Here is a 123,927-nt window from a genome sequence, read left to right as displayed (position 1 = left end):
CAAGAAGCCGCCATGGCACATTTTGACTACCGGAAATAGGTGGCGCTTACAGCCTTAGAATTAGAGTTGCATTAAAGAATGTTGAAACAGTTTTTCGTTTAAAATATTCTACGTGATGCTTATTTTCATTGCCAGTTTTCGTTTTCGTCCCTTGTCCAGAGAATCGCCAACAAAAAGAACAATTTACAAACTGTTTATTATCACGAATAGCAGCGAGAACCGAAATCGAAACCAGGGCGACGCGCTCGTTGCGGGTACAATTTTAATAACCTTGATCAATGCCTCGATGATAGTGCGCCGAAACCAGCACATGCGTACAAAGGCGATGGATGCTACATTCATGAGAACAATATCTCGACATCGGTCAATGCTGCATAACATAAGCTTGCAGCTGTAGTTTTCACACATTTTTTACACATGGTACGCTTCGGTTCTTTTACTCTGCGACACATTTCAAACTGTGCCACTACGCACATGCCAACATTTCGTCACAATTTCTTCAAAGCGGCATTTAGTTCATCGAGTACACCGACAAAACATGCGTGGAAACGCTTTCGAGCACCTGTCTCAGCAATCCCCGCCGCCCTCCGCCCCCCCCCCCCCTTTTTTTTTCTATACCGCCGCTAATTAATGCACGTATGAGTTAACCTCCACATACAAATCACTCGTGGCGTGTCCCTTATTCACTCCGAATTAAAAGTCGGTGCTGTAAACTTACGTACGCACAGTGCTATACATCGCGGCTAGTCGCGTCGCAATCCCGTGTTTCTCTAGGTTTAACGCCCGTTCAATACCTATGTAGAATCCAACAATCGGTTCGCTCTGGCGCAGTTAGAAGACGATCGTCGTCGTGCTCTTTGCACACCACAAACGCGCCACGCACACACACACAACTAGATTGCGCAAAACGCGCTGTTCCACCTTGCATCGCTTCGTTCGTGGTCGTGCTGCTTGGGCACGCCAAAACGCGATGTTCCACCTTCGTTCGTGGTCGTGCTATTTGCGCATACACATTCGTCACACGCGCAACTAAATTGCTCTTTGCACACAGCAAGCGCGTCACACAAACACAACTTCAATTGCCGTAAAACGCGCTGTTCCACCTTGTATCGCTTCGTTCGTGGTCGTGCTGCTTGCGTGCACGCGCAATTGAACCTCCCACCCTGTTGATTGTCTGCTCCGGCGAGTTGGCACAAACCCTGCGCTGGCGCATATTTCTATGGGCCCTGCGCGCGCGCGCATGGGGACTAGGGCGTTTCAGGAGCTAGGTGCGTTTTTTACACGACACCTAGGGACCTACGCTCCCCTAGGGCGAAAAGTTACCTAGATATATAGTTCCCGTTGGTGCCGCGGGGGCGGCGCTGCAGTCGACCGGCTGCACAGGCGAGCGAATGTAAATGCGCGTCCAGGAAAGCTGGATATGCATGTGGCAAGGGCTTTCTTGGCGTTGACTTGTCGAGCAAACGGATTGCCAAAAAGGTCGCGTAGCTTGTCTTTGAAGAGATCCCAGCTCGAGATGTCCTTTTCGTGAGTCTGGAACCACGCCAATGGAGCTCCGTCGAGGTAGAAAAGTACGTTGGCAAGCATAACAGTCGGATCCCACCTGTGACTGGTGCTGACACGTTCGTATAAGAGGAGCCAGTCGTCAACATCAGGACTGCCGACTCCGTTGAAAACACCAGGATCCCGAGGTGGGGAAACGGCGACGTAGGTCGGGGCTGCAGGCGGAGACGCTTGCGCAGATGAAGTGCCGCCAGCAGGAGCCGAAGTTGCATTGTCGCCGTTGCGACCGCTGCGAAGCTCCATGACGGGTACGGGGAACGTCCACTTCCACCAAATTAATGTTACGTGAAGCTGAAGCCGAATACTATTTACAATTTATTTACAGGTAAGCTCACGGAGGCCAAAATGGCGACGCTATATCAAACCGGCACACACGTCGTCTTCGTCCTCCTCAGTGCAGCCACACTGTGGCGGCTGTTCCGTAGCAATATATATATATATATATATATATATATATATATATATATATATATATATATATATATATATATATTAAAAGACCGCTAAATAAATGTACTTCGAAACTGTAAATTTCAAAAACACGTCTTAAGGTGTAATATATAATTTCTGAAACACAACCATTATTGAAAAAAACAGCATATGTTTACGAAGTTGTGCTAAAAAAAGATTAGTTAAATCGAGTTTGGCACGAAAGCAACTTAGGCTATGCTGCACCAGCCACAAGGTGCAATATTAGAAGTAGCAAAAGCTTCATTGCTTGAAAGCTTATTCAAAAAGCCAGTTTCATCTAAAGTTCCGGACATCTGTTGGGTCTTACTAGTACAGTGCACAGGAAGACGAGACAAACAATATTGCACACACACAGCACTGACTTAGCCTGCTTTGAAAATAGACTACATGCTTTGCTCTCTGACAATTATCCATAGTGGGCAATCAATGTTATATGTTATTTAGAAACTAACAGCGCAAGAGACCGGACACAAAAAAGGAAACAGACAATTAAAGCACTATCAGCCAATTTTTACTGCGCACAGTGATAGTATACATTTGTATGAAATAGAAATGGAAGGGAGGAGCAGTGAACAAATTAAACAATTATGGCAAGAAACAAAGCACGATATCTAAAATAAAAATCACAGAATGGGCACCATCATCCACATGAAACCAGCATGCTAGATATATGAGGCTTTCTGCATCCATGGAAAAGGTGACATGTGAGTGCACTGTCGGTAGTTACTCTCCAAGGAAACTGCATTTCTTTCCGTGGGTGACGGCATCCATTCTACGATTATTGTGATGTTCATTTTAGATACCATGCCTTGTACTTTGTTGTCTGCTCCTCTTATTTTATCTATTGCACATATATCTATAGTGTGCGCAATAAGACGTAATCGGCACTTCGTCCATTTTTTTACTTCTGTTCGTCTGTCCCTTGCACTATTGCCATTTACAAGTTCATCATGTCACGAAAAAACTAGCGTAGCTGGCATTCTTTTGCTTTGTGTACTCACCAATATGAACATGTACAGGTTGAGGTTGCTTTTCAAGGGATCTACCGAGTTGTGCAATGTTCAGATTTGTGCAAATAGCTCTTTGCTTCAGGTTTCACCTTTGTTAGGCAGTCTTATGGTATATTGAAAGGATGCCACGAGTCTTTTGCTTTTGCAGAAAATGCAATTAGTGACAACGGTAATATGAGAAGCCAACAAACACTGACACTGAGGACAAAATAGAGGAAATTACGTGTGCTTAATAAATGAAATAAACGATAAAGGGGATAATAAGAATTAGGCACCTCGGTTAACCCCCTTCCTTCTCGTTTAGTGCCAAAGGTAAGTATTGCATGCTTAGTGAGAATTTATATTGTAATTTCAGCAAATTTTGATACTTTGGACCTTGACATTTTGCTGCTGGAACCCCTTTGAGTTCATCACTCGATTGTAGGAAGTCCTCTTCAGATATGCCCCTATTTGTGGTTCAGCAATGTGCTGAAATTGTGACATCATAATACTCGTAAGGTTAGACAGCTGCTTGACTTGGTCTTTTATCTTCCGGAGTTCAGTGAGGAGGTGCTCAACATCACCAAGGCTTTGCATCCTTGTCCTATAGCATTAGTGAGGCATTTCACTACCAAAAGAGCTTTCTCAGTGGCGTACTATCATCACTGTGCACGACATATCTTTGAAATGGTTTTATGTTGCTTTGAAAGTAGAACTGGGAGGTAGCATTGGTGCAACGTCTTTTTCAAAGGCCAATAAAGGGGGACATGAGAACCCATAGCATGATTGTTTCGCAGCAGCGTGAACACTGGGACAGAGCAAGTCTTGCAAAAAAAAAAGACCAGCCTATGTCAGTCGCACGCTGCCACTATAACTGAATATAGTATACCCAACGTTGGTGACCCATAGGTTAGCCCTAGCCACCAGGAAAATTGGAATAGAGCATAATAGGAGGAAGTGTAAAGTGAAAGTTGGAGTAAGATGGGGACAAGGCAACTACACATTCCCTTTTTTGTTAAGCTCCCAGACTTCAATACTTCTGACGGAATTCCTAGCTGTTCTAACATTGTGCAGGCTACACCCTTCCCAGCAACTGTGCTAATAATTGCAGACTATCGTCGTGCACTTCACTTTTACTGCTCCTAGAGTAGTAGCCTATATTAATACCTTAAGACTCACTGACCCCAAGTCATTTGCAGTTTACAATCAGTATGGCCACCTGGACACAGAGGTATATCATTGAATAAAGTGGGAGACAGTTTGGCCAAGGCTACTCTTGCTGGCCTAGTGTTTACTCTCCTTTCAACAACAGGTTTCCATCACTTGTCAGGTTTCGAAGATACACCCTTTTGACGTCACAATTAAATCTAACGACCCCCACGGAACTCCAGTGCTTACAATTTTCTTGCAACAGGACATTTTGAAAAACAAGACAGAAGTCAGTCACAAGAGTGCAATGTTGAGTCCCAACTCTCAATTTATACATGCACTGATATGGTCTGGCAATTCGCCCTTTGTGCAATGTCTGCAACACATTAGAAACATTACTGGAATGCCAGCGTTTCTCCCCGAGGTCAAAGCAAATTAGAATGCAACAGCTCGGTCTACCACTGAACTCGCCAGTGCTGCTGTCTTTCAGAGCTTCTGTTCTTGGACACTCACCTACAGGGATCTATCTATGCATCATCACAGATTAAGTTCTGTTGAATCTAACCAATTTCATTTTTAATTGTATTATTCTTCATTGACTCGTTTATAAATATATATGGATATTTTCTTTCCTTTTCTGTTTTACTACATTGACTGTTTACTGAATCGGCTTGTATTTTACTAGCTTTAATTTATTTATCAAAATTATTTTCATTTTTATTTAACAAATACCTAAAATCTGCCCGACTCTTGGCCAATCCGCCTGAGTGGGTATGTGTCAATTACTTCAAGGACATCATTTCCCAGATCGGGTTACTCCAGGGGGCACCATATAGGTGAAGCAGGGGCCAAAGTGAGGTGTCACAAACTCAGTCATATTGAATATTAATTTTTTGTTAGATGAAAATCTTAAGACCTTTAAACTCTAGAAAAAGTAATAATTAGCCTCAGAACATCCTACATTATTTCTTATAATTATTTTTCTACAGCCAATTTTCATTTTGTTTAGAAAGAAGTTACTGTGTCGCGACATCAGGACATGAAAGGGGGTCAATGTGGTAGCAGGTTATTGCAGTCTTTTGACACTTTATATCCGGCTTGCTCGGTCGTCTCCATGCTACTACTCGGGAGGTCCGATGTAGCAGCACAGCAGACAACCAAATGGGAGTGTCAAATTATCGCAATGTTCAGCTCCCACATAATTGCTTGTGCGTCATGCATAGTGCCACGACAGTAGAAACACCACCTCTGGCTCTAGAAATGCAGTTTGAAATTATTTAGGCTGCTCCAATACTCGATCATTTTTTTACACAGTTTAGAGGTCGCAAACCTTCATTTTTTTGCAAGAAATGAAGATCCAAACATATTATGTTAGTATGCCTTTAGAGCACTATGCGAAAGCTCAACCGCCAAAATCCCTTTTTCCGGGCACAGGAGGGTCCAATTAACACCCATGCGGTCGGGTCCCTGGTGCAACACGCCAAACACTTGATGTAGACGCCCCTGCAAGGTATAGGAAAGAAAAAAAAACCTTCAGTAATATGCAAATTGTTTTCAATTACCTACAGCCCACGAAAGTTTCAATTTTTTGCACAGCTACTGCAATAGTGTTTCAAAATATACGGCCTTTTTGTTTTCTGAATGCACAAAAGGTTTCAATGCATGTTACTGTACTGCGCAAATTTTAAAATTGTGCTTGTGATTGTCTGTGGTTACTTGCATTACCACTACTCTTAAATGTCTTAATTGAACCACCATAAGCTACTAATCAATCAATCATGCTATTCCGTGTATGAGAAATATGAGAAACCCTTTTATGGTCTGTTGTAGAGCATTCATTAAGGCTAATTTACATACTTTTGTATGCTGTGGTATTTCAATTAAGTTTTATACCAGTGTGGACAAGTCAAACAACTAGACAAACTGAAAGCTTTGTCATGAAGTTCAAGGTGACCACTGCAAATGAATTGTGTTGCTACAAGTGACACATGCGATGTGCGCTGTGCTCGCATCACTGGCAGCCCATTTCCATTTTTATTCATACCTTATTTTCTTTAACAAAACTATTTTTTCTACACGCTAATGCTGAAGATTTCCATGAAGAAAGGAGTCACATGTAGGACACTACATGAAGACGCGAAGTAGGAGACACGATACAATTTGGCATCTGATACGACGCGTGGCGCTGCATGTTCCAGCATGCTTACCCACGATTTGGGGCACATGGGCGTACATCCGAACGAGCGAGCGGTATTATACTCCGCACAGATCCAGCGCCCCAGCGTGTAGGCTCGAGAAATGCACTATGAACAGCTTTGCACAACGCTGCTTTGCTTTACGTGAGCACTACCAATAAAATTATGCATCTGCGAGTGACAAAACCCTTCACAACAGCGTGTTGTCCACCGACTCCATTGACAGCCAGCAATAGAGCTGGTAGGCCTAGCTCGGCAGACACCGCAGCCGACGGCGCTTGGAATTCAGCCCAAGCTTGTCAAAGAACTCTTTATTTTGCCAACACGATTAACACTATATACTTAGGTCACTCGTAATTAAATACAATTGGCTTACTCGACGTCGTCGATGCAAAAGGCAAATGTGCAGGCCATGCCAGCAGCCTCGCTCAGTCGACTGTGTGCTGTCTGCCTGCAATATGCCCTCGTATCGGAGCTCCTTATCTCGCAGTAGCTTAGTACTAGTGTACTAGGCGCAGCTTTGCAGAAGAGGCACATGTTCGAGATAATTTTACTGAACTGCTATTTAGTGCGGGAAACAAATTGTGCCCGGCAAAATAAAAAAGAGGGGAGGGCGAGAAACCGTCATGGAGGGAATGCCGGAGAATGTCACACGCCAGCCACGCTGTCATTGGCTGCGGCAAAAAAAAAAAACTCGGTGCCTTTCCACTTTGTGAAGGATGACCAGCGAAGCTGTGTATGTGGGCCCTTTAACGGTGAACAGCACCTCCGCCGCGGGTCGGGTCGGCATTGCACTACCTTCGGTATCGGCCCACAAGTGGGGAGTGCTTAACGCTTGCTTTACCGTCACCACGGGTTGGCCCGGCATTGCACTATCTCTGGGATCGGCCCACGTATGGGGAGTGCTTAACGCCTGCTTCACCTCTGCCGCGGGTCGGCCCGGCATTGCACTCTCTCCGGGATCGGCCCACGTATAGGGAGTTTTTTGCTTACCATGCTACAACACGAAAATTTCCTTGGACAGTAGAGGTATATAGCTTCGCTGTAAAATGACAATGCGGTTAGAAGCGTCCCGACGACTAAAACCGGCCCGGTTTGTTGCACGCCGGGTGTCACTTCGGCACAGCAAAACACCTCAATTCCGGCTGCCAGACACCCCACATTCCAATAGAGATGTCGGGTGGACTTCCAAGGGATATATTAATTAGCAAGAGGCAAAAAACGTGCCATCATGGTCATAAAAGAGACGTTTTCTGGTATGTTCAAATTATAACCCAAAGCCATTACAGCTCGAGCTAAAGCATACACTAGTTTCCATATTTTCCCATGGCAATGACTGAAAACTTTAGTTGGTTGAACATCCCACCTGTGCCAAGAAGAAGGTCGTAAAAAAGGGAACGGCCCATTGCATTTCCATGCGATAATCCGCACACGGCAGACGTTGCATGCCGTGCATGTAGTGATATAGACATTCAAAGTTGGGAGTAACAGATCTCCCATTCCCACTGCCAGACCCTCTCTCCGCCTTTGCGCCCGCTGGTATGTGCTTCATTGGCTGTTATCCTAGTGTTGCGACCTGTGTGATTGGCTACTGCCAGGAGGGAGTGTTTGAACAGAGGTGCTATACTGACGGTACAGGGAGAAAGAAAGCTGCTCTGGGCTCATCCAAACGCTCGCTGCTAAACACTTTGTTTTTCCTATTCAAGGATGTAAATATGTTTCGTTCAAACAGGCATTGATAGCTGCAACTACCTGTCGGAGCCAACTTCCACCTCGACTCAACCACTCAAAGGTGCGAGAATACAGCTATAATATGCACCGTTTTGTCAAATCCTTGTTTCCACAAACTGTGACAGACTGTAATTTGTTACCAGAGGAATGTGTTTCAATATCTGATAATCACCATTTTTATTTTCGTCTGTTAGTCTGTCTTGCTTAAATTTACTATGGCACTTGAAAATGTTCACTTATTGTGTGCTCCCACCTTGATGTTACCTTTATTTATACATTCTTTACTTACAGTGAACAATTTAATACATCTTTCTCTAACTGTCCCCCCTCCCCCTGTGATAATGCCTTCGAGGTGACGCAGGTATTCTTGTAAAAAAATAAAGTGCCAGTAAACCTGTGTGATTGTATGTGATTTCCCAACTTCCCAAGCTTCTGATTTCTTTAACCCGAAGCCTCCGCCATGCTACCATATGGAGCCGGGTTCGAGCTAACCTAGCACTGCAACAGTGCACCTCAATCTAAGTACATAAGCATTTTTGCATTTCGCCCACATTGAAATGTGTCTGCTGTGGCCAGGATCCGACCTGCAACCTCAAGTTCTTCCATAACCGAATACTGAGTCGTAAAAGCTGTAAAAAAGCAAATTAAGGAAAACGTCGAGTGCATTCTACTCCAGTGATCATCAAAGTCCTCAAATCTAAATGACACCTTTTCGCCACCAATGTGACAACCAACAAGGCTGCATGCTTATTCAATAAAGTGTGCATGCATGGGCACAGCTTATTCCCACCAAAGAAAAAAAAATTCAGTTTCGCTAGAAAGGCGAAGCACAAATTGCGATAGCAAATTAGCGGATAGTAGTTTTAGCGGCTGTATAAATTTGTAAAGATTCGCTTACTAACTAAATTAACAATGATAGAATGTGTACGCATGAATGAACGAGGACGTAGGAAGAAACACACACAGACAGCACTGCTTTCTACGCCCTTGTTCAGTCCCGCTTACACATTCTATCATGGATTCAAACGAACTAAACCGCCAACGTGTTTTAACTTAATTGACCAGCACAGTGTCATGCGCGCACAGGTAAGCATGAACATGTCGCTCGATGAGTGCGGAAAATCTGTCAAAATTATGGAGTGAGGAATCGCGGCAGCAGCAAGTGAATTGACCTTGACGCATCTCTCACTTCAATAGAGAGTTTTAGAATAGGGGCCCCAAACGTTTTGGGGCCCCAAAGAAATAGCGTCGAAGCCACTGCGCATGCGCGAGACGCAAACTGCCTTTGGGTTTTGCGTTGGGAACGCTATTTCACCGATTTAGCGGGAGCTCAAATAGCGTTCCCAAAAGCTTTGCGTCAACAAACATGGCGGCACCCATCGAAGCGACGGCGCTAACCTAGCACCAAACTGGGTTCGATTCGCGGTAACAAGCTAGAAGGGACTGCAGTTATCGCTTTCTCTTAACTAGCGTGTGTTATCAAGATTGATTCATTAGACGCCACTGATTCCGAATTCGAGTGTGGATTTTATGGCTCGTAGGCCTAACACGGCTAAGCTTGGCTGGTGAAGGCACGTAAAGGTGGTTTTGTTGCTCCAAACTGAGCACGACTAATTGTTTGCTGCTTGAAGAATAACCTCTAAATTGTAATTAAACGCGAATACACGCAAGTCAAAATTACTATTCATGTCATAAGATGGTATACTGTATTTAATTATTTTTAATCGTTTTTCTTAGACGCCGTAGTGGCGCTGTCAGCGCAAGACGCTATCTGCAAACGCAAAGCCCTATTCTAAACCTCTTCACTCCTGCGTGCCCCAACGCTAACACGCAAAGCTCTTTGGGGCCCCAAAATATTGGGGCCCCTATTCTAGAGCTCTCTAATGCGAACGAAACGTCGAAAACAGTGCATACGAAGCTACCGGCACTACACGCACTCTGCAAACATCGCAGATCGCTTTCGAGGAACAGAGCTCCGGGAACGTGTCCCTATGGCGTCGGCGATCCGCATGGCCAACACCATGATAGGTGCCGTGGTTGTCTCCACTCTACAGAGCGGCGGGCGCAGAAGACATCAGGAACCCGCAGCCGCCGAAAAACGCCCCTTCTCTCTCGCCTGCCCCTCCCTCCCTCTTTCGAGCGTGACAGGAGAGGCACGCATCCGGGCCGCGTTCCTCGTTCGCGCACGCGAGGTAGAACGGCGTTCGCCGGCTCACCCTCACACGCTTTCACTCGCACATACAGCATACGATGCGTGGCGACCATTTTATCACCCTTGGACTTTATACAGAGTGAGGCGACACCGACGGTAGAAATGCGCCTGGAGTGTCCATATAGTTGCTATCAATTGCAATAATAGAAAACATCTTGCTCCCAAATAGGCACACAGAAGTACAGAAGTATCAGTGATGCAATCTGTGGCCCTTTTACTGATACGAAAGGCAACCAAAAGTTTGCATGCAGTATTTTCTTAGCTTCTGCCGAAGTTCTTACCCCCATATTCTTAAGATCGACTCGAAGCTCGATCTTCCTCCACTCTGAGTTGGCACAGCACAACTCGACTGATGAACACTACACTTCTGAACTGCTATGAAATATTATGAAGTGCAGTGATTCAGTCAAGGGGTTGCGTTGCTATCTACATTCTTGATTCAAGGCTGAGAGAAAAGTGGAGAAATGTTCTAGACACGGGGGTTAACCTCGCGAAATTAAATGTTCACACTTGCAAGCCATGCAATGTGCAGGCAATGCGCATTGCCTTTATTTCCAATTAAATGTTTGTGCTCATGTTAAGTAATAGCAAGCAGACATGAATGCAGTGGTAAAAGCCAACAAAGATTAGCGCTGCGGCTAGGGTTTGTTTGCCTTGCGAAATTAATTGAATTGTTCGGTTTTACGTGCCAAAAGCACGATTTCATTATGAGGCACGTCGAGTGGGAAACTCCGCATTATATTGACCACCAGGGGATCTTTAACGGGCCCCAATGCATGGGACACAGGTGTTTTTGCATTTCACCCCCATCGAAATGCAGCTGCCGCAGCCAGGATTCGTTCCCGCTACCTCGTACTTGGAAGTGCAACAGCATAGGTCCTAAGCCACCAGAGCGGGTTCTTTGCCTTGAGGCTACCATCGCCAGCAACACAGCAAAACCTGTGAGATATTGTTCGATCTTGCATTTCAGCATTAGCCCTCATTGCTTAAGTCAAACACGATTTTGAAGTAATTTAGGATGATAAGCTTGAGAGAACAGCGAGTCTTAAAACACATTTAACATGGGAAGCGGAATTTTCCAGTTATGACCACAGCTCAACGTACTGCCATACTTTTATGGTTTCCTTACGTGTGGTTTTACATTGCAACAAATGCGGCTGCAAAGCAAAATTTGGCAGGTGCTCGATTTTGTATAAAAGCCAGGACCAAAACCCAATACCAAAAGAGGCGTTTTTCATTAGGAAATGCAAAGATGCATGCGCCAGCCAGGAATCACTAACATGGTATGACAGAACTCTTCAATGATGTCATTTTAGACTGCCCGCACCGATACCGAGACGTCACATCTGTTTTTGTATCTTCTTAGGATGCTGCAGTGATTTGATTCTGGTTTATTCTGCGGTCTTTGCTTTGTTTTCTTTGTTCCTTTTGTATGTGTACTTATTCTGGGTAGATTCCAATAAAATCAGTTGAGACAGCGCTCGTGTTTTGCACTTCCTTTCTTTGTCCCCTGTGTTTGCATTGAAGTATCGTAGCAAATTAGTAGACAGCTATACAAAGTAAGAATAGTTTTATTGAACTTGTAAACATTCGCTAACTAAATTAAGCATGGTGTCACGCGCACAAGCAAATGTCAACACCTCTCACTCAATGACCGCAGAAACTTTTGTGCAACAATGCATAAAATGACGTTTTGTTAAGAACATAACTAGAATGTCAATGGATTTTTCTGCAAAGTTCAGGAATTAATACTTCGAAACACGTGTCATCCGGAGAATTTGTTCCAAGTGAATCCACCTTGCAAACTCCACGGTTACAATTTGTAAATTGCAATATGAGCCATGAGGTGATTAGTTGAAACTTAATTAGTTATTTTTGTCAATTACTTGATTATGCATTTAAATTTTTTGTGCAAGCAATGTCCGCCTCTTCGAGCAGACTAGCTCATGAACTAGAATTGTGCCATCTGCTACAGGCAACCTTCAAAAATTTTTGAAAGTGTTTGCTGACGCACCCTAATTACAGGCTGTTAATTTATTACCGAACCTTATCTTTCTATAACTTCAAACAAACAGTGTGCGTGTGGCATAAAGCATTATAGAGAAAACTGCTCGCATAAGCACTCATTTACAGGCCGTGTTATTCTCTTGCGGAAATGCAAGTGGCATCGCTGACACTCTTGGTATAACTGGGCGAGACGATTGTTTACGCTGCTGTACCAAACGCACGGTCTTGTTTCCCATTTGATGCAGAGATAAACAGTGTATCACTGGAATTAAGAAATGTGTCAGCGTAACAACACATACAGACCCACCCATCTATGTAGCGAATGCCCACAGGTACAGTGACGTACAGATGTTGGCACAGTGCTTTGTCGCCGCTTGCCGCTTATTGTGTACACACCCTGCGTAGTGAAAAGTCGATTTCAAATCGCTAAAGCCATAACTGAGCTATAAAAGCGGTTTCCTTTGTCCTAAGTGTTTACATTTCAGCTCAGGTCCACTAGTAGCTGGTGCACGAACTCGACAGCGCCAGGCCTAACCTTCGCTGAACAGGATCGACATTGGCTCAAACTTACACGTGCACTGCTTGAGAGTGTGGAAGCTAGTGCATTCCAATTTTGTAGGCATGTTTGACTCATTTTGAGTGCAATTAATTACATATACAAGCGAAGGCGCTGTTATATCCTTGCTTTCAGTTTCGAAGTGCTCTGATCACCAGCGCCATGCTGCGCCCAACATTGTTACTCGCCATGTTTTCTTTCTCTCTGTTGCAATGCAATCTTTGTTTGGCCCTTCATAACGGAAGACTCCTCGTTACTTCTGCGCCACTCCACACCCCTGCCATTATGCCTGCTCTGCAAGCCTGCCCCTCGGTCAGCGTCATCCTGACGACACTACACCCCATCACTACATTGGCGACAAGGCAAAACCTTTCAGCTACTACATACACCATGGACGATACTCCGCCTGCCACTTCTTTTGTCTCCTTCACCAACAATGACTGCTTCGACGCTGGCCTTTCTGTCTGCTGCTCCTGCTAAGGCGTTCACACCACCGTCTTTCCTTGCTTCACCCGGTACACCTGCAATACCTTGGCAAATGCGGAAGCACTCATTTGAGATGTTTTTGCAAGGGGACCAGCTACTACAACTTGTCTAGAGGTCTCAAGCATCTTTGACAAGCATTATGAAGACAATATCAAGCGCTTGGTACACCGAATCATCTTCCGGGACCGCAAACAGCAGCCAGGCGATATTTTCCAAGAGTGTCACGATGCTACATCGGTTGGCATCTGCTTGAGTGTTTTGTGCTTGGCATGACCAGTCCCTGCAAGACCAGACCTTGCAAGGTGTCGCGCAACGTCTAAAAAAATACGCGAAAGGCTTCTGTACGAAGGACCTTCATTGACACTACAGAAGGCCAACTTCAGCTGATCCGGCTGTTAGCTGATCCGCTCTCCAGCATATCATGTCATCTGTTTAAAAAACTGTCCAGGTAGCTTGCGCTACCTAGATGCTGTTTTGATTTGGGGCTGCACACAAGCAGAGCATGATAAAAATCTGCAAACTATGTTTTCCAAAATCTCGGCTGCTGGCATGAAGCTAATTGCAAACTGCATTCAGTGTCCCAAAGCTCACTTTTCTTGGACACAGGATCAGTGCAAACAGCCTTTCTCTCCGTAAAATAAAGTCAATTGCTGATGCACCGCAGCCAACTGACCCCCAAAAGTTGTTGCATTCGTTTCTCGGTCTTGCTGGATACTACACTAAAGTTGTCCCCTATTACCCTGAGTTGGTAGAGCCTCTTAGAAAACTAAGACAAGTGCAAGAGTTTGCCTGAGACCGAGACACTGAATTTAGATTCCAATCACTTAAGGGAGTACTTGCTTTGCGTCCTGTAGTGCACATTTCAACTACACCTGCCCATAATTGTAATGGCCGATGCTTCAGATGATGGCTTGAGAGCTGCCCTTCCAACAAAAATGCGGACATCAACTATATTAACAGTGGCTTTTGCATTACGCACATAACTCCCGCAGAACGACGGTGCTCCATAGGAGAACGGGAAACACTGGCATGTCTTTTTTCTTGAGTACATTGGCATGTTTACTTGTGGGGTAGATAGTTCACACTTCAAATTGATCACTAAGCTTTTGTTGCATTGTTGTCTTCCAAAGGTTCTGGTCATTGTCCTCAAGATTTCTTGATGGAGTGCTCCACTCCTTTACTACAATTTCAGCTGATGACACAGGGTGCAAGACAATTTATTGCGATTCCTTTCTGTTACTTGAACCAGCATCAGCGCGACCTTCGTTCCCTTTCAATAAAATTTCAGCTAATTTTCTCTGATAGAAGCACAAATTCTCCAAGTTTTCCCAGAGTATTTCCACACTACTCGAAATCCCCGAGAATTCCCAGTTTTCCCAGTTGGTAGATACCCTGCAACTGCTGATTTCCTCCAGGTGGGTCAGTCTGGAGGTGCTGTCTACGTGAAGCAGATGCCAAAGAGGTGTGTTGCCTCCGCAGGGGGCCCTTAATGGTCTAAACACCCAGAATCGGCTCAACCCCCAGGATCCCCCTTTCGCCGGACACGGCTACACGCGTGAGGGTCAAACCCTCGTGTGCTCGGGTACATGGTGTCGCAACACACCAAACTTCTGCGGATGCAGATGCACCTGCAGGAACATTGCCAACATAGATCACACAATGGACGAAACTAGAGCCTATTCAAATTGCATAGATCACAGCATTTTTTAGGCCACTCGGCATTCGATTGTAGTGTGAGGGTTATTTTCAAGCAACAGAAATCTGGAGAAAATCACTTGAGTTACAAACGAGTAAATGTGGTAACTGTGTTTAGTGGCGCATAAGCAACTAAGGCTATCATGCGCCTAACACAAGGTATAGCTTTAATGGGGTTGGGACCCCTCAGCGAGTCCTTGTCTGGGTAAGGGCACTGAGGATCCCAACAAATTAAAGACCTCGGCCTTCTTCTCGGACATGAGAAGGTAGATGAGGTATACCACAATTTGTAAAGCATACGGTCAGCATTCACTTTTTCAACTCCGGATTCCTTCAAAAAGCTAAAAACATCTGCGACACCAACAAGTGCATTTTCCCCTAAAATCAATGCTGGATGAAAAGGAATGTGTCTTGTAAAATGGGGTAAAATGTTTTTCCCTCAGTGTTTTGAGTTCTGTGCATAAGAATAAGATGCGATTTACTGTCAGTTAATCTCTGCATTTACCACAACCAGGCTTGTTTTCTTTTGTCAGAATGAAGTTTTGTATGAGGTACACGTGTCCAATGTACAAACTACATAAATAACTTCAAAAAATTGTCCCTGATGTGTGCACGACTTCCATTCTCCTAAGCTGGGTTTTATAATTTGTAGTTGTTAATTAGTTGATTACTCCTTGTATATTGCCATTTGTCTTCGAACGAACTTAATGCAATCTTTATGGGACATGCTTATTTTCTCTATCGCTTTGTGGGCTTGTGCAGTGCATACGTCTGCTCCCTCATTGCCATCAATCTGCCTTTTTCATGTTCCTGTGCTGCCCTCTGCCGCACGCTGCTGGAAATGTTTTGCAAGGGGGCTTTTGCCGGTTGATTTGTGTATCTGTGCCAATGTTGAGTGCATCGGTTGAGCGTTTCGTGGACCTCAAATAATTATTAATGGCTTCCCTGGGGCAGCATGTCGTTCCTGGAAGTCTACTTGTAGCACACACAGACTATGGGGTGAGCAGGCCTGAGTGCACTGCGATGCTAACAGTGCTGCCCATAAGGCATGCCAAGTTGCACCTGCCGATGCGGCTGCCTTGTAATTTGCTGTCGCTGACGTCTGCTCTTGCACCTCGCTTTTTGTATTCTTTTTGCACAATCTTTATACATTTTGCATATTTAAGAAGTCTTAGAGTGCAGGCTACCTTGTCGGATCTGCCGAAGCGGTGCATTTGTCAACATCTATAGCCACAGATCGTTGTTAGCTTCAAATACTGAGTAAACAGAGCATCATGATATGTAAAAACGTAGCAAAACATATATATCTGCGTATATGAGTTGCATTCCACCACGAGACGAGTCAATACGAGCGGCCAAGCAACTTAACGGCAACTGTGATCCAGACACATATTGCAGGCTGTTATTACCGATTCTTGTGTTTAACTTCATCATACTTACAGTTTGCGCGTGCCATAAAGTATTATTAGAGAAAACTGTGCTCGGCACAAGCGCTCATTTATAGGCAGTGTAGTTTTTCTCACGAAAACGCCAGTGCCATCCATCGATGACACCGTTGGTAGCGAAGCGAGGCCGTTGTTTATGCTGCTGTACCAAACGCAGTCTCCTTGGTTTCCTGTTTCACGCAGAGGTAAAGAGTGCCTTTCTGGAATTAAGAAATGTGTCAGCATAACAACACATACAGACCCACCATAGTGGATGCGACCTGCAGCCTTTGGGAATGGTGCCGGACAGATGTTAGCACTGCACTGTCGCTGCTTGCCGCTTATTGTGTATGCACCGTGTATGCAAGTCGCTATTGGGCTTCAAGTGAACTATAACAGCAGTCTCCCTCAACGTAGCAGCTCATCTTTAAGTTCAATTTCTACCGGTAGTGGGTGCACGAACTCGACAGGCCAGGCCTGACCCAGCTTTCACAAAACAGGATCAACACTGGCTCAAACTTCATGTGAACAGATTGGGAGGGCTGAAGCTCCTGCATTTCAACGTTGAAGCCATGTTTCAATATTTTGAGTGCGAATAATTATACATACAAGCGAAGGGGCAGTGGCTATCGCATTATTGGTTCGACTGCTGATTGCATGGGGTTCGGTTGAACGATTGTGGTCGGTACACTGATTTTGTAGATGCCGTCAACAAGCAAGCCCATTGCGCTATGACAACTTACGCCCGTGGGTTGTGTCGTTGTAGGTCTGTTATGATAAAATGGTCTCAGCGACATGCTGTGCTGTAAAGTTTGCCAATCGATGATGTCAGCGTCTTCTCGGTCTCGTATCGAACCAGTGTTACGTGCCGTAAACGAGCCTTAAACGAGTACGTGAAGTCAGGCATGCGCTGCCACCACCAGCAAGAGAGGGCCTACACAGCAAGACTTCATCAGCAACGTGATGTTTTTGAAGTGTCACCCAAGCATAACACAGTGATTTTTCTATAAATGTGCTGGCCATCAATGCAAGATGGCAACTGCGTGGTTCACAGTGCATCCGGACGAAGCCCTGGCCACTTTGTTTTAAAGTGGAGTTAGTCTAACGCTAAGCATGATTTCAGCACTGCACTGATGTAGAGCTACCAGTGGAGTTCCAACGCGGTGCATGCATGAGTGTTTGCTGCTGTGCGTGTCCGGGAGCTTTTTTTTTTTTTTTTTTGCTAATTTTAGGCCGTGCGGTCGGGTATCACTTCCAAAAAAACGTTTTGCGACTAACCTGCTAGGGTCGGGCGCACGCAGCTTCGCACCATGAAAAAGTCCGATTCTTATGCAATTTGAAACACAACAGTTTTATGTAATGCTCTTGTGATCCTTGTTATAATATGTATTACTTCCTCATGTAACAGCATGACTGCATTTCTGGAGTAAATATGGCAACTAGTTTGGCAATTGAAATAAACCCTGTAAAGGATTGTGAAATAAGCAAATGTGCTACATCATTAAGCGGAGAGTGTAGACGAGCACAGGCGACAACTGATAATTTAGACTCCATAGGGAACATAAATAAGTCCAAACTATCAAATGTCCGAAAAAACGAATGTGCTAAAAAAAAAAAAAAACTTTACGTTTTAAGGCCCCCGTGCAAGGAACAAGTGGTCGATGCGTTGCTACATGCACTTCCACTTAAGTCCAACCAAGTCTGCCTGTGTTTCTGCCAGTTTTAAATTTCACTGTAGGCCGATGCAAGAACTGCAAAGGCTTGAGTCTGCATTTGGAAGGCTCCGGAGCACATGGCACATCATCATCCGATTCAGAGTCGCAGTTGGATGATGGGAGAACTTGCTCAATTATTTCATAATCATTCAATTCGGCACACAATGAAACCGCGCTGTCGACATCTGCAAAGTCTTCGAACTTAATGGTGGCAGGAATCAGCTCACCGCAGCCTAGCAAGTCATCAATGATGTCCGCATTTGAGTTCTTTGTGGTAGGTGGCAATTCAGCTTCTTCAGTTGCGGAGTCGGGCTCATTCGGACAGTGAGGCACCGTTGGTGCCATTTGACGTGGCATATCTATGAGTTCACAAGAGACTTCTTGGAGCCATACCAGAGCAATGTCTGGAAAGCAAACTAAAAAAACAAGCACATCCATAACAGACCGGCGATAGCGGGCCATGCGCAGGGGTGCCAGAAAAGGATGCGATCGCGATGTTGATGCAACCTCACAATCCAGGCAAGGCTTCCACGATTGGCATTTGCAGTTAAATCTCGGAGGCATAGAGCAGCGACCAAGGCAAGACCTCAGAGATTACCATTTAGCGTGTAATCTCCTAAGTCACACTCGATGTCTTGTCGAGGTTTCCAAAGAAAATAATGGCAACCGAGTTGACGTACGCTACAGCCATGGACGGAGTCCAGATAATCGAATGTAGAGCTAGCAGCTGTCCAAACTATTGGTCGTCTTTACACACGAAGTCTATAGAGCCGTTGGTGGTGCTGCGAAGCTGTCTAAATTAGCAAGCATGTCCGGATTATCGGTGTCCAATTTATCGGTCGGCGACTGTATTAGCGAACTGGCTTCCAAGATTTACTAAACTGCTATGTTGGTTGCCTCAAGCTCGCCCCCGAGCTCCAGCGTACCTGAAGTGCAGACACACTACATACCTTTGTTTGAGGTAAAGCCCCTGCACAAAAATCTGCGGCAGTCACAATCCCTCATGTATGCTGTTCCCGACTCGAGCATCTGACTGAATGGAAAACTACAAATTTCCCCATGTCACTGATAACACAAACTGCAATTGCACAGTGGCAGCAAGTGAAGACCTATCTTTAGCATTGCTTATGTAAGAATTCATTCAATTATATGGCTGGGGTTACTATGTCATGCGAACGAATACATTGCAGTGGAGCTGCTTAGAGCAGTCATTCACTTGAGGTCGCCAAGTGTGAGTCTCATTTTTTTGTTAGTCTTTTGATGTTTGTTGCGATTGCAATTAACACTTGTACAGTTATGTTGCCAACAACCTTGTGCCATCGCTCATCTATGTAAATAAAAAAATTATGGGGTTTTACGTGCCAAAACCATGATTTGATTATGAGGCGCCAATGTAAATATCCATCACATGTGCAATAAAATTACTCTTTCTCATCTATGCTGTGGCTCTGGTTATACTTGTTTTGCATCCTGCCTTTCTGGTGTGACGACAACATATGGCAATGAGGGCTAGGGACAAAATGAGTTACTTGTGAGCAGTGTATACCTTTGGGGCCATTGCTTCGTGTTGAGGACCAACCACCAAGCTTTGGTTACACTGCTCTCGTCGTTGGGGATGGGTTGGCGTCCTTCGTGCATTTCTAGACGGTGCACACGACTGCTCTATTACAACTTTGATGAGTACTACAAAGGCGGGAACAATGTGGTTGCCGACACCTTATCTGGCTGCCTACTACGGCAGAGTAGTTGCAGGAACGAGAAGAAATTGAGTCTGTTGTTTCTGCCTGTATCACAAAACAGCAGCTTCAGGAAGCCACAAGTAGGGACACTGGGCTTCAAGAGATAATGCACCAAGTTTCAGAGGGCTGGCAACCGAAGAAGTCTTTACCGAATGAACTAGTTCCCTACTTCCACGTTCAACAAGGACTCTCATCTCACATGAGGAGAGAAGGGTGCACCCCCTGAAGTATTGAGGGAGATGCTCTTAAATTTTGTGCATGAAGCTCACCCAGGCATAGTAGGAACGAAGCACAGACTGTTGGGGTTGTACTGGTGGCACAGAATGGATTATAAAGCCAAACAAGCAATTGCAAGCTTCCATAAATGTCAGACTGCTGATAAATCAGCTGGCTTTTGTCCCACTACAACTACTGCCATGGCTAGTGACCATGGGAAAAGCTGGCAATTTCTATTGAGCCTCCAGCTGGTGTGCTTATGGAATACAGATTTGTTGTACCATCAGTTGATTATCCCTCTCGCTGGCCCAAGGTGGGTTTTGCACCTGCAATACCAATGGAAACAGTAATCGATTTCATACAAGCAAAGCATAGTTCAGTGGGGAAGACAACCCCAATTCCATCGTGACTGACAATAGCCCCCAATTCAAGTCATGGGCAATTCGAAGAATTTCTGCAGGAAAGAAACATCGAGCACCTGACGTCATTGATATGCTACCCCAAACTAACGGGTTAGCAAAAAGATTCAATAGGGTGCTCAAGGACTATATCCAGTTGGCAAGACTGGAAGACGACAACCTCAAGAACAGTGTTGCCGACTGCGTGGGAGTTTACCAATGCACTCCTCATGCCATAACCAGTGTGTCACCCAATGTACTTCTGCTTGGCCGAGAGCCAAGAATGCGGCTTAATATTGCCGGTTTGCCAACAGACACTTTATTTGAGTATTCCACATTAGCAAGTAGGTTATGTAGTCAGAAAACGAAAGCCAGGGAATGGACATGTTAAGTACATTGGCGCTTTCACTATAGCCAATAAAGTAGGACCAAGCACATTACAGTAGATGACAAGCACACATGGAATGCGTCAAAACTACTCCAGGGTAGGAGGTGGTGCACTGGCGACACTTGTAATTGAGGTCTACGATGTGTACACCCTTGATGATGATGATTAATTCATTGTTTCATGGTGCAAGGGCCAAGTATGACCAAGGAGCCCAAGCTAGTGTTAAATTAAGTACGAGGTAGACTTAAGTGCGTAAATGTAGATGTAACAAAAGTATGGCAATGACTAATGAAGTGTGCTATGAACGCCAAAGTGATATTACTGATGGATGATATGACGAACTAGAATATGCCAGTGGTAAAATTTTGTAAGAAGCACTACTGCCTTAACAAAACCCTTGAAACTCAAGAGCCTGGAGGCATGTGCTTTACAAAAACCATCACAGCAGCATCCTCTAGCAAGAGGGTGTGCTACGAATTTCCTGGGTTAATAAATGTAACTAATCATTCAAGAAACTTAGAAATGCTTTTGTAGCAAAAAACGGTTCTGTGCCATATCATGAGAAGCCAACAAACAAAAACACTGAGGACAACATAGGGGAAGACAGTTATACTGATTAATTGAATTAAAGAAAATGATATATGAATGGAAATGAAAGTGGATGAAAAAACAACTTGCCGCAGCTGGGGAACGATCCCATGTGTTTGCAATACGCGTGCGATGCGCCAAGAAACATAACGAGATGGAGAGGGATATAATAGTGGTATGCCAGATGAAAATGTTTCTCTCAGCTTCGGCTTTCTGGCACTCCAGGAGGACGTGGAGGACGGTCAGCCTCTCACCACATCTACCACAGGTCGGAGGTTCATTTCCAGTCGGCAGAAAATTGTGGGTAACATGGGTGTGTCCTATCCCAAGTCAGCAGAATAGGACAACAGTTCGTTGCATTTTCGATGTGGAATGCCAGGAACTTAACTGTGGCTTAATCACATGAACCTTATTATTTGTACATTACCCACTTTTCAGATGAACAAACTCTTCAGAAATCCCCTGATGACTTCTTATGTTCTCAATGTAAAAATATTTCAACATTACAAACATCAGAATACCAAACTTTTCAGAATAATGAACATTATTCAGTTTCTGTGTCATGTTAATAGTGCCTCAGTACTATAAACTAATATTACGAAATCTGGGGATTTTTAGGCTTCCGCGTATCCTTTACGGCAGCCAAAACAATAGGCTAGCAGACAAGGTGCAGAAAGTGGATGCCACACGGCACAGATTCTGGAAACCCGTGATGGTGCTCAATGAAAAACACGTGGGAGAGAAGTTTTTTTATCTATTGCAGAGGCGACAACACATCGGGTTTTGCCAGCACGTGCTCTGCCGAGGCAAGTGTCGCCTAGCAACAGAGGTGAATCTCTTCCTTATTTCGCCCCTCTTTCTGTAAACGCTTTATTATGCATCTGCACTAGCTACACACACAAAGAAATGTAGCCTCCAAATTCTTGGGGATGCCACATGGTCGCACTCTGCACTTTGGAATAGTTCAGGTATCCGCCTTGAGTGAGGCTGCTGTGGTGTTCACGGCAAGGAATGTGAAGAACAAGAAACATTGCACTTTGGAGGCGACACGGAGCTTCCCATTTGTCATTTCCTCAGTGTCAGCATCCGCTTTGCGCGTGTCGCTCTTATACGGTGGTGCATGGCGGCAGAATCTACACAAAATAGCAACAGCATGAGCCAAGAGCTAACAGTGACGTTTTTGTGGATAGCTCAAACAGCGACAATTTATGAACTGATGGATTAACGGGTGGAATGGTTAATTTTGTGGCTTTCACTATCACGACCTCTCAGAATAATGAAAGATTTTTGGCGGTCCCACGTGATTTGTTATATAAAGATTTCACTGTAGTAGGGTCCCACCTGCTGTTTTAGTGACATTATGGCTTTTGCGACACTTAGGGAGTCCGTAAATTTCATTGTTCAAGTTTTCATTTCGTTATTGCTTCACAGCCGACACAAGTGCATAGGTCTCAGCCGTAAAGATACTTCTTTCTCGTTGCAGTAGATTAGATTCTGAGAAGGATGGACCAACTACTGCATAAGATACCCCACCCCGGCATGCGACTTTGAAGCGTCAGTGTAACACTCTGTGCACGAGTACTTGGCCTGAAGTTCTAGGAAATGCATTTTAATATATGTGTCTGGAGCGTGTTTTGTTATCTCTACAAATGATGTATCACATTTTTTTTAGTTGCCACTGCAGCAATGGCGTCACTGGGGTCGGTCATCAGACTATGTTCAAGGAGTGAGGCATTCGTTTCCTCGGTAAGTTTACTTACGTGCAGTGAAAAAAGCTGTCTCGCTATGGGACAATTGTGAAGCAGTGTGGCACAGGTCGCATTGCTTACAGTTGAGTCACAAGATGTACAGGGTTCGAGTGTACTTTCAGAAAACATGTAAAACAACAGTATGACCTCTGCAAATGAAGTGACCACTCATTTGATTCGACGTACAGACTTTGTACAGGGCTTGTTTGGAAGGCTCCCGTGGCTAGCGGGATGTTTCAGTGATGAACAGGGTCCAGGATCTTTAATGCGCTTGGTGCAGCGCTGTGACACACCACGGCACCGTAATCCAAATGTGACCAAGCGAGGGTCTTGTACACATTCATTAGGCACTTACTGTCACTGCCCATGTCGTGCGGGACAGTATTTTCATTAGGTTCAGTGTTGTTAAGCATTTGGCCTTGAGATACTTTATATGTGGCATAATGATTAGTTTTGAATCAAGCACGACACCCAAAAAAACTTGTGTGTTCTCAGCAGTAAGTACTGCCCATGCAATTCAATAGTGAGATTTGGAACAAGCCCTCTCTTTGTGGTAAAAAGAACAGAGGAGCTTTTCTGGGGTTTAAGCTTAAAGCCATTTTCATCTGCCCATTTACATTTTATTTAGGCCAAGTAGAGTCTGTCGCTCACGAACTGCAAGGTTACAGGATTTGAAACCTATAAGTACATCAGCTGCATAGACAGACTAGAAAACTGATTATGATAGAGATGCACAAAGCTAGTTAATTTTTACGATTAATATTGCACAGCTAAGCACGCTTCCTTGAGGAATGCCAGTTTCCAGCATAAACGAATGCGATAGTGTGTGGCCAATTTTGCTGCAAAAATTACAACTAGACATGTAGCTTTCGATAATTTTTTTACGTGTTGCCCCAGATACCCAGTCCCAACAGCTCTCGCAAGATCCCGTAACGCCACATGGTATCATATGCCCCTTTCATTTCAAGTAAAGAAGACAAAAACTACTGTTTATGTGTAAATGCATCACATACACGGTCCATTAAGAAAGTAATGAGCACGATTTTATTATAACGTGACTATCCATGGCAGCACGGTAAAACCGATTGGGAAATGTGGCGAGGGTTCTGCTCTGCCAATGCAGCTGGTCGGTACATTTGCGGTACATGGGATAGTGAGTGAGGATCTGCAAATGCGCAAGGTCTGCACGAAGCTTGCGCCAAAAGTGTTGACGGAACATCAGAAAGAACTTCGAGCTTTGCACTGTCAAGGATTGTTGGATTTGATTCAAAATGAGCCGGACTTTCTTAACTCTGTCGTGACTGGAGACGAATCCTGGATGTTCAAGTACAGCCCAGAATCGAAAAGGCAGAGCAGCGAGTGGCACACAAAATCATCCCCCTGCCCCAAGAAAGCGCGAATGATAAAGTCTCGCATCAAAACGATGCTCATTGTCTTCTTTGACGCCTGAGGAATCGTCCATTTTGAGTTTGTACCACAGTGAGGAACTGTCAACTCAGCCTTTTACCTGGAGGTGCTCAAGAGATTGAAACAGCAGATCGCACGCGTGAGGGCTGACATTAAAGACACAGTCAAGCCCCCCAGCCACACGTCCTTTATCGTTACCAACTTCCTGACCCAGAGGAACACCCCTGTGGAACAATACCCCCTTACAGTCCCGACTTGGCTACGTGCAAATTTTTTTGTTTCCCCGACTGAAGAGACCACTGAAAGGAAAGCATTGGGAGACAGTGGAAAACATCCAAAAGCATGTTACAGCATTCCTCAGAGACATTCCCATCGAGGACTTTCAGGGTGCCTTCCAGGCATGGCAGACACGTCTCCGCAAGTGTATCAATGCAGGGGGAGAGTATTTTGAAGAATTTTAACCATTTGTACAGGTCCGGTCAACAAAAATATTTTTTCCAGAAAATGCACATTACTTTCATAATGGACCCTGTATATTAGCCTCAATGCGCACGAGATGGTCGGTGGTTGAGCAGCCTTTTCTAAAACCACATTGGAAAGGACCCAGCAACTTGTTTGATTCAAGAAAATTAACAGACAATTTATCATTTTCTCAAACAACTTGCATAGACAGCTTGTCAGCGCTATCACGCAGTAATGAGTCACTGACGTTGGGTCCCGACCCTGCTTTAAAACTGGGATAACAATTTCCTGTTTCCACACAGTCACAAGGTACCCGGCAGCAGATATTGTATTGAAGAGTGCGAGCAATGTCATATCTGTGTTTGCGCGGAGATTCTTGATCATGTACAGTCGTGGCCACTGCTAGTGGGAACACGGAGCCCATAGAACACTCCGCAGAGAGCCCCATCACCGGCGTCTAATGAAGTCTTGCGTCGCAGGCCCAATCAAAGCGATTGGCGAAAAGCCCAGGGAGTCGTCTGCCAAGACTTCACGAGGCGCTGGTGGTAGCGCTCTGTGGAGCGGTGCTCCAGGCTCTCGTGTGCCCGCTTTCAGTGGCCGCGCCTGTACATTATTCAGCCAGCCCCCCATGCAGAGCTTTCACACACTTCCTAGAGGCCCTCAGCAATATTGAAAGGTTGGTTACATGTCGTGTTCTGTGTACATTTAGTCAAGTGCATTACTTTCTACTATTCATTTGTCTTAGGAATGACTTGGAATAATGGATGGCATTGGACACACATTCGAAGTGCTCCCCGAGAGCATCGGCTTGGACTTTCATGCTATGTCCTCTGTCATTCACCAAGGGTAATGGTTGAATTTGCTGTCCTTTTAGCCTTCTTATGCCATCCCATACTTCTTTCTCTTGTGTGTAAGAAGTGATACCTGTTGGAATCATTGCCCAGCTTTCTCTTTTTGCCTGTCGTTGTGAACGCCTCCCCTACAATTTGATATGTTGAATTCAATTATATTCTCCGCATTTGGCGATTGACGAAGTATGCCCCATGCCCTATTTTGCCTCTTTCACACATCTTTGCAATTTTTGTTCCACCAGGGGATATGACTTTTTGCATGAAAGACCATTTCTTTGTGGGATGCACTATTGCATAGCATCAATAATAAAATGAATAAAATATGATACGGCATCATCTATATAAAAATAGATTAAAAAGTCGTGATAAATTAGTGCATTCTTTAAAATGTTTTCAATCGGCTCAGGTTAGATTCCAGCGAGAGACATGGGGTAGAGTCATACTGTGTTGCTAAATTTAGTGACTGGGAAGCGGTCCGAAAAGGATTCTTGATGACCTTCCATTTCAGGTGAGGCAGAAGAGAAGCAGTGCCAATTTTTAAGTCTATCGATGAATATAAGATGTGCTATACATTGCAACAGGTCAGCTCCTTACTAAATAGGCACGCAGCAGCTGTCAGAATAAGATGTTCTATCAGCCGACCTCTCGTATTAGAACAAGAATCTCCCCACAGGTTGTTGTGAGCATTAAAATCACCGACGAGTTTGTAGGGTTCTGAAAGCTGATCTACGAGGTTATAGAAGTCTATTTTTATGAAATGATAGTTTGGGGGTATTTATCTGGAACAAACAATAAGCAACTTATTAAAAAGAACTCCCTGAACTGACACTGCCTCAAAGGGTATCTGTAAGGCTACATGATGACCAGATACAGACTTGTCTGCAATGACTGCTACATCACCACACGACGCACGGAGCCTCGCCACCGTCTTTTCGGAAGATGGTGCAATGATAAAGAAAGGTTTTTTTTTGTGTATGTTTCAGATGTGTCTCTTGAACGTCTTCCAGGTACTGGGCACTAGGGGTCCTGATCACTTCGGCAACGCACCGTGTCAGCGAAAATTGCCAATCGCTGGTATCTCGAGAACCCACAACTACAGTCGCCGACCGATTTTCCGGACTCCAAAAATTCGGACATGCCCAATTATTCGGTCAGCTTCGCGGCACCGCCATTCTCCCCATAGACCATAATGTATAACAACTGCCGAAAGTTCGGACACCTTGCAACCTCTCATCTGATTTTTCGGACACTCCTTGAGCCAACTCGATCGAGGGCATCATGCACAGACTCTGACCGGCGCATAGTTCGACTTGCTGAACGCCATTTTTGTTTTGAACGGAGCCTCCTTGCTGCCCTGCGAAGTGGCGCGACTGGAAATCCCCACTCATCATCGTTTCTGCCTGGTTCGATAGAGTGGCCCGTACAGCAGTTCCGGTTTCAGCTTAGTAAGCCATGTCATGACAATCCATCAGCTGATTTGTTTCTTTCGCGCACAACTCTGCGAGCAGTTTTTCGTTTGTGCGACTGGTGTCGGCATGGTGGTGTTTGCTTTGTGTGCTGTGTCAAGGTTTCGGTGATCCAACGCGGCGTACGGAAACAGCGCGTCAAGTGTCTAATGGCGCCAACAGTGCCCACGCAGACTGCGCTGGGGAATGCCGTCAAGCGGGTGCCGGGAGGCCTATTTGTTGCCTTTCGATGTGCTCCCTACTGACGCGGAAAATGTTCTGCCGAGACCTGCGCAGTGGTTGCATTGCGATTCCGGACACCGTCTCATTTGACAGTTTCACAGGTGCTGACACTGCTGTACTGACATGCGCAGAACTCGACGACGCCGAAATCATTCATCAGGTTTCTGCTGCACCGCCCGACGATGACTCCGAGTCGGAAGATGACACACCATGTGCTACGCTGCCGTCGCATGTGGAGCATGTACAAGCAGTGACTGCTTTCAGCCGCCTATAGTGACCGTACGACCCTCTCCGAGATTCAGGCTTACCTGACTGCGCGTAAACGAAACAGCGTGCAACGGCACATTCACGATTTCTTCAAGCCTACTGCCGAGCCCGAATAAGTGCGTGGAAATAAAGGATTTCATTTTTTTTTCTTAATCAGCTTTTTCAGACACCTGTTTATTCGGACATTTCCGCAGTCCCCGTGAGGTCCGAATAAACGGTCGGCGACTGTACAACAATGCCTTCATACATAGGAACGCTCTCTACTGGCCCCTCTCGAGGTTTGGGGGAGCCCCAGCCCGAAAACCCGGCCCCATTGCACCACTGCCGTGCTAGGCCTCGTGATTTAGCCTCCCCTACAGTGTCCAGCATGGAGGTTCCGGTACAAGGTACGGACATGGACCAGAGCCAGCATGACCCTCGAGACTGAACCTAAGTCCTGAGAACATAGGAGAACCACCGAGAAACCAGAAAAGTGACCCAAGGTACTAACGCCGATTCTGCTGTGTGGGAGACTGCCACAACTGCTGCACTACACAGCTCCTCGACGCAGCTACCTGCACTCCATACAGCTGCACAAAAAATTAAGCCCCCCCTCCCCCCCACCCCAACTGCAAATGATGGTGTCGCGACCACGGGAGAGCCCGAAAACGAAGACTACATTGCCGATATCGTACCGAGCACAAGTGAAAGTGGGCACAATGAAGGAAGCAACGACGGTCCTTGGCCCACATCGTCCGAAGTGATTCGTACGCTCGCACTAGTCCGGTGCTTCTGTGCGAATGTGGAAGGTTGCGGTCTCAGCTGCTCCGACTCCTTAGAAAATGTGAAAAAGTGCATGCGTCGCAGGCAGCAAAATCGCCCAAGCAGAAGAAAATGCAGGACTATTTCGAGCAAAACTAAACTAGTTTCATCAATAAAGTGATATTATAAATGGTGTGTGCTTTATAAGATCCAATTATTTAGCAGGCTTATATCGAATTATGCTCTATATCGAACTGTTAGACGTTTTGTTGAGAGTTCGATATAGTCGGGTTCGGCTGTATGATACTGCAGTGATTGCTGTCTGCTTGTAGCAGTGCATTGCAGCCAAACAAGCAGAGCTTTCCGCCATTTATTCTTGCGAAGCTTTTCTGCCATTGCATGCGCAACAGTGCACATGCACTCAAAAGCCTCAGAATTTAGCAGAAAAAAAGAAAAAGCACAGACAGCGTGAAATAGGCAAACAACACTGCACAATTTAAGCTACGTAGACTGATGACCTTTAGAAAAAAGTAATTTTAGCAAATTATTTGTTGATGTAGTTCCTGCTTGTGTAGAGCCTGTGATCTTGTTCCAAAAGCCAGTGTGAGGTCTTGGCATTGGACGCCTCTGTCATGGGGAGGTAGAGAAACTGTCCTTCGCAAAAGAAATGAAAACGGCTGCCAACGAAACTTGGAAAACATCTGACGGCTGTGTGCAAGGTTATGCGCGAGTGCTTAGGATGGTCATTGTGATCATAACACATGTGCGATGAGCTCTAGCAGTGGCGAGTGCATGCACATTTCCTAAAGCGAACGCTCTGTGCTACTGCTTCTTTTACTATTTCACTGCACCGCAACTCTGAAAGTCGAATGACGTGATATCCAATACCATGTGCGCGGGCTTAGCGGGCTCTCTAGTGGGTGTGCCAACGCACCCGCGACAGCACTGCATGTGTGCTGGAAGTATGCATGATCTCGATCTCAAAAAATAGCCTAACCACGTGTACTAGCCTGCCTCTTTCGTAGGGGTACACAAATAGTAACTTTTGATACCGAACTGAAAATCGAATCGACAACCGAATCGAATACGACATTATTATAACAGTGAGCTCTTGTTAAGATTAACTCTGTTAAGCTGAATTATTGCACATAACGAACAACATGGTAACATTTGTTTGGTTTTCCATAGACTCAATGCAAAAAAAATCTGCTTGAGATGAGCTGCCTCATACGTGCTCTTCGGTTAAGATGAACATTCAGAGCGACCACCACCGCTACCGATCCTGCAGGCTAGGGTGCCTCAATGCGCCATACACAGCAGTCGCCAGAGTAGGATCGCTTTCATTTGCACGCTAATGAAATTGACAAGCATGGCTTCAGTGCGCACAGGCAAACATGAGCACATCACGCTCGATGACCGCAAACACTAGCTGTCAAAACACTGGCGTGAGGAATCGCGGCAGCAGCAGCGAGCCAAGTGACCTTCGCACTGTCTATTGCTTCAACGCAAACTGAGCAATGAGAACACAGCGCATGCGCAGCTACGAGAAAGCGGCCCACCTAGACTGTGCCCCCAAAGTAGATCACTTTCAAAATAAAGCCCACACGACCGCGCGCCGCCAAAGTACAAACCCCCCTTCCCTCTCCTCCCCAGTGCCATGTGTGTGACAGAAGACAGCGCACGCTTCCCCGCCCCCATTTCCTCCATTGCGCACGTGAGATCGAGCCACCATCGCCGGCTCACCATAGCACGCTTTCACTCGCGCACACAGTATATGGTACACGAGGACAACGCTATCATGAGATAACCCCAGCACGTCCGCATTGCAAACAAAACCTGTAGCAACTGCCAGAGGAGGTCAACCCAGCGCGCGCCTCCACCTACCTCCTTCCTCTGCAACGTTTCACCTCGTTTCTCTTTCCCCCCTTCGCTCAATGCCACCTAGACTTTCCTCTAGGTTGCAATGCTTTGCTGTGTGCTCAGCGCACTCCTTCGTACTTATGCTAGCTTGGAGCCCGCACCGATGACCTGTTAGGTGGCAGATGCCTGCTTGAACTCCCTAGTGAACTTTCCCTAGCAGCATGACGGCACAGAAGGATTTTTAACGACATTAGGTGAGATCACACCGCTTGTGGCTGCTCGCCAATTTGCACAGAATTGCCAAACATCCATCACGGACTGGATGAAAGCAAGCAAGTGTACTACTTGAAGACAGTTTTCTGTTAAGTTCAGCTAAATAAATGCTTTTGATGTTATTTTCCCCACGTTGTGAGTCTACTTCATTTACCGTTTTAAAGATATTTGGATGCACCTAGTCATGGTGCAATTATTCTCCCAATAAGAGAAACCTTTCAAAAGACAAATTTTTATGGTTCCTTTGAAATTGTGTTAAAGGTAGTCTAGTGTACGTTATTCAAATTTCACACACCCCCTTAGTATTTCATTTCCGGAAAGCTTATCTCCATAGTACACCTGAAACTTATGAATTTATAGCTGTCTGTCCCATGATAAAATTCTACGACTGCGGCGTATTTGAGTAAACAACCAAATAAGTCGACATCAGCAATTGACAAATGGCAAGCGATGACACAAACCCATACGCAGTGCAGTCCACTTATAACGATATCAAAAAGGATGAAAAATCCGATCGTTATAACCGATTATTGCTATAGCTAAACTGCTGTTAAAAAAAAACTGCAGAATACAGCTTCGTAGCTCCGAAACTACATTTGCCACTTACAATAAAAAATTGACGTAAAAAGTAGGCTGTGAAAAATTTAATGTTTATTTATACCTCTAAACAGCATGTCAAGCGTTAGGCACACTGTAATAGTCAGAAATCTGCACTTGCTTTCTCAGAAGTTTTGCAACTTGTTCCCAGAGTTCTGTAATGTCAGCAGCTCCCACCATGGTGGTTTTCTGCATACACATAGGGGTTTTCGCCCTGGCGCACAAGCCCGCCGTTTCTGTTGATCAGCATGGTCACGGTTCTAGCCTTCATGATCGTGGCACTCGCGGCTTTCAGTATCATCGACTGTGCGAGCTTGAACTTTTGAGTCTTGCAAAATTTGCAGCTTTGTCTCAAGCGACACAGATTTGTGCTTTGTCGGCGCACCTACAGCTGCTTCCGCAGCACATTTCCATACTCGTTGAGGAAGAGAGGAAGATCGTAGAAAGGAAGCACCAGCACAGTTCATTTTTTTCCCTCCTCTCTGGATGCTCACCTGCGACGAGAATGTGAAGCAACTGGCGGCATCTTGCAACACGCTACACCAACTTGCGATACTCTCCGTGGCTTTCGCAATTGGCACACTGCTGGGACGTGCTGCACGGTAATAGTGGCAGATACAAACTTGTGTAGGCAAACTTTTTGCCCCGTCTCGGCGAAGGGGAACTTTGCAACACAAATTTCAAAATTATTCTGAGTGGAAATCGCTGCCCAAAAGGCAGAATTTCAATCGTTCTATCCAATATGCAGTGAATAACATATGGCTATATATGGGCTTTCTTTCTCATAGCCGTAATGCATAGGTTGATACTCTGAAGTTGACTCATTGTTATAACCGATATATTGTTATATGTGGTATTGTATAAGTGGACTGAACTGTAATAAACAACCTTTATATATGCACATACGCATATTCACTATGTCACTGAGTGACACTTATCAGTTCAAACATAATGCCTTCTTTTACTCTCATTTTATCTGCAGAGATTACAGTGACAAGCAACCGGTATTTGGGTTGCATTCCTTTCTTCACGAGTTCGCTTGTAGAATTCATGAATCTGACAAGTACCGTATTTATTCGAATCTAGGCCAATAGTTTTTTTCAAGTAATCATATACCAAATTCTAGGGTCAGCCTAGATTTGAGGATTTTAAAAAGCTTGCCAGTTTGTAATTGAAAATAATAAATATGGTGCATAGTTAGCGTCATCTAGAAAAGCCGGTATCGCAGCCACTACTAGCCGCGCCAGTAGCCAAACGAAATACACGAACATCGCCATTTTTACCTGTGTCGTATCGGTGTAGTGGCGAAGTATCGACGTGCATCGTGGCGTTATTATAATGGCACCAAACAGGCGATCCCACAAACGAAAAGTTGTGCTAGCAGCAGAGGTATTGTGAAACATTCAAGCCGGGTAGGACTTCAGCATCGATGAGAAAAATGTCCGTCGTTGGAGGGAGCAACGGGAGAAAACTTTTGCATATGTCGCAACGAGGAGATGATAGTGATAAGGAAGCACGCAATAACAGAGAGTAGCTGTTCACCGAGATCGCGCCACGTTTCGACTCGTACGAGTCGTACCACACTGTCTGTGCATGCGTGGGTGCGCGGACGCAAGCTTGTGCACATCTGCGAGCGTACGAGGCTAGCAGCGATGATTATGTAGAGTGAGCTCTGCATGTTCATATTAAATAAATACTGTTTTCATTTTGTGAACCCTGTCCTCACTTTTTTGTTCGGCTTACATTCGAGGCAAGTTTTTTAAAAAAGCTTTTCTGGCTTCGGACATTGATTATATAGAGTGAGCTCTGCATGTTCATGTTAAATAAATACTGTTTTCATTTTGTGAACCGTCCTCACTTTTTTGTTCGGCTCACATTCGAGGCAAGTTTTTTAAAAAAGCTTTTCTGGCTTCGGACATTCAGGGGTCGGCTTAGGATTGGGGCCGGCCTAGATTTGAATAAGTACGGCAAGTTGCTTAGGCAGTGGGTGCACACGAAATGGCGATGATTTCTGTGTAATTGTGGGACGCATATTTGTGCTAAGTGGTACACAAGCAGGTGCATCATATGGGCATCGATATGAAGACTCGAAAGAATGCAACTACGAGTTGAGTCTTTTATCTTTACTAGATGCAGGGTGTCTACCAAGTTGACATTACCGAATTCCCTGAGATTTCCAGGTTTTCCCCGAGTACCTTTGCAAAATTGCCTGAGTGACACAGAACTATGTGTTATGTCAAGACGGGCTGAAACCATGTCGCCCGATGCTGTCACTCTCTTGTAAGCATATGAAAAAGTAAACAAAAAACGACATAATTCAGTTTTAATACGAAGGAGTTGTGTTTATGTTATTCAAAAAGAGAATAGAAGAGAGGGTTTAGTAAAATGCACAGCAAATAAAATGTTTCAAAAAAAATTGCAAATCGAGTCGGACATTCTCAAATACGAATAAAAAGGAGATGCATACAGAAGTAAATATTTTAAAATATGAGCTATCTCTATCAACTGATGGCAAGCTCAGTGGTATAAGGCCCAAACTTTGTCACAATTGAGATTCTCTCTCAACAGCTCGTAAGTCAACCTCCCCTGTCCTGACACTCTCAGCAAGTGCACGATGCCTCAGTGTCGCGTTTCAGTGCTTTGAAGAGTTTATTTTGGTTTGGATAAGGGACATCTGTATCTCGGCATCAGCCAACACTTTGTTTTTTGAGCTCAAGCTCTTTCAAAACGGCGGCAGCATGCTTCCTTTACCGTTCATTCCTCAATGCGTAGGTCCTTTCTGTTCTTGTCCTCCTTCCGCCACTCGTTCGCCCCGAGGACCATTTGAAGCATCTTGGTCATTTGCACAGTCCGCGTCCGATAGTTCGAACTCCCTAAGGGCCGCGAAAACGTCTGAAATATCGCCCAGTTGAAAAAATAAATGCAAGTCATTTACTGCCCTTAAAGGCTCAAACCACCACAGGCGCATTCGAAAACGCTCTGAAGGCCTGTCGGTACATGTATTAGGCATATCGGTGCTCGTTCTGTGAGAGGAGATACCGGGTGCACGAGTGTATAATTAAGGAATACATACTGGTCCTGTGGCAATAGCCTGTTCCCACACTTGTTATGCTTCACTGCAATGCTTTTTCGTATGCATCATTAAGTAATATTTCTGTAAAGAGGCGAAGCTGACTTTCAGAAACCGGCATTAGCAAGTAGTGCTTTCCAAGCTTCTAAGCCAATCGCGAGGACCACAAAGGCGGAGTTGATTCCATTGCTGACAGCAGCGAATTATTTCACTGAAAAACACGACACCCAACGGCAAGAAGCTTAATAGCAAACGTCGAAGGAGCAAGGTGTAGTGTAGCCGCAATGGTGGCTACGGCTGCCAGCAGATATGCGTGCGAGTGTGCCGGTTTGAGGCGGTGAGGTAATCAAAACGGCAGCGGTGGTGGCTTTGATTAATGCTGTTTCGGACCCACGGTCACGGCAAAAAGTCCAGAAAATCGGATGGCAAAGGGTTCTTGCGTCCAAAATTTCAGACGTTCTAATACATTAAATCTATGGGGTACATGATGGTGCCGCGAAGCCGTCCAAATTATCGGGCATCTGGAAAGTCGGTCGTCGACTGTACACTGGCAACTCCTCCAGCCAACGACAGGGCATCAAAGACGATTTATTACGATTCCTGTCTGTTACTCAAGCCAGCATTACCGCGACTTTCAACCCTTTCAATAATATTACAGCTAATTTTCCCTGATAGAGGTACAAATTCCCTGAGTTTTCCCTGAGTTTTTCCAGACTAGTCAAACTCCCTGAGAATTCCCGGTTTTCCCGGTTGGTAGACACCCTGTGGATGATATAAATAGTAGCGTTCTCAAGTTTCTCTCACAGCCCATCCCACACCGATAGTGAGCTAAATGCCTACATGCACATGGACAAAGAAATTAGAAATAATTCCACACCATTGCTGCATCAGGTAATCAGGCATGGGGCAATCCTAGTTTTATCATGCAACTTCATGTCTGGGAGTACTACTGTGTGCGCTTTGTCCGTGGGCCATAAAGATAAAAAATCTCGGCTATTTATGACATTTGTATTCTGGCGCCCGAGCACTGCCAATACTGATGACAAGCATTGCAAAGGCTCCACATGCTTCGACATGCTGATGAGTGACAAAAGCCAATCCGCCGGCTCGTGCAACAATTGTAAACTTTCGAAAGGGGGACAAGAAATGTCCCGCGCACATGAGAAGGGAAGCAGGGGAAGCGTTCTGTAAGAGTAAACCTAGTGGACTGTCCATTTCGGCCATTCCTGATTGGCTAGGGCCGCTCGTATACTCCTCGCTCGTACAGTTGCATCCAATCAGCAGCGGCCGAAAGGAACAGTCCGCTAGGTGGACTCTTACAGAATACCCCCCCCCCCCCCCCCCCAGGCCATCAACAAAAAGTAGGGGCAATTTCCGGCTGCATGCGCTTACCCCGACCTTTGTGTGGATAGCGTCTGCTCATCTTCCTTCAGCTTTTGATGCATTTTTGGTGAATAAGAATTGTTAGTGTGGGAGAAGGAGGCATCCTTCGCCTCCATTACCATAACTATTGCACAAGGCAATCATGAACTATTCCACGGCAGGCGGAGCTATCATCAGTCGGCGTTCCTGGAAGTTGTCTCCCTCTCTTGTACTAGCTCAGATCAATGCTGCTTAGGTTCGGTGATTGCGGTAGCTGGCGCACTTGTACCAAACCTTGGCAGATGGCCTACGAACATTTGTTCGCCACCATCCCCATTCATGTTCATGCAGTTTGCAAAAAAGCGTGAAAAAAAGAAGCAGCGCTCCTTAGTTAAATATCTGTTTTGGGATGCATGAGGATAATAGTGCTTTAGTTGGCTACATGCAAAGCCTTTTTATCTTGCATGTATACAAAAGACACCCTTTTTTGGTGCACTGTAAGGTACGCAAAAGAGGCTCTGGGTATTGTTAGCACCAAAGTAATGGAAACGAGCTTGCTGGGGGGGGGCCTCTGAAAGTAGGGAAGTAGCCATCAGGTCACGTGGCACATGCGGTCGAAATGCAACTAGTGTCAGCGGTGGACACAACTCTAATTTCTATGGACGTGCATGTGGTCCGGAGTAACTTACGAAAACACTGCGACTTCGAGCAGTAGGGCCTTGCCACCCCACTGTTCCATGTGACCCTAACAGTGCTGGAAACAAACTTTCTCGAGGAAGTCACTCCATAAACTGTCTATTTTTTCCCTTTTTACTTTACACTAGCCTTTACCCCTACTCTTTTACCACCACCCCTCTCCACTGCTGACCGCTGTTCAGGTGTCAGCAGACTGCACTACACAGTTACTGCAGTCAGTAGCACTTTCCTCCCCTTATTTTATTTATCTATCTGTTTATAGGCACAAAGCTATAGTTACCATTTCAAGCCATGAACCTTTGTTTAGCAGGCCTGTACTTTTCGGAATTTGGGTGTTGGCAAACGAGACGAGTTTTGACAGATTTTCATGCTGAGCTTTATCACGGACATTGAGGAGAATGTCACCACTGGCCATTTTCGCGACTTTGTATCCAAGGCACAGAGTATCAGTCAGGCACTTTGTAACAAAAGGGGATACTGTTACAGTCTTTTCTCGGAGGATTCACTGTGAATCAGGTGGAAACATGGGAAAATGTCAGTGGACTTTCTGAAAAAGTTAAAGGGTCCCTCACCAGGCCACATAGCAAATTTTGGTTATACACTGGAAGTTGTTACATGCCCTCTTGGAAGCGTTCTAACGCAAGAATTTTTCAAATTTATTGATTAATAGCCGAGATAGAAATATTTCAGTGCTGCGAAACCATGATTTCAGGAGGCGAACGTGCACCGCCAACAAAGACTCTCCACTTGCCCCGTCAAAGCTCCACAAGCAAAATTCCTTCCCTGCGTTCCTCTATAGCAAAACTGGAGGATCGCATGAAGTATACGTCATGGGCCCCACTTCTTTCTCTCTCGCTTCTTTGCTGCGCAGCACACTTTCGCTAACGGTTGCACACACGAACTGTTGCGTTTGTCTTGTTTCGCTGAGTGCATGATTTTGCACGCTGTGCACAAGAACACCTGACTAGCAGAATAAGTCAGTGCTACACGGAACACACGCAAGCGGCTTGTCTATTGAAAGGTCTATTGAAGCAACAGATTACACAAATAACGGATCTTGCCTCGAATAATTCTCTAAGTGTCACGGGTCACCATGAGTGACGTTGCAGCATATACCTACACGTACGTAGGCGCACTTGCTGATGTATGCCATCCCCTTGTCTTGGAGTGCGGCATCCACGAGGAGAATGGCAAACGGCATTTAGTTTGAAATTTCAGCTCTTTCCAAGGCATGTAGCGATGCAATTCTTAGCAGACACGACCATGAGTAGATTGTATGCACTGCACTTCTCAGTTCAGAATGCCCAGACCTGGTGAGGGGCCCTTTAAAAGAATCATTGGTGCACCCTCTTTTTGTGAGAGGGCGATCGGGGAGTTTGGGGAGTGAGCAAGCCATACAAATTGGACTGATCTCAGCAGCAGTGCCAGCCGCCCACTGCGAAAGCCCAACAAGGGGACACGACAGGATTTGTATAAAAACAAGACCTGCCAACGCTAGCTGTACATAGCCACTATAACCAAATATCATATAACCACGGTTGGTTATCTCAACACAAGGTTTGCCCTTACTGCCTGGAGGATCAGAAATTCAGAAGACAGGAAAGATTGAAAGTGAGAAACGTGAAAGTGAAATGATGAAATTGGAGAGATTAGGAAAACGTTACTACCAATTTCCCTCGGATGGCTCAGTCCGGGGGTGCAGTATACACGAAGCAGAGGCCGAAGATGTGTGTTGCTTCTGCTGAGGGGCCATAAAGGTCTAAACACCTAGCACCAGCTGAACCCCCAGGATTCCCTTTTCCTCGGACACAACTAAGCCACACATGGCTACACACGGGAGGGCCTAACCCTCAATTGCATGGGTAAATGGTGTCCCAACACACCCAACACCTGCTCACGCAGGCGCCCCTGCGGGGGGGTTGAGTCAGGGTGAGTAAGGGTGCAGGTTGCAGGTTGAGTAAGGGTGTACACATACACCCTTACTCAACCTGCATGGCAACCCAAACATGAAGCGGAAGCAGCAAACATCTGGATCCCCTACAACCTCGCAAGCCACAAGGAGCAACACTGATCCAACTGCCCCACAAGCAACATCATGGTAGGTGATAAGAACATGCGTAACCAGTAGACAGAGTTGTCCAACCTCGGCTGAACCAGGAAACCATGCAGATGCAGTAGCGTTTCAGGCGGCTATTCCAAGGGACATAACTTCTGGGCCAGGAGTGCAAACTATGAATAGCCGTGAAAATCTAGGTTTTTCTGTCAGTGGTGATGAACAAACACCGCTAGCACAGAGGCCAGTGCACGCAAGATGACAGCTGGTCTGGTCAAGGCACTATGTGTTTTAAGACTTTCTTTTTGCATGTAGTTTTTCATTGTTTACTTTGTATTTTTTCCAGTTGCGAGTTTTTTTTTCAAGGAGGAGATGATGTCGTGATTGCAACTAACCCTTGTATAGCTATATTATAAACAACCATCTGCGATCGCTCATCGATGTAAATACTCATGGCGTGCACAATAAAACAAGTCTTCCCTGTGTACGCTGTGGCTCTGGTTGTACAGTTTTGCCTCCCGCATTTCCAGTTTGATGACAACGCTCATGTCCCATACCTAAAAATATGTATATGCTTCAATAAAAAAGCCCTACAAATTGTCTGTGCTTGTAACACCTTTCGCAATTTGTATGCTTAAGGTGTACATATAATTTTGTTGAAGCATGTTGAAAGGCTCTCACCTATAATATAGTCGTTCTTCTTTCACATCCTCTTCAAACTTCGAAGTTTTGCTTTTGGGGCCTGGAATTCCGCTTGAAGCATCCAAGCTAAAATGCCATACGTATGGTGCATGGAGTGTCCTGAAATTTAAAAAAACAATCTTTTTTCATAAAACAGAAAGAAGAGATATTGACATAGATATTTTTCCAGCAGCGTAAGCAAGGGAAATATTAGCAGGCAAATTTGGAAATGTTACTTGGTCTACGTATGTAGAGACACGATGACTAATTTTCTATTTTAGCCTTCTCACTTCATGTGTGAAATTTAATTAGTACGACCCTTTAATCTGGAGATTTATTAGAGCTTCACTCAGCGATGCTAAATGCTGTAAATTCCTTCAAGTATCACACAGTCCATTTCACATTTCCCCACAGTCTATTTCAAGGAACAGAGTCTTAATGTATACACAAGTGTTTCAACTGCCCGATCAGACTGGCGATGTATAATGATGTAGAAAACAAACCAGGAAATGGTAGATACACGAGGCAATGGTACTATTTTCAGGTTACTTAACAAAATTGACACGAAGAACAGCAACACATTAGAACTAAAATGTTAAACACACACACACATATGTGGACACACTATCATGTCTTCTCCAAGGCCCAGCAAAATTGAAGCATAACTCATTATAGAAGATCCAGATACTGGGCAACCACAATCTTGTGTGCAAGATCCGTACACGTTACAACACCGTCTTACCCCCCAGAGCACACATATTAAGTGAACTGGCTAAGCTCCCTGTCTTTTCCTCTTTCTCCTCCTCAAGCAAGTTTTCAGTATTGCTGCTAATGTCACTATAATGAATAGGAGGGTCGACAACTGCCGAAATTTTTTAGAAGCAGATAAGCTATGTATGAAGAGCTGCAGAGGATGTGCTGAAAGTGCCAGGCCAGCTCATTCTGTTTACTGTATCTATGCAGTGTTAATAAATGTTTGCAAGAAAGTAATAAGCAATCAATTCCTATTATGCAATTCCTCAATTATTTCATGGGTCAGTAACTGGCAACCGTAATCAATTACATTTTTGAATGAATTGTAATCAGTTACTTTTTTTCTGTAACATATAAAAGTCTGGTTCTCTGCGAGGATGGTATCAGTATCGAGGAAGGCCGGCTTGATGCTGTCAGTGGTGACGCTGTCCTTGCGTCAGTTGAGTAGGAGGACAAAGTGCTTTGGGCAGTGCTTTATGGCCTTAAAGGGTCTGTCATAAGACGCTAGCACAGTGTACTAGAATTAGAATGTCTTACAGTGGCTCGAGCGGAGGCGCGTCATATTGGGCTTTGAGTACCTGCTTTGGAAGACAGTAACGGTGGCGCTGTTGTCGTCTGCCCCTGAAGCGAGTGTGCGCCACTTTTGCTTCTCGGGGTGTCTACCAAGTTGACATTTTCAAATTCCCTGAGTTTTCCAAGTTTTCCCTGAATGCCTTTGCGAAATTCCCCAAGTGACACAGAACTTTGTTTTATGTTAAGACACGCTGACACCATGTCGCCAGATGCTGTCACTCTAGTAAGCACGTTAAAAAATTTAAACAAATGACAATACAGTTTGAACAGTACGAAGTAATGTTTATTTTACTCAAAATAGAAAACTGAAGGGAGGGGTTAGTAAAATGCAGTGAATAAAGTATCTTAAAAAAATAATTTAAAGCCCATTGCAAATCGAGTCGAACATTTTCAAATAGGAATAAAAAGAGATGCATACAAAAGCAATTATTTTCGAAAATGAGATATTTCTATCAACTGACAGCAAGCTAATTGATACGAGGCCCGAACTTTTTCACAAGCGATATTCTCTCAGCAGTTGGAAAGTCATGATTAACCTCAACTGTCCTGACATATACTCTCAGCCCATACACAATGCCTCAGTTTTGCGTTTCACTGCTTTAAACAGTTCATTTTTTTTTGGATGAGGGTCACCTGCATCTTGGCGTCAGCCAACACTCGTTTTTGAGCTCAAGTTCCTTCAAAGAAGAGGCGGTACAGTTAATTTTCTGATCATTCCTCAATGCGACGGCCTTTCCTGTTCTCATCCTCGTTCTGCTGTGCATTCGCCCCATGGACCGTTTGAAACATCATCTTGGTTAGTTGCACAGTCAACGTCCAATATTTTGGACTGCCTAGGGGCCACTAAAACTTCCGAAAAATCGGGCAGTCCGAAAAAATGAATGCCTGTCTTTTACTGCCTTTAGGGCTCAAATCGTCACAGGCACGCCCGAAAAAACTCTGAAGGCCTGCCAGTACAGTACACTTATTAGGCATATAGGTGCTTGTACTGTGACAGAAGACAGCGGGTGTACGCGTGTGTAATTATAGAATACGTACTGTGTCCCGTGAAAATTGCCCCTTCCCACGCTTATGCTCCACCGCAATACTTTTGCATATGCTTCACAGCGTAACGTTCCTGTACTGAGGTAAAGCCGCCTTTCGGGAACTGGCATTATGTAACGCATTGTGCTTTCCAAGCTTCGAAGCCAATCGCGAGGACCACAAAGGCAGAGTCGGTGCGGTGCCATTGCTAACAGTGGCGAATTCGTTTAACGAAAAACACGGCACCTAACAGCAAGAACCTTAATACGGAACGTCGAAGCAGCTAGGCCGTGGTGGTGGCTACGGCTACCAGCGGATCTGCGTGCGAGCCCGCCGGTTCGAGGCGGCGAGATAATCAAAACAGGGTGTTCACAGATTATTGCCATTTCAGACCTGCGGTCGTGGCAAAAAGTCCAGAAAATCAGACGGGAAAGGGCTCTTCTGTCCCAAATTTCAGACGTCCTTATACATTGACTATGGGGTACGTGGTGGTGCTGCGAAGTCATCTACATTTTTGGGCATGTCCCAAAAATCTGTCGTTGACTGTGCACTGGCAACTCCTCCAACCGACGACAGGGCTCAAAAGACTATTCGTTACAATTCCTCTCTTTTACTCGAGCCAGCACTAGGGTAACTTTCGTCCCTTTTCAATAAAATGACAGCTAATTGTCCCTGATAGAAGCACAAATTCTCCGAGTTTTCCCTGGGTATTTCCATATTATTGAAAATCCCTGAGAATTACAGGTTTTCCTGGTTGGTAGACACCCTGGCTTCTGCACATGGTTTGCAGTTGTCACTGAACACTGCTTACTTCGTGCCTTTTCAGGCATCAGTGTTTATGATATGCCACCCAAGCACCAGTTAAACCACTGTTACAGGCCAAGCTGTGCAACTGGCTACACAAGAACAGCCCAGGAGCGTAAGTTACCACTTTTTAGGGCTACAAAAGATGAACAACAAAGGCTTGTTTGGCAGTGAAATTTGCACAGGCTTGACAAGCTGCTGGATCCCGACTGTGCTGTTTGTGAACTGCACTTAAAGCTGCATTTTATTTTGAGGCAGTATGTACACATGATAAATGGAACTGAAGTTAGGATTCCGAGAGGGACCCCAACACTTGCTCCTGACACAGTTCTGACAACTCTGTCCAACTTGCCCGCCTACTTGAGCAAGTCCACTCCAATTCCAAGCCCTCAGAGCAAAAGATGGCAGCTAGAGATGCCATGCGATACCAGCAGTAAAGCCCGCCGCACAGTCCAGTGTCATCAAGAGGGTGATCATGCTGTGGAGGCTGCAGTGGGCAGCCAAGAGTGCGCATATGTTGCCGAACCAGACACTGATCTTAGCGTCGTTGACCCGTGAACTCTCACTTCCAACGAAATCGTAGGCGCTGCACAAGTTCCTAGATTTTACTGGCGTATGCTACATGTGATGTGCACTGAATGCGGCCACGAGTGAAATTAGAATTGCGAGAACAATGTTTTTAAACACTGGAATCGAAGGCATTGTGGAGTGCAAAATACATCTTTTGGGGAAGCTACTAGAAGAAACACATATTGTGTTGATTCAACAAGCTGAAAATGTGCTATGAAGAGCAGCTACCATTCCAATATCTTGTGGAGCAGCAGAAGTGGCCTTGGTGTCGTTTGAACTGATGAGAGGTCTTCTCAAACAATCAGAAATAAATGGAGGCACTTTCTTCAGCGTGAACTGCATTTCGAAACCATCAAAAGAAGGCGAGTCAAATCTCCACACAGCTGTTCTGCTAAGTTTAGTTTTAGCATGACTTGAACGGATTTACTGAAAGTTTAAAGCTGCTTTACGATTTATTAGTGCAAGGTACTTGTAATAATTCCTTGTCTTTTCTGGAATAGTTTTAAAGAATCAGCGGGTATTTTATTCCACCTTAGAAAAATTTTGTGTTTGTTACCCAAAATGTAGTGTTTCATTAAACTCTTGAAATGTAGCATTTAAGTCTGGAATAATTTGATTTGCACATAACAAGACATATCATGTCTTGTTCCAGGGCAACCTTGCTGAAGTATCTACGTAAAGCTCTTCAAACAAGAAAACATCACCTGCAAAAGAAACTTCCAAAGCCAAGCTCAAACATCCCACCGACTCAGAGCTGCAAATCGCAAACTTAAGAGGCTGGCATCGAAAGTAGAGACCTTCAGTGAAAGCGTTTCAAGGATAAAAAAATGCCACTGCAGCCACAACCAAGATCTTGCAAGACAGATTAGAACACTTGTCTACGAAGCAGCAACTAGCTGCAACATTTCAAGCTGCAAAACGAGAGCCCACGAGGGATGAACTATAACAACTATAACTATAACAAGGAATAGACGCTCGAATGCACCTTGCTAAAAATAGGTAGTCCCATGCTTTACCAATACATTCAGAGGCAAAGCATCTTAGTACTTCCAGGAAAGGCGACTTTACGGAAGTACATGTCGAATACATGGGTAGCTTTGGCTTCAATGAAAAGATATTCGAAACGTTGAAAGAAAAGGCATCTGTGTTGGACCCCTTTAAGTGTCACGGCATTTATTAATTGATGAAATGAAGCTCTCGCAACACCCCTCTTTTGACACAGCTGGTAAAGTCGCTGGATTCATCGACATGATGCCATAGACACCAAAACAATAAAAAACACGTCCTCTCCAACCATGGTTTTGTGGTGATGTATATACCTCTGACAGAATGCCGGACTCAGATCTAGGTCACATTTGCAACAAACACTAATGGGAAAGGAGATCTGTTGTCAAAAATTATTCTTGAGGCTGTCATGCTAGCAGAAGCAGGACTCATTTAGTAAAAAAAAAATAATTTCACCATGAAGGATAGGACTCGGCTAAAAGGACACACCTCGATCTAAACAACTTTGAAAAGATGAGAGTTCCCTACGCTTTCCAGTTGTTCAGCTCAGAGTCGTTGAGAGGCCTTCAGCTCTTCAAGGCACAAGTTGAATTGCATTGTGGAAAAATTGATGTAACCCAGAAATTTTTCAGGTTTGTACTTTAAGTTTATATCAAACATCTCTTTAATTACAACTTTGAAAGTGTATTTCTGACTTAAATTTAATCGACTTCTTAAACTTTTAACTCGGGCATTATTAGTGCTTTCATTAGAAACTCAGTAAATTCCTATTTTTATTTGGATCACTTTTCTGTTTGTTTTTTTTTTCTTTGAGCAGGAAACTGCAGTCTCTGGTTGAAATTATGACATTGCGCTTTCCTGCTGAAGCTTTGAAGCCAAATTCGCCAAAAGTACAAGAGCTTGAAGATTTCTTGGACTTTATGATGCAGTGGGAAAAGCAAGCCGACGAAACACACATTTCTAAAGTGACTAAACAGCAGAAGGCCTCAGAGTCTCTATCACCAGCACTTTAGAGCTCTTGAACTATGTTACTTCTGAAGTGGGGTACTCGTATGTCATAGCATCACGTCTTAGTCAAGACAAAATTGAAAACTTGTTTGGTATTGTGAGATAATCCTCAGGTTGTAATGCGCATCCCCCCCGACAGCAATGCTTGACCAGTCAACTGCTTGAGCTATTACAATCTGGCCAAGAGCGTTCCTGGTGCAAATGTAGGTAGTGACGTCATAATTTCACTCGTGACTGTAAATTACCAACCGGCAGGTTCACATAAACAGCAGCTGATTGATATGCTGCTGAGCAATGGAGACCTTGTAGCAGCGGAAGCTGCAGCCAATGATATATGCCTGAACAAGGACATATTACGCCGCTGGTTACGTGGCAAGAAAGTGTGTTCTAAAAGTCCGCACAAATGAGCTATTACTTCCTGCCTCGAAAGGGAAGAAGTTGAATGCAGTGGTGTTCACAAAAGCCTGTGACTTGGCTTGCTTGACTTGGCTTGCTCTATCCCTCAGTGGAACTTTTGAAGTTCATTAGTAGCCTCGAGGACATACTGTATTTACTCGCATAATGATTGCACTTTTTGTCAAAAAAATTGACGCAAATTCAGGGGTACGATCATTACACTGGTTAAATTTCCCGCTAAAAGAAAATGTTTTTTTTTCATTCCGCATTTGCTGCGGGATGACAACAGGTCAACAAATAGGCGGCTGCCGCTGTATGTAGTGCGGGACACCAAAAAAAAAAATGGTGGCCAACGGAGCAAGCAGAACGCGCCGAGCACGATTTCTTTTTTCTTCTCGTGAGTACATTACGTGCATTGAAAGTTTCTTCCACATCAGTAATGAATAATATCGTTAATATAAGCAAGTTTGCGGCAATAACATAGCAACGTCCACCTTGGGGGGACAGAAACAGATGGGCGCACTTAGCTGCCAGTGACATAGAAACACATGGTGAGCATGCTGCGAAAATTGCGGCATTTGTCTTCACTACCATCCTAATACAGCACGTTTCCGCTAAGGGTGGGCGAATATCTTAGCTGTGTTACAAGCATCGGCGTATGAACAGGGTACACTTCTAATGTATCAGTGTAGACGTGGCTACTATCGTTGCCGCTCACGATTTGTTGCGTGCCCACAAGTGCAGACGAGAAGAATCGCAAGGCGTCTTTTTTGTTGTTGTTGACCACAACCATTATAAAACCTACACATAATAAAGGCTTAAAAGCAAGTTTGGTTGTAGCTTTTTTTTTTGTCATGGAAGTGCAGAAAGTGATAATAGGAATTAAATAGGGCTTCTGCTTAAGAATGCTTGGTGTGTGCAGACCGCCTGGTGTGTCAAAGAGTCACTTGCATAGCATTGGACAGATGGTAAGCGCGATCATTATTAGCTAGACTTGGCGCACAACATATCGCTGCCGCAAGTTTGGAGTGCGATCATTACATGGGAAATCTTAAAAAACGAATTTTGACGACAAAATTCAGGGGTGTGATCATTATGTGAGTAAATACGGTATTTACAGGTTGTTTCAGCTCCAACAAGCAGCTGCAACAAGCTGCACCAAGACAGCATCATGGATTTGCTGGCTGTCATACATAGCAAAGAAATCGCAGCTATTGGATGCAAGGAACACAGAAAAACTAACAGCTAACATGACTGGATTTTAAATAGTAACCAAGATGCCCATTTATATTAATGGGTTAAAACAAGTGTCATGATGCAGCGCACAGAAAGTCGCACCAACACCAGACTTATTGTACCACTTGGTTTCCGGAGCTTGTCTTCAAGTGTCAGGGATATTTCTCATTTACAGCGCTTATTTCTATGTATCTGGCAACAATATATGTTGCATGTGATGTGATGGCCTGTATGCATCAAATGGCATACAGGCCATCACATCATCAGCGTATCACCCTGCGACAAACAGCCAGGCAGAACGCTATGTGGCAGAACCAAAAAGAGCGCTCCTGATGGATACAAAGTAGTCCTTACAGTGTCAACTTGAGAGGTTTTTGTATTGGCAACACATGACAGTTCACACAGTTACAGGAATGACACCTGCGAAAGCGATGTTTGAACGAGAACTTTTGTGTCCCTCAACCTACTCAGGAGCCAGAGATGAAAACACAGATCCATGAGCGCCAGGAGACACTGAAGCAATAACGTCACTTCTCAGTAGGGGAAAAGTGCTTATCCGTCCGTTTTTAAAAAAGCCATACTAGATTGAAGGTGAAATACTGCATCGCATCGGACCCCGATCTTGGCTTATAAAAAGCATCCTCGGAAAGGTTCGGCATCACCTCAACCACATAAAAAAAAAACGAGTCAGGCTAGGCAAGCAACCCAAACGTCAACGGATTGGAGCATAGCAGACGAATTATCGAATGCAATGCCAAAAGAAACAAGTTTTGCTGTTCCTCTGGTACCAGACTCACTCGATACGAAAAACAAAACTTCCTCTCAACCAATGACCTCGACATCACATTGCAGGAACAACGCAGCAACTGCGGCCACCAGAGGTAGGCGGCCTCCAGACCGCTATGGCAACTTCGTCTAAGGGAGGAAGAACTGATATGTCGCCAGAAGACATCAACGATGAAGTGCGTGTGCGAAGGCACTGGCGGTTTTGGCACAAGCACACGTCACGGACCAAACGTCGCACCAGTGCTGGCTACTATGCTTGAACTACCATGTACCCGTTTCCTTGAGTCAGTAAATCGTCGGCAGCCAACCATGGCTGCAGAACATAAAACACACACACACACACACACACACACACACACACATTATTATGACAAGTCCAAGATGGCTGTGGACGACACAAATGATGCTGACTGAAAGATGCAACAGGTAGGCTTAGCCAGTCACACCAGGACCGTTCAGCATGAGCCCCACTTGTGTAGTGCTGGCGATCCAGCTGCGGAGCTCTGCACAGCGCACTTCTTCATTAAATCTTCCCCCTCGATGAAGAGGGAGCCACACAGGTAGCCTAAGGTGTTGCGAGGACAAAGGGCTCGTGATATGGCTTGAGGCAATCTACATGCACAGTTTCGCGGCCTCGGCGATGCAGGCCCGTAGGGGGCATCAGAGGTTCGATGACGTAGTTTACCGGAGAAGTTTGCTGTATGACCCGGTAGGGTCCATGGTATCAGGAGACAAACTTGGAGGAGACATCTGGTGTTGAAGTAGGGGGCACCCACAACCAAACGAGAGCGTCAGGTGAAAACTGGTGGTGGGGGCGCCTGTTGTCATGATGAAATTTCTGTAGCACTTGTTCTTGCATTGTAAGTGAGCGTACGAGTTGTCAACATTCTTCTGCATACCGGACCGCTTTGTAAACTGATGTAACCTTTGATAAGTCGGGACAGATAAGGAAGAATAGTGTCAATGGGAGATGACGATTCTCGACCACATAGTAGAAAGGAGCGAGAAAAGCCCGTCGCTGCCTGGAGTGCCGTATTGTAGGCATGCGTGACATAGAGAAGGACGAAGTCCCAGTTGGTGTGGTTGGAGAAGACACACATCGAGAGCATGTTGCCAAGAGTTTGGTTAAAGCACTCTGTCAAGCCGTTTGTTTGCAGGCGATGTGCGGTGGTACAGTGATGAATAATGTGGTATTCAGTGAGAAGTTCTTGAATGACATCGGAGCGAAAGACGCGGCCTCGGTTGCTCAGAAGTTCACGGGGAGTGCGCCGTGATGTAGAACGAAGCATTGAAGCAGGAAGGAGGCAACGTCACGAGTCTTCGAGGCTTGCAGAGCAGCCCTTTATGCATACCTTGTGAGGTGGTCTATAGCCACAGTGACCCAGCGATCGCCAGCAGCCATGTATGGTAGAGATGAAGGAAAGACACCTTGTCTATCCCAACCCGGTCAACGGGTCGTGAAGGGCACGGCAAAAGTTGCAATGGTCCAAAAGAGCGGCAAGGATCAGGCTTGCGGTGTTGACATTCTGTGCAAGAGCGAATTTACTTTTGCACAAAGGTGTACTATCATGTGAATAAAACCTATGACGTAGTCTGGTGCAGGTCTTGAAGATACCAGCATGTGTGCACTGAGGATCGGCATGGAAAGTGGCGCATACATCAGCAGAGAGATGCTGGGGTATTACTAGCAGCCATTTGCAGCTGCCGGAACGGTAGTTATAGCAATAGACGATCCGTCATCAATGGCGAAATACAAAGCTTGTCTGCGTAGTGCTCAGGATGGTGAGCGTGCGGGTGTATCAGAGCAGTAATCTATCAAAAATGAAATCCAGGAGTCCTTGCGCTGCTCCAAAGCCATGTCGACAGAAGCTAATGAAGGAAGTGGGTTGTCTAGGATGGAGACGCTAACAATGACAGCGTGGATATGCGAGCGCGGAAGAGAATCGGCAACGGCGTGCTTCTTGCCCGAGCGGTAGACAACCCAGAATGTCGTACTCTTGGAGCCTCGGTGCCCACTGGGCTAGGCAGCCACAGGGATCTTTGAGGGATGACAACCAGCAAAGTGTGTGGAGATCAGTAACGACATCAAGGGATCAGCCGTACAGGTATGGACGAAATTTTATGGCCCAGATGATCGCTGGACATTCTTTTTCCGTGAGTTGATGTTCCGAACACTGCGGGAATTGGGTATTGCGTGGGACACCCCTCGGCCTAAAGAAGTCAAAGCAGCTTGGACGCAGTGGCACACCCAGCTACACCATTTAACGGGATTAAAAGAGCCAAGACGATATGGTAGCTTACCTAACAATAGCTGGAAGGAAGTACACATCTTAACAGATGCCAGCCCCAAAGCTTACGGCGCAGTTGAATATTTGCGCATCTCTGGGGTCAAGGGAGCAAAGGTTACTCTGGTCCTCTCAAAGTCCCGAGTGGCACCAATTAGGAGAATTTCTCTTCCAAGACTGGAATTGATGGACACGGTGATAGGTGCTCGAGTGAGGGAATATTTGGAGTGGTCACTGAGCCTTCCAGTAGCCAAATGATATCTGTGGACAGATTCATCTATTGCGCCGCATTGGGTGCGGGGTCCTGCACAACAATGGAAACCCTTTGTCGCGAACAGAGTGTTGGAAATTCAGCAGCAAACCGATCCAGACATCTGGAATCACTGTTCTGGGATCGAAAATCCCGCCAACCTTTTGACAAGAGGAGTTGCACCTCAGGCACTCAAGTCAAGCTCACTTCAGTGGAATGGACCTGCTTGGCTTTCACAGGCATCTACTTGCTGGCCAAGGCATGAAGGCATCGCTGACATGACCATCACATAGGAGTAAAGAACACTTCAAGTTCACAACGTGACTGTAAAGGAATCTGTCTTGCCTCTGCAAACATATAGCTCCCTCTCTAGATTGGTTCAAGTGACAGCCTGGGTTTTACGATTTTTCCACAATGCCAGGCACCCCGGCCAGAAATATGAGGGACCTATTACGATAGAGGAAGTTCAAAAGGCACATACTTGTTCGATTCTTCAAGTACAATTCAAGGCCTTCCAAGAGGAATTCCAGTGTCTTCACTGCTCATCTAGCGTCATCTAAAACGACAATGGAGTGCTCAGAGTGGGATAAAGGCTCGCTGCAGCCAAGTTGTCCTACAATGTGAAGCATCCTTTATTCTACCGTCGAGACATCCCTTCACAGAGCTAACAATCAGCGCCACCCACCGCTGTCTCCTGCATGCCGGCACACTGGAAACTCTTACCAAACTGAGGGAAGTGTACTGGATCCTGAGGGGAAGGCATATGGTGAAAAAGGTGCTCAAAAAATGTGCAACTTTCATCCGTTTTAACAGCCGAGCTGCTACTGAGCCAGTCACTCCTCCACCTCATGAGAGGGTTATGGGTGTCGACTTTGCTGGACCATGGAACACAAAGGATCAAGGAAATAACCGGAAGTCTTGATGACATCATTATTTTCACATGTGCAGTGACTTGTGCGATATACCTTGAACTGGTGACCGACATGTCCACCTCAAACTTACTGATGACGTTCCGAAGATTTATCTTAAGAGGAGTTCCTCCAGTCATCCTTTGTGACAACGCCAGGACATTCCAGCCTGCTCCTAAGGATCTAAGGCAACTATGGACAACAATAAGAGGAGAAGAAATTCACATCGTCGCAAGCCACCAGATGCGCTGGAAATTTATAGTTGAGAAAGCTACTTGGTGGGAAGGATTCTGGGAAAGAATGGTTTGGTCTGTGAAAACATAATTGAAGAAGGTCTTGGGAAACAGCTATTGCAACTTCGAGGAGCTCACGACAATCTTAAGTGAAATCGAAGTTGTCATCAACTCTAGACCCTTGACCAACGTCTACACGGAGGCGAACGAGCCCGAACCTCTAGCACCATCGCACTTTCTAGTGGTAAAGCGTGACTTACCACTCTTCCTGACAGTGGTTCCGCTACAGAGGTAGCTCAGCCCCCTAGTCAACTCACTTGTCACTAGCGCTACCGACAAAGGATGGTCAACCAATTTTGGCGTCGCTGGCAAAAGGAGTACCTGACGAGTCTCCGATCAGCACATTTCGCTCTGCCAAATTCGTCAAGCACACTGAAGAAAGGAACTCCCATTTTAGTCCATGAACACTATCTACCGAGGCAACTCTCGAACACTGGACAAGTAGCAGAAGTTTTTCTCAGACGAGATGGAAGAATCAAGCGCTTGCATGGTGCACATGCCTAATGGAACCACATTGAGAAGACTGATTGAACTGTTGTACTGCACGAAATACATGGACGAATGACCTGAAGCTCATTCCGGAGGGAGTATGAAGAAACTGCCAACTTTAGTCTCATTATTTTCGTCGATGGGCAACCCTGTGCTCCTCCGAACTCGCTCGGCAATGGGTATCACTATCGAAATAAAGTTTAGTTGTTTTGTTCACCTCGAACGTAACAGTCGGTTCTTTCTTTGACCTGCCATAATTTTCTCGCCCTTCTCCTTATGGGAGCCGCACTCCCAGCCGGAGAGGGGACGCATATGCGCAAGTGTACCTACGTACATGTATACGCTGCAACGTTGCATAGTGACATGTGACTTCGTGAATTATTCAAGGCAACATCCTTTATTTGTATAATCTGTTGCTTCAATAGATGAATTAAAGTTTAGAGAAATAATGAAACACACAAACCTAAGGTCTGCACGTTTTTGTTCTACTTCATACCGGAATGTACTTCCGTTTCGTCTGCTAGTTCCCATGTCGTTCAGTCGCACACACAGACAATGAAGGTATGTCATTTTCTACAGCGTTTCAGCATGCGATCCATGCTCTGCGATCCACTTGTTTCTTGCCTGCCTCAGTGTTCACGTAGCACTGACTGCGTATAACTGAAATTTTCTATGTGGCCTGGTGAGGGGTCCTTTAACACCAAATGTGGGTTCGACTTACACATAAGCTCAACGGTTCAACTCCCACCGAAAGTCATGGGTTTGGGTACCTGAATGAGCTCTATCCTAATTAACTTTGCCTTTTTTTTTTGGCATGAGGAGCGGCATCGGAGCCAGCTGTGGAGGAAGACGACAAATGCGCGAGCAGTCGCACGAGCGCGTGTCTGTGCAAAGCAAGCTCACATGACTTTCTGTACCACACAAAGCGTTTTCCAGACCATCAGGGTATGAGCCACTTAAGGGTTTCGCCTTAAAATTGAACTGGCAGTATTACCATGCGTCACCATGGGTTAACAAGCATAGCGTCACCATGGGTTAACAAGCACAAGCAAACATGAACACATCTCATTAGATGATTGTGGAAACTCACTGTCGAAATGCTGCAGTGAGAAAACACGGCAGCAGCAGCGAGCAAATTGACCTTTGCACTGCCGCTCCCATCTACATGAACTAAAGCGCGAAAACGCACCACGGACTCTGTACCCATTGCAGATGGCTTTTAAACTACAGCGGCCTGGCGGGGCGCGCGGGGCCGCATGGGCTGCCCAGAGTAGAAAACCCCTCCCTCCCTACCCTGAAGCCTTGCCACTTCCTGCTCGCTTTCCTCCGGTGCACGGCTATGATTTTTATCGCTCTAGGACATTATACAGAAGAAATGTGCCTGAAGTGTCCATATAATTGCTATTGCAATGAGTCCACATGAAGGAACAGTGCCGGATGGAGAGGCATATTTTGTCAGTAAGCTAGAGGAAAGTGCTTTTTCTTTCTGCTTCTGATTTGTGGCACTCCATCAGGACAAGTAGGATGGTCAGCGTTTCTCCACATTAAACGCTGATGGGAAGTTCACCACCAGGCAGCATGTGTGGGTTTAGGTGCAGCCTATTCTAAGTCGACACTGAATTACTTCAGTTAACCTAATTTTTGTTGATGGTTACCAATTACCCAATCGAGGCTTAATGAAATGAAACTTATTCGATGTCTCAGTGTCCCACATTCACTGCCAGTATGTTCCAATTTTTCTGCGCAGAAAAGGCTTCAAATCTGCCATAGGACAGATATGGAAGTGTTGCTCGCCTTCGCCGTAATAGATGTAGCCATCTGGTCTGGCAGCATGTTCCCCTCGATGCCACTGTGGCCAGACACCCAGCAGATTACAAGCTGGTTGGATATGTACGCAGTATATAGAAGTGAATAAAGTTCATTGACTATGGAATTTTTGTTTGTGGCATGTTTAACCGCAGACATTACTGCGTATGCCTCCATGGAAAAGATGCCCGTTTCCGGGGGCAAAGCATCAGGTTCTGAGAAAGATGGACCAACTACTGAATAAGACACGCTTGCATGGGACTTTGATGCGCGAGTACAAAATTCCAGGCATGAGTACTTTAACTGAAATTCTAAGAAGTACATTCGGATGTGTTCCCATTGAGCATGCTTTGTAACTTTGACAAATGACATGTTGCATTCTATCAATTGCCACAGCCATGGTGGCAGCAGCCTTGTTGGAGCCATAAGTGGATGCACATGCAGTGGGACATTCATGTCTTCACTCAGCTTCCTCAAATGTAGTGAGAAAGGCATTTTCATTGAAAGGCAGTTTTCAAATAGTTTGGTAGAAGACAAATCGTTAACAGTTTTATAGCACAGGTGTTCAGAATTTGAGTGCATTTTCAGGAAATATGAGAAGCTTACGTGTGCTCTTTGCAGGTGGTGTGACCACTCATTAGATTCTACATATACTCTGTGTAGGACCTCTGATGGTGCCTGTGGCCAGGCACATACCTAAATGGTGAACGGGATCTAAAGCCTTCAATGCACTTGGAGCAGCAGAGTGATACACCGCGGAACCATAATCCAGACGTTACTGTATGAGGCTCTTGTAAAAGTTCACTAAACGCATCCTGTCACTGCCCGATGTTGTGCGAGATAGAATTTTCATTAGGTTCATTGGTTTTAGGCATATTGCTTTCAGATATTTTATGGGTGGAGTGAAAGTGAACTTAGAGTCAAGTATGGTGCCCAAAAACTTCGTGTTCTAGACTTCTCTTTCTTGTAAAAAGTACATGAACATTCATGGGGGTTAACTTTAAACCCGTTTTCATCTGCCCACTTAGACACTTTGTTCAAGCTCTGTTGTACTTGCCTCTCACACACTGTAAGGTTGCAAGATTTGAAACCTATTTGTTTGTATATTTTATAACCTCTGAGAGGTTTGAACGTTGTCATTTCCTCACATGGCACATCGCATTGTGGCAGAAGTATTAAACTTGAATTGGATTATGGGGCTGCACCATGCCAAAACCACACTCGGATTATGAGGCAAGCCGTAGTGGTGGACTCCGGATTAATTTTGACACCGTGATGTTCTTTAACGTGTCCCAAATCTAAGTGCACGTGGGTTTTCTATTTTGCCCCCGTTGAAATGTAGCTGCCACGATTTGGATCAAATCCACAACCTCTAGCAATGCCATAGCTGCAAAGCTAATGCAGCATGCATAGAAGTGTTGATTTGATGGTCGACCGCTTCCATAGTGTCACCTGGACCCTGTGGTGCACTTTAATTAATGCGGCTCTGCGTCTGCACGCCCTGCGCAAGTTGCCCGCTTGACATATTTGCATGGCATTTATTTTTCAGAAATAGCAGCAACATGCTGTACTGTACCTTGAACTTAAGCTTATCCTGTTTCCCCGCAACCGCTGTCATACAGTAATGGGGTTTCCTTGCCTTCTCACATCACCTCCCCCTCCTCTTGTACGGGAACTGCCTCTTCTCCCTTTCCTAACCCCAGTTTGGGTATCTCAGTTTGGGGTACACCACAGTACCCCAGTTTGGGGTACCTCAGGTATGGTTCTGGAAGCTGGTCGATGAGGCTGTAAAATTCCGTTTTACTGAGGTGATAGTTTGGTGGTATGTAAATGGAGCAAATGGTCACAAGCTTGTTAAACAATATTAATTGCACAAATACAGCCTTGAGGGGCATCTGAAGGGCAAACTGTTGGCAAGCAAAAGACTTATTCGCAGCTATAGCTACACCTCCAGACAAGATAGAAGCGTTATCACGGTTTTTACGGAAACTGGCATATTGCTTGAGAAAGTTCGACTGTGCTGGCTTTAAGCAATTTTCTTGGACACAAGAGTACCTTCAGATTAAATTTATGTACAAGTTCTGTGAAGTCATTGAGGTCACGAAGTCCTCTGAAGTTCCACTGTAGTATCTGTGTATTCATGTTGCAGACACAATTTTGTGCTGTGTGTCTCATGTAAGAATATCTTACACAGCCCCTTCGGGGCCCTGTTATGCGGGATTTTTCTTTCTTGTGAGGCACTGGACATGCACTCGCTGCGTTTGACGTGAAGGCCTTGTCTCGGTCGACGAGACCTTTGAGGCCACCAGCCCAGAGGTCGATGGCCCTTTCTACTGGAGTAGCGCTAGCTGCAGCGCCCAGGGGGGTGGATGGCGTCACTGGCGGCTCACTGCATGTGGGCCAGTGGCGCGCCCCATCGGCAAAGCTGTTATTGGGCAGGTACGACACCCGCCTGCGTGCCTCTTTAAATGAAATGTTTTGTTTTACTTTAAGTGTAACTATTTCCTCCTCTTTCTTCAACGATGGGCAGGACCACAAGTAGGCCCCATTGCAGTTGACACAGTGTGGAGTATTTTCACAGGATTCAGATGGATGCTCATGAGCACTGCATTTAGCACAACTTTGGCAGCCTTGGCTGTTGTGTGAACTGCGGCCAAATCACTGGCATTTGAGACATCGCAGAGGGTTTGGGACATTTGGTCTGACCCAGAACTCCGCTTACCCAGCCTCAATATTCTCAGCAAGCACACTTGAACCAAAGGTAAGTACTAGATGCTTTGTTTTCATTTCTTTTCTGTCGGGCCTTCGCAAATTCTCTTAACATTGATTAGATTTTGTTCCATCTGGTCATCATCGGAAACAACACCACGGGTGGTGCTCATTGTGCGGTGCGAGGTTTTCGACAATGGGATGTACCTAAAACTGGACGACTGTAAAATTCCAAACAAGCGGCCCCACCCGTGCAAGAGCCCCCACCCCAGCTTCACTGATAACTGCAAAATTTCTGCGTCATTTCGGTCCTCCCCCTCTCCTTCTCCTCCACGCACCACACGCAGGCAACACTGGCCTGCCACATCCTGTTAACGAAAAGAAATTCACATGGCATTTTTTTTTTCTTGTAGGCCCGTCCCCATTAGCGATGCGGCAACTCACCGCACGCCGTTTGCAGCTCGTGGACCACCGGCTCACAGCGGTCTTGCTGGCAAATGCCAACATTTGCATGTCGAACTGTACAGATGACCTCCCTGCGGCACAGCGACGTGGCCCCTCAGACAGGAGTGGTCGCGGCCACGGTGCAAGAACAGGTGCTCCGACGACGCGGGGGCCACTGGAGCGCAACGCGTCTCACTATTGGTGGTGTTTCACATCTACACCACTGCACGGCAGCACACGTTAGGAGGCTGAAAAAGCAGAACATTTGAACATGTAAGCACTTGTAACTGTACCCAAAGTGCGTTGAAAGAAATTAAAACAATTTTTTTTCAGTGTTCCTGCCTTTTACTATAATAATTAAAATCCCGCAGGTGCCGTAACAGATGACAATGACTCCGACAGTTCAAACGCACCGCGTGCTCTAGCAGACGGCGTTTGTCGATCCTTAGAAGCGGTTGCCGACAAGCGCCGTGGGCAGATGATAAACTATTAGTTTAGCAAGGTTCACTTCACAATTGAGGAATCTATCATCTTAGTTCTTGGTAAGCACTTAAAAATTCAGATGAACAGTCTGAATCGCAAGAATAAAAGGGAGGTCTGCATCTCGAGCTGTGACGGATTGTAGGCGAGAAGTACTTCGCGCCAAACTGCAACAGCAGGTTTTGCATGTGCAAAGACAGAGTTTCCATGCTCAGTGAAAAGAGTCGATTGCATGGTTCATAGGATGCTCTCGAACAAGGGCACCAAGAGTGCAGGGTGTGAGAAGCACATCAACCCGGCGTATGTCACAATTTCGCGCACAGCAGTACAGAATAAAATTTAAAAGGGTCTGTGATCTGAACTTGAGCTTGTTGGTAAGGCTTCAAAACAGCACGAAAAAAATAAGGCAAAAATAGAGGGCAGGACAGGTGCTTTCCTGTTTGTCGTTCTGGACTCACTTCTCTCTTGTTGTGCTGTTTACCCCGTAATGAATCAGTGCACAATAAGTTTGTAACCATCAGCACGTCCAGAAGAGCAAATTTGAGAAATATGGCTAAGCTAAGATGCACGTCAAAAAAGTCCAGGCTGGCATAAATAATAACGGAGTCACCCGCTACGGCGTACATCTTCACCCGCGTGTGGTGTTGGCAAGCGAAAACCCTGAATCTTTTTAGCGTTTAGAATAATTCATTCAAGAGCATGCACGTGGATACCACGGATATACCACGGATAGCGCGTAAGGCAGCATGGTTTTTAAGGAATTATACCTGCCTCTCAATTCGTGGCTTCTAGAATTCGGACCTTTTGCATAGAATCTGTATGTGAAGCACACCATGCATCATGTTTCTTTGAGTATAAACAGTGAAATTTATGAATGTGAACATACTTTATTAGGTGAAGGTGCTTCTGTTTACTCGAGACTAATCCTATGCTTCCCTCCTCAGAACCTTGCTTCGTATGAAAGGAGACCGGGAACTGTATTGTGACAAATAGTAGCAACGGTTTGTTGAAGCAGAAGTGACGAAAGTAAATTAGGTTAGTAGTGGATTCAGCAAAAGACGAACGGTGACTGCCACATTGAGAGAAATACTGTACACTTTTGTTTAGAAAAGATAGAAAAGCGCCGCAGCAATTATAATTCACACTTTAAGATTTCGTAACATAAACAGTGGCTTACGGTTTGTCGCTCTAAAAAATTCACTCTAAAAGACAGAGGCTGCCAAGCACTATCCCAGCGCGGTGGCCAGGGAATGTCCGGACACCGGCGCGCCAGCCCTCTGCAGCCCCCTCCGCCCCCCCTAAAGTTCCTTGATAATTTGAAAGTACCGCCACTCTTTGAACTCTGCCGCCACCGCACGACCTCCTCACCTCCTCCTCGCCCCTTACGCGTCCCCCCCCCCCCCCCCCGTGGGAAGCCGTCTTGCGCCCGTTTTTCTGTACGCCGATTGGTCTCCCTGTCGTTGCCCTTGGAAACGTGTGGATCTTGCGTTTTTCTTTTTAATCTGCGCCATTTTTCTCCTCAGCTCGGTGTTGTGTCGGCAGCGGCAGGCAAGTGGGGGCCCCCGGCCAGCGAACGCGCGGCGAGCGCCGATGCAGTGAAGGAGACTCGGAGCTAACTGCTCCTGATGAAAACCGGAACGAAGACTCAGCCGACCCGCGGCCGTTTATTACTAAAAAGGACTTCACGTGCCAGATGACACCTCCCGATTGGTCCCAGCTCGTCACATGACAGAAGGGGGGTGCGCCATCTAGCTAAACTACTAGAAACATAAATGTATGATAACACAGAGATCTGGCAGGGGGCGACACTATACTACACTCGGCTGGCTCGGCGCTTTAGATCGGCGTGGCGAACGTTGTACGCTGCGTTTCCTGCTCTATGCGCTGGCGCTATGCCGTGCTGTTGCGCATATAGCTGCAGCAAGAAGCCTGAATATGGTTATGCCATTTATGAAAGCGTGACGGCTTCCTGCACAAGCCGTCACGCTTTCCTTGTGATATCATAAAAAAGGCATAACCACCTTCAGGTTTCTTACTGCGGTTATATGCGCAACAGCGCGGCATAGCACTAGCACATAGAGCAGTAAACACAGCGTACAACGTTCGCTACGCCGACCTAAAGCGCCCAGCAAGCCGAGCTGAGGAGAAAAATGGCGCGAACAAAAAAGAAAAACACAAGGAAAACGCAAAATCCGCGCGTTTCCACGGGCAACGGCAGGGAGACCAATCGTCGTGCACAAAAACGGGGTCAAAACTGGCTGCCGCGGGGGGGGGGGGGGGGCGCAAGGGGCAGGCGAGGAGGTCGCGCGGCGGCGGCAGAGCTCAGAGTGGCGGTACTTTCAAATTATCAAGGGACTTTACGGCCCTCTTACCGCGCACCGGCGGCGGCCCAACATGAGTGAGACGCGCCGCGCGCTTCCGCCAGAGCACCGTGGTCGCGGCTACGCTCTGGCGTCCCGGCAGCATCACCGCCTCCATGGAGGAAGGAAACTGAAGAGAAGCCCAACCCCCTCTGCGCGCTTGGAGAAAAGTGTAGAGGAAATGACTTAGTAGTTTTTTTTTTTTGCTGTTTCTTAATCTCTTTGCTGCAGCGGCCACGCCTTTCGGGCCACAATGGCGGCTTTGTTATGGTTCTGTGCGCTCACACGTGTTGCTCCGTAGGTTTCGTACCGTGGCAAAGGCGCCATGCTGGCAAGTTTGCGTTGGTCTCCGTGTTTTGTTGCGCTGCGTTATCTGGACCGTGCTCTCCCGGATGTTGCTGTGGCCAGGTGAGACAGGAGGAACTAAAGTTTGTGAAATGAACGCGCATGCAACGCTGTACGCAATGTGCCACGGCAATGGCAACAGACGAAGGTATATCCGCGGGAAATTGTGCCCTCTTTGGCGGAATCATGCTAACGTGCCATCGGAGGCCGAAACCGATGCGTTTCAGAATCTGTACAATGAACGCCTTACAGGTCAGTGATTACTGCATTTCACCTCGCATATGGTGCCGTTGCGGCACGTAGAACGTATACATTATGAATGCATAGTTCGTGTTCAGTAACAACTTGCTTTTGTGCATATTAAAACACATGTTGCTTAACTTTTGCTTGTTCCTCGCAGTACTCGCGACAGGACGAAGTCTTTTAAGCAGAGCGCGTTCAAGGTTCATGCACACCTGCACAGGTGTACCTCAATACACGTGCTGATAGTGCTTTACGCAGAATATGTGCATTTTGCTGCCCTCGGCACCATGCGCCTGCCAGCCGATGCTTCATCCTGGAAGATTGGAAAGAAGCGGCTGCTTTGACTTAAGGAATGAAATTCCTCCCTACCGCAGGCGTATCGTACCTGTGCGCGAGAGAAGCGCAGGGAAGTGAGGGTTAGCGGATGCGCTGCAAGAGTCGGCAAGGCTCCGCAGAAGGTACGCCTGCGAACACAACAAACGGCTGTTCCATGGTCGCACGTAGGCCGGTTCTACGCGCGTACTGTTCTGCACCATGCGCCGGCTATCGCAAAACTTTGGTTCCGTGCAGCTTCATTTACCGTGGGAAGAAGGTACCTCAGGCCGCAGTCAATCTAAACGCGGAGTCAGAAATGACTTTCTGCCTCCTCGCCGGCGCGCTGTCGTAGTGATGCGCCGCCACCCGAAGTTTGTTCAACAAAGCACGTCGATTCCTCAAGCGAGTGTTTGTGCTCATAAACTCCAAATGGATCGCAAACGGGTTGGTGTGTCGTACTACGTGTCCAGTGCGTTCTTGCAGTGCAGTGAGAATGCGTACATTTTTTTTTTTCGTATCGCCAGACGTCTAGCTCGCAAGACCGTCTGAGAGCCTCAGGAAGTCCAAGCAGAGAAAAGCAAGTAGAAGGCAGCGATAACGGTGACCTTTTTTTAAAAGCACGCAAGAACTGGGCAGCCGCCGGTACTGCTGTTGATGAGAACAGTTCAGCTGGCTGGCCTTCTACGGCATGTTTATTTTCATAAAAAGCTGGTAAAAGCAGCCGATTCGACCTCACGGCCCAATTTGCGAAGTTCATTATGAACTTCTTTTAACATGACTTCGGCAACGGTAATGCAATGAGACATCGCGATTGTTTAGTATTGCTGTGGAGTGCGCGCGTCCGAGCAGCCCGGTTGCGCGCAGTGCGGCGTGGTTTCGCGAGAAATGTAAACAAGAGGAAAGCTGGCCCGATAGGCGGAGCAACGCCATGAGCAACGCCAACTTCCGGCTTCACTTTAGCGTCACAAAGAGTGACGTCAGGGCCTCTCCTGAGTTTCCTTCCACCTTGACCGCCTCTGATCGCTCGCCCAGGGGCGCTATTCTGGACACGCATGGCGGCTGCACGGCCGCCATTATCCGCCATGTTTACTCTCTGATTGGCTGTCGAGAGGTCACGTGTTTTGAATTTTGTGCCGGGAAGCGGAAGTATTGCAAAATGCAATTTTGCGTTTTCATCAAGATGACGAAACGTGACGTAAGGCTGCAAATTTTATGGACTAATACATTTTTTTGGTCCTTGGCAGCTATATTGCGATGTTAACGCTTCAAAAAAAAATGGCTGTGGCTTAGCTAAGGTTAAGCCCAGGATGCGAAGCATACTAGCCTTTATTTTAGTTGTTGAACCACTGTTTAGCCTGGTGAACTGCTGTTGTTTGGCTATATTTGGTTCGGCTAGACGAAGAAACAACTGATGCGTTACCCTGCTTCGCCTTCAATAGTGGAACGCGACAGCGTTCCCGTCGACTCGCCAAGGGGTGTAAGACAATGGGCTACGGCGCAGCGACTACGCGCCCCGCATTGGACGCGGTGAGCGTCGAGCAACGCAGCGTTCGGCGCGGCAACGAAATGTGCGCCTGAGCAAGCGACGCACGCCTGAGCATTAGAAACAGCTCGTTTCTAAGGCAACACCGCATTCACTAGAGGCGCTTTTGTACCGCTTTGAAGCATCGTACTCGCGGCTCAGTCCCGCCAAAGTATCTTGGCGTGCCGCTAGACGCATATAAATTAAGCGCACACTATTGGAAAGAACGGGTTTCGGTACTACAAAGTTACGCCCAGACATTCGTTCCACAACGACTTTCTATTTTTGGGAAGGCCGAAGCCTGCAATAAGTTCTTGGCAACAAAAATTTTCTATGTATTGCAAGTTATCCATTGTGCTAGGCTATACATCCAACGCTTTCACCGTATCTTTGCAACTTTCGTATGGTCTTCAACTTTTGAGCCCATGAGGCGAGACAATATTTTTAGGCCTGTTAGTGAAGGTGGGCTGGGCTTAGTACATCTTTATGTGCGGCAGATAGTGTCTCGTTTCTTCTTTTTTCGCGATACTTCCCATCCTGTAATTCGTTCATACATGCAAGTCACACTTGTTAATGCGTTACCTGATTTAGTTGTTTCTTCGAGTTTTTCTTCGCGCTTATGCTTGCGGGGGTTCATGCAAGAAGTTTACTTGGCGGTTCGTTTCCTGACAGTTCGGTTTTCCACTGAATACTTGTATTCTGTGTCGCGCAAAACGTTGTACAAAGACTTACTATCCATGCTATTTCTGCCTCCACTTTACCGATCAATATACATTAAATTGCCAGGCCACGATGTGCTAAAGCGAGTTCGCAAAATGTATTTATCCCCTTGCTGCAAAACATTCTTTTATAAAGTTCATAGTGAAACCATACCGGTTAAAACATGGCTACAAAAAAAGGGTATCTTTGTCTCTTCTGTTAACTGTCGCCTTTGTGATGTACCAGAGACAATTGAACATTGTTTTATTAGCTACACTGACGCCATCCTATTTTGGGATGTCCTCCAACGGACTTTAAAGGGACCCTGAAACGATTTTGACGATTTTCTACAAACGTACTGAGTCGTTAGAGTAGGTCCTTCTGATCATTAATTGACACATCTAAGTGCTCCGCGTAAAGCGTGTAATTTATTATAAAGCTTTAAAAATGCACATCGCTGCCGATCGGAGCACGCTGCTCGGCGGAATTTTAAGCCGTCCCTACCCATATGACGAAAATCACCCATATGACGTCAGTGGGGCGAGCTATCCGATTGGCAGACCAGGGCGCGTGATCAATAATTTTTCCAACTTTATGGTAAACAAATGATCTTCGTAATAGTTGGAATGTTAGTTCATTTGTTTTTATAAACAGAAAGTAACATAAAGAGAATGCACAAGAACGATTTTTCAATACAATTAAGCACTTCCGGCACACAGCAAGTGTCGTCTGCTTGTGTTACAACGTACTCCATTTTGACGAGAGCTCCGCGGTTAGAGTCGGTCTCAGTCTTTTCGCTAGCACTATGATTCGACTTTGTTGCTTTGTGGACTGCAAACGTAGCGACTGGCAATATGTCAAGCTGCGACATCGTGTCCCTCTGCAAGGCAGCATACGAGCGAGCTGGCTGCTGCGCATCGGACTGCCGCTATCCGATCGGCGCCAGGGTTTGCGCGTTTGTGGCCGTCACTTTACACCGGAAGATTACTAACGCAATAGCGTTTCGCGAGTCCGGTATTAGGGCAAATGCAAGCGCAAGGGGACAGGGTCTGGCCGCTTGACTGTGCCGTAACGGGATGAGCAGAATCGCAAATGCAAATGGTCTGCACGGTGCAGCCACCTGGTGGCACAGAGCTCAACCATACACAGTAGCAGTAACGAAGTGTATTCTTCTTTGGCTGCTGGTGTGTATTTTTCGCAGGAGTGTAACCATCAACACTTTGTTTTTATAAATGTTTAAAATGTTTTACACTTGGTTAGGGCAATATTAGCGCTTTGTTTGGCTGGTTAAGCGCTGCGCCAACAAGTGGCTGGACCGTGCAGACCGATCAGGCCGCACGTACGTCTACGCTAAAGTTCCTTCATCAGCTTGAGTTTATGCCTCCAGTCATTTGCCGAAATGACCAGCTTGCCTGTGGTTACCGGAATACCAGACACGTTCGGCGCTACGACCGAATGCTCGCAACGCACGCTGCTTCGATAGCTCTCGCTTGGGGTTGACGGCCAAGCGGCTAGCGGAGAGGTTTCACGCGGGCGGGGGCGGGCTCCAAAACAACCGGAAGTGGACGATGTGACGTCGCATCGTGACGCGAAACCAGTGAAGGCGGAGCTTAGCCCCGATCGCTCGGCGAACGAGTTGAGGAGGAAAAGCATGACTAGGGAGGAGGGTAACTTCTAATCGCTTGTAGCTCCATTAATACGTAACGCTTCACTTAAATTGTGGTGTGAATGTTCTACTTAAGCTGTACCCTACGCGTCTACAACATTTGTCCGAACCGTTTCAGGGGCCCTTTAAAGAAAGACTTTGAAATTAACGCCCATACTGTGCGATACCTGCTGCCAACCTCTGATAATAGTGCACCTTTCGATATGTTTTTTGTCATGGGAATGCACAGTTTGTGGAAAACGCGAATGATGGACAGAAACGCCGAAAGGGTTGTACCTACAAGGGCAAATTTCATCCAAATGACACTACACCTAAAGCAGGTTTATGATGGACTCGGTGTACAACCGGACTGGTACCCTATTTTGGCGAGGTGCTTATCCTTGCCACCCTTCTAAAGTGACAAGAACGTTTCTACTCACAGTATGAACGCTGCCTTTTCTGTGTGTGACTTTTATTGTGCCCTCCATTCTCTGACTATGCAGAACTGGTGAACGTCTGGTTGAATGCAACTATAATAAATACCATGAAAGAAAGAAAAAATAAAGTACTCGCGGCTCAGTGGTAGCGTCTCCGTCTCACACTCCGGAGACCCTGGTTCGATTCCCACCCAGCCCATCTTGCAAGAGTTGAGCCAAAGCCACCTAGAAACAAGCGTAGCTGCTTATATACCGCCGCGACGCCGCGAGCGACGGCGCGAGTTGGAGCCCCGTTTCTCCTCTGTCGTGACGTCACGGTGTCACGTGGTCAGCCTTGAAGGCGACGGCGAGTTGGAGCCGCGTTTCTCCTCTGTCGTGACGTCACGGTGTCACGTGGTATTGAAGGCGACACCGCCGCGCCTGAGGAGCTGGGTTGAGCTCTAGTAATACGCTTCACATAAAATGTGAGCGGTAGCGTGCAGAAGCCAGAGCAATGCATCTGAAACTGCGCGAATATGTGGTGCCGATCCAAGATATGCGCCATGCGAGCTTGCTGATTGGCTGAAGGAATATCTCGTGAGGAGCGTCACAGGAAGGGCTGTTTCGTAAACGTCATTTTGACGATGCGTGACGTTGCGCTGGGCCGCCATTGCTGAGATTTCCCGCCATAATTTTTTCTGCGACGAGCCGCGCGAATTATGCTAACGAGCAGTCATATGCAATGGCAGCCGAGAGGAATGCGTACCGCCACATTTTCCCCGTCGTTTGGCGCCACGAAGATCTTTTGTTCATAACGCGTGCTCATAGTATTTGCATCGCTCTCGGGTGGTGTTGGCATTTGTGTTTGGGGCCATCATTTTTTAAAAGAACGCGTTTATACGAAATAATATTGGTTGAACATAGCAAACTTTCGGCACTGTTGTCCACTTTTCACTGCTGCATTTGTATTTTAATCAAGATGAATTAATGCCTTTTCGCGCAATCAAAAGTTATGACAATGGCCTCTTTCTAATTTATAAAAAGAAAGGTACGTAAGGCGGCGCCTTGAAGTTTCCTCCCGCGGTGCGAGTAACCAGCGAAATGAACAAGAGATGGCAGCGCCGGCGCTTGCGTCGCGCTAGTGGATATCTCTGGCGATCGCAACGCTATCGGTGATATTCGGCCGTTTCTCAGCCAGCCGAGTCGGGCTGAGTCACTTGCCTTTTCTGAGATAGCGATAATGTGGCCTAGAACGTGCGCGCATCACCACTGGTAGGTCACGTATGTTGTCTCAAGCAAGAAAACAAGCGCGTTGTCGCCAACATGCGATGACTCATTCCATTTTCCGGGGACACGCATCCTAGCTATTGAAGCAGACGACGGCTTGTACGCAGCAGACGACGGAAGCGAGAAGCGTTTTCGACGGAATAATCATACGCTTTGAGATAGCTGCTTTATTTTCACTGCGGAGGAAGACTGTTTTGCTTTACTGATAACGCTACATTCAGTGCCTTCATTTCAGTTTCTTAGGCGAAACGTCAAGTTGGCGTCACGTTACGTAAGAAAAACTGGGCCACCAGCGCCATTTTGTTTGCGTCGCGCCTACGTCATGCACCGAAGAAAATGGCGGGATGTCCAGAATAGCGCCCCAGGCTCGCCACTGATGTCATCGCTAGGCCTATTCCGGTTTATTTCCAATCTGTAGCAGATGGCGCTACAGAACGACCCGCCGACGCTCCTTATAAGCAGCAATGTTTTGTTAGCGTTGTTGCCGCTTTACCCTCTCCCAGCAGTAATTTCACACGAAGAATAAAACATGCTGGTATTTGCGGCGCCGCCAGCTGCGATGCGAGCATGGCCCAGCCGCGATTCGCTGTCCGCCGTCGGTAGTCATAAATTGCAGCTGAGCTTGGCTTGTATCGGAACTCTGGTTAGTACTAAACGTTTAACCGTGAACTTCAATGCGGAATGCTGCGATTTTTTTCTTTGCGACCGACTCGGAGGAGTCTTTCAGTGGTTTTGAGACTGATGAACAGCACTAACAAATCTTTGGATTAATAAAGTTCATGTTAAATAAAGGTTTAAATTCATGTCCTCTGCGGTTTTCTTTTTTTTTCTGCCGGGAAAATTTTGTCGCCATCTTGAATTTGGATGTCTGATAGTTCCTCAAAGAGTCCTGCTAAGCTAGCCTCACTCGAGAGGGTTAGGGTGTTAAACGTTGCAAGGGTCAGTTTCCATTGCCGGCCTGTCCGGACCCAGAGATTCTTAGCACCCTCTGCTGCGTTACAGGTCTGACTGCCGCCTTGGTCAGGTGCTCCGCAGCTGCTGGAGACTGAGGGCCATTGGGTAATTGAGTGAGTCATTTGGGAGGGAGTGGCCGAATACTGCAACAGGGAGGCCAATTCCTTTTCTGGTGAGGGAGTGTCTTGTTGAAGCTTAGTGGGCCTACCTAATTTGGTTTTACCTGGATTAGTATAGCCCCTCATTCTCGGCATCTTTTGCCGGTGACAGGCGTCATTTCAAGCCTGCAGATGTGCACTGGAGGAGGTGAATTTCAAGCTCACCATGCATAGTCAAAAAAGAAAAAAACTAACTTAGAGTGATTCGAACTTCCGACTATGGCGACCGGGCATTCGACATAGCTCAGTCAGATAATCCCATAGGCGGCGAGGCTACCTTATCGCGGACAAGTACAGCCATGAGTACAGCGCTTAAATCATTTTTAAGTAGTGCCTTTCAAGGGAGTCGGAGGTTTAAAAAGGAAGGTATTTGTGCGTAGCGGGCCTCCGAAAGGTGCAAGGACTTGTCCGCGGCGTTGCTCCACTGGTGCACTACGATATTCGACTGTTTTAGACCTTTTAGGCCACTCCGCGCTGAGACTCGTGTTGTACGCGTAGTGTATCACATACAGCATCTCACAATATATAGGCAGTAACGTGTGTCTTGCTTTCAGAAGCTAAACACAGATATTCTTCACTGAGGCTAAAAACTGTAACGTTACCTGGTCAGTGTGTCTTAAGATTAAAACAAATGAGATTTTCGTTTGCGAGTGGGGGCCGCACCTTTCTTATTATAGTTCGCTGATGCGTGTAATAAGGTCGTCTGCGTCCTATGACTGGCACTTGTGCATGCTTGCAGTACGCAGTGTTCTAGGTTGCGCTGGGGCTTGCGAAATCAGCAGACACCCGCCGCCCGTAGAAACGCTTGCGGACGCGCGCCCACGCATGCACAGACAGTGCGGCACGGCTCGTGAGCGTCGTAACGCGGCGCGATGTCGGTGAACAGCTCCTCCCTGTTATCGTGCTAATATAGCAACATACAACTTAAAAAAAAAAAAAAAAGCTGTTGGTAACCAAGGCACATGGACCGCGCGGATAATGGCCACCATAGTTCGGGGTTGTGCCAATCCCAATCTCAGCCAATCCCAGAAGCAAACAAAATTTCGTCATGCGACCTTTTCGAAATAGCGTCGTACTTGATACCTGCGGATCGTCTGCTATTCATGAAGTCTTTTCATTGGCAGAAGCAATGAGGTGTACAACAGACATGGACAAACTGTATGGAGTCTCAACATTTCACTCTTCAAAAGTCCGCGGTACAGTTCATTTCATTGCTGATCCCTTTTTAATCAGGAAAATTCACTGCTAACTGAAGTGAAACTAGACAAAATGGTTGCAGCGAAGCATGCGGTTTATTGCAGTTCAATAAAGAATTAGGCTTTCACCGTTACACTATAACAGACGAGTGAAGACGCATAAGATTACGCGCTTATAATTTTGTTTTTGTGCTTACCGCCTTATTTAGGTAACAGGGAAAGTTTGAGGTACCAACTACTTGCAGCCTCGCGGAGGAACAGTGGCTGGTGACTAAGAGGGCGTGGGCGAGGCTTCACTGCAGACTGTTGCATCCGACTATAGTGCTACGGAGGCTAGATAGGTAGGTGTGCCGACCGGCGTAGTTCACTGCTTCTCCGCATCATGACAGCAGGAGTGGCGCTGCAGTCACGAGGCCTGTCGCGAAGCGCGCGTAGTCTGCTGCTGTGTTGTTATTGTGCGCCTACTATATTCAAAATTATTGGTTTTCGCAGTAAAAACTGAAAGAAAATGGTGAAATTACGTTGAGATAGTGCATGAAAGTGCGATGTTTGTTGCTGCAATGAATAATCTTCAAAAGCAGTAATTTACATCGTCTGTTAACACGCTGACGGCACGGTGCGCTGCGCTCACAGTGCCGATAGTTCCCAGAGTGCCTGTAATTTTTAAGACCTTTAAGGTTCGAAGTGAAGATTGCGGGTGATGTTCGTGAATACCAAGCTCGTGAGACTCCGGGGCGGAGTGAAAGTGTTCCTGCACAGAATAAAAACAAGCCGGAGGGGGACCACTTGCCTTGCGCCGAATCGTAAGTTCGACTACAAACATACAGGCCACGGGCGAAAATATCATTGATTTCGATGCACTGAGACCCAGAACATTCCGAAAGACGTGCGCTTGCCCTTCGCCGTGCTGACAAAATATTTCAACCGCATCAGACATGTGCCAGCGCCACTTCAAGTAGAATGTCATCGAGCGTGTGACCGGCAGGAAGACTGCATATTGCGATGGCGTATGCGCGGCTAATGAGCGACACTGTTCTTTCAATGCTACCCGCCTATGCGGCTTACATATAGAAAAAAAGACAATTCATAGCAAAAAAAAAAGAAGCAAGCAAGGCTCTGACGGAATGTTGGCCGTTGAAATAATCCTGCACAGACAGCGAGCCAAACTTACACACGCTTCAAGCAAATAGGATGCGAATGAAAATGTCCAGCGTTTTACAGGTGAAAAATGAGTACTTGTAGACAAGTGAAGAAATTAATCTGCTCAATGACGGCCGACGAAATGATTCTATGTGCGAAAAATTAAAATACCTTACAGGGCAGAGAAGGGCATTGAGGAAGGGGGACAAAAAACAGCATAAACAGTATGACAAGTATCAAATAACGACGCAAAATGCAAAACAAGTAAAAAGGAAAAAATTGTACAGAGCAAATGATAAAAAATATATATACATAGGCGCAAGGAACATTGTATTATACCATGAATAACATGAATGCTTCATATGTGAGCAATATATATCGTAAGGGAAAACAGTGGTCATACAAGAAATGTCAATGATGTAAGATGTACAAGATAACAAGGCATACCACAATAGCAACGAGAATGGAAATGCAAACCAACTGAAGAGACCCAAGTCATGACGTCACCTCTTAGAAAAATGTTTCCGCAGCTGATCATGGAATGACTGGTCGTCACTGATGGATGCGATAGAGTCGGGAAGATCATTCCGAAGAGCAATGGCACGTGGAAGTGCCGATGAATTGAAGGCTTGGGTCCTTCCGTGCATGCGCTTTATGCTAAATTGATTATGTGGTTGACGCGAAATGCGTGAACGTGGTTCCAGAGGTAATGGAGACTGCCTGGTGCTGTAATCGTATTTATAAAATAGGCAAAAGAGAGCAATGAAAGGACAAAAATCTGTTCGAGAGAGATATCAAGTTTGATCTGCGTTATGCTCGAATGCGGACAGTAGTTCTGTGCAATAAAACGAGCGGCTTTATTTTGTATAGATTCTAGCATTCCGATTAGGTAGTTTCGATATGGGGAACAGTGTTAGGAATGGCCTGCCAAGGTGGCAACGTGCAAGTTATTTCAGCCCGCTGCACGTGTTTCGATCCACCCGCGGTGGGGGCGCCCTTCAGAGAATCAGCGAGGACAGCGCTAACCAACCATGCGCTTTTCGAGACACCAGACAATCGACCGCGGCGGAGGCCGCTGTGCGAGGTGCGCTCTGGAATTTAGAGGCGCCGGCTGGGGTCGGGCGTGACAATGGACACCACGCAGGACAATGGACACCACGACGACTGCGCTGCAAAGGTCGTCTGCCCGCGGAGGGGGCACTGAAAACTGTGTGTGCGTGTGTGTGTTTGTAAAACGTCCCGCAGAGAGGCGGCTTGTTTACGCTGCCGTCGAACGTTTTGCTTCACCTAGGGATATAACACCAGCTGTTGTCGGCGGCTAGGGGTGCTCGCCGTCGTGCTCTGTGCTCGTCAATGTACTTGTGAGCTGTGTGCTCGTTTGCTGTATGCTTCGTCTTGCGGGCTCCATTTGGGAGGCATGCTAGACTGTGTAACTGTATCCCATGTTCAAACGTAAATAATGTAAATAAATCCTGCTCGCCTAAGTCCTGTCGCCCCAAGTTCTTCCGATCGTCCTACAAGCCCGACTCCAAATCCTACATCTGGTTGACAGCGGTGGGATCGACCTCCAAATCTAATACCAGACAGCTTACGCAAATTGTAGTTGCGGTCGCACAATTGTTAGGTAAGCCAATTTTCTTACATTGTTGGGGCAGTTTCGCAAGTTCCGGCGCAGACAGCCAGGTGATCTGGAAGCCTTGTCCGAAATGTCCTGAATGTGCGTGGCCCATGAAAGATTACGCGTGAGGTGAACACCTAAATACTTGTATGCTGATGCCCGAGATACTATTGTGCTATCAATGAGGCACGAGATGTTAGAATTAGTACGCTTGCGAGTGAAAGAGATTACTTTGCATTTAGTCGAGTTAAGCGTCATTTGCCATTTAGTACACCAGTTTGAAATGTGGTTAAGGTCACTTTGGAGAGCGAGGTGATCATCCATATAATTAATTGAGCGGTAAATGATAGTCATCAGCAAAAAGTCCTAAGGAGGAAGATGTATCAGCGGTCAAGTCGTTAATGTATATTAAAAACAATAAAGGGCCAAGAACACTTCCTTGAGGTACGCCAGATGATACGTCGCAGAGTGAAGAGGTGAAATGGTTAACCGTAGTGAACTGCTGGCGGAACGAAAGAAAGAAAATTACGAAGCCATGACAGGGTTAGAGAATCAAGGCAAAGCGCAGACAATATTGAGAACAAACGGGAATGTGCAATGCGGTCGAAAGCTTTAGCGAAACCTAAAAAAAAATTCAGCTTGTATAGTGCAGTGGCCGCGGTTTACAACAACGCGACCTGGCCCATGTCCTGCCGCTACCATTTTTCTTTTCCTTTCGCGAGAAGTGGGCCAACCGAGCAGACCTGCTCTACATGTGCTCCCGATTCAGCTTGCAATTCCTGCGGATCGCCCCCTCGCAACGCTTGACTGTCCGCAGCATTCGACTGAGCTCAATAAACGCCATTTAGACAGACCAAGCGCACCGACGTGAGTTTATTATTCACGCAAGTACTAATCCTGAAACTTGCAATGATGACGGCCGTGTCCAGCTAAGTCTACTCACGATTGCCGAGCCCTATTGCCTGAGGCCTCGCGCGTCGTGCCTCGAGATCCACGTGCACGCCGGGACGCCCGACAACGACTTTCTTTTAATGTTTTTTTTTTCTCTACAAACGTAGCCGCAACCTAGCGTTATGGAAGTTGACCGAACGAACTACATAACAGGAATAACAAATAATGAAGCAGAGATGAACGACACGGAACCGACGTTCGACAGCAACAGAGGAAAAACACTATGTAAGACCGGACCGTAGGTGATGCTACTAGCGCGATATCAGAAGAAAGAACCCATCGCAACGTCGAAGACGCAGAAGGAGTTCTCATACGAACACAGCAAGGGGCAGAACACGAATGATGGAAAACGGCAACAAGCCCTCAAAAGCCATGGGGCCACAACAACGCAAGCAAGCCACGCCCTCGCTGGCCAACGACCCCACCGCTACCAGAAAACCATTACAAGATTGTTTACAGACCTAAAGCCGGTGTGAAAGTATCAAACTGGAAAGACGGAGTGATAGCAAGAGGATTAGCCCAAGCATGCGGAGCCACACCCCAAGAGCTCTACGCCAAAGTGATCATACAGACACAGTGGCAACAAAACTTAATTCTGGCAAGTACCGAAGAGGATTGCGCACTTAAACTAGCAGAAATAACAAGCATCGAAATAGGACACGCAACATACAAAGTCGCACCGTACCTCAAGCCAATTCAGGGCACTGTAAGTGGCGTTGTTCACGGAATACAGGAAGGCACCACCGACGAGCAGCTAGTAGATCTACTAGCAACGACCAACAAGTGCAAAATCCTGTACGCTAGAATGCTGGAAAGATCGACGTCGGCAGTGATCACCTTCGAGGGCCCGCACGTGCCATTCTACGTTCAAGCTGAATGTACGCTCACCCGCTGCAGACCCTACAGAAAGTCAGTCCAGTACTGCAGGTCTTGCGGGGAGATAGGACACAGACAAGACGGCTGCCCTAATCCAAACGACGAACTATGTGACGACTGCGGAGAACACAACGCTGTTGTTGTGATCCATACAACCACCAACGCGAGCCGAAATGTAAGCTCTGTCGAATGCCCCATGAAACGGCGAGTAGAGACTGTCGAAGGAAGCTGAAACCGGCCCCGCCACCGCTGAGAGTCAGGGAGCGGTCAAGATCGAGACAGAGAAGGTTCTGGTACCAGGCCAGCGTAGTAACTACCAACGACAACGAGAACATGATGACCAAGTCACCATCGCCACAGTCACCGAATGAGACCGAGCAGACAAAAAGATCCAGATCCAAGTCGGGATCGAGATCGAGGAAAAGAAAACAGAGCGTCCCCCGGATAACGGCAACGGGCGTACGTCATCACAGGGCACAATCATACGACGAGGGAAAATAATGGCGTTCAAACCACAAGACACTCGAGGTAGTACGAAGACACGATAATGATTCTCCGAAGACAACGATGAATTGAAGCGAAAGCTAGAAGAGCAGAAGAAGAAGACGCAAGGAAAGGAAGCCAGCACAGAAAAACAGCTCAAATACCTCATGCGAGAAATAGAACTACGGAGAGAACAGACCCAGCAATCGCAAACACCACTACCGCGGCCTTCATCCCCACCCCCACCATCATCACCAACACGACCAGAGCCATCAACACTGTCGAACCAAGCGGTGATCCCAGAACGACCTCAAGACACTTGAAGATCGCATCAACGCCAACGTGACCGTCATGATGGAAACCACACTGTCCACAGTAACGCGCAGGTTATGCAAACCACGGTAACACAGATGATACAGACTGGGTTCCAATGTCTCAAGAGCGAAATAGAGAACCAGATTCAGGCTCTACAGACCGCATCCACATGCTAGAAGAAAGGGAGAATGCTCGCAAGAAACTTGAGTACCTTACGAGAGAAGCCAAGATAATGCAGACCATAAGCGAACAAGATGGCGAGGCTAACTAAAGAGAAAGATGACTACAACCAACAGGCTCAAAATTTGGCAGTGTAACTGTCATTCTATCCGAAGAGAAGCAACCTTGTACAACTCTGCACGCAGTTTGAGCCAGATATTATAGCCTTACAAGAAACCGAAGCTAAACATTTCCAAGGTCAGTGGTTGCCTCACTCAAGTCACCGACGGTAAAACGAGGACAGCAATCCTGACCAAGAAGGCCAAAAACGCTCAACGACACGACATCCAACACCGCATCGAACACACCCTCGTCGAAATCGTACCCGAGAAAGAACAGCAGCAATGCCTCTTTGTGTTAAACGTGTACAGCCCACCAAAGGACCACCTAAAGGATTTAGACAAGCTAATGCGAGAGATGAAGAAGCTGAGCAAGGCTAACGGACTGATAGTCGTTGGAGATTTTAATGCTCCTCATGTGGCCTGACGTTATGCGGCCTCAAAGAAAAAAGGAGAAGATGTACACAACGTAGCCCAACAACAACGCCTCCTCACGCTACTCAACGACCCGCAGACACCCACGCGCATCGGCAACAGTGTATCTAGAAACACCAGCCCCGACCTCACATTCTTACATGGACTCAAACAGTATGAGTGGAGCTGAATGGACGAGAATCTGGGTAGCGACCATTATATAGTGCAAGCGATCATCCCGCACCACAAAGCAATGATGAAGATCGGAAAAGCCAATATCACAGACTGGAAGCCTTTCGCAATAACGAGAGCGCCATTAATGCGACGATAGACGACATAGAAATATGGATCAGAGGAGTCTTGGAAAGAGCCAAGAAGCATACGAGGACAATCCAACTGTCGTAAGTCACCCCCGTGGTCGACCCCCACTTACTCCACTTGTGAGAGCCGCGGAGGGTTCTCGGGAAACGCTGGCAGCGTAACAAGTGCAACCGGAAACTCAAAATTCGAATCTAGCTCCAAGCTGATCAAGGAAACACAAGAGTACTCTGAACAACTTGAAAGAAAGAAATGGCGCGAAACATGTAACAAACTTCAAGGGACCAGTGTGCCCAAGTGTGCAGCAAGCACACTTGGGCGGTACTCAAGACTCTCCTATCAAAGAAAGAGAACAAGAACGCCGCAAAACAGAAAGTGCAGAGACTCATACACAACCACCCGGGGAAAGAGGAAGACATTATCAAAGAAGTGAAGAAGTAGTTCCTCGGTACGGAGCGGAACATAACTGTATATTCGCACTTTGAGGAGTATCCAGGCAACCCAAATATAGAACTGGATCGGCCTTTCACAGAAGCAGAAATCGAGAGGGCCTTGAGCAAGCTCACCCGCAACACGGCGCCGGGTTACGACAGAATAAACAAGACACTCCGGAACCTTGACGGACCCTCTGTAGACGCGCTCTTGAAATACATCAACGAGTGCTGGGAACACAGTAAAACCACCGGAATGTAAACATGCCGAGGTAACCATGATACCTAAACCCAACAAGCTCATCAGCGTGCAGAACCTTCGACCTATATCCCTCACCTCGTGTGCTTAAATACTACGAGCACATGGTGCACAACCGCATGATCGAACATCTAGAAGACAACGGACACGTCCCAAACACCATGTTCGGATTTAGAGCTCACCTGTCCACTCAAGATGTGTTACTGCAGGTCAAGAAAAAAGTCATCGACAAACTGGACACGCACAGCAAAAGAGCCATCCTCGCACTTGACATGAAAGGGGCTTTCGACAACGTGTCACACGAAGCCATACTACAACACCTCAACGTATATAACTGCGGCGAAAAAAATATATAATTACATCAAACATTTTGTGAAAGAACGGACAGCCACAGTGGGTGGATAGGCAACTTACGCTGTGAGAAATTTGACATACCGCGAAAGGGAACGCCACTAGGCTCCGTCATTTCGCCGATGCTATTCAATCTGGCGATGAGCTCGCTACCCAAGCAACTGAAGCAAATAGAAGGGATTGGTCACGCAATATATGCTGACGACCTCACCGTCTGGACTACGGGAGGGTCGACAGGTAAACAGCAAGACGCTCTAGAAGAAGCGGTTGACACAGCGGAAGAGTACCTGGAAGCATGTGGACTGACGTGCGCACTTGAAAAGTCGGAGCTCTTGGTGCTAAGAAAGCGCACAAGAGGCCGACAACCGCAGCAGATACCAGACCCGGTAGTAAAGGTGGGAGGCATCATGATTCCGCAGGTTACGACGCTCCGCATCTTCGGACTCCTGATTCAAAAAGACGGGGCCGGGGGAGCAGAGTTGGAAAAAATTCAGAGAACAGTGCAACAAATAACCCACCTTATCAAAAGAATGACGAGCAAAAGTCACAGACTCAAGGAAGAAGACTGCACGAGAATGATACAAGCGCTGCTCACGAGCATCGTCACGTACGGGATCCCATACGTTGACATGAAGGACAGTCAACGTGACAAACTAAACGCCCTCATCAGAAAATCCTACAAAACTGCCTTGGGCCTGTCCCCCTCCACGTCCACAGCGAAACTACTCAAAATGGGAGTCCACAACACGTGGGAAGAGCTCGTGGAAACGCACAACGTCAACCAACTGGAGAGACTAAAGCTTACAAAGACGGGAAGAGCCCTGCTCCAAGATCTGGGCTACCAAGTCGAGGATGAGAGGCACCTACCTCAGCGTATCCCACACGAGATCAGAGACAAGCTACACATAAGTACCATTCCCAGAAACATGCATCCCGAGTACGACAAGGAAAGGAGACAGGCGAGAATACAGGCGCTCAAGCACATACTGGAACGCACCAACAGCGAAGAAAAAAATGTGAGATACATGGATGCAGCTCTGCACAGAACAAACGACCGATTTGCAATCAGCGTGGTTGACGAGAAGGGCAAACTTACAGCCACATCCATACGTGTCAAGCACGCGAGCCCAGCTAAAGAGCTGGGCATAGCCCTGGCTATCGCAACGTACAGGACCCTGGTTACCGTGGTGACGGACTCGCAAGAAGCATGCAGAAGGTATATGAACGGAAGGATCGGAAAGGCAGCACTTCAGGTCTTGAACAACACCGAGATAGAAGTAGCACAAATCCTCTGGACGCCGGGAAACGACTCTCTCGCGGGGAACCAGGCGGCGCACGCCGAGCCATCTCCGACACGCAGAGAACACGGACTAACGACTGTGACGAGGATGATGATCGGATATCCAAGTACTCGGATATCTTGGCGCACTACAGGAAGCAGAGGCGTCGCTACCCACGCGCGCATAAGACAATGAGTAAGGAACAAGCGGTAACCTGGAGAAGACTCCAGGCTGGAACCTACCCGCATGGAACACTACTGCACGCCATGTATTCGGGCACCTACGGGCTGTTAGATATGGGGCCGTTTCCTGAGCCTACTTCGAGTTCCCCAGACAACATCGAATCGCACCACTGCTAAGTAAGGAATGCAGAAGCAGATGCCACATTCCTGAGGCAATGCGCCGTGACAACCTAGCAGCGTCGCCCCCGTCCGCCTTTGAAGAGGGCATTGCAAGTCAGCAAGGCAAGACCGCAGGGAGCCGCCGGGTGTGACACCATCGCACGGGCGCCTACCATTGGCTGAAAATGGCGTCACCTAAGCGGGCTCTCCCATTGGCCGAACGTGACGTGTCTTCGAGGCACCGAAGGGCTTAAAAGACGCAGACCGGGAGCAGCAGTAGAGCATTCTAGAGGATTCCAGAGCATCCCTTGATTCATCTCTCTCGAACTTCTTGCGACGGGCCGCAGCGTCCGAGTTGCTGCCGGCCCGTAATGACTCTACGACTGTTAATTGACTCTCACTGTACATAATGTAAATAAACCTCCTAAGTGTTTCATCCCGACGTCCTCCTCAACTCCTACAACTGGTTGCTAGCGGTGGGATCGCCTCCAAATGCATCAACTGGTGGCAGCGCTACGGATCAATCTTCCTCGAGAGAAATCCTGAGGAACCCGGAACAGCGAAAAGGAGCCTTCGTGCAAAGGAGTCGCGAGGAACCGGGAAGAGCGAAGAAGAGAGAGCCTTCGTCGAAAGAGGTCCTAAGGAACTGGGAGTAGCGAAGAAGAGCGAGCCTTCGACCCAGGGAGTCCTGAGGAACCGGGAACAGCGGACCAATGAACCAGATGGCAGGGTGCTGCAAACGTAAGTGAGCGCGTGGTTTTTTTCCTTTTGATTCGCCAGACTCAAAGTTGTGTGTTCATTTTGATAGTTCTGGGAATCGGGAATTTGTTGCATTGTGTGTTTGCACAAATTAATTAAGGAAAACAGTTCTAACCACCAGTCGGAGCAACTGCCATGGATCTTAGAAAGTTGACGAGGTTAGAGTTGTTGGTGTGCGACGATTTGGGAGTTGAGGCGGGCGAACAGATGAAAACGCCAGCTATCATAAAGGCAATTCAAGATAGTGGCAATGATGATAAAAGCATTGAGCTTGCTTGGGAGGTGATACAAGAACCACGGGAGCGTGAGCGTCGTGAACGTGTGCGTGAGCGTCGTGAACGTAAGAGTGAGCGTAAGCGTCAAGAACGCGAGAATGAACGGAAGCGTGAGCTTCAAGAACTTACTCTTAGGTGTGAGCGTCACGAACGTGAGAATGAACGCGAACGTGAGTATCAGGAACGTAAGCGTGAGCGTGAGCAAAAGTATGAGAGAGAGAAGGCAGCATTGTTAAAAGAGATACAGTATTGTGATCAGTTAATGGCACAGAGACAACGGCTGTCTGAAAATTCTGTAGGCAGTACAGAGCACAAGAATGATGAAGTGTCTAGCGGATTTTCGCCAAAAGCCGACGAGAAGAACAGTGCCTGTGAGATTGGCTGCACATTAATAAATGAAGGGAAAAGGCTAGCTGCTAACGATGCCTTAGTGGCAACAGAGGCCGTTAAAGGCCGCAGGGAGAGCGACGAGGTGCTGTGCCAACAGAGGACTGTAGAGACAGCTAGGCCAGCTGCGAACAAATTGGCACAGTTACCGCGCGTGTGCGTCGCTTGTAATGTTAGCGAGGTTGCTGGCGAAGAAAAGGGTATTGCTGACCCGACAGACGCGGGCACCCATGTCAGGTCAGATCTGCGTGCCGAAGAGAAGTGCCAGCTGGACGATGCAGTTGAGAATAGTTCTCGGGATGGCGAGCTCCGTAGTTCACGAGAGAACAACTGCATTGTTCAGGGATCGGTGCGGCTCTCCGCCAGTCTAGGTAGCCAAGAGAGGGATGATTTAGTTAAAGATCATTCAGACTGTGCGGGTAAGAGACCGATCCGGGCCGACGAGATGTGTAACGGCTAGCACGAGGCGCGAGATGACGACATGAAAGAGAGTTCGAGGAAAAAGCGCCGCAGAAAGAAGCGCCCTAAAGATCGGAATGCGGTGACTAATGTAGCGCCGCCAAAGACGGCGAGAGACCCAAAAGCGCAGGGCGCGAGGAAAAAGGTGCGGTCGTCACTGACGATGTTGACGCATCCAAAACGTTCGAGCCACCGGTCAAAGGGGGACCGCGAAGCATGTTCTGCACGGACGCGGACAAAGGGCACGGGGCAGTTAAACTCCTCGTCGTTCCGTCGTTCTCTTCGAAGCTCAGCGTGCAGTACAAAGAAGCGCAAGGTGGCAAGACGAGACCAGGTGGGGAGTAGCGACGCGGTCACTCGAGTTTGTGAGGAAAGAGGTGCGCCAGGACGCAAATTGGCAGGGGACTGTAACGTCTTGGGGGAGCTGATAATGAGTCAGCCCTTTTGTTGTTCCTCGGCAGCCAGAGTAGCTTTCAAACCGCGACCACCTCGGGTACGGCTCAAAGTATGAGTCAGACATAAGCGTTTGGAAAGGGAGGCCAAGAGCGCTTCCGTAGAAATGAAGTGTTTTGTTTTTTATTTTGAGCATCGGAAAGTTTTCGCGATTTTAGACTAGGATTACTTTCAATGTTTAAGGTTTGAGCTTTGTTTATGTTTTGTTTGAGAAGCTCGAGATTTGAAAGATGAGGTTTATGTAAACTAGTCTCGCGAGTGTTAGTTAATGAGTAAATAGGCTTTCTTTTTTTTTGTGTGAGTAACCTGAGTGTCAAGGTTATCGGTAAGGGGTATCGTAACGCGCGTGTTTTAGTTAACCTTCTTTTTTTTATTTTCTAAGGTTAACCACGTAGTTTTCAGAGAGTGCATGATTTGCACTGAGAAGCGTTCTCAGTTCCATTAGCGCGTGTCCTGTGTGGACAGAAGGAAGCAGAAGGTTTATGACTGGGTTGCTCGTGTGTGTTGAGGGCAGCCGTATTCTGACTTCTTTAGTGAGCGTGCGTAGAACGAGGTATTAGCGGACGCATTTTTTTAAAAAGAGTTTTGCGGAGTGCGTAAGTTACGGAAATTAAGTTCTGGTTTAAGGTACGTCTCCTGTATGGACTGGAGAAAGACACGTGAGTAGGCGTAATGAAAAGTTTGCCTACAACGCAAGTACGCGCTCTGTTTAGTGACCACAAGGCTAGCGCACTTGTGATTACGTACTTGTGAGGTTGACCAGACTGTTCAGTGGCACCAATACGTGCGATAAGTACGCCACTGCGATAGGTTGAAAACATGCTGTTCGTGTAGTTAGGCCACTTAAGTTATGTTCGGCTGTTCTCACTGTTTGTTTGCAACGGCAACGACCCGTTGTTTTGCTACAACAATAGCACTCTGGTCTTGTCGGCATTCGGGGAGAAATGGATAGCGGTTTGGAAAGGTGGTTGGAACTGCTTTGTCAAAATTGGGGAAATAAAAGATCAGGGTTCATTTTGACTCGGTAATAGCCTGGCGAGTCAGGGGTGAAGAGCCTGCGCTTACACGTGGTGCAGCGCTGTCTTGTTTTGTTTGTTTGACGTATGTTCTCCAGGGCCCAGGATCCCGAAGGTTGTCCAACGAGGCTCGACACCAGTACCCTGCAGGTTCTTTCAGCGTTTCTCATGGCCAGCGAATTGAGTTCACCGGCCATTCCGAACTTCCGGGGCGAGGACGAGCTGTTAGATATGGGGCCGTTTCCTGAGCCTACTTCGAGTTCCCCAGACAACATCGAATCGCACCACTGCTATGTAAGGAATGCAGAAGCAGATGCCACATTCCTGAGGCAATGCGCCGTGACAACCTAGCAGCGTCGCCCCCGTCCGCCTTTGAAGAAGGCATTGCAAGTCGGCAAGGCAAGACCGCAGGGAGCCGCCGGGTGTGACACCATCGCACGGGCGCCTACCATTGGCTGAAAATGGCGTCACCTGAGCGGGCTCTCCCATTGGCCGAACGTGACGTGTCTTCGAGGCACCGAAGGGCTTAAAAGACGCAGACCGGGAGCAGTAGTAGAGCATTCTAGAGGATTCCAGAGCATCCCTTGATTCATCTCTCTCGAACTTCTTGCGACGGGCCGCAGCGTCCGAGTTGCTGCCGGCCCGTAATGACTCTACGACTGTGAATTGACTCTCACTGTACATAATGTAAATAAACCTCCCAAGTTTTTCATCTCGAAGTCCTCCTCAACTCCTACAGGGCGAGACTGCAAGTTCTGCCCGCTGGACATGCCGAACACCTTGCGCCATATGGTGCTGGGGTTCACCATATGGCGTCATCACCACCAGGCGATAACATGCAGAAAGAAGCGGATTCAGAGGAAGAATTGGAAGACAAGTGGGAGGCTCTGCTGGTGACGCAAGACCCTGACAACCAGCTACGGTTAGTGAACAGGGCTCGGGCGGCGGGAGCGAGCCATGGCTACCTGGACTGAGGAGGCCACCCACCTTTGGGCTCAAGAAGCCTGGTCTAACAATAAAGTTTACTTCTCTCTCTCTCTCTTTCGCGAGCTCAAGCGTTCAGGAGTAATCCGTCGTGCGCAGCATAATGTCAAAATTACGAATAGCATCGTCAAGCTAATATATATAGCTCGGCCGCACGTCCTTGTGACGACCAAGGACTCGGCTCATCCTGAGCGCTCCAGAAAATAAAATGCACCTTACGCTACGCTGCATGTATTGTGAGCGCTGTGATGCAGTGCAGTGTATTATGTAAAGCTACAGCTGCAGTAAAAGCTTGGTGTCGCTGGTTTCCGTGTGTGAGCGAAGAATTATCGAAATAACTATTGCATTTAAATATACGTGCGTACGATCACCGCGACTCTTAAAGTATTATTTTTAATGCTACAAGCTACTCCCCTCATCATACATCATCGAACAATGTAGGAATTTTTCTTTTTTGTCAAGAACAAGTTTATTTGTATTGTCACAAAGCATTGCTCAATTAAATTGGAAGCGGGTGTTGAGAGAGAGATGCAAATGAGAGAAAGGCAAGGAGGTTACCCACAGTTAAAACCTCCGGTTTGCTACCCTGAACTAGGGGAAGGGAAAGGGGAAGTAAAGACGGGAAGAAGAGCGTGAAAAAAAAGGGGTCGGTATGGGATCATTAGAGTCTTTCTAATAGACCACTGTCGAGTAAAAAGGTCAGCAAAGCCTTGACCGACGTTCGGTGCAACGACAGTTCATGTCGGCATTCCAAGACTCACTTTTCTGAAAGTGGCCTGTCGTCAAGGCATGCCAACGCGGTCGCTAGTGACAGCCGGTGCGCGATGTATCGAGGACAGTGGCAAAGTACATGCTCGATATTCTCCTCGCCGCCGCAGTGACTGCAAGCCGCGCTCTCGTCGATACCAACTCGGAAGGCGAAAGATCTTGTGTAAGCGACACCAAGCCACAGTCGGTAAAGTACTGCTGTCCCGAGTCGAGAGTGTCCAGATGGAGGTCGAAGTCGAAGGGATGGGTAGAGTCGGTGTAGACGTGTGTGCTTCAAGTTTGGTGTGTTCCATAAAGTTCTGATGGCTTCACTTGCAAGCACACGAATTTTCATTGCAGCGTCTGTTCTTGAGAATGGAATGGAGTCCTTGCAAGCCTTCCCCATGTGCAAATCGTGCTGCTGCGTCGGCATGTTCATTGCCCATTATGCCACAGTGGCTTGGAATCCACTGTAACGTGATGTCGTGTCCTTGCTAGACGAGGTGGGGAAGCAGCAGTCTCATTTCTAGAACTAGTTGCTCGTGGAGTCCGCGGCGTAAGGAAGAAACCAAACAATGAAGAGCAGCCTTGGAGTCACTGAACACGCTCTATTTCTTGGGTAGTTCATCAGAAATTACACGAAGTGCACAACGAATAGCAGCAAGCTCCGCGGCAGTCGATGTAGTCTGGTGAGGTAGTCGAATCTTTATGGTGGAGGTTTGTGTAGGAAAGATCACCGATCCTGCAGACCCATTCAACGTGGTTGAAGCGTCAGTATATAGATGATGATGCTCGTTGTATGTCTCGTAGATCAAGAAGAGTGAAAGCTGCTTGAGTGCTGGAGACGAGAGTTCGGCTTTTGTTCGTATTCCTGGTATCATTAGTCGAACTTTTGCATGAGCCAAGCACCATGGAGGAAACGGAACTCTCGCTGGAGCTGTATAACCTGATGGAAGGCATGCACGATAGGGCAGGACTGTTTCACAAAAGGAGGCGCGTAGTCGATCCTCTGGCAGTGAGGCTAGATGATGGGCAGGGGCTCGAGCAAGGTGTCTTACGTGTGCTCTGAACGCTTCCATGACTATATGGGTCTTGGCTGGGAGATCGTGTGCAATCGCAATTGTTTCAGCTGTTGACAAGCATCGCGGCAATCCAAGACACAATCTAAGTACCTGGGCCTGGACGCTTTCGAGTGTACGGATATTACTTCTGCAGGTGTTGGTCAGCACAGGCAAGCTGTATCGCAAATACCCAAGAAAGAGCGTCCTGTATAGTTGCATCATTGCATGTACTGATGTACCCCAGGCTTTTCCTCCAAGAAACTTGAACACACTAGAAACATCCGTCAGGCGCTTCTTTAGGTAGGCCACATGAGGACTCCATCAGAGGTCACGATCAATGATTACGCCTAAGAACCGATGCGTCCTGACATAAGGTATTCTTTGACCGTCGATAGAGACATCGTATGATCTCACTGGCTTTCGGCTAAACGCGACCAATGCGCATTTTTCTGGCGAGATCTTGATGCTTTGCTCCTTTAAGTACGTCGATGTTGACGCCGCAGCTTTTTGAAGTCTTGTGCGTACCTTCGGCCATGCCACACCAGATGACCAGACGCAGATGTCGTCGGCATAAATTGATATTTTAGCTGTGTTCGGAAGTCGTTCCACGAGACCAATGAGTACAAGGTTGAAAAGCGTGGGACTCAAGACACCGCCTTGTGGAACTACATGGTGCGTATAATATTGCGAGGTTGGGTCAGCTTCAGTGTTAACAAATAGAGTCCGCCTATGTAAGTAACTGTGCGTCCAACGATATAATGGACCGCCTAGGCCCACTGATTCCAATGCTTCAAGTATGGCGTCATGAAGAACGTTGTCATAGGCTCCCTTTATATCTAAGAACATTGCGAAAGATAACCTCTTACACGCCTTACACGCCTTTTGGTGTTGGACATAGGTTACCAGATCGATAACGGGAAGCGGGTCTCGTTTATAATAGCCCCAATACGGGCAAATAAATTGAAACAAAGGGTTTTAGTTGTACGAAAATCAATATTTATGTCATCGTATTTTACGTCCTTTCAAGTCAGATTTCCCTTGCGCATTCCGTGGCATCAGAATACAAAGCCCTGCACGAATTGCCGTTCGCATACAGCCCCTACATACTATATCTCCGTTCCGCAAACCAAACTTTCGCCTTTCTCGCTTTAGAAAAACTAATCAACTGCTATTTTGTCCTTGCAGAATTTGTGCTTCTCCTCGTAGACTCAAGGTTAACGTGTTTACCGAACTAAACAGCAGTTAAAAACTCATATTCTTGCAGAACAAACGGGGAAAGAAGCAGGTGACGGAAAAGGCACACAACCTTGGCAAGTGACAGAGCTCTGCTGCATTCAGAAGTTTGATGTCGCTCCGAAGGCGGTTTTCAGTTTAAATACGACGGCAAATGTGCCGCATTTCCAATGTAATACGGCCGCAGCAGCACACGACGCGCACCGGTGGTCACAGGCCTCCGACCGCAGCGCCACGTTTGTTGACATGAAGCGGAAAAGTGCTGAACTGCGCTGAAGTACGCTTCACGCCTGGCGGATGGCACACCTACCCATCTACACTCTCAAAACAGTTGCACCCTTTGGGGGGCATATTCGATTGCCACACAACGATAATCGTCACCTGTCTTGCCCGCACTTTCTTTGTTTAACGCTGCGAGCCCGGTACTTCCAAGGCCGATCCACACGACGTACCAAGTCTGCGAGCCGATCGGTCACATGATTCGACGTCACGGCCCGCCGCGGTCCGGTCTAAAGTCCGGTCCGGCGCAGAGCACATCCACACGGCGGACCGCCATAGCAGAAGGCAGAGCTGACCAACCAGCTACACTCCCGGCCAGAGTGTTATCATTGTTATCATTCCGGCTCGAGTCCCACAAAGCCGGCAACTGCTCAACGAGGTGTACAAAATGAAAAAACCTCCTCGTCACTCCAAGAGAACACGGTGTTGAAAAAATATATCTGCTGCACGCACGTGTAGGCGGAACGGCGGACGTGAAACGACTGGCTTTACTGGCTTTTGCTGAGCCGAAAACTAGATCGGATTTGGCTGAAGACACTCTGTTGCCGGACAACATTCGTTGGCTAAGCCAAAATCGCTGCGGTTTGCATGCGGTCCGGCGCCAAAACGGAAGCGGGAAAAGCCTCGGCGATTTGTTGGAACGCGAGGGCCGCGGTCTTGCGCGGGCCAACGGCGGTACGCACGAACTGGTGACGTCCTATCACGTGATGCCCGGACCGCGGTCCAAAAGAGCAATTTGGTCGGTCGTGTGGATCGGCCTTTATTGGTGTGGCAGATATACACACCAGAGGGTGTAAACCTTTTTTGGAGTGTTGTATAAAGGTTATAAACAAAGATAAGGTGGCTCAGAAAGGCTGACCAACGTTTCGATAGGAAGACCTATCTTCGTCAAGGCGCGTAGAGTGTACGAGTATACGGTTGAAGGAAATGAGCGGCTGGGGCGATGCATGCTTTGATGAGGCGCGCGACGACGAAAAATACTAGAGATTTTTAGAATAGGGGCCCCAAACGTTTTGGGGCCCCAAAGAAATAGCGTCGAAGCCACTGCGCATGCGCAAGACGCAAATTGCCTTTGGGTTCTGCGTTGGGAACGCTATTTCACCGATTTAGCGGGAGCCCAAATAGCGGCCCCAAAAGTGTTGCGTCGGCAACCGTGGCGGCACCCATCGAAGCGACGGCTCTAACCTAGCACCAAACTGGGTTCGATTCGCGGTAATGCGTGAAGTTCGCAAGCTAGGAGAAGTGACTGCGGTTATCGCTTTCTCTCAACTAGCGTGTGTTATGAAGATTGATTCATTAGACGCCGCTGATTTTGAATTCGATTATGGATTTTATGGATCGTAGGCCTAACACGGCTAAGCTTGGCTGGTGAAGGCTAGTAAAGTTGGTTTGCTCAAAACTAAGCGCAACTAATTGTTAGCTGCTTACAGAATAACCTCTAAATCGTAATTAAATGCGAATACACGAAATTCAAAATTATTATTCCTATCATAAAATGGTATATTTTATTTAATTATTTCTAATAGCTTTTCTTTGACGCCGTAGTGGCGCTGTCAGCGCAAGACGCTATCCGCAAACGTAAAACCCTATTCTAAAGCTCTTCACTCCTACGTGCCCCAACGCTAACACCCGCAAAGCTCTTTGGGGCCCCAAACCATTGGGGCCCCTATTCTAAAACTCTCTACTGTGGCGGCGCTGCGATAGAAGTGGATTGGGCCGCATCCAGGTCGCGCCGTTCGAAACTGCTGGCGATTTTGCTGGGAAAGGGTTATTCGTACTACCTGACGCGCTGATATATGCGTTCAGGCAGCTCAAACGGTGTTCATAATGGTATATGGCATGTATATGCCTTAGGAATAGCTGCCTTTCGTTTTTTCTTTATTTCATTTTATTTTTTAATGCCGCTCGGCGATTGCGCGTGCATTGTGGCCGCAGTGTTGGCTTTCATTCTACAATGTTATTGTACGGTTCCCTTTGGAGAACGAATATTTTTCTTGTTTTTCGCGTAGCATGCACCTCCCGTGTGTACTTTTGCGCATACAATTTTCCATCAGCAGGTCTTGCGAAACGCCGACGGAAAAACATATGTAAACTTTCTGCTTGCCGCTTCAAACAAAACATATCTGCCCTATCCGGCGCCCTGTACTCACATTTTCGGGAGGTATTCTAGAGAAAAAAAAAACTGCAGTGCAACATTCCATTCATGTTTCCGTCTTCCTCGCGTAACACAATTCGGAGTCATTTGTACGGATTCTTTTATTGCGGTCGGACCTGGGGAACCGAAAGCCGTTTTAGGAAGCCATTATATATGCTAATCTTTGGCCCGTAAGCCGCCTAAAATTTTGTCCAGTCCATGCGTAACAACGCACGCACGCACACAGGTGCCCCCACCACACACACACACAAGCGGCGCGGTAGCCTAACTAGTGGCTACATAATGGATATGGTGTTGCGCTGCTGAACTCGAAGCTCACGGGTTCAAACTAGGTCGCAGAATTCGATCGGAACAAAGTGGGAAAACAGGCGTGTACTTCTGTTTATGTGCACGTTAAAAGAACCCCAAGTGGTGAGAACTGAACAGGGCGCCTCATAATCATACCGCCAGACATAAGGCTGTTTCACATGGCGCGATAGGGGCGAAAAAAAATCGTTCTGCCGCGCACGTCGCAGAGCTATTTTCGCTGACAGCTTTCGCAGCGTTTGCGGCAGCGCGATATCCGTCACAGCGATGCGCAAGGTTGCCTCCTGCTTATCCATGCCTGCATCGTGAAGTAAAAACAACATGGACACTAGTGATATATTCGAATTTTCCCTATTATTATTCGATAATAGAATAAGTACACCATTTTTTAACGTTTAAAAGCGTTGAGACTTTACGACAGCTTGCAGATGCGGCGAATGAGACGCTGCACAACACCGCAAGTATGAGCGTGCGGCTTGTGCGGCGTCGGTGGGGTGGTTCCGTTAAGTACACTCAAGTTTCGTTGTTACTATGTAAGCCACAACGTTTTTTTTTCCTGGATGAGTATTTGCTCTTGCAGAAGAACAAGCTACTATTGAGTGTGCATGTACAGGCAGCTGGCACAATTTGCAGAGATGAAGAGGTTGACGACGGTGGCGATCAAGTGGGTACGTGCCTCATGTTGAAGCGGCGTCCTTCTCCCGACCTGGATAGCGTGCCGCTTCTCCTTTTAAACGAACTGTGTAAGCGGAAGAAAAAAAAAAAGAATGTTTATGAAGCTCCCTAAGCCGCAGGCGCTGGTGGGTACGCCCTATTAAAGCATAGCTAAAACTGGCGCGCGACATTGCTCCACAGAGCTACCAACGCGCGGCAAAACAGGAAAGCGCGTATTTTGACAGCGCTTTGTTTCGTCGCACATTGCCCCCACCCCCATCGCGCCGATCGCTGCGACTCGGCCACGGCGCGACCAACTTGTTGGAATCCGGTCGCGGAGAGCCCACGACGTCGCGGCGGTCGCTGAGCGACGGAATTCGCTTTGTCGCTGACTGAAAATCGCGCCATGTGAAACAGCCTATAGGCGGAGATTTTTCATTTGTCCGGGGGGAGCGGGGCCAGACCACCTTTCCGAACCCCACACGTGGAACTATTTCGAGTGAATCTGGCTTCGCCTCATTTCGGTTGCTGAGTGAATTATACAGTGTTCCCCAGTTATCATGCACCAAGACTTAAAGAAAGATCAGTTGCGTTATACTCGAACAAAACCTAGTGCATATTGTTTCCAGTACAGTGGAGTAGCCGATAGTAATTCTTTAGTTAGTGAGATTTCACTCAGTAATTGCAAATAAGTATCTCACTCGACAAGTACTGTCCTAATTTTCAAAGTGTCAATGAGGCATTTCTAGGCACCCCAAAATTACATCTAAATGCGGTGTTTTCAGCGACGTACTAAATGCGTACAGTTTTTTTCCGACTGGCAAAGAAACCTCACGAAGTATGAAAAATACCACTTGAGTGCGCTTTCACCCGCATCATAAAGCAGCGCCGTCAAATAAGTTGATTGAAAGCAACTGCATTGTCCGTCGTAAACCCATTGTCCGTCGCAAACCCGAGTAGACAGCGAAACACCTTGGTAATGGTACGGAAGGAGCACTAACAGGTTTTGCGGCTGCGCAGCTATTCCTTCCTCTCATTTCTACGTCATACTTATTATCCGTCTCTCAAGGCCGACTAATCCCATTGATAACAAAAGCTCCTTGATAACGCGGCGGAAGGGCCGCTCTGACCATGCACGAAACGCGAAAAGCAATGTAATAGGCACAGAATGTTTCAAAATCCCGGCTTTCCTCGCACCGCATCGAAAGAGTGCGCGCGAAGCTATACTTCGCTCCTGAAACTTGCTTCGGACCAAAGCCAAATTAAAGTGACCGTTTTATTTTTCATGAAGGAGTATACGTGGTGCAAAAGCAGATTCGTGTCAAAAAATAAAAGCGAAATAAACAGACTCGGAAGCGACCAACCTGTACAGAAAAGGCTAAATCGATGCGTTCAAGAAAGTAAATATAAATGAGCCGAACTGACAATCCGGATGTTTGCACAAACAAATAACAGAGAGAGAGAGAGAGCAATAAAACAGACAAAAACAGAAAGAACACCAGATTTCCGTGCGTCCTTATCTATGAATTCGTAAGTTCCGTTGAACACCAGCCTGGAGAACTTGTTCGAATGAATAGGTCTACTTTTGCAGCTACGCAGTACTGTGCCCGTTTTATGACATCTTCAGTGGCTTTCTTGATGACCGACGCCGGAATTCTACGGCAGAGACCCGTTATCCTCGCTTTGAACTAATCTGACGTCCGTCTCGATTATCTAATCACGTTCTTTCACATAACTCCAAAGAAAGAAACCGAGAAGAGAGAGGTCAGGTGACCTAGCCAGCCAGTTTACAGGCCCGTGCCTTCCAATCTATTAGGCGGGAGACACATGGTGCGATTTTGGGTGTGATCGGTCGTACGACCATTCGCATCAGCAACCGCACTCAACAGGTTCTCAACCAAATCCGCCGCACGCGGCGCCGAATCACACGCCGCGCATGTGACCAACTTGCTGAATATTGTCGTGCGACTGCCGCATCGGTTGGGCGACCGCAGCCAATGACAGCGCCGGTAGCGCGAACGTCACGGCCACGTCGTAGACCCGACGGGGCGGAGCCGTCGAGCGAGTGCCTCGCCGCTACGATCATGTCTGTTTTTTTTCTCCGTGGCCGAAACGAAGGCCTCTTTCGCCGCTGACGGCGGCACATAAATAAGCTGCAATTTGTTTCTGACACGAAATAACTTATAGAATAAAGTGGCCTCGAAAGAGTGCATGTTATAAAACGTTGTGCGATATAGTAAATCGTTGGCGTGATTTCTAATCGGACGCGGTCAGCGCAGACGCGCCAGCAATCGCCTGTACGAAGCGGCTCGCCTGACTGGCGCGTTTGCTCATCGCTACCAACGGCACCGAGAAAACTAATCGTATTTTCACTTAAGAGAAACATAAATGTTCAGGCATTGATTGTGCTGACGAATTTGGGCGCTTTATTACGAGCTGCGGACGCATCGGCATGGGCCCTAGGCCTCGCATAGACGGCCGGCGAGCTAGGCCTACACAGTCTCCCAGCGATCGCAAGCTCGCCTGGCATGCTCGTTCGCTTCCGTCGGCGCCAATGAAATCAAATGTGCTGCAATTTAAGCGTGAGATAACTGTGTACATGTTGTGCCGACTAACATAGGTGCTTCGTTATACGACCTGCAAGCGATCGTGTCACAAGCGCCACCAGTGTCGGATTCGATGGCCGAGCGAGCTATGCCTGCCGGCTCCTATAGCCATCGGCGGCTGTCAAAGGAGCCGTTACTGCTCACGCGGCCTTGCGGAAACACGTCTACAGTGCTTCCATAGGCGTGTTTATATCGTCATCGTTTGTTTCAAACAAGAGAGCTGCACAAATACGTTTTCTTTCACTTTCTGTTCGACGTTATGCAGCATTCCGAACTTCCACGCAGGGGCGCCGGTTCTGGGCGGAGCTGCCTGCCACTCGGTCATTCGTACCATGTGCCCATTTCTTTCTCTATGATGTGCCCCGCATCGCCGCATGCGGCAAGTCGCACACGACGCGCCGTACGACAGATCGCACGGAAAATCGCACCATGTGTCTCCCGCTGTACGCATGAAAGGTGGCAGCCAGCCAGTTTCGTGCTCGGCTATTGCTGTGTGCTGGCGCCCCAGCCCCGTCTTGCTGATACAACAGAAGTGGAATACGTGACAGCGCGACTTCGCTGAGAAACTCATCCACCACTTCAAGGATTTCGTCCACGTAACGCCGGAACTAGCTCCGCTGCGACCCAGCCTTGCACCACTAGTGCAAACTGTCCACTTTTTTTTTTTTTTCATTTTCGGGCTTGTGCACGGCGGCATCAAGACGATTTGATAACTACGAGGCCGTCAGCGAACGCCGTGATAGGAGGCCCACTTTCGCTTCAACCTTAAAGCTGGATGGGCTGGTTCTCGGTGAGAAGGTGAGCATTTAGTGGCGAGTCGCCAACATGCCGGCAACTCGGCGAGCGCTTTCGCGAAGTTTGCTTTCGCGCTTGCTGGATGGACCGAATCGCCAAAGGTCGCGCGCAGGCAGAAAGTTACGAACTGAATTCACGAACCACAGTCTAAAATATGATAGCGTTGTACAGTAAAAGTTTGCGCGCGCATATCTGCACTTCACGCCGGCGCGCCGGTGTCGACCATCGCGGTTTTCCAAGTATATAGGTGCTATATACACACCGTTTTTTTCATGGGCGCCACCATATTGCTACGCAGTGGCGCCAAGGTCGATCCAAATAGGTCGCGAAGCTTCGGGCGAAAAGCGGTTCAGTACAGATTGTCACCGACATCAGGTTATGGGAGCAGCGATTGAAGCGCGACTGTGTTTGGAGGGAACAAACATTGGGAAAGAAAAAATAGCTTTTTTTTTTTTAAGTTCTAGCGAGACACAGATTCATTCAATGAAAATAAAATTCCTGGTCAATTTTATATATTCGTGACGAGTAAGAAAATACAAGTTTATTCCATTTTATTATTATTAATAAATGTATCTATTTTCAGCGCCCATCGTTAGAGGGGCCGGGCCGTTGACGCCACTATCTCTCGCAATGCAATGCACGTCTTGAAATGGGCAGAAAGGCGCACTCGTAAAGTTCACATGATGAAATACGCCCCCCTCACAGTTTGTGCTTTCTTGCCTGTCGAAGTTTGTCTGAATTTGGTGACGCGGGTAGCTTCATCGCTTCTTAATCTGTTCAGTCAAAAGTAGTGAGTTACGACCGCCAGATAATTGTGTAGTTTTCTTGCGACTGCGCCGGCCGACGGGCTTGGCGTCCGACGATAGTACCAGCACTCTATACCTAAAGCTCTCGTCGGCCTCCAAAGAAAGTATGTTCTGTGCAGGGGTGCGATTTCGACAACCGTACGGCTGGCCTTTTACTGCATCGTTTTCCGCGCTGAAAGCTCGAAACGCCCATCAAGTCGAATGGCGGGGCATTTGAATATATAGCTCCAAAAGCAGGCCAACAAAACAAATTTCGCGCCTCCGAAAACAAAATGACGTCACTTCTGCTTTTAACGGACATGACGTCGCATTATTTTTTCTTCCACGATGGCGCTAAGCCTCATGAACCGCTAGAGTTACTGTATATGCTACCACAGGTAGCTACCTGTGGTAGCATATACAGTAACTCTATGAACCGCCGATGGAGCGCCAAGTTTTGAACGTATGGGTAGGGTCCCTAGAAATACTTGCTAGTCTAGCGTCCGCCGGCTGCGGCGAGGGCTGCTGCTGAATGATCGCCGCGGTGGCGCTGCGAGCAATCGGCGTGCCATGCCAACCGCGGCGTCTGCTCTAGACGCGCGCGTCTCGCCCCGCGAAACAAATTCACTGCGCGTGTTGATTTGCCTTGCGCATGCGAATGCACTGTTTTTTTCTTTGATTTTAGCTTAGTCGTGGTTTTTCAATGTGCACTTCAGTTATTGGCGTAGCGGCGCAAACGATTTTTTTATTGCGAAAAATTTTGGGCACGGTACCCCAGAGTCGAAGGTGAAACGAACCCGCTTATTTTTACATCATATTCTCCTTTCTGAATACTGCTGCCCATCCACGTATTATAATACCGCCTTCTGAGGAATTTAAATAAAAATTCCTTGCATCAAAAACATTACCCAGGATTCTAAACCCCACGACCGTGTGTGCGCGCAACAGTGCGCTATTGACAGCGCCGTTTTCATTCATACTGTTGATCCGATCTCAACTTCTACGGACTATAAATGAAGTTAGAAGGCAGACTGAGCACTGGAAACTTCTAGATGCACGCACAATTAAAACACGTAAGATGAGAACCTGAGCCCTGTAAATCACGTGCTTTATAGGCAAACTGCAGGAACGCATTCCTTAGTGCTTAGGCAACCGTGTTACAGAAGTAATGAACACAAGCATGCATTCTAAGTAGTTGCTTCGAATCACGTGCTTGGTAAAGTACCATGCTATGTAGGTAACACGTGCTGTCAGGGAAAAGATACCAAAGGATCACTAATGTAATGCACAAAATAAAAATCGTTGTTGAACCCATTTATTTTCATCAATTTGCACTCAGGCTGCCCACATTTTTGTTTTCACCACCTACTGGCATCTTCTCATCTTTAACAGCTTCAGCTGCTCTTTCTTAGCTGCCCTCTCAACATTGATAGACTTCGTGTAGAAGCGCAGGCGAAGCAGAATATAAAATTTCATTATGCCATTAACAATTTCACCTCCATGTTTCACGCAGGCCAGAGACGGAACATTTACATGTGTTAAAAAATCAGCGAAGTCAACAATGCTTTTTTCGTGCAACTTATTCAGACTAAAATAAGTAGTGAAGCTTTCTTCAAGGCGCCAGACGGATGGAGTAAGCCACCATTATCAAAAAGAGAGAGAGAGGAAAGGGGAAAGGCAGGGAGGTTAACCAGAGAAAAAGATCCGGTTGGCTACCCTACGCTGGGGAGAGAGGGGAGGGGGAGGTAAAGTGGTAACAAAGTAGAGATAAGGAAATGAAGGAGCATAGACACACAATCACAATCGGTCACTGTCACCGAATACTGTCATCGCACAGCACAGTGACACTTGAAGCACTGTCAACATCTGTTCAGGCTACAGCCGCCTGTCCAATTCTGTCGCCCTCAAAAACCGCAACAGTGCACTCGTCGCCCTCTGCTGCGAAGGCTTATGATGGCGGTATTTTAAAATAAGTTCCTCTGTGAGAGGTGTTTGGTCAAAGCGCGCTATCGCGGTTGCGAGTGATTGTCTCTGTAAATTGTATCGAGGACAGTCACAAAGAAGGTGTTGAAAAGTCTCCTCGTCACCACAGTCGTCACACGAGGCGTCGTCGGCCCATCCAATTCGGTAAGCGAAAGACTTGGTGAAAGCCACCCCTAGCCATAGTCGACAAAGCAGGGTAGCTTCACGACGGCAGAGTCCAGGTGGAATACAAAGGCGTAGAGAGGAGTCAAGATTGTGGAGTCGGTAGTCGTGAAAACTTCCAGCGTTCCACAAGGAGAACGTGATGTCACGGCTGATCATTCGAAGTTTTCGAGCGGCATCTGTCCTTGATAACGGTATCGGCTCCTCTTCGTCCCCTTGAAGAGCCGACCGAGCAGCGTTATCAGCGTGTTCGTTCCCTATGACTCCGCAGTGACTTGGAAGCCACTGAAATGTCACGTGGTGTCCTTTCTCAGTTAAGGTATGAATGAGTTCTCTAATCTCAAATACCAGTTGTTCGTGTGGTCCGCGCCGCAGGGCCGATAGCAGAGATTGCAGTGAAGCCTTCGAGTCACTGAATATTGACCATCTTCGAGGTTGTTCTTGGCTGACGAGACGAAGTGCAGCGCGAAGGGCTGCAAGTTCCGCGGCCATCGGTGTCGTTGGGTGACATGTCTTGAAACTGATGGTGGTGGCTTTCGCTGGGAAGACCATGGCTCCAGAGGAACACTGGAGAGTTGCCGATCCATCAGTATAAATATGTACGTGTTCGGCGTACCTCTCGTGCAAAAGGAGCAGAGTTAGTTGTTTAAGAGCAGGTGATGACAGCTCAGATTTTTTCCTGATTCCTGGTACGGTGAGGTGTACTGCGGGTCGAGCCAAACACCATGGAGGAATCGATGGCTTAGTTGCGGGGGTGAAGCCTGATGGGAGGCAGGTATAATACTTCGAAATCGTAGTACAAAATGCTGCCTGCGGCCTTTCTGACGGTAGTGTTGCCAGATGGTGGGAACAGGCACGGGCAACGTGCCTAATATGCACTCTCAACACCCACCATTATCAAAGTTTGCAGTGAAAGCTGCAGCCTGATCATTTTCTATAGCCACTGCTTTTTCACTCGTCAGGGCTGACGCACACTCTATGCAATGACTTTTTTTCAGTGCTTTTCTAGCTATGTAGCCTGAGATATAATAAATTAACATCTCGTGGCTTTTCCCTGTCACACAGGCACTGTGGTCAGACGTAATACTTGTACGTGTAGCACACGAGACCAATGTAGTTTCTGCCTCATTGAGCGCTCCTTTATCAATAAGGCTGTCGAGAATAGCCAGCATATTCTCGCTGCTTGGGTGTTCCTTAGGCACTGAAACTCGCACAAGTTTCTATCCTTCCTCTTCCGGGGCAGAGGTTTCGAGATATACTTTGGGGCGTCAGGAAACAGTGTAGGAACAGCATCATTCGCGAGTCGCGGCACATCCCGGGGAATTTCCACTTCCTTGCCCTGAATCACAGTCTTGAAACTTCGCTCAATGAAACACGGTTCGAAGTGTCGCTCGCAAACGACACTAGCTTCGTCGAGCACTCTGTCGCCGCGCTTCATGTTGCGCTCCCACTGTCGCCTCTTTTCTGCGTCCTTTGGTGTCCTGAAGAGAGAGCACTTCACCTTGCAGGAACGGTAGCCGCTCTTGCATCCCGGCACGAAACACGTGCTGTCGCGTTTGTCACGTTGCTTAGACATGACGTGATCGCACATCTATGAGCGCACGCACACCAACACACACGCAAGTTAGCGTTCACGTATTTGAAAAAAAAAAAAAAAACAGTATTCTGGGCTTGCGACCAAAAAGCAGCGCGCAACGCTTCCGCAGCCACGGCAGGCACCGCACGACCGTCCCTTTAGGCACAACGCTCCGATTGTGTGCAGCGAGCGCCCCCTGCGCATTCATCCGAGGCGCAGCCAACCGGTTTCGTGGGGAGCTCCGCGCGAACGGCAGACTAGCAAGCATTTCTGACCCTAGTTATGGTGGCTACCCTAGTATGGGCTCCTATGGAAGCTTCGCTACCAGGTATATTTACCTTGGTGGCGCCATCTATGGGCAGTCGGCATGCTGGCTTGGGCGAACGCTCCGTCTTGCGTGGCAGGTATACGCTCGGCGGTAGTTTCTGGCGTTTGTCTTCGCGCTCGTGCGGTCTATTTAGTATGACGTGGCGTCTTCTACGTGGAAAACGGTTCTGTGAGACGTGCTCAAGTGGTTTAAGTCGGTATGGCCGAAGTTTCTGCTGGCGTTGAGACGGGCGGCGCACGCATCGCGATGTGTGCGCGAGTGTTTGAGCCTAAAATCAGCCTCGGAGATCAATTCTGCATTTCTGAATGTTCCATTTACTAATGTGACCTTATTGCAGTATTATCCTCTAGTTCTAAGCTGCGGTTTAGGGGCAATGAAACATACGCGACGATCCTAACAGCTTGGGTACCGTTCTGCTACGATAGGAGCTGTGCTGTTATACTTTGACAAGCGTTCAAAATGTTAGCTGCAGATTACATTGCGTTACTACTTGGTTCGGTGGATGAAGTTTCCACCCATGAATAAAATAGTTTTGGCTAGTAAAAACGGCCTACCCTACAGTATGAACTGTACTTGTCCAGCAAATCGACCGTTTACGAACTGCGCGAGCGTCCTAAGCAGCGGTAGGTTCTGGATTACAGATATCTTTGTTCTACATGGCGCATGGTCCAAGCATGCGGCATCAACGTTTATAGATCTATAAACGTTGTGCGGCGTGACTATGCGAGCTCCTATTGGGCGTTAGCCTGTTTTCTCCTTTTTCGAGAAAGAGGACGATAACCGAATTTTTTTTTTTTTTTTTTTGGTTGTGTTCGTTCTGTTCTCTACTAAGCACTCACACGTATTACGGAAAGTTCGTCCTCAAAAATAGCCGTCGCATTCTTTTTATGCGATCCCTCTCAGATGTTATGGCTTTACGGGCAATGCCGAATCACATAGCTTATATACGTATCATGCTGGTTCACCAACCGCAGTGATCGCTGTGTTGAGCAGCGCCATCGGCCTCATGCAGAAAGGCTAGCGTAGACTGATTTCAGGCCTACTAGATTTGAAATGCGTGAGAACGATGCCGGTGTATAACAAATATTTGATAGCGCCTGCCGCTTTAATGTTTCGTAGTTGCCTTAGGTTGACCGTACACGAGCATGCGCTCTTATATTTCATGTTTTTAGTCCCTACGCCAAGCGACCAGATAGCGAGCAGATTTACCATTTCATGTTGGTAATACAGAGACATCGGTTCTCTTCGTTGAATTAAAACCGATATAGGCAAAAAGGTTCACAACACATACACCCCGGCTGATAATGCTGATAATGCATGTCACATGTTTGCGCCCCCAACAGATATTTCCGCGTACTATGCATCGGTAAGATGCATAAGAAGGCTTCCCTGACGATCTTATATGAACGGACATTGCGTAAATTTCACAGAGTACGATCTAAAACATCAAGTAACCGTTCCGCAGCACGCGACAGCAACACTTTCAAGCAGCGCCGCGCCGGATCGCCCAAGCCAGAGAGGAGGAAAAGCTCTCCGCGCGCCCTTTCCTCCTCGCCCGAAGGAACAGTCTATATCAGTGACGCACAGCAAAGGGCAAAATTAAGTATTTCAAGTTGCGCTAAATTAAGCTGCGCTACGTACGTCCACGTCCTGTCCTTCCCTTAAAATCGTCAGTGTAACACTAAGCGCAATATAATCATGAACGTCCACCAATTAGCCCCCTTCATTGCTTTACTAAAAATTAAGTAATCTTTTTAATACCACTTGCGTTGTAAAATGCAATGAAATGAATTTTACTGCTAAAGTTGACGTTTTTTGGAAATCCCGCGTGATTGTACGGACATTTTTGTGAGAAACCGAAAATATAGGTCGACGACCGTTTTTTTTTTTTTGTCATGAAGTTTGTCACTAATTATGCTAACTTCGCATTCAGGTGTAAAAGTCCAGGCATAAAGACGAACCCACCAGGTGACTTAGGTGATTATGCAGCACGCAAGCCCAGAAGTCAGGCAACGGTTGGATGGATGGATGTTATGAGCGTCCCCTTTGGAACGGGAAGGTGGGTTGCGCCACCAAGCTCTTGCTATTATGACTGCCTAATGAATGTCCTACCTAGGTTTAAAAAAAAGAAAAAAAAACACGACGAATTCCCACAACCAAATTTTTTTACCCCTATTCTGAACTTTGTTTTTGTACGTCTCCGTTTTTTTTTTTTGTCATTTTAATACTTTTCTTCCACCAATCTTCCAATCGCCTCTTACTAATCTCTACTGCGGACATGTTCACTTTCACCCTGCTCTCGCTGAATTCAAGGGCTTACAAGGAGTCCATTGGTGCCTAAACCGACCAATTACAATCGGAACGCTCGCGTCTTCTACTGCAAGCCGGCCTCCGCTACAGTGTGACAACCAGCTATGACCGCTGGATACATGACAACAGATTCCACAAAACACTGCTTCGATTCATACACAACACAGGCCTCACAGCACACATATAATACACATATACACTCCAAGAATTATGCCTTAAGGGCAAGTCTTTATCGCAATAAAAAAAAAAAAGGTACGGGTGTGCGATGTGCCATAGTAGAGGGTAAAAATAAAACCCAAGCTCGTTCAAAACCTATAAAAGATAAAAAGAAATGACTTCCAGTTAAGTACGGGTGAGCAAGAACAGTGAGAACAAATATCAACGCATAATAGATCAAATTGCAAACGGTAAAAGTAAACAAAACGAAAAAAAAAACCATCAAAAACGACAACAAAACGGCGCAACAGGAGAGCACCAGAACGTGTTTCGACATTAGAGTTTGTAGATCTTGTAGATTGTAGATGTGCATTGCTAAGGGCTTTGCCTTTTCTTTCGCTTTTTTTTCGTTTTTCCTCTTTTGTTATCACTTTTAACACTGCACAGGAGCAGAGGTGTCGTATGTATTTCTTTTTGTACCCCCCCCCCCCCCCCTGTAATGCCTTGGCGCTGTGGGTTCCTTAATAAATAAATAAATAAAATTGTGGAAGCACGTTCCACTCCGCGAAAATCCCGCGCAAGTAATCAAGCACATAGGTATCGAGCACACAGTCAAAACAAATTATAAAGGGAAGAACAAGGAACCTTTACAAAACAGTGTGAACACATTACAGCACACAACATCCGATGAAACGGCAAGAGGTTTGTGTATAAGAGAAATTATAGTGAAAACAAAATACAAGGCCGCTGGGCGTGCGTCCCCGATGTGACGCAATTGGCGAAATGCAATTATTTTCATCTTCTCATCTTCAAATGTTCTAGCTTTCCTTTCTTTGCTGTCCTTTCATTATTGAAAGACTTCGTGAAAGACCGGAGACGCAGAAGAGGTTGTAAACCCACCCGCGCCAACCCGCCGCGGTGCATGCAGGCCATGATGCAGGCAGCCGAGCAGACGACAGCGAAGAGCGTAGCAGTACGAGATAGGGTGCCTCGATTTAGCGCGCCGCTAAATCGAGGCACCCTAGTAGGAGACTGCTCGCAGCGCCCTGCGCGCTTTCATTGAAAAAGCATCCCGCCCGCTCCATACGGCGCGGCGCGCGGACGGCAGACTGGCCAATATTCTAGGGACCATAACCCTACTATAGTCAACTAGAAGGCTTTCTATTTCTATAATATAGTTCACTGTAACCCTACTGACGGCAGCAAATGGTGGTGATGGCGTATGCAACGTCACCACTCCCCCGATTGGATGGCGGGAGATTTGAATTTCGAAAAAGGTATTCGGACCCTTCAGATGCAATTTTCTCGTAATTAGTACGATGTCTTTTCCTGGCATGAAACAAGCGCTGCGAGGTTTCTGGAATGGTATTTAGACATTCCACGTCGACTTAGCATCAGCCTCTAGTGTCCCTTTAAGAGAAAGGACATTACCCGAGGTATATGTAAACTGGAAGCGAAACCTTCATAGAAGCCCACATGTCAAGGAAATGGCGGCTCGTTGCAACCGCAGCGTGATTGCATGATAAAGGCCCGTCCACGTTACGGGCACGGCAACTCGCCGCACGCCGTTTGCCGTTCGCGGTCCCCCGTGCGACGGCGGTTTTGCTCGCGAACGGCGAGATTCCCTAGCCGTAGGGAGGATGGGCCCGGAACTCATTTGTTCGGCAGCCGTACAATTTCTTTCCCTATGGCGGTACGGCGAAGTGGCCAATCAGCGACCGAGGAGTGCTCTGGACCGACGGCACCTTTCGCCAATGAATGCCGTGCGCCAAGTCGCGCAAAATTTGAGGTGAAGCGCACGCCACTCTTGAACACGCAAGGAAATGAAAAAAAAACTCGGATGGAACCGCCGCGTTCAAACAAGCAACGCCATTCCACATGACATGATAGCCGGTTTGCGTCTTGCGCCAGAATCGCTGGTTGGTAGGTCACAAGGGCCAATTGTGAAATAGAAAACAAAATTAACATTTTCTTGGTGCAGCAAAAAATATTTGAAACCAAATATTTGCTCGTATGACAGTATTCCGATAAAAAATTTTCGAACACTTCCTTTTTCACATAGGTTTTCTAGTTTGAATGTTCGTCCTCCCCCCCCCCCTCACCTAGTCATGCTTCAGTCGTGCACCACTAACTGATACATCTCTGGCCGATAGGTTTTGGCACGCTTGTCGTTCCAAACTTCGCGACCTATTTAGATGGACCTTGTACTTACGTACACACAGATTGAATCGGGCCGACTGCGAAGACTAATGTAATCTCCATGGGTGGTCTGGCAATCTTCAATGTGCCAGCATGTGAAATGAAGTAGAAACAAGTCTCGTTCAATGCTATTTGCTATTCAGATCGTATGCGAGTCCTGAATTCACTATTAGATATGATCGAATAGTCGTTTCTGTTCGAATGTAACTCGTAACAGCACTTTTGAATTCTCGCGGGCGTGTGCGATGCACGTGCAAGGACCGTTCCGAATGATTTTTCTGCTGGCGATTCGCGGCTGTTTCGCGGAGGCCCACAAGTTCCTGAGCGAATCAACGCACGGAGTTTGATAATTTCTGCATAACGCGTACCCAGCTATCAGTCAATATAACCGCCATGTTTTGGGGCAGCCTGTAAATCATCATCATCATAATCAGCCTGGTTACGCCCACTGCAGGGCAAAGGCCTCTCTCTCCCATACTTCTCCAACTACCCCGGTCATGTACTAATTGTGGCCATGTTGTCCCTGCAAACTTCTTAATCTCATCCGCCCACCTAACTTTCCGCCGCCCTCTGCTACGCTTCCCTTCCCTTGGAATCCATTCTGTAACTCTTAATGACCATCGGTTATCTTCCCTCCTCATTACGTGTCCTGCCCATGCCCATTTCTTTTTCTTGATTTCAGCTAAGATATCATTAACTCGCGTTTGTTCCCTCACCCAATCTGCTCTTTTCTTATCCCTTAACGCTACACCTATCATTCTTCTTTCCATAGCTCGTTGCGTCGTCCTCAATTTAAGTAGAACCTTTTTCGTAAGCCTCCAGGTTTCTGCCCCGTACCCCGTATTCCGGAATAATTTATTGGACCATCAGGGACTCTAACGTGCACTTATATCTAGCCACAAGAGCGTTTTCGCATTTCGCTCGCATCGAAATGCGGCCGCCGTGGCCGGGATTTGATCCCGAGACCTCAAGCAGCGCAACACCGAAGCCACTAAGCAACCACGGAGAGTTGAGCCGCCAATCGCTTCGGGGGTCGGAAAGCACCCGATTGTGCACTACGGCGACGAGCGACGAAACGGGCCGTCGCGAGAATAGATCGCTCGGTTCGCTCGTCGCCTGCAAGCGCTATGAGCGACTAGCCAAATAGAGCGAGGCCGGAACGAATGTAGTACTATCGTGAGCAATATGAGCAGGAACACGCGAGCGCGTGGGAAATAGCCTCGAAACCGACGTGGGGCGATGCGTTGCGGCCGCTGTAGGAAACAAAGTGGAAAGGGCGCCGCGGTTCCGCCAACTGTCGGCACTCCCGCCTCACTAGCGTTGCTGCGTAACGGCACCGGATTGCATGTCACCGGGCGCTAGCGATGATAAGGCGGTTATGGCATGCAGAGCGTGGACCGCGCTGTCTGTAGTTCAGCGCAAAATACCGCTGTTAACCTTTTTTGTTCCTTTTTTCTTTGTCTGAGTGTGCGTATGTGGAGCGGTCAGACCCGACTCTTAGATATTTGCAAGCATGCGACAGGGAATATTTTCTGGCCGACTTCTTAAAAGGTCTATCGTAAGGCCAGTCGCACCTTTCATGGAAACGTTCGAATCTTTGATGAACAAGAAAAGAAGTAAAAACGCTACGTCACGGCCGACGCGCATCTTTAATTTCTTTTTCGTGGCAAATGCTTATAAGGGAGACCACGACTGCCCGCGGTTAGAAGCGCGTTTCAGCGTCCTGCGATGTCTCGAGTGCCGTTGAATAAGCGGGAAGAAGTCGTTGAGTTGTCGAAGAAAGCTTACTCGCAGCGAAACATTGCTGCCTTGACGGGCTGCCGGTTGAACACAGTCAACAGGATAGTGCAGGCGTACCGAGATGAAGGACGCATTAAGGATGCGCCGCACGAGAGGCGACCTCGCGCCACGTCGGCGGATCAAGACCTACAAATTGTTGCTGCAGTCAACGAGAAGCCATTTCTAAATGCGAAGGAGGTGCGCAGTACTCTTGCCCTGGAACATGTAAGCGACAGTACGGTGCGGCGAAGGCTAAGGGAAGCCGCCCTCCGTAGTCGTATCGCTGCTCAGAAGCCCCTTCTCACAGTTGCCAACAAGACTGCTCGCCTAAAGTTCGCTGTCGATCACCGCAGCTGGAAGGTCGAGGATTGGAAATATGTCATCTTCTCTGATGAATCTACGTTCTCAAGCCGCTGGGACCAGCAGAGAAGAGTGTGGCGCATGGAGAATACGCGCTTCTCTCCGCAGAACGTCAAGCAGGTGGCCGCAAGTGGACGCACGTCAGTAAACGTGTGGGCGGCTATTTCGCGGGATGGCCTAAGTCCCATTGTAAGAATCCCTGGGAGATTTACGAGTTCTGCATATTGCACATTGCTGGAGCACGAGATGATCCCCTATGCACTGAATGGTCCACACCCGGATGGGTATTATCTATTCCAGCAGGACTTGTCTCCCGTTCACACAGCAAAGGTCGTGGCACGTCTTTTAGGCGAACTAGGGGTAAGGAGCTTGGAGTGGTGTGCGAAGGGTGCAGACATGAACATCATAGAACATGTTTGGGCACGTATGAAGGCTAACCTTTCAAGACTCTCCTTGGACTCGACGACCAGTGATGAACTGTGGGAAGCCATAAAGCGCGAGTGGAAACATCTTCAAGATGACAAAGCCTTCATCGAGGCTCTCTACGTGTCTCTGCCAAAAAGAATGGAGGCCGTCATTCAAGCAGGCGGAGCCATGACCCGTTATTAACGCATGAAGCCTGCAAGGAAAGGTCAAGCTGTAACACTGATGTATTGGGATACTTTTTGTGTGGATGAAAATTTTGTTACCATTAAGCAATCGTCTAATAAAACCTTTAAATTCACTGCTGCGTACAACTTTTCTTTGTTCACAATAACCGAGACATAGAAAAACACGCATAACAAAACAACCCTGCTTTTTCCTGCGTGCGAGCGCTATTACAGGCGCCACAGTATCACGCCGGTATCATTGCGATACGTTCCGCAAGTATGATAAAAAGAGAGCTAGAGATATTTTGCGCTCAACTACAGACAGCACGGTCCACGCTCTGCATGACATAACCGCCTTATCATCGCTAGCGCCCGGTGACACGCAATCAGCTGCCATTACGCAGTAACGCTAGTGAGGCGGGAGTGCCGACAGTTGGCGGAACCGCAGCGCCCTTTCCACTTTGTTTCCTACAGCAGCCGCAACGCATCGCCCCACGTCGGTTTCGAGTAAAGGGGCTTTAGTTTCGAGTAGAGTCACTGGAAAAAATTTCAGAGTACCGCAAAGGTCGGGATTTGACTGGTAACACTGAGCGGCCACCGCCATATACCTTCGAAGCCGACTGCGTCGCGTGGAGGCCGCCGTGTTGGAAGAGCTTTATATTCAGTGACACATCGGGTTGAGTGTTTAATGAAGTACAAGCACTTTGTGCCCGGAGATGATAGTTGCTAAGAACGAAAAGAAAACGTTATTTTGTGCGAAGTAACGCAGCCGGCGGTTGTTTTGCACTCCGATAGTGTTTACTGCTGGAACTGTGCTACGATTGTGGGCAGCAGCTTAGCGCTGCTATCGGGAGCTTATGCACGCGTTTCTTTTCCCTTCCGCGGAGCGAGCTACGTAGGAGACATTTCGTCACTTCGAGCCGGAATGAGGCAAGCTTGTGCTTTTGGGCATGAACATCGTGGACCGCCGTCGGCTTCTATTGAATGTTTCCAAGCAGGACGAAACTAACACCTGACAGTGTCATCGGCACGTACGTTCATTGTATAATTTCACAAGCTAAATCGGATACATTTGTTTAGTTTGTAATCGGATACCGCGCGTTCTCGACTCTGCCCGGCGACTTCGTCCGCCGTATACACACGACACACTGCGACTGCCGTGTGCGCACCGGTGTTTGGCCGTGATCATAAGACGATATGTGCGCAGCAGGCGTAAAAACCAACTTCGATTACCATTTTGCGCACTAAATCTTGTGGAAGGCCAATATGAGCCATTTGCGTTATTACAGCAACGTATATGTACTTCTGTACACTGATAATGCGCGAGAGTTTGCTACATTGCAATTTATGAACGCGGCTGTCTAGTGCGTCCATGAGCGGCTACTCTTAACTTATTTATGACTGTTTTCTTAGACTGCCAAGATATGCTGCCTGTGTAAAAAGAAAGCAGGAACGCCGGCTGGTGACGCAGCACTTTTTTTTTTCTAAATTACATGGGCGATGTATAAAATTCTTGTGCTTTCAGAGCTGTTTATGTAACATGCATAGTGACAGAGTGAAACTAAAGCTACTGGGTGTTCCGTTGTTTTGTATTTCTTGTTATGCATCAAGCACAACAGTATATGGGTATGTACCGTAGCATTTCAACACAAAACATAATATGTATGCTGACTTCAGTTATTGCATGTGCTCGGCTTACAAGCTCAGAATTTGAAGCATGTGTTGTGAATACCACCTGGCCATTGGTCTCAAGCTCGAAATGCCTATGTATAAATGACCAAAGGATAAGTGGAAAGAAGGAAGTATCATGGGCCTCGTATTGACCAGGTTTTTATTGACTGCGATCGTCACGATCTGCGAAAAACAAGTGCGATATGGGTCGAGTGACTCGAGGCGAGAGCGCGCGGAGAAATCATGCGAGTACCTGGTGCACGTGAGGACGTGGAATTCTCGCGCGACAAGTGTGCCTTCGCGTGCCACGAGCACGGAATAACCGCGTGTGTTGAGCAACAAACGCGTACACGTGTACCCGCGTCAAGCGTGCAATACGCGAACGATCCCTACAATGAATTCTATTTTCGTAGCATCGCTAACACCGCGTGCACTTCGCTTAAGTATCTTCTAAAACAGTGCCGAAAAGCACAAGCAAGGTATACTTATACCTCGCACACGCGGGTGTTTGTTGTAGGCTTGAAATTCTCCCGGCCGGTTCTGTGTCACCACGCAGAACGACGCTCTCGGTCATTTTTTCCGGCCGGAATCTAGAAAAAGAAGTCTTTCCAGACCCAGTTCGGTTGCTGCATCCGAAGGCGCAGCAGCCAGGCACGATTTCCTTGCAACCAAAGGCGAGCGCGACAATCGGAACACAAAAAAACGTAGGGAACCTGCGCTGCCTGCGCTCTAACTCAGCCGGCCCGCCCGGCGCTTGGAAGGTGTATGGCGCCCCAGAGGTCACGTGGCACGGTTGGGCCAATGAACGCGCCGGCGGCGCGGGGAAAACGAATGCGGTACTCTGAAATTTTGATTTCTGAAGTGAAGGCGCTAAAAAGACGGAGGACAAAGAAGAAACACACACACACAGGGCGCTTCTTTGTCCTCCGTCTTTTTAGCGTGGCGCCCTGTGTGTGTGTGTTTCTTCTTTGTCCTCCGTCTTTTTAGCGCCTTCACTTCAGAAATCATGCTTAACCAACACGCCCAACTATCCATCCTAACTCTGAAATTTTTTCCCACGGAGGAAGGAAACTAAGGAGAGGCCCTGACGTCACTCTTTGTGAAGCAAAAGTGAAGCCGGAATTTGGCGTTGCTCATGGCGATGCTCCGCCTTTTGGGCCACCCTCCTCTCTTGTTTACATCTTTCGCGAAACCACGCCGCGCTGCGCGTGGTGTCGCGCGCGCTCGCGCAACATCTGGCAGAGCATGGTGCAGGTAACACAGCGCAACAAGACACGGTGACTAACGCAAACCCGCCCACTCAGCGCTTTTGCCACGGCCCGAAACCTACCAGAGCAACACGTGTGAGCGCTCAAAACCATAACAACGCCGCCATTGTGGCCCAAAAGGCGTGGCCATACAACAAAAAAAAATAAAATAAAAAAGCAGCAAAAAAATGAGAACCTACTACGTCATTTCCGCCACACTTTTCTCCTAGCGCGCGGAGGGGGTAGGGCCTCTCCTTAGTTTCCTTCCTCCGTGTTTTTTCCAGTGACTCTAGTTTCGAGGCTATTTCCCACGCGCTCGCGTGTTCCTGCTCATATTGCTCACGATAGTACGTACATCAGTCAAGTACAACCAATTGTCGCACGGAACGAGCAAGCGACTAAATTCTGATACGTGCAAGTGTAAGAACCTACTGCAAGTCCTTCAGAAATATTTGGTGCTGTTCTTTACAGTAAAACACACCAACTTAGATTAATAAAGCAAGCGTCCGGCCAGGTTCGGCGCGTGTTCGCTGCCCTCATACCGGCAACACTAGGGTGATGTCAAAGTCGTCGTCGTTCGCGTGGGGTTCGACTTGTAGGCGACGAGCGAACGTGATAGCCATCTCCATCGCGTCGCTTGTCGCGCGCAAGATCGCCTGCATACTTAAGCCGACGTGGCGTCGAACGCGGGCGCCTCAAAGCGCGCCGCGGCAGTACACATCGACGCGCATCGCAACACCGTGACGCAGGAAATGAACGAGCACAACACAGGTGTTGTCAAATACACGTAAGTATTACAGATGCAGTATCGCACACACCGTATGTAATAGTTAAAAGAACGCGCTCGAAATAGCGTGCTTGTGCGCGGTGAGCGAAGCGAAAGGAAGGCGCCAGTGAGGGTCGACACGCATGCGAAATCAAAAAGAATCTCGGGCGCAGTGCCATGACGAGAGACGCGGCGAAACGTCGCAGCAAAGCGGCCGACCAGCCGAGTTGTGCCACGGTTGGGCGCTAAGCAGAATAAAGAGACAGTGATCGCGTCGCCAGCAACGTGTGCCGCTAACAAGAGTGAACAGTCAGCGAGCGTCATGGCGACGCTGATTAGAGCGCAAATACTAACACTTGCCTGGCCGTTGTCGGGAGCGGCGGCACCGGCGACACGATCAATTTGCGACACAAGGCTCGACCGCTGGTGACCGATCTCGTTTCCTGCAGTCGAGTTTCTCCTTGAATTCTCCTCGAGCTGAGCTGAAGCACAGTGCAAGCAACGACAGGCAAACCGGCAAACTTCAACGAGTAGCAATCATAGAATAAAGAACCAACTTTGGTAGCCATGGTTACGGCAACGGCTCTGATCACTCAGCTCGGCAGCCCTATTCTATGGGCAGCCTTCGATGCGGCTGCCGGCCAATTGTGCCGGCTTACGTTACCACGTGACCTGTCACATGACATCCCTGCTGCGCCGGCGCGATTTGTTCCTTCAGCCAGAGCTGCTGCCATCATCTCTCCGTTTTTTCTCTTTCTTTAGCTGGTAATCTCTCTTTCCCCATGCCGAAGGCGGACGCTCTCGCGACAGCAAGCGCTGCGCTTTGCGTTTCGTGCGGAAGACAAATTATAAGCGCGCTCGCGCGCGGTATTCCGGCTTTAAAAAAAAAGTTCCTCGTAGGGATTTGCAGCGCTGAAAGTGTCGAGGCGTTATAGGGCAGCACCGAGTATACTTTGAGAGCAGGCTTGAGAGAGCGAGTGCAGATGAACCGGCGTCGGCTGAAAATTTGCAGAAAACGTGCGGCCGTCGCCACGAGGCTCTGCATCGTTTGGAGCAGAGGCTCACGTGTCTCGCCCCCCATACTGCGTAGTTCCCATATAGGCCACGAAAACCGTGGGATAGCACATAGCTTCGCCTAAGCGACCAAGACTCGGAAGCGGCGTGTTGCCGAGTCCGATCAGTAACAGAAATAGCTGGAAGCTCACTGCGTGCTGCTCAACCCCGAGTTAAAATGTTATGTGCAGCGGGAACGTGGTGCTCAGGAACACGCTTCAGCGAAGGCAAATGGTGGTTTAAGACATCGATGGAACTGTCACTCCTTACGATGATGCGGTACTTTGTTGCGCAAGGGATACATACGCCAAAGAGCGCCAAGCCAGCGCTCACGAGTCGTCAATGCAGAAATAAAAAGTAAATGTTAAATGTAACACCTCTGGAAAGACGCTTAAAAATCAGCCGCTGTAAAGTGCGTAAAATGTTTTTTTTTTTCTTTTAGACCATAGCCATACAGATTTTTCTTCGTTATAAATAGGCTGTGAGTGCAGCGAAAGTGGTGCTTTTTGCAGAGAAGTTCTTCGGCGTCGCGGATATACCTTGCCGCTATAACGCGAGTATGACAAGAATAATAATAAAAAATTATAATCTTTATTAGAGCCTTTCAGCTAGGTAGCTGTCTATATGGCAAACTTAGAAGCCGTCACTTTTTATAGCACCCTCATTTTTTTTTTTTTAATTCTCGCAATTTGCGCCTAATTCGAGATATCCATTATCGAATTTCAACGCTCAATCCAAGCGATACATAGAACTGAGCGTGCGCCGCCGTTGCATCAAAACAAAAAACGCCCTGCGACGGGACGTGGCATATCGCGCGCCAAATGCTGATACAGACGTCGCAGCATATGCTTGCCAGGCGAAACATGCATTCTCGTATCTGCCGCTACTGAGAGCAATGTTCCGTTTCATGCTCCGTCGCACTTTTCGTCAGGACGGTCTGTTACCACAGCAGGGCCGCCTTTCCTGCAGCTGACGGCGCGCGCGGTTTCGATGTTGCCTGCAGACTTAGCGCTGAAATTCAATGATGCATTTCTTTAATTTCTTTAACGATTTGCAAGAGTAAAAAAAATGACGGCGCATTTTAATACCACCTTCATTTTTTGTCATTTAAGCAGCTGCACTCAAGGTTCACATAAAAAGCCAATTAGCGAAAGTGAATTTATTCTTCTGACTCCTCGCGTTATTAGAGGTAAAGCATGTCTTCCTAGCCTGGAAACTTATCTGCAAAAACGAAACGTTCGCTACACTCGTAGCCTTTTTATAAAAAAAAAAGATATCTGCAGATCACACGCCCTGTGGGAATCTATGTAAGCGAAGTTTTCCGTGCTGGATGCTTCGATTGACGATAGTTAGCGGTGATATTAACGGCTAAAGCGTAATTTCTTCAACCTTTAGGCTAAAACGACAGTGGTGAGTTGATGTTAAAGGTTACCTTGCGTGCACCACTGCTGTTTGTCTGCGTAGTACACAGGACACACAGGGAGAGGTGTTGGCTTGAAGCGTTGTTGTAGGCCATATTTTATAACCTCTGAGAGGGTTGAGCGTTGCCATTTCCTCACATGGCACGTCGCATTATGGCAGAAGTATTAAACTGGAATTGGATTATGGGGCTGTATGTGCCCAAACCACACTCGGATTATGAGGCACGCCGTAGTGGCGGACTCCGGATTAATTTTGACACCGTTATGTTCTTTAACGTATCCCAAAATATAAGTGCACGTGCGTTTTCTATTTCGCCCCCGTCGAAATGCGGCTGCCCCGATTGGAATCGAATCCACGACGTCTAGCAATGCCATAGCCGCAAAGCTAACGCGACGGGCACATAACTGTTGATTAGACAATCGACCGCATTCGTAGTGTCTCCTGGACCCTGCGCTGCGCTTTAATTAATGCGGCTCTGCTTCTGCACGCCCTGCGTCAGTTGACCGCTTAACATATTTGCATGGCGTTTATTTTTTAGTAATAGCAGCAACGTACTGTACTGTACCTTGAACTTAAGCTTATCCTGTTTCCCCACAACCGCTCCTTGCCTTCTAACGTCACCTCCCCCGCTCTGTTATATGGGAACTGCCTCTTCTCCTCCCTCTCCTTCTTCCCTTCTCCTCTGCAGTACTATCTGCGTCCCCTCTGGCCTCGCACGTTAGTAGAAAGGGAAGCGCTGCAGTTTCTGCAATACTTCTGAGGAGAGTCACGGATAATTACAGCTGTCAAGCGGCTAAAGTGGCGGCGGCCAGGGAGCGCGATAGGGCATTCTGCACATTCGACGCGGTGGGGTGAAAACGAGTTTCTCCCGTCGGCTTTCCTCTCTGACTCGCGCCTGAACTACCCCCTGACGCGGTGTGCGCGACAGCAGCAGCAGCAGCTGCAGTGGGAAAGTCGAAGGAAGAGACAAAGAAAGCTTCGCTTTAAAATATGCACGGTCTAAAAAAAAGCACCCCATATATGTAATAAATGTGTGACATGATTGTATAGGATATGCACTGCAACTTCTCGCAAGCGTTTGCAAGGGGCGCGCGCACATCTGATATCTCCTCTTCAGCACATTGGCTACACCGGAAGCTCTGCTTCAACACAACTAGGTGCGGCTTGAGTCCCACATACGCCGAGACCGTCGCCTGTGCAGCCAACTTGAGAGTGCGGCTCTTGAGCCTCGCATGCGCTTCTTCAACTTTATTATTTTTTTCCACCTTCTTCTGGTCTCTCTCTCCATCTTTTTCTCCCCAAACCCCTTTTTCCCCGTGCAGTGCTGTTGAGGTGTCCTCGCCTGAGAGACAGTTACGGCACTGCACTTCTCTTATTCTCCTTCAAAATCACTACTCTCGCTCTCTTTCTCTCGCTCTACTCCGTCGAGACACGCTCGTGATGTATGGTGTCACCGCCGCCAATAGGAATTCAGGTACCGTTTTGCGGCTACAGACGTGGGACGCAGACTTTTTCGTTGGATGATCCATGTGACACTTTCGCACCAAAAGCATCAGTGCTTTGCGAGTAGCACTATTGCCTTCCAAGGGCCCTTGATCGCAAGCGCCATAAGAGCCTGGAGATTTATGCGTTATGCCATGCAACTGTCGCAGCAGCAGGCTCTAATGAGATGTTGTGCTTTCTCTTGGGCTGATAAATTGCTGCGTACGAATGTAACTTTAGAACAGGTCTGGTTTTGAAGAAATGCTCTGTACTAAGAAGTAATGCGGCATGATGTAGAGCATGCCGCTAGTATGCTAAAGAAAACTGCTTTTTCTCTCAACGTATGCTTCCCGACACTCCAGCGGTAAGTGGTGGACGGTAAGCGTGATCACCACATCTATCACTGACGCGACGTTCTTCACCAGTCAGCAAATGACTGTCGCGTACGCACGTGTGTGCTAGTCTGAGTGGACAGAAGAGGATATCGGTTTGTCGCGATCTGGCTGTTGATAGCCAACTGCCTAACCGCAGCTTAATGAAGTGGAGCTTATCAGAGATTTCGGCGTCCTACAGATGATACAGACGTCGCCAATAGCTACTTGGTTTGTTTTTGTTTTCGAGGAGGGGGGGGGGTGAGGGATGGAAGGCTTCAAACTTATGGCGGGGGCAGTCATGGAAGAGTACCATGCTTTTGTTGCAATGGGTATGACGATTTCGTCAGAGCAAGCATCTTACCTTTGGTGCCGCTGGGTTCAGGCACTAAGGATATTGTGACATTATAGTTACATGCGTAAATACTGCATGCGCAGGAGCGAATAAAGGTTGTTGTATATAGGAGTATTGTGACTTGTGGGTACATGAAAGCTGTAACGATGCTTAATGAGTCCGTAAATATAATTGCCTTTTCTAGTTTTATTTGCTTGATGTGTTTCACAGCCGATATTAGTGCACACGCCTCAGCCGTAGATACCCTACATCGTTTGTGGGTGCAGAACATGCGATTCCGAAAAGGTTGGCCCGACCGCTGTATAAGAGGCACCGGCGTGCGACTTCGGCGCGTCGGTGTAAAATTTCGGGCAGGAGTAAACTTCCAAGAACCTCTATGGCTCCTAGAGCTGCAGTAGAAGAGTGGGGCACTCATCTCTTGTACAGAGGAATCTAGAGTCCGGAATACTGTGCAGGTGCTTTTTGTTGCATCACTTTTTTTACGCTCTGCTTCCTTCTTTTTATAGAGACCTCTTAACCCATTTTTGCTTACGGCAGAGTTATCGGACCAACGCCTATGTGAAAAATTATGCATAGCTAGAGGGTCTTCTCACCGTCAGTGCATCAGCTGGACGTAGTGTTCTTGTCAGTATCGTCCCTAATTCATCCTTCCTTTTGGAGCTAAAGATTCTATAATATTGCTCTTAATACTTTCTCTGAAGAAGGAAACCGACACAAATGATTGGTATTGACTGCATGGCTGTTACGAACAGCAGTTCATGGTGCTAGTGAAAGAAAGTGATTGTTGTTCCTCCTGCCGCGGGCATCGTATCCAGCTTTTCTGGACATGAGGGTTTAGTTCGCGTGAGTGCCACCACGTGGCGTACTAACCTTAAACTTTTCAAACTTCCCGCGGTGACGGGTGATGACGTCAACCAAACAAAATAAAAAAAAATAAAAGCTATCCCTGCGCATTGAACTTCGCCACAATGCTTGTCCCGCCGGTGTTATCAGTGGTCTTGATCAAGCGTATTCGCTCGTTGCCTAGAAATTACTCGTCATCCTAAGAGCGTTTAGTCGCGACGAGCAATGGTTGATTCTGGGCTTTTGATGCGGTTCTTTCTTTTCTTATTTTCTTTCCCTTTTCTTTTTCTTTTTTTTCATTCTACGGAGTAAAGAAGCTAGCCTAATCGTCAGAAGTACTTCGGGGCAGCCTTTCTTCAGTCGGCACACATTGTTAACGTCCGAACATCGCACAGCGTCTACTAGAGACGCCGTCGTGGACGGATTTTGATTTTCCACTATCGAATTCGTTAAGGTGCACACAATTATTTCACTAGCGACATTGCAATGCGCACTCATGGGCTACCGCCGCAGCTGCAAATCTAGATGTGCTTAAGCATTAAGACATATACATGGATAAGTTGGTTTTTCACCTTAACACAAAAGTCACGATACAAGAGTTGAGCAAACTGTTCCTGTGTCGTCGCAGGGTGTGAGACCGGGCTAGTTGGTATTCCATGCTAAAGTGACTAGCGCAAGAGTGGACACGGGACACTAGAGGCGACAAGGATAAGCGCAAACATCCAACTGGGCGCTTGTCCTTGTAGCGTCTTTAGTGTTCCCTGTCCACTCTTGCACTAGTCACTTCAGTTTGTGTCGTCGTCCGTTAGCATGCTATAGTCGAAGCTGTTCGCAATATTACGTCTCCATTTACTGGCCACCAGGCCAGGTACGCCATTGGGCACGACACATACAGTACTTGCAGTTAGTTTCCAAAGTAGTCTCCTATGGCGGTTGTCCACGTGCGTGAAGCAAGAACGATATTTAAAATTATTGTGCAGTAATATATGCGGGATTTGTGTGTTCTCCACATTCTCTACCATGTTGCCGTTCCGCCTTTATTATATAGCCGCAATGTAGACTAGCAGCTATCGAACGCCATAAAGGCTATCCACATACTCAAAGACCTCGCGCACAACTCCTGTCGCTTAATTGTATTCAAGAGTTGTGCGACTGCCCAGGATATCCTTAACGAATGTTACATAACACATTATGAGGTTTTACTTGCCATAACCACGATTTCATTATGAGGCACGCCGTAGTGGAGGATTCGAGAATAATTTAGACCACTTGGGATTTTTTAACGTGTGCCTAACCCTAAGTACGCGGGTTTTCGCATTTCACACCCATTGAAATACCGCTGCCATGGTTGGGATTCGACTCGAGACCTCGTGATTAGCAGCCGAACCCAATAAAAGCTAAGCAACTATGGAGGGGAAGGAATGTTGGCAGTAGGAGGAAGGTGACAGCCGGAAGGTGAGACAATTTGTTCCAATCCTCATTGCGCGAAAATCGGTACCATCTGTCGAAGAATGACACCGTAGAATGCACTGTATTCAATGAGTGAAAAAATTATGCGAATCCTATGTATGTGCGAATCGATGTAAGCAAAGCTTTCTGCGTTTGTTGTCATTGTCATGCGTAATCTACACAGAGTAGACAGGCACTCTGTGCGTGGCCAGTGACGGAAGTCCCACTTTCTTCCGGCCTCCCGCCTCAGCCACATCTATAGACCTCACTCTGCATTCACCTGACATTCGTGTGAAGTGGTCAACTGCACCTGACCGCATGGGAAGTGATCACTACCCAATTTTTGTGTTTACTGCCGACTTCAATACGCGCGGCACTAAAAGAAGCCATGTTGTTAATTGGGACAAATACAGGGAGCAACTTGCACGTGTTTCTGGAGATGTGATAGAAAAAATGATTTATGGCAAGATGGCAGCTACCACGGCGGTCAAGTTGCCTAATCATTTTCCGACTCCAGATTTAAAACTCAGGAACCTTTGCGCAGCGCGCAGAAGGGCGGAGCGACAAATGATGCGGAAGAAGGACGACAGATCCTTGAAGACGACCTATAACAGGCTTAACTCTGCCATTCGTCGCCATACGAACAAGCTCTGTAGGTCGCAGTGGGCGTCCTTCTGCGCCAGCTTGTCTGTTTTTTCACCAATGACGAGAATTTGGCGAGTCATTGGCAGCCTTGCTGGTGATTCTCGTCCTCGTAAGCCTTTCGAAGCGCTTGCACTGCTAAAGCAGAAACCTCTCGCTTGCTTGGCAGAGGAATTTGCAGATGCATTTGTACGTGCAAGCTCAGGAATTCATCAGTGCGCTCGGCCTGCAACATCTACGTCTGTTATGGACGCCCCGTTCACACTTCGAGAGCTACAGACAGCACTCAGCAGCCTGCGGCGTCGATGTGCACCAGGTCCTGACGACATTACCAACCAGATGATGCAGAACCTACCTCTAGAACACCGGAAGATGCTCCTAAGCTTTCTCAATCGAGTATGGGAGACTGGCGACGTCCCTCCTTCATGGAAGGTGGCTTGTGTTGTCCCAGTGCTGAAACCCGGCAAAGAAATGACAGACTTGGCCTCGTATCGACCTGTATCATTGACGTCGTGTGTGGCTAAGCTCATGGAGAAGCTGGCAAGTAAGCGTTTATCATGGTGGCTTGAAGATAGAAGGGCTCTGCCAACATGCATGACTGGATTCCGCACAGGTCTAAGCGCGCAAGATAGCGTCTTGGACTTGATAAGCCACATTGAACATCAAAGAGCTTTCGGCCTCTCAACACTAGCTATTTTCCTAGACGTATCAAAGGCTTATGATAACGTACTTCAAAGTTCAGTACTAAATAGCTTGATGGACATAGGCGTACAGGGATATCTTCTGCGCTTCATTCACTCACTTATCAGTGATCGTAAAATCCAAGTGCGGTTAGGAAGTACCATAAGCACCGAAAGGGCGGTATCGCGAGGTGTACCTCAGGGAAGTGTTCTTTCCCCGACGCTGTTTAATGTTGTAATGGCTGGTCTTCCCGCTGAAGTGCAAAAACATTGCAGGCATATCCATATGTCGATATACGCGGACGACATTTGTATTTGGTTAAGCGGATATCAACACAAGCGTTTAGCTCTGATAGCTCGACAGGCCTTACTTTCAGTTCAAAATTACCTTCAAGGTGTAGGGTTGACTCTCTCGGTGGAAAAATCTGGCTTCATCATGTTTCCAGGTAGAGGAAGACGGTATGCGCGGCTGAAGATAGACATTGATCAATCTTGCCTTCGTCAATTGAAGTACAAACGCTTTTTGGGCGTAATTATTGACTACCGTCTACAGTGGCGACGAGCTGTGGACTCTATTGTGACATCACTATCTCCGCGTCTCAATGTGATCCGTAGAGTTGCAAGTGAGCAATGGGGAAATCACCCTTCTTCAATGATCAGGCTGCACGATGCACTAGTGACGAGTCGAATAATGTACCAGCTCCCTTTAATTTCCCCCTCACTATCACAGCTGGAACGACTTGAGGTTTTGCACAGAAAGGGCCTAAGGAGGGCTCTTGGCGTTCCGCAGTCTGCTCCTAATAATGCAGTACTTTATGAGTCTCTATCGAGACCTCTTAGCCTAGTCGCTTCACAAAGGCTATTGATGCAAATTGGCCGCCTCAAACAGACGATAGCCGGTCGAGCCCTTCTACAGAGCCTTCGAAAGAGATCCGAGTCCCGAGCGTACTTGGCCCTTAATACTATTGGTTACCTGGGTCTTGACGCTAGAGGTCGAACTAAGAGGTTGAATCCACCTTGGTCTTTCGCGAGCCTCGATTGTTCGTTGACAATTCCTCACGTTCGTGCTAAGCGGAGTTCTCCTTTGGCGGCAACACGTTCGCTCGTACTGGAACATCTTGAAACTGAATATGCACGTCATCTTCAAATTTTTACTGATGGCTCTGTGGACAAGGTCAGAGGATCTAGTGCAGCTGCTTTTCATATTCCCGCTTTAAAGTATGATTGGTCGGTTCGCTTCACTACAGTCGTGTCCTCCACAACGGCCGAAAGCGTTGCCATTGAGGCAGCCCTAAAAAAGCTACGGCTTTGTACGCCTCAACCCGTAGTCATTCTTACAGATTCGAAATCCGCCCTTCAAAGGTTAGAGTATGGGTTCCCTACTGATGCTTTATGTCTAAGCTCCCTACGCTCGGTGCACACTCTCCTTATCAAAGGCTTCTCCATACGATTCCAATGGGTGCCCTCGCACATAGGTATCATAGGCAACGAGATGGCGGACAGCCTTGCCCATAGAGCGCTGTCTGGGAATCCTTTGAGAAAAGTGCCTCAAGAGGACAAGAGACTCTTCAGAGAAGCGGTGTCGTGCCACTTCCACTCTTTGTGGAGCTCACCTCACAAGCCATGTGTGACTAAGGGTCTCAAAAGAAACCAAGCCACTTTACTGCTCCGCATTCGCACGGGCTCTGCTCGTACCCCTGCGTGGATGTGTAAGACTGGCCTGGCGTTGTCACCATTATGTTCAACGTGTGGTGTGTGCGGTGACATAGAACATTACCTTATGTGCTGTACTCTGTATGACGCGGAAAGGAGCGTGTTATTCGGGTCCCTCAAGAGGACAGGAATTCCCCACAGTTCTATACAGGACATTGTTTTCCCGCGCGGGAACCGGTTAGATAGGAAGGAGGTTTCTCGCCTTCTTTTAAATTACCTGCAGGACACGGATTTGGCCTCCACATGGTGACCTTAGGTGTGACTATGTGTAGTGTAGTTGTGAGGTCTGTGTCTGATTTATATGATTTATGTCTTTTAAGTGTCGCTACGGTGGAGCAATTGCCGGCAGCTACTGCAAGGCTAATCCCACCAGTAGCCTACAACCACTCAACTCAACTCAACTCAACTCAACTCTGTAATGAAATGCTGTCAATGTTTGCCTGATTACGCCTGCCATTGTGATGCAAATAAACGGGCGCCTTCAACTCTTTTTCTCAGAAATAAACGCTGAATGAAATGCTGACGTGATCCTAAACAAGATCAACAAGCGCCGTAGTGCTCGATCTTACGACACCCATATTCGTAAGCTTATATTTGTGTGTTTTTTTGGGGGGGAGGGGGGGGGGGGGGGGCGTTATGCTCTTGTACCCTAGAAATGTCCCTCGGACGTCTCTGATGTGCTCGTTTTTATTCTCAAGTACGCAATGAAAACTCTCATCGCTGCAAGTTCATGATGTATTGGTGGCAGGCCACCATGGCATGTCGCGCAAGTATAACCACGCTGATTCGTTTGGGTTGACATATACTATTTTGTGCGTCATACTTCGCCACATTCATTTTTCAAACTATGCCAGAGCTCGAAAAGGGCGGCCAACTCACTACGTCCCTTACCTCTGTTTACTTCTGCAAAATGTGTGTTTATCGCTGTGGTTACCAAATACGCCCAGCGGTATGCTACGACACAAGCCCTTCTGGCGGCTGAGCAACTGAAGTCGCAGGCTTTATTCAACATGGCGTCGACGTTCAATATGGCATCCTCAATTACTTTTCGCGGACTTCGCTCACCGCCTTCTCTCCAGTGTCATCTCTTACGCTACTCGCTCCTGCTAGACACAACACAAACACGCAACGACCTTAATGAAGTATCAATTACACGCTAGTTGACACACTGTCGACGTATATTTCCGCTGAGCACCGGGATTGGAGCGTTGTCCTGTCTATGGTGACATTATCCGTCTACAGCCTCTCTCAACAACACCGCTCGTTACTCATCACGTTTTTTTTTTTTTTTTGTCGGCAAGAGTATAGTGTATTTCCTCTGAATGTGCTTTCGGCTTTAGGCGTGACCTTGCACGCCCGCTTATTCGGTTACGTTGACGGCGACCGTTGTCGTCAGGATGCCCCCTCATTCTGAGCTTCGCAGTCACCAGAGAGCACAGAAAGCTGTCTTCACAAACAAACCACCGAGATTCGAGCCCATCTCCCAAATGTTCCATCTTGCATTTGGGAAATGGGCACGCTAACCATTACGCTACCACCTGTTTCCACCAATTTCTGTTTATCTATCTGCCTGGAGCAATTGCCGGACTTGTGCGCCAGGCTAAACCAGCCTGCTGCTACAATTCACCACCACCCCCACCACCACCACCATCCCACTTCACGTTTTTGCCGCAGACGCAGGCAGAATGGATGCAGAAACGAAAAAAAAGTAAAGATTGCTTGAGCGGCCAGCTGACACATGACCTTAACTTTGGCAGGTTATTCTCATTGGAGCGCATGTAGGCTTGCGGCTGTGTGCAGATTGTGGGTCGCCTTAGCTTTATTGTAAATTTGCTTTCACAGACTCTTTTCAGCTAGAACTCAAATGCCGAAAAAAATGATACCTACCGTTGAATATTTTTTTCTTGTTTTCTTGGTTTCAACCAAAAACGCTGATTTACACAAATAGTGATCTTTTTAAGAAGTGGCATAAGGATACTACATTTCGAGGTCATGTCATTGTGTCAATACGGGCCGGCACCACGTATCGACGAAAGGGCTTCACAGTGCCGATGCACGCGGCAGGTTACTCAATGAAGAAAACAGGAAGCGACTGTTTTTCAGTTCTCGCAACATATTGTAACAGATACGAAAGGCACGGACAAGAAGAGAAGAAAGAGAGGACGAAGAAAACGAGGAGTTAGAGAGGCCGGGCTGCGCTACGATCACGCTACCATCATCGTCCAATTCTCCTGTAAATAGAACCATTTCTTCGCAACTCCTCGTAACAGTTGTGGTGGAAGGTGCTGCGTAATCGACACCCGAAGACGGAGGCTGAACCACAAGTTCTTCGACGGAGCCGTCGCCTTGCTGGACTCCCACCGAATTCACCGGAGCTGAACATGTCCCACGACGCAAAAGAACAATGGCCCATTCCAACTGCTGCCCCGACAAGTTCTGTTCTGCAACTGAGAGATGCGCGTCCCTTCGCCTGAAGATCGGACGAAGACGTCGAGGAATGGCTCATCCATTATCACCGGGTGAGTGCCGCCAACAGGTGGAACAGCGCTTCTCAGCTTTCGAACGTCGTGTTCTTTCGAACGGATACTGCGTTGGTGTGGTTCGACAACCACGAGGAAACATTCACAACATGGGGAAGATTTGTTTCGGAAATCAAAGAGCGATTCGGCGACTCCGCGACGAAAAAGAAAAGGGCAGAACAGACGCTACTGCAACGTGCGCAAGTACCAGGCGAAACCTGCACGACCTACATTGAGGCAGTAATAAAACTGCGTAGGATGGTGGACTCTGGAATGTCCGAGGAAGACAAAGTCGGGCACATCCTAAAAGGAATTGCCAAGGATGTTTACAATTTCCTCATTGCAAAAGACAGCCTGGCTTCCGTCGCTGACATCATTCGGCACTGTCGCACTTTCGAGCAACTAAAGACGAGGCGCATAACGCCGAAGTTTGGCAGGCTAGCCAATGTAACGACAGTTGCAAGCGTGGACAGCAACCAGCCCCTTGATCTTGAATCAACGATCCGACAAATAGTTCGGGAAGAACTCAGCCTGCACGCGCAAGTGACACATCCAGGCACTCATAGCTTCCGCCTACCCCTAGATTTTGAGCCAAACGTGGCATCCTTCTCCCTGTATGCTGCGGCAAGGGGCACTGAGGATTATGAACTCACGCCCCGACAGCAGTCACGTCTCTACGACAGAGGCCCTACTTATGACGCTCGGCCACAACGAGAGCAGCTGCGTTTTTACCCCCGAGGCCCTGCGACTTCTGTCAGGCCACGACAAGAACAGCACCGACCCTACTACCACGACGCGACTTATGAAAGATATAACAGATTTCAGCAAGCAGCAGAGACACGTTATCCACATGGCCACGAACTTTCTCGCCGCCCGCAGTCGTCTACCATTCGTTTCGAGGAAGACGCTGTGAACCGCGACCCTCCCGCGTGCTGCAACTGTGGTTCCACAGGCCATATAGCTCGGTATTGTCGCCAAGCCCGTCAATCACGTAGGACACCATCGATGTTCTCGCCACTCAGAACCCGTACTTCATATGACCTGCGGACGACCGATTTGCTTCCAAGGGATCACTTCTCACACGAGACCAGACGCAGTGATTCGCCAGCATCTGAGCGGAGTTTGCCGCCACCAAATAGCCGTCCCCGTCGCTCTCCGTCCCCTCGGCGCCGTTCTTCCTCACCGCCCCCGGGAAACTAGCATCCGCGGCCAGTGGATGTGTGGTCGCCGGACAGTCTTTGCAAGAAATACCTCTGCCTGTTGTGATGTTCAAAAACACAGTGAATGTCTCGATTAACGGAATGCCGACCATGGCGTTAGTTGATACTGGGACGACTGTGTCTGTGATGAGCCTCGCTTTCAAAAACCGGCTAGGCCACAAAGTTATGTTTTCTTGGAACGACGGTATTACCTTTCGTGGAGTAGGCGGCGAGTGGCTTCATCCCCTTGGTGTTTGTGCTGTGAGTGTTTTGTTGGCTGGGAAAGCGTTTGTGTCGGAATTCCTTGTTCTTTCTCGTTGTTCGCACGACGTTATTCTTGGTATCGATTTTCTTGAACAGTGCGGCGCTTCCGTGGACTGTGGTTGTGGCGAAATCTCATTGAACAAGTTATTTATATCAGCACATTCCGAACAAAGCTTGGGTGGTGAAGACGGGGACACAGACACACTCAGTGTTCTTGATGAAGTGATTGTACCATCGTGGTGCCTGACGCCCGTTCGCGTTTCTACAACTACTGTTGATGCTGATTGTGTTGACCTTGTAGTTAGGCCTCTCCGCATAAACTGTGCTAAAAAAATATACTTGTGCCCTGCTCTGTCCTGTGAATGACGAAAGGAGTCGCCACATTGTGGGCGCTGAACTGTTCCGCCACGCCGGTTGTCCTTCCTCGCGGTATGAAAATCGCTCTTTTCGATGAAGCCGCATGTAGTTCAATAGCGGCACTAACTACGGACGTCTCTACAGCTTGCTTTCCTTGCGATAATCGCCATTCTGAAGAGCTAATGCTTGGCATGATCAGCAAGGCTCTCGGTACATCGGAACGGCAAGCACTGGTACAAGTCCTTGCCAGGCATGAGGCCGCATTCGACTTCACGCATGGAGATGCACCCCTTCATTTACCGTCGTCCCGCGCTCGTCACAGAATAGATACCGGCTCAGCACACCCCATCCGCCAGAAGCCCTACCGAGTGTCATCGTCCGAGCGCAAAGTTATTGCCGAGCAAGTCAAGGAGATGATGAACAAAGGTGTCGTTCAAGAGTCATCTAGTCCATGGGCAGCCCCAGTAATCCTGTTCCGAAAAAAAGGTGGCTCCTGGAGATTCTGCGTGGATTACAGACATCTAAACGCAGTGACAAAGAAGGATGTCTATCCACTACCGCGAATCGATGACGTCATTGATTGCTTACACGCTGCTTCTTACTTCTCAACACTTGATTTGCGATCGGGGTACTGGCAAATACCTATGGACCGTGCCGACAAGGAAAAGATTGCTTTCGTGACTCCAGATGGCCTATTCGAATTTAATGTTATGCCTTTTGGCCTTTGTAATGCTCCCGCCACCTTTGAAAGATTCATGGACACAGTACTACGTGATCTAAAGTGGGAGATATGCATGTGTTACCTCGGTGATGTTGTAATCTTTGGCCGCACGTTTGAAGAACATAACGAACGCCTCAGCCTCGTTCTCGACTGCATTGAGAAAGCTGGACTGGTCCTAAACTCAAAAAAGTGTCGGTTCGGCGAACGTCAAACACTGGTCCTGGGACACTTAGTCGACAAGGATGGCGTCATACCCGATCTTCGTAAGATTGAAGCAGTGAGCTCCTTCAAGCCACCGCAGCCAGCACGAGAACTCCGCTCATTCATTGGCCTATGTTCGTATTTTCGTCGTTTTTTTCCCCGGTTTGCCGACATCGTTTACCCGTTGACAAGTATTTTGCGACAAAATGCATCCTTCAATTGGACACCAGAGTGTGACGCATCATTCTCTCAACTGAAGTTTATACTAACGTCAGCACTCCTCTTGCGTCACTTCGATCCATCTTGCCCGACTGAAGTTCACACTGATGCGAGTGGAATCGGGATAGGAGCGGTGCTTGTACAACGTCACAGTGGCGCAGAACATGTTGTCGCATATGCCAGCCGTTGTCTGAGCAAATCTGAACGCAAATATACGGTTACGGAACAGGAATGCCTGGCAGCAGTTTTCGCCGTACAAAAGTTTCGATGTTATCTTTACGGTAGACCATTCAAGATTATCGATGACCATCATTCTTTATGCTGGCTGGTCGGTTTGCGTGATCCCTCTGGTCGCCTCGCACGTTGAGCGCTGCGCCTCCAGGAATACGACTTTGTGGTATCGTACAAGAGTGGCCGTCGTCACGCTGGCGCAGACTGCCTCTCTCGGATTCCTCTTGCGACTACCGACTGCGATGCTGAGAATTTTGACGACTGTCTCGCTGCTGTAACTCCTACGTTCCCTGACGCGGCAGACTTTCAGCGAGAACAACGGGATGATGTTACCCTTGATCCGCTTTTTGTCGCCGCCCGTACTTCTAAAGGCAGCGGTCGCTTTACTGCCCGTGATAAATTGCTGTACAAAACTAATTACTCCGGGCATGGAGCGCGTTTTCTGCTTCTTGTCCCCGAGAGTCTCCGCTCCGACGTTCTACGCGCCATGCATGACGATGTGACATCCGGCCATTTCGGCTTCGTACGAACGCTGCACCGCACGCAGGAGCGCTTTTACTGGCCCAAGATGTACGAAACAACCAAGCGCTATGTCGCTAGTTGTGAAACGTGCCAACGTCACAAGCGACCGACCACCGCAGCCCCGGGTCCCCTTCGGCCATTGACACCGCCCAGTACGCCGTTCGAGCAAGTAGGCATTGACCTTTTGGGTCCATTCCCGTTATCTAACAACAGGAACCACTGGATAATTGTCTGCGTAGACCATCTTACACGGTATGCAGGAACTGCAGCCATACCGTCTTCCACCGCTGCTTGCGTGGCGGCCTTCCTGCT

General features: G+C 47.4%; 1 long non-coding RNA gene across 2 annotated transcripts; it reads right to left on the bottom strand.

The window, feature by feature from the left end:
* Positions 1-2,528: 2,528 nt before the first annotated feature.
* Positions 2,529-108,001, bottom strand: LOC129381259 (uncharacterized). Of its 2 annotated transcripts, none has more exons than XR_008609473.1 (4): positions 107,727-108,001; positions 56,617-56,864; positions 39,279-39,398; positions 2,529-5,675 (listed from the first exon to the last, which is right to left on the bottom strand). It is a non-coding gene; the product is annotated as an uncharacterized lncRNA (long non-coding RNA). The 2 variants fall into 2 exon arrangements; XR_011891269.1 differs by having other exon boundaries at positions 107,733-108,001.
* Between the last annotated feature and the right edge of the window lie 15,926 nt (positions 108,002-123,927).

The sequence above is a fragment of the Dermacentor andersoni genome, chromosome 1 (genome assembly GCF_023375885.2).
Source record: "Dermacentor andersoni chromosome 1, qqDerAnde1_hic_scaffold, whole genome shotgun sequence".
NCBI lineage: Eukaryota > Metazoa > Arthropoda > Arachnida > Ixodida > Ixodidae > Dermacentor > Dermacentor andersoni.
Note: the sequence above shows the minus strand (reverse complement) of the source record. Positions and strands in the feature narration are given on the sequence as shown.